Source organism: Crotalus tigris, unplaced genomic scaffold, assembly GCF_016545835.1.
Source record: "Crotalus tigris isolate CLP2741 ecotype Arizona unplaced genomic scaffold, ASM1654583v1 scf7180000019504.1669754, whole genome shotgun sequence".
NCBI lineage: Eukaryota > Metazoa > Chordata > Lepidosauria > Squamata > Viperidae > Crotalus > Crotalus tigris.
In genome coordinates this window covers 13553-148658 of record NW_024097569.1, presented here as the reverse complement: position 1 = coordinate 148658, position 135106 = coordinate 13553, and the positions used below count along the sequence as shown (strand labels likewise).

General features: G+C 42.7%; 2 protein-coding genes and 1 long non-coding RNA gene across 6 annotated transcripts; 1 reads left to right on the top strand and 2 right to left on the bottom strand.

Annotated features, from left to right (window-relative positions):
• Window positions 1–42138: 42138 nt before the first annotated feature.
• CLSPN (claspin) lies at window positions 42139–79106 on the bottom strand. Of its 3 annotated transcripts, none has more exons than XM_039363049.1 (25): window positions 78975–79106; window positions 76163–76292; window positions 74379–74740; window positions 73266–73436; window positions 72818–72895; window positions 72570–72642; window positions 71817–71925; window positions 68265–68806; window positions 67312–67503; window positions 65004–65200; window positions 63689–63888; window positions 62845–62909; window positions 60827–61032; window positions 58706–58860; window positions 57824–58038; window positions 55767–55878; window positions 53578–53665; window positions 51362–51483; window positions 50732–50896; window positions 50495–50616; window positions 49170–49300; window positions 47830–47932; window positions 45624–45706; window positions 44271–44432; window positions 42139–42834 (listed from the first exon to the last, which is right to left on the bottom strand). In XM_039363049.1, the coding sequence occupies exons 1-25, from the start codon at window positions 79002–79004 to the stop codon at window positions 42724–42726; spliced, it is 3924 nt and encodes a 1307-aa protein (XP_039218983.1). In that variant the 5' UTR covers window positions 79005–79106; the 3' UTR covers window positions 42139–42723. The 3 variants fall into 3 exon arrangements, with proteins under 3 accessions (XP_039218983.1, XP_039218982.1, XP_039218984.1); XM_039363048.1 differs by having other exon boundaries at window positions 49158–49300; window positions 53578–53662; XM_039363050.1 differs by having other exon boundaries at window positions 53578–53662.
• Window positions 79107–84830: 5724 nt separating this feature from the next.
• LOC120316870 (protein argonaute-4) lies at window positions 84831–106065 on the top strand. Of its 2 annotated transcripts, none has more exons than XM_039362988.1 (18): window positions 84831–85322; window positions 90541–90706; window positions 90953–91073; window positions 91868–92049; window positions 93617–93753; window positions 93847–93981; window positions 95173–95260; window positions 96255–96402; window positions 96481–96600; window positions 96964–97092; window positions 97309–97442; window positions 98318–98502; window positions 99134–99293; window positions 100223–100538; window positions 101170–101304; window positions 102169–102270; window positions 102830–103029; window positions 104002–106065. In XM_039362988.1, exons 1-18 carry the CDS (start codon window positions 85304–85306, stop codon window positions 104108–104110), a joined length of 2586 nt encoding a protein of 861 aa, XP_039218922.1. In that variant the 5' UTR covers window positions 84831–85303; the 3' UTR covers window positions 104111–106065. The 2 variants fall into 2 exon arrangements, with proteins under 2 accessions (XP_039218922.1, XP_039218921.1); XM_039362987.1 differs by having other exon boundaries at window positions 84831–85337.
• LOC120316871 lies at window positions 105025–108793 on the bottom strand. The gene is made up of 2 exons (XR_005559079.1): window positions 106791–108793; window positions 105025–106651 (listed from the first exon to the last, which is right to left on the bottom strand). It is a non-coding gene; the product is annotated as an uncharacterized LOC120316871 (long non-coding RNA).
• Window positions 108794–135106: the final 26313 nt, after the last annotated feature.

Genomic DNA, 135106 nt, shown 5'->3' with positions numbered 1-135106 from the left:
AGTGTCAAATGGTTATGCTACACACATATTTTAGAAAGTTTTTTAAGTTACTTGAACAGACATCATGATGATAGGTTGATTCCTTCGATCACTTCATTTAAAGTGTGCACAGGTGTAATCCTCAACTTATGAATGGACTCTTAGCAACCATTTGCAGTTATGACAGACATCCCTCCAAAAGCTACTTATGACCTGATTTCAAAGTTACAACAGACACATAAACACACACACACACGCACCTATTTGCATGATCACATTTTTGGGATTTGTCAACCAGTTCATCTTTGCACTGTTTCTTGGTCACATAACTGTGATTTTCTACTTTTTTGCCAGTTTTATTTATTTATTTATTATTTTATTTTATTTTATTTTATTTGCTGCCCATCTTGTTTCAAGCATCTTTCCAGCATTTACCTCCAGTTTCCAGCAAAAAATGCCCATTGGGTAAAACTGATTTGTTTACTGACCATGTTTATTTAACGACTGCAGTATTTGTTTAATGACTGTGACCTTCACTTAGCAACCACTGCAAAAAAAATTCATAAAATCAGTCCATATGATGATAGACAAATTCATAAAGGTTATCAAGGGCTCTTATTCTTTATGACTATTTACTATCTGTAAAATCAGAGACAGCATCCCTTCTTCTTGTGCCCTATCCGTTATCGGATTTGGCGATCCTGTTTTTATCAGCAGCCACACGAAAAAGTGCTGCTGAGTTTTGTCCAAACCAGTCCCTTAGATTTTGAAGCCACGATGTTCTTCTTCTGCCTGGACCTCGTTTGCCTTCCATCTTTCCCTGGAGGATTAAATGGAGTATGCCGTATTTTTCTGGGTGTCACATCACATGTTTTACATATCCCTTACATTAGTGTTTTCCAAACTTGGCAGCTTTAAGATGTATGGACTTCAACTCCCAGAATTCCCAAGCCAGCCAAGGTTGAAAAACACGGCCTTAAGTGCTGGTTCCAGGAGATCAACAATATTTGGTCTAGTAGTGATTAAGGCACCAATGTAGAAAGCAAGAGATGATAAGTTGTAGTCCCACCTTGGCAGGAAAACCAACTGGGCCAATCACCAAGAGATGGTGAATTCTAGTCTTGCCTGCATGAAAGCTAGCTGGGTGATGTTAGGCCAATCACCAGGAGATGGTGAGTTCTAGTACCACCTTAGGCATGAAAGCTGGCTGGGTGACTTTGGGCTAGTCACTCTCTCTTGATCCAATCCACCTTGTTGTTGTGGGGAAAATAGGAGAAGGAAGGCATGTTGGACATGATCACCACCTTGAGTTATTCATAAAATAACAAAAGGTGGGATTAAAATAATAAAATAACAAAACAAACCCTGTTGACTATGATTGCCCTCTTACTAGCCATGTTTACACAGACTGCTGGTCTGCATGAATTGACTCTTGGACGGATCCAGCAAGACTCTTCTGATACAAATGTTTTCAAGGAATTAGTCATCATTCAAAGGGGAGGTGCAGTAGGGGGACTTTGCATTGCTCATTTTCCATGCATTTCAGCCATTTGAAAGTCAGCTGAAAAAGGCAATGGAGAGACCTCCAAAGTGATCCCTCCTTCTCCCCAATGGGTTAAAGCTTTGATTTTCTTTTTTTTAAAAAAAAAAAAACTTTCCCTGGACTGTGTGTAATCCAACCTTCCCCAACTGCCTCATCTGAATTTAATAAAGCAAGGAGGGGGAGTTGGAGAAATCTCCCAAAAAGCTTTCATAGAAATTAAAGTAAACAATGCCTTGACCTCCATCCCCTCCTTGCCCCACTGCTGACTTGGGCCTGTTGTTACGGTTACAGACGGTTTGGCGTTTTTGTTTAATTGTAAACACATTTGGTAAACGCTGCCAGGACTTGGTGGTGGCTCACGAAGAGCACAGGTGAAGAACAGCAGGGGAATGTCTCCTAGATAAAGAGAGGAAAATATCCTATTTAAATGCACACAGAAAAGGAGAAGCAACAGACACGACTGAGAAGGCCAAAAGTGGCAGCACGAAGTACTTATTAGAGCTGCCATCTAGGACTGAGCTGTGAGGAAATAGGTGAATTCGGACTGGAAGTTTCCACTGTTCACAAGATGCGATGGTGCTGGAGTAGACTCCTAAGCACAACCTCCAAACAATGAATTAAAAATAGAATATCTATGGCTTCATAAGAGCAGAGATTGGTTGGTTGGTTGGTTGGTTGGTTGGTTGGTTGGTTGGTTGGTTGGTTGGTATGAGTCATCAAGTTGTTTTCAGTTCCTAGTAAAACCTATACTGTAGATAGGTTTTTTTCCATGATCATCTATCCTTAACCTGGTCTCTCAAGTCTCCAAATGGTCTATTCATCACCACTGTAAGTGAACCTATGTATACCAAGCTGCTGGTCATCTTTTTCTTCCCTTCCCTTCCACCTTTCCCAGAATCAGAGCCTTTTCCAGAGAGGAGGAGGAGGAGGAGGAGGAATAATAATAATAATAATAATAATAACATAACACCCCAGACTTAACCATTGTCGATAAGAAAGACAAAAAAGTCTGGATAGTGGACGTGGCAGTGCCTGGAGACAGCAGAATAGAAGAGAAAGAGCTGGAAAAGATAACAAAATACAAAGACCTACAAATAGAAATAGAAAGACTGTGGCAAAAGCAAGCAAGGGTAGTACCAATAGTCATAGGCGCCTTGGGTGCAATCCCAAAACAACTGGAGCACCACTTGAACACCATCGGCATTGACAAATTCGCCATTAGTCAATTGCAAAAGGCGGCCTTACTAGGAACTGCTTCCATCCTGCGATGATATCTGTAATACCATCAAACATTCACATCTGCCTATCCCAGATCCTTGGGAAGGACTCAGTAGGTAGACAAAATGCCAAATCCAGTCTGAACATCTGGCTGACTGTGCGATGATCCATAATAATAAAGTTGGAAGGGACCTTGGAGGTCACCTAGTCCAACCCCCTGCTCAGGCAGGAAACCCTACACCATTTCGGACAGATGGCTGTCCAGTCTCTTCTTAAAAACTTCCAGTGTTGGGGCATTCACCGCTTCTGGAGGCAGGTTGTTCCACTGGTTAATTGTTCTAACTGTCAGGAAGTTTCTCTTTAGTTCTTGGTTGCTTCTCTCCTTGATCTTTGCACAATGTATCTGAAGTAGGATAATTTGATCCTACTTAATTTCATTTGTGCCTCGAATGAGAACCCCGGGTCAGGTTATCTGATGGTCCCTCAGTTTGTTTTCCTTGACTGTCCATAATATTACTACCTGTATCAGGAGTCTTCTGCAACACAGAAGTTCGGAAGCATCAGGAAGCTGCTTTGTGATTCGTTGTATCTGACATGCGGCTACAAAAGGAAAAACACATGGAGGCCCAATTCCCTCCCTTCCATTGAAAAGGGGTCCAAAAGGAAAAAAAAACCAGGGGTGGGTGAAATTCCCCATTTCCTCTTGCATTGTGAATTGCTAATAAACTCCAGACAGAAAGGTCTGATTAGGGAATGGTTTCAAAAATTGAAAGGCGGAAGATAGAAGGGGGTGCCTGAACCAATGCTGTGTCCCCGCAAGGAGCGAGTTGGGTTTCACATGTAATTGTCTCCTCCACTTTTCTCCCTTGCCATGTTCTGTCCATGGCATCATCTGTCGGGGAGAGATCTAAAGCTGTCCTCTGAATGGGTTGTTTTCAATCTATTGTTTTTAAAGATGCAACTTCTCTTGGGCAGAGATGGCCTTTTCCTGTGGAAAGCTTTCATTCGTCTGTTTTGCTCTCTGGGTGCTTGAGAACATCTTTGCAGGCTTCTTTTGATGGTGAGCTGGCTTTGTAGCTGGGGAATGAGGAAAGCATAGTTGTTTCCAAGCATCTTCCAGCCTCTCTGTAGAAGGCTCCCTGGCTGCTCACAGGTCTACGTTTCCTAGTCTGAGAAAGGTCCAAGGAAGAGCTCCCTCTGCAAGGATTGCATGGAGGCAGGACAAAAAACAACGGATGGAAACTGACAAAGGAGAGAAGCAACCTAGAACTAAGGAGAAACTTCCTGACAGTTGGAACAAGTAACCAGTGGAACAACCTGCCTCCAGAAGCGGTAAATGCTCCAACACTGGAAGTTTTTAAGAAGAGACTGGACAGCCATTTGTCTGAAATGGTATAGGGTTGCCTGCCTGAGCAGGTGGTTGGACTAGATGACCTCCAAGGTCCCTTCCAACATTATTATTATTATTATTACTACTACTACTACTACTACTACTACTACTACTACTACTACTACTACTATTATTATGGATCATCGCACAGTCAGCCAGATGTTCAGACTAGATTTGGCATTTTGTCTACCTATCGAGTCCTTACCAAGGACCTGGGATAGGCAGATGTGGAATTATTATTATTATTATTATTATTATTATTATTATTATTATTATTATTATTATTAAGGCCTTGGGAGGTAAAGCAAAGAGATGCTGCCAAGGGAACAGTCAGATAAGAGACAACGTGGCTGGCAGCTGTATACTGAACAGGGCAAGAAGCTCAGAAGAGACCATCCCTAGTTTTTTTGGTGGTAAAGGGGATTAGAGAGGAGGAGAGTTGTACTTGCAGACTTGCAACAGTCTGTCAATGTAGCATGACAATCAAGCAGAATTAGTTCATTTGGTTGTGATTCTTAACTGGTTTAACCCTGCAAAACGGACAGAAGGGCCCTGCTTCCAGAATAAAGGCTGTGTCTGTATCAAACGAGTTGCTTGAAAGCACAGAAATATTGCAAACAAACTGATAAATGAATGTTAACCCAGGTTTATTTAATTAACCTAATTAATACTTCACATTATCCCCTATCTTAGTTAAATATTGTGGCTGTGTTCATCCCTTGAAAAAAGGTCTTTGAAATGGGTGGGAGCCTATCTGCATCTACAACATACTCTGGGAGCTATTGGGGGGGGGGGACTGTCTTCATCCTCTTTCTCTCACACATGATATCTGGGCTGCCTCTGACTTCTCTGGAATGGATCTCTTCACTCCTGGGGATCCACCTCCTTTACTATATTCCATCTTTTATTTTATTTCATTTCATTTTATTTATTATTTTATTTTATTTTATTATTTTATTTTATTATTTTAGTTTATTATTTTAGTTTATTATTTTAGTTTTTTTCATTATTTTATTTTAGTTTATTATTTTATTTTATATTTTATTATGTTATTATTTTATTGTATTATTTTATTTTGACTTGCATATTGCTCATCTCTCCTAGAGGTGACACATACTATGAGAATGCAGAAAGTGGGTGCATTCAATAACCATCTTAAGCATGCTGCAGAAACACAAAGCACTGCCACAAATAGGAAACATGATTCCTGTAGGCACTTATGCACCCATGACCTCTGCCATTGGTATCGATTGGGTGCCCTTAGCCCCTGATAATTTGTTTCAGTTAGGCTAGCTAGCAGATCTGGGCTGCAAAAATCCAGAGCACCTCAAGATGGCAGCAAAGAGGACAATTGTAACTTTTGCTGCCATCTAATGATCATCTGGATTTGGCAGCTCTGGCATGTAAGTGCATGTTTAAAGGTTTTGTGACTGATGGGGAAATAGAAGCAAAAAGGATACTCAAAGCATTTCTCTCTGGTGTCATCTTTAATTCTTCAACATTGCCTTTTCTCTGGAACAGATAGGGCCCATTCCAAACAAAACTCTAGGCTGCAGCAAATAAGTATTTTTCATTTCAAAGAATAAGAATGAAGCTAAGTGGGCCTGAGGGCATTTTTGGACATCAAAATAACATTGAAAATTGGTTCACAGCAAGTTCCTCCTCTGCTTTTCAAATATTTCTAAGTCATATAATTGCCAAGTAGGCATCAAGAAAGGCAACTGATGATAGTGGTATATATAAAAGACTGAAGCTCTATAACCCGATATCCTTGTCAGAAAAATGTCAGTCCCGAGATATTTTTAAGAGGAAGCTATGCCAAACAACAAAACTTTATTACAGTGGTTTCAACCCACTTCATGCCCAGTTAAGCATGGAGTTCCTTTAGGCAAATGGTTAACCTAGTTGCTGAGTTTACCAATTTTCTGGGCTTGCACAAAACATTAACTAAATGGGTTGGATTCACAGAGCATGCAAAACCAGAGGAAATCAAATCAAGGTTAAACTAACCCAACTTAGCAGGTGGAATGGATACTGCTGTTAGTTTTAATTGGCCTGGATGGACAAGTTGAATGGATTTAACTTTTGTGAGATTCATGTAGCATGTAAAGCAAAGCCAAAATGAGATTGGATATTTTTTTTTATCCAGTCCTTATCTCCATATCATATTCAACCGTCATAAAGCTTACCCGTTTCACCATAATCTATTAGGTATGTGTGAACACAGTCATTGTGTTTTGCTAACTCAGAGGCTTGTGTAAACACATCCGTTGTCTCCCCCAACTTGACAGTCTCCAGAGGGGATGTAGCTGCAATTCCCACCAAATCCAGGCAGTGTGGCCAGGTCTCCTTGGTTTCACTCTTATTTCTCCAGGAAAAAATACCTGCAAAAAATCACTAGCACAATGTGACTTCTTCAAGGCAAAAAGCTTTTATAAGCCTCGCTTGATTCCTCTTTATGCTCTAAGTCCAACTCTCAAACTTTTATAAAAATGAACTCCTAAAGAAGTTACAGTGTTCCCTAAAGCCAGCCACGGAGGAGAAGGAAACAGCCAATTTAGACAGGAGATCACTTCTGATGTCATCTCCATGTAGTCTTAAAGGAGTAAGTCTACCTTTACAACTTCAGCTTCTGTCTTTGCTCAGCTGCTTCCTTGGTTTGGGAGAGAAGAGCTAATATCAATATGAGCAACCCCAACCATAGCTACAAATAGATGGGTGCCGTATAGGATTCCTCCCAAAAGTATACTAATAATGCGCCAGAAATTCATTGAGTCCTGTGGGAAAGTCTAGTAATATAACTGTGGACCTTCTGATTTTGCAGCCAATAACCCCAAAGCTGTTGTGAAAAAAACTATGTACAACATGAGAGTTTGGAGCCCTTAAAGTAAGCGCTCATATTAGAAAGTCAGATTTCAATAGAAACTCTGTGCTGGGCTTATTCAGGAAAATAGATTTAGAAAGTAGAAGAAAAAAATTCCAGAAGGCAGTGACAAACCATTTCTGAAATGTACCAAAAAAATATGTAAAAACAGTTGTGTTTACATACTCTCCACCTTACCATGAAGGACATTTTATACTTAAGTGGTAATATTCAGCCTACTCTGGCTTATCTTGAAAAACAAGTAAAGTAGGATCTGATTATCTGTAGCGATTCTCAGTCATCAGATCATAGTTGTCTCAAAGGTGCTTTTTTTCTTCAGAAGGCAACTGGAGTGTTTTTTACTTGAGGAAGAAGAAATCATTTCACTTCTCACCCAAGATCTGATGGCAGGGGGATCCTAGAAGAAGAAGAAGAAGAAGAAGAAGAAGAAGAAGAAGAAGAAGAAGAAGAAGAAGAAGAAGAAGAAGAAGAAGAAGAAGAAGAAGAAGAAGAAGAAGAAGAAGAAGAAGAAGAAGAAGAAGAAGAAGAAGAAGAAGAAGAAGAAGAAGAAGAAGAAGAAGAAGAAGAAGAAGAAGAAGAAGAAGAAGAAGAAGAAGAAGAAGAAGAAGAAGAAGAAGAAGAAGAAGAAGAAAGATCTTTAGGATCTGATTAGTAATGAAATAAGGGACCCACCACCAAATCCTCAAACAAGGCAATGACAAACCATTTCTGTATTGTTATGAGAAAACTTCATGGATGGGTCTACAAGGTCACCAGAGATCCAGTTCAGTTTCAAGCAGATTAGTGTTGTTATTATAAAAAAGAATATAATGGGAAGTGGCATTCAGATGTTATACTGCTAATATTAATAACAATAATTAATGCCACGATGAAACTAGGTGCTAGCTTAGTTACTAGAAGTCCAATTAGGCAGGTCTTAATAGAGCTATTAGATTGTGTGACCCAAAGCCATTTGTTATGTTGAGTAAGAAATTCTATATTAAACATGTTGCCCTTCAGGTCAACTAGGACCTCTTCTGGTGCAAGAGCTCCCAAGTATCAGCCAATGAATGGGCTACACTACAGAACTCATCTGGTCAGAATAACAGAATTGGAAGGGACTTGGAGGTCCTCAGGCAGGAAACCCAGACAAATGGTTGTCCAATCTTTTCATAAAAACTTCCAGTGTTGGAGTATTCACAGCTTCTGGAGGCAGGTTGTTCCACTGATTAATTGTTCTAACTGTCAGGAAATTTCTCCTTAGTTCTAGGTTGCTTCTCTCTTTGGTTAGTTTCCATCTGTTGCTTCTTGTCCTGCCTTCAGGTGCTTTGGAGAATAGCTTGATCTCCTCTTCTTTGTGGCAACCCCTGAGATATTGGAAGACTGCTATCATGCCACCCCTGGTATCTTTTTTTCATTAAAGTAGACATACCCAATTCCATCAACCGATCTTTATATGTTTTATCCTCCAGTCCCCTAAACATCTTTGTTGCTGTTCTCTGAACTCTTTCCAGAGTCTCAACATCTTTTTTTACATCATGGTGACCAAAACTGGATGCAGTATTCCAAGTGTGGTCTTACCAAGGCATTATGAAATGATATTAACACTTCACGTGATCTTGATTCTATCCCTCTGTTAATGCAACCTAGAACTGTGTTGGCTTTTTTGGCAGCTGCAGCACACTACTGGCTCCTATTTAAGTTCACTAGGACTCCAAGATCCCTCTCACAGTTACTAGTATTGAGCCAGGTACCACCTATACCAGGGGTAGGCAACCTTGGTTCTTTTATGACTGGCTCAGGAATTCTGGGAGTTGAAGTCCACGAGTCATAAAAGAGGCAAGGGTTCCTACCCCTGACCTATACTATACCTGTGCATTTGGTTTTTCTTGCCTAAACCTTACTTTTTTCATCACTGAATTTCATTCTGTTAGATAGTGCCCAATATTCAAGTCTGTCAAGATCCTTTTGTATCTTAAGCCTATCTTCTGGAGTGTTAGCTATTGGTGTTTAATCCTTCTAAAAGTCAAGGCAGCCAGTGGTCAAGTGAATGGAAGACCCAGCAAAATTTAAAAAAGGCAGTCAGTTGAAAAAAAATTCAAGCATGCATGAACTGCCATTTCTAATCAAACTCTAAAAACAGGAGCCTTCAAAACAGAATATTTGACTTTTGGAGAAAACCACAGAAACTGATGAATAAACAAGGATAAATTCTTAGAACAAAAGCTTTTGTGGATACTGTACTGCATGAATTGTAAAAAAAACAGCTGCGAATACAATAACATTGATAACAATACAAATGGAGAACATCAAACAGATGAACTTTTGAAAAAGCAACATCACATTTTATTAACTTCTGAGAGATATAACCACGATGATGAAAGATATGAAAATATTGAATAAAAGAATGTTGAACACCAGCTCTGTGGCAGACAGATGGAACCGAAAGGAAAAATGACTGAACATATAAAAAAAAAACCTTCAACTAGCCTTTCTTCCATGAAAAGTAGAAAGGGTCAAAAGATGCAGATTGGAGAGCAGAAAATATTGAAACATACACATGGGGTGACATTACAGTAATTTATCAGCCCTTCAAAAATAATCATATAACTTTGGAATACATTGCTATAAAACAGTGATGGCGAACCTTTTAGAGACCGAGTGCCCAAACTGCAACCCAAAACCCACTTATGCATCATCGAGTGCTGGGTGGGCGTGGCCTATTGGGTGGGCGTGGCTGTGGTGGTAACAGCAGACTGGGTGGGACTAAAAAGTTCAATCAATCAATTCCAACTTTGCAAGATCTTTTTTTTTCCCACGAGAAGTTGAAATTGACTGATTGAACCTTCTTTTTTTTTGCACACGGCGGCAGAGGCATAAAGCTAAAAGGTTTTATAAAAGCCAGCTGAAGGCCTAGGACTGGGGCAATGGCACGCGTGCCCACAGAGAGGGCTCTGAGTGCCACCTCTGGCACCCGTGCCATAGGATCGCCACCACTGCTATAAAACAAAAGGAAGAAAATCAATCACTAAAATAGAAAATTCTATTGGAAAATGAATCAATTAATTGCAAACTGGTATTTGAAGGAAATAGATTCAGAAATAATATCAAGAAGGTTTTACAGAAAAAAAATCAAAGAGAATCAAAGAAATCTCAAAAGAATTAAAACAAGTCATAGCTGTTTTAAAGAAAATTAAATGATATGAATTTTGACAAAATCAACAGTTTTGAACAAATCCGCATTTGCTTTATAAAAGTATTGCTGGGAAATATGACAAATACACTGTAGATGCTTGCCCTGATAAAGATGAAACATTATAATTTTGGACTAACATCTGGGATAACACAAAGTAACATAATAAAAATGCAACAGGGATAAAAGAGATTGAGAAGAAAGAACATTGGCTCGGTCAAAATGGATGATATGGTCATAACATCAGAAATTGTTAAAAAGAAAACAAAGAAGGTTTAAAATTGGAATGCATCAGGAAATGTGAAGTACACCGATTTTGGCTTAAACATCTGACAACATTCTAAGAAAGATTGGAAAAGTGGAAGAATGGATGACAATTGGTGGAACATTCTAATAATAAAAGACAGAAACAAGGGCATAATTGCAAGCAACTACAAATTAATCACTTGTGAACAATACTGAGGCAGTTAACTAATAATACATTGGCACTTTCCATTTTGAATTATAGCTTCAGAAATGCATGATATCTACCTGAACAAAAAAGATAACTGCCAAAATTCATAAGAAACAAAAATAAATTGCTGATTGATAAAATTACACTAAAAACGTCAAGCAAGGAAAAACCAAATTAAAAATAATTTGGGTGGATTATAAGAGGTGAGATTCTCTTCCATGTACAGTAATGAATACATAAATGTTTGGAAATATTCGGCATTAGTACAAACTTTCAGAATTCTGTAAAAGAAGTTATGAAAAAATGAAAACAACTTTGATAGTCATGGCAAAGAAATAGGAAATATAAACAGCAGTAGAGGAATTTTTCAAGGGGAGTTTCATTGTTTCTACTGCTTTTTAAACATCTTGGTGATATCCTTCACTCATGTCCTGAATAAAACAGGAGTGTCAAAAGAAAGTGGGAAAAGATGACTTGAAGGTATATGGAAATCAGAAATTGAAAGTGGACTCTTACTTAAAATAAACAAAATGGTACATAGCTAAAAAAATGAGATTATCACACAATCTTAGCTTACTGCAGTGGTTCTCAACCTTTCTAATGCCGCGACCCCATAATACAGTTCCCCATGTTGTGGTGACCCCCAACCACTTATACATCACCGGGTGCCAGGGGCGTGGCCAAAGAAAAGGGGGGGAAAATGGTGGACAGCCTTGTTTGGCGACCCCCGTGAAATGGTCGTTCAACCCCAAATGGGGTCTCGACCCACAGGTTGAGAACCACTGGCTTACAGAGAAAAACTAAAGATACTTTTGAATACCACACTCAGTCAGATAACATCTTACAGGGTGAAATCAAAAACCAGTTCAGAGAATTTAAAATGAATAAAAAAAAATCTAAATTCAAAGTTAAATGAGAATACAACAAAAGCTATAAACACCGGGGTGATACCAGGAATCATATATACTGCTGACATAAGCTAGACACAGGTTAAATTGGACAATTCAGAAAACCCCAACATCCATGTATCATGCGTTGAGTCCATAAAATGATGATGATTGATTTTATTTAATCAATTATATTTAGCCTAAAGTATAATTTTACTTACACCTAAAAATTGACGGTTCAGAAAAATGTTGATTAAATGATTACATCAGGACAAGCAAAGAAAAAATGCTCATTGCCATTTGCAAAGAAAACATCCTGAAAGTAGCAGAAATAAAGAATGACTATACAAATAAACTACAAGTACAGGTAGTCCTTGACTTACAACAGTTCATTTAGTGACCGTTCAAAGTTGCAATATCATTGAAAAAATATAACTTACGACCACTTTTCACAATTACAACCTTTGCAGCATCCCCATGATCATCTGATAAAAATTCAGCTGCTTGGCAACTGCTCCATACTTATGACCGTTGCTATGTCCCAAGATCATGTGATCACCTTTTGTGACCTTCTCACAAGCAAAGTGAGTGGAACGGGTAGAAACTAATCAAGGAGAGAAGCAACCTAGAACTAAGGAGAAATTTCCTGACAATGAGAACAATTAATCAGTGGAACAGCCTGCTTCCAGAAGCAGTAAATGCTCCAACACTGGAAGTTTTTAAGAAGAAACTGGACAGCCATTTGTCCAAAATAGTGTAGGGTTTCCTGCCTGAGCAGGGGGTTGGACTAGATGACCTCCAAGGTCCCTTCCAACTTTACTACTACTATTATTATTATTATTAAAGTCAATGGGGAAGCCAGATTCACAACAACCAGGTTACTAACTTATCAACTGCAGTGATTCACTTAACAACTGTGGCAAAACGCACTTAAATGAGTCACTTAACAATAGAAATGTTGGGCTCAATTGTGGTCGTAAGTCGAGGACTACCTGAAGTCCTCATCTTACAACTATAATGGGACCAGAATTTATGTTGCTAAGCAAGGTAGTTGTTAATTAAGTCATGCCTGATTTTATAAACTTTTTTGCTATGGTTGTTAAGTGAATCACTGCAGTTGTTAAGTGAATCCCATGGTCATTAAGTGAATTCAGCTTCCCAATTGATGTTGCTTGTTGGAAGTCAACTGTAAGATCACAAATGGCAATCACATGACCTCGTGATACTGCAACAGTTATAAATCCATGCCAGTTGCCAAGCACTTGAATTATGGGAATGCCGTGATGGTTGTAAGTGCAAGGATCACTTGTAAGTTACTTTTTTCAGTGCCATTGTAACTCTGAATGGTTGCTAAACAAATGGTTGTACATCAAGAAATACAAACAAATGTGAAGTAATGAAGGACTCCACTTGCAAAGAAAAAGAGGAAATTATAACACATAATTAGTGGATATTACAAAATTGCTCAGATGGACTAAAAACAACATCACAACAGAGTAAGACACTATGATTCTTTGGCATCTGAGCTAAAATTATAATGTTAGAGTTTTTAGAATAATATTAAATTTTAAAAAATGATTGAAATAGTATGGGATTTTCACATACAAATGGATCACCATCTTCAGATTTAACAACAATTGAAAAGGAAAGAATTTTTGTAGACATGGCAGTACCCAAGGACAGCAGAATCGAAGAAAAATTTCTGGGGGAAAAAAAATTCCAAAATATGGAGAACTAACTAATAATAGTATGAGTAGATTGTGGAGATTATCTCCAAAATCACCCCTAGCGTTATTTGTGTTTTAAGTGAAATAGCAAACAGATTAAGCCATTTTTTTACAGAAACAAAATGTTTCAGCTATATAACTATGGACTAAAAAAGCATTTTGCAGACACCTGTTTATATCTGACAACCACAGTTCACAAACTGTGCATGTGGCATCCTGGGGCGCTACAGAGTATTAACAGGGCTGCAAGATATTTTACTCTGCAATAAATGGAATTAATAGTGAATTTGCTTTGTGCCCTGGTGCATCACCAGGGATGCTGTGATCCAAAGCCAAGAAAGTTTGGGAACTCTGCCTTATAACATTACTGGATAATTCTTAGATTCCGGCCTGAAACACAATATTTTTTTTTTAAAAAGCACCAGTTAAAAATGGATTGGTTTGTTCTTTTTACAGTACTGCGTTAATCCTTAATAAAAGGAGTAGTAATAACAATCTCACATGCGAGTTGTTATACTGTTAGCAAAGTTCAGACTCTACAATTCAACACTTGCATTTAATCTGCAATAATTTCCCATTATTTTCATGTAGAGAGAAAATCATTTTTTTTATTAAACGTAAGAGGAAATACGCACTGTATGCATAACTGTAAGTCTCAATTCAGCTCAAATTAGATCAAATGGCACAACCTAATTTAACAAAATGGTAGCGAACACATTATGTAACATTATGTGATTATGAGGATGCTGCAACGGTTAGAAGCGCAAGGATCATTTATAAGATACTTTTTTCAGTGCCACTATAATGTGGAATAATGAACATTGATGTGTCTGCATAATTACTGGAATAGTGCTGTATTAGTATTATGTGATTAACCTAATGTGCATTGCACTTGGATACAATGTATGTGGCAAACTCTCCATTGCATACCTGTGAGAAATGAACCTAATGTATTACAATGTGTATTACAATGTGTATTCCTTTGTTCCTGAGAAAAGAAAAGTATAAAACTGAAGTCTGAACCCGCCCTCAGGGTTCAGAATTTCTTGTTGTTATTGCTTCTGAACCTGCACAATAAATCTCTCTGCTAAAACCCTCTGGAATTCGTAAGAGTCCTTTCGTTTTCCACAAGAACTGTAACTTTGAACCCAAATGGATCCCAGCCTTCATCTTCCATTTTCTATCATTCTGTTCTCCCCTTTCTCTATGTATGTACCGGCACGCATGTATGTATGCTTTCCCCCCCTACCCTCCACATCGTCTCCTTTTTTTTAATTATTTAATTGTTAAGAGGATCAGGGTGGGAATCAGCCTCTCTTTGGCTGCAGCCTCCTATGGCTGACTTTGAAGCCGTCAAGGAGAAGGAAGGCCGCCCTTCTCCATTTGCGGAAACACGGCCTTTTAGCAATTATAGCAACATTCCGCCCTCAATTCGTATTTCCTGGTGACAAGTTTGTTTCCATTAAGTTGCTCTGGCTGGGGAGTAAATGGATCTCTGTGGAGCAGCGGCTGAAATAGTTTGGTAAATTCTCTCTGCATGGGTGAAATTCCCGGCGCTACCAGGGGTTATTATCTCTGTACAGGAACTAACAATATCCTTTTCGTCCAGACGCTAATTCAGACAATGTGTTCAGACCGAAAGCCAGGCAGAGAGGGGAAGGGGGGGGGGAGGAACTTGGCTGCTTTGAAAATTTGCGGAACCGACTGAAGCTCAAGGAAACTCACAGCTGATTCATTTCCCTGTCTTTCCTCCTCTGCCCCTTAAAAGCCAAAGGAGTCTGCATCTGATCTCTTTCAGTCTTATGAATAAGAATGGCCTTGCTGGATAAAAACAGAATCGGCGCCGAAGCTTGCCATCTTACTCAATTTGTTTGGTCCGCCCTTACTTGATTTTGCCATCTTGCTTTCATTCTTTTTTTTTTCCTTAGAAGAGATGACATATTATTTCTCCTTAGTGGGTACCCCTTTGTGGCGTAAAGGAGAAATCTCAGTTGACCAATAAATATTGAAATAAACATGCCACTGGGGTGTTCCTGTCATGCACAGAGGGGAAAATTGGATGGCACTTTAAAGGCCAAAGTTATCAAGCCATAACCTTTCCTGGACTGTTTGGAAACTGGGCAATTTATTTAAGACATTTTTAAATATATATATATATATATATTAAGGTACGCCAAGGCTTCTTATGAAAGCCAATTTGATGTGGTGGTGAAGGCACCAGGCTAAAAACAAGGAGAGTGTGAATTCTAACCAGCTGGGTGACTTTGGGCCAATCTTTCTGTCTTAGTCCTAGGACAGGGGTAGGCAACCTTGGATCTTTTATGACTCATGGACTTCAACTCCCAGAATTCCTGAGCCAGCCATGCTGGATCAGGAATTCTGGGAGTTGAAGTCCAGGAATTCTGGGAGTTGAAGTCCAGGAATTCTGGGAGTTGAAGTCCAGGAATTCTGGGAGTTGAAGTCCAGGACTCATAAAAGAGCCAAGGTTGTCTACCCCTGTCCTAGGAAGTAGGCAAGGGCAAGCCGCTTCTGAAATCTTGCCATGAAAACTGCAGGGACTTGTCCAAGCATTTACTGTGAGTCAAGAGTGACTTAAACACGGAGACCAAATAAATAATAAAATGGCTTTTTTCTGGAGAAATCATTGTGTTAGGCAATGACATGAAAATGGGACCAGATTGCAAACTATCTAGGAAGCAAAGAGTGTGTGGATGAATTCATCAGAATTTCCCTGGGAAAAAGTGAAACTCTCCCCTCAGAATCCCGAAAGGCAGAATTCTGTGTCCCATGATAGCAGATCTTTTTGCTCTCTTGAGCCAGCCAAGTGATGCTGTTAATATCCTGTCCCAAAGCCTAAAATCTGTGCAGCTTTGGATGGGGAGAAACTGACTGGCTAATCCTACAATCAAGGCTGAGCTGCTGGGGATTTCAGTCTCCCAGCCAGATCTGGGTTCTTTCCCATCTTTAATCTTGGGGCAACCTGGGGTTCTTTTGGGATTCAGGTGTCCTGCTTGACGAGCAGGTGGCAGCTGGGCCACAAAAACCTATTGTGCAGTTCCACCTTGTTAAGGTGACCAACTGTCCTCCTTTAGGGAGGACAGTCCTCCTTTTGTGAGTTCTGTCCTCCCTCGAAAAGTGTCCTCCTACATGTCCTCCTTTTCGGTATTTGAAGACTAATCTGCAGGGCTTTTTTTTCCCTCATAGAACGCTCAGAATGGCATTCCAGCACCTTTTTTTGATGGTTTTTTTTTTCAACTTTTGCATGAGCTGTGCTACTCCCCCTATTGGCTTTCAAAAGCCAATAGGAATTGCTACTGAGCGCACCAAAATCTCCCGCCGGCAAACTTTGCACCTGTAAGTTGTCTACAACGAAGGTGAATTGGCAGTAACTTTACACCCCTCCCTGCTACCCAACTACACCATCTCCTAGTTAGTCCTGAAGATACCTGGAGGAGACTGGAGCAGCGACGCCACGGTAACTTTCTCTTGATCTTTGGCCCTGCTAGGGCAATAATGGCTGCAGGCGCAAGAGGCAGGGGCAGCGGGGCTGCTGTGGGTGGGGCTGTGAGGGGCAGCGGTAGCCAGCTGTCCCCCGTGCTGTGGGAGCTGAGGGTCCTGCTCTACACGGGACTGTGCAGGGTGGGCAGTGGTGCTGGCGGGGCGTCTGCAGGTCGGGTGTGTTGACAGCGGGCTGCCCCCCGAGGCCGGAGCCAGCGCAGCTGGTGCTTTGGGAGCCGCAGGGCCCGCTCTACACGGCGGGGCAGCAGTGCTGGCGGGGCGGCTGCGGGCGGGGGCACAGCATGTAAGCATAATTACAATATAAAATGTTATTGTTACAAATGGTTTTTATTATGCATGTATCATATTATAGTGTATTCTGTATTATTGATGCAATGAATAAAATGTTTCTTTTATTTACGATATTTTTTTCTTCAATTTATTTGTGTCCTCCTTTTCATTGTAAAAAAGTTAGTCACTTTAACCTTGTTCACTATTTGCATTCCTTCCTGGACCAGCAGGCCTTTCAGATAGTTACTCACGCTTCTAATCACTTTGCCTCTTGACTACTGCAAGGCATTCCATAGGGAGCTATCCCTGAAGACCCTGTCCAGAAGCTTTGCCTGGTCTAGAATGCAGCAGTGCAGCCATGATGGGCATGATTTGGTATGCCCATGTGACATTACTACTTCATGAATGCAATTATTGCCAGTGTGATCCAGGTGCAAATTCAAGGTGCTAGTTATCTCTTATAAGAGTCAGTTTGGCACAGTGGTTAAAATACTGGCCTAGGAACTAGGAGATGGTGAGTTCTAGTCCTGTTTTAGGCATGAAAGCCAGTTGGGTGACTTTGGGCCAGTCCCTCTCTCTCGGCCCAATTCACGTCACAGAGTTGTGGGGAAAATAGAAGAAGAAATGAATATTATGAGCCAGTTGCCAAGCATCTGAGTTTTTATCTCGCGACCATGGGGATGCTGCAATAGTCATAAGTCTGAAAAAAGTTCCTAAGTCACTTTTTCAGTGTTTTAACTTTGAACAGTCACTAAATGAACCATTGTAAGTAGAGGACTGCCTGTACTACCTCTTTGCTACCTTGAGTTATTTATAAAGTAATAAAGGCAGGATAAAAAAATCTAATAAATAAAATATAAAGCTCTAAATAGGCTAGGTTGACAAATTACCTATCTCCAATTATTTCTGCCTGCCTGGGAAGAGCTAGCATAGCGGGCACATTACAGATCCCTATAAATAATGGCATCCATCAGGACCCAAACATCACGGTTCTTTGTCTATTCTTTGAAATGAAAATTTCCCCAAGAGATCCATTTGGATCCCACCCTGATGGAATTCCAGAAGGTTTTGAAAAATTAGTTATTCTTCCCAGCCTTGGGATAAGGTGGATGCAATTCCCTTTTTAAATGGCTTTTGGATCTAGTGTATGCTCTCCAGACCGATACTGATTTTTGGTATATTTCATATTGCAGATTTTATTTTGAAATGGTTTGTGTTCAACTGTGGGCCTTCAAGAATTGTTTGGAGTTGGGCAGTGTCTAAATCCAAATAAATAAGCTTGTTTGAGATCTGAAATCTGATTTTTTCAGTGGAGTAATAGTGGGGAGAAAACTGTACAAAAGTGTGCTTATTTACTTAAAACAGTATCAATAAGCTGCCTAATGTGAAGGGCAATTCTATGAAAACCACAGTATCTTTTGGAAAAGTGCAAACCAAAAAATATGCCTGACTTGGGAGAATATCTACAGGAATATATACAAAGTTCAGTGTGAAAAGCTTCTCAAGCTCAACAAACCAAACGTGGAAGGTTATAAAGACCAAGAAATTGGAGAAAAACTGACAGTGATTGTACAGGTAGTCCTCATCTTACAACTGCTCATTTAGTGACAGTTCGAAGTTACAATGGCACTGGAAAAAATGACTTATGACTCTTTTTCACACTTACGACTATTACAAAACCCACATGGTCACGTGATCAAAATTCAGATGCTTGGCAACTGACTCATATTTATGAGGGTAGCAGTGTCCTGAGGTCAATGGAGAAACCAGATTCCCTTAACATGTGACTAAATCTGCAGTGATTCATTTAACAACTGCGACAAAACCCACTTAACAAATGTCTCACTTAGCATCTGGGCTCATTTGCAGTTGTAAGTCATGAACTACCAGTATTGGCTCACCCCTAACCAAAGAAAAGCCCTTACAAGAGGTAAGATCACTGCACCACTTCAACAGCCTTGGGTCCCAAGTCCCTTTCTGTGATCCTGTGTTTTTCCCTCTAATTCTTCAACCGGAATTGAGCGTCCCCTACCTCTGTGTTCTATCCAGTCAGAAATACAGAAAGCCTCCCCCTTCTGCTTTGCTAGAGTATTGAGCCTTAAAACCACAATTTCCATACAGCTGGAGGGTGCAATAAGAATGCTTTTAAATTTGTTTTGTCCTAAACCACAAATTAACTAGCCAGCCAAAGCTAAAGCTGCATAAACTGTTCAGAACAATAAACAAAAAGTTTCATTTCTTTCCCTGCCATCAACACAGGAAGGCTTGATCGAATCTAAAATATGCAAAAAAGAAAAGATATAATGACTTCTAGTGAATCTGATTTGCTGAAATAGTCTCTCCTACTATGAGCAGGGGACTTCCTAAGAGCCTGGGGATATGAGAGGATCGCTCCCAGAAATGCTTCATGTAGTCTATGAGAAAGTGGCCCATTTGCACGTCCCAATATTTAATTATTGCTTCTTTTTCGCCACTGTTTTTGCAGATTATTTTATATGGCTGTTCTTTTATTTTATCTTTAATACATCCCACTGCAGCATTAGGCTTTGGACTTTAACTGTGATAGTGTAATCATCCAGGACTATTTTTTAAGAAAGGAAGAGCCTCTGTCTTCCACACCAGTAAACAATATTATACCAAAGCCGAAAATGCCTCTGAGCATAGATAAAGTCCCTTTCCTTACTCAAGGAGAAGCGGCCAATGGAATCAAATGATATAGCTTTGCTATCTGCATGGATGCCCACCAACTGAGTTTTGGGCAATCGTAAAGGGCCAGTATTCATCTAAAAAGCTGTCATTGCTTTGGATCTCAAAAGAGATATTATTTGTTGACACCACTCTAAACAAATTTAAGGAAGTCTTCTACCATATTTCTCTGATCACAAATGTGAAGAATGTCAGAAGACCACATGTCCAACCCCACTTTTCCCTGATTTAGCAGGTAGCAACATCTGAACAACCTTGTCTGTGCTCAGAAATTAAATAGTTAAGTTCTGATTAGGACTTGGTTGGAAGACCACCAGAAACTTCCAGTTATAGGACTTTAAATATCTTTCGTATATAGAAAAATATATTAAGAGAATTTAAAAATCAAGCAAACAAAGAAACCAGAAGATGGCAGTGTAAAGGATGAGTCAATTTTGAGGAAGATATGAAGAAAAGGTCATTAAGAAGGAAGAAAGGATTGTAGTCATAAATAGAGGACAACTTATATTGGTTTCTTCTCTGGACTACTTTGATGTACTTACATCAGATTTCAAACCATTTAGAACAGGGGTCCCTACCCCCCAGTCTACGGACTTGGCACTTGTCCGTGACCTGCCAGAAACCAGGCTGTGCAAGTGAGCAAAACTCCATCCACACAGATGCAGAATCCAGGCAGCATGCAAAACTATGCCCCACCAGTCCATGGAAAAACTGCCCTCCATGGAACAGGTCCCTGGTGCCCAAAAGGTTGGGGGGGCACCGATTTAGAACTTTATGGGCTACCCTTATTCTGGCAGCCATTTTGTAGACTACCCAGCCCTCCCATGAAAGCCATTTCATGACAGCCTGTTCATATGATCTCAATTTTCTCAAAAACTGCTTCCCCCCCCCCAAGCTTTTCTACTTATGGACTAGATAAGTGTGGATGCAACAATACAAAGAACAAACAGTGCACTACTGTATTTTTAAAAATGTAAAATAGGGCTTCTAAGTTTGACCACCCTTGAAGAATGAGACATATACATATATAGATAGTCCTTATTTAGCAATTGCCTCACTTAAGCAAAGGTTTGCAGTTATGATGGTGACGAAAAGTAACTTCTCAATTCATCCTCGCATTCATGACCTTCACTGGCTAGTAAGCAAAGGAAAGCTGAAGGATGATCATATGCAGACCTGGAACCCAGTCCAGGAACCTTCTGGGAACATCCTCCTAGATCTCCCCAACTGCTTCTGACCTTGACCCAAAATGTCACGAGATGTATGAGATGTATGCTTCTGAACCATGTGGGAAGATGCTTTGCTCCTTGAGGTGGGAGCTTTTCACTTGCTTTCCTGGAACTTCTGCAGATCCTTGTTGTCTTGGCCTTCTCCATGGGCCATTATGAAGAATCCAGCGATTCACGTTGAATTTGTAGGGGCTAAGCTGCTCCCCATTGTCCTGTCCCCAACCCCCCAGGTTGGCAGCTGGTTGAGAGGAGACATAATCACTCCTTCTGTTCAGAAGGAGGGCCATCTTGAGGAGGGGGACACACCCACCCTCCTTGAGTATCAATACAACAACCCAGTTGCCTTTTTCTATGCCGCCTATTGAACTTCTGAAATCGTTCTTTGACGATTACAATGTCAGTATAGCTTTTCATGGACTTTCAGACTTCTTTCTCCCCCGCGCCGACCCCTGCCGTGGGGCTGCTGCACACACACAGACACAAAGGCACACACTTAACCACTTAACCCTGGCGACAAAAAGAGCAGTCAATGAGCTGTTTTCAAGGCCGCTCGTGCAAGAGAGCCGATCTCAATAGGATTTGGGGAACTGGGTGTATATAAATTTCCATGCCTCATGGCTCATCAATGGGAAACTTTGGGTCGAAGTCTATGCCGTGAAAAGGTGGTATGAATACAGAGGGTGGTGTTCCACCTACTTAAAAGCAGCTGCTTCCCTTTAGGAGAACAATGATTTATTCATACCCATTTGGGGAGGGTGGAATATATTGAAAAACATTCTTGGGTGGGGGAGAAGGATTTAACACCATCCCTGTCCCTTTTCTCTGTCTTGCTTTTGTCCTTTGGCCCTGAGTGACAATATGATCCTGCAATTGTTTCCTAAACAAGGGCCTCTAATAGAGACTTCCTGAGCAGAACAAGATGGTCTCAGGACGAGATGAAGTGGGCTTCAAGAGCTTAGCAAGGCTTCAGAAAAGGCCATTTTAAAGGAGGCTGCAGAAGTCCTTGAGAACAGACACCAAAGGCTATCAGCCAAAGCCTCTGTAAGAGATCATTTTATTCTATGGGATTTTCAGGATAAGGTGCAATTGTCCCCAAAGCTGAGACAGCAACAGATGGGAACATGCACAGACATTGACCACCAAGCACACAAAGAAAATCCACATTGATCACATGTGATTGGATCAAGATTTTCTTCCTGTTCTTCTGGGTTTGCCTGGAAATTTGCATCCCAAATGAGAAGCAAAGGATAAGTTGGAAAGAAAACAAATCCTTTAAAACCTGTCCACAGGTGAAGGTAGGATAGAGAACCAAGGAGAACTATCTATGAGCTTTGATACCGGATTAGATTTTTGGCTGGTCACACCATCAGTGGTGGCTAGTGATATTTGAAGTTGATGGAGTCAATAGAACCCATCTGGATATTTTTTTTCGAGCTATTATAACAAATACATTGGGGGTAGGTTGTTACACCATCTAGGATAGGTTATTTTCAAAAGTAGCAAAGATTCAAAGGGTCGAAGCACTATATCTGTGTGAACTTAGTGCATAGCCAATTGCATAGCCAATTATCACCACACATCTATAGACCTAGAATTAGCAAAAGAATCCATGATAGCATTACCATAGAGCACACCCGGCCTAACCAAATACACCAAGATTGAAATATTCAGAATCATGGACCTCATCAACCTTTGCCTGCATGCTTTCAGTTTGATGGACAAATATACCAACAAATGAAAGGAACACCCAAGGGATCACTGCTTTCAGGGCTCATAGCAGAGACTGTAATGCAACACCTAGAATCTATAGCACTCCCATTTATACAACCCAAAGTATGGATCTGGTAGAGTACATAGATGATACCTTTATCATAATAACATAGAACATATAATGGAGACTTTGCTGATTTTCTGGCTGTAACCAATAAAGCAAAAAATATCTGTAATCTAGACATAGGTTTATAATATTATGTTTATAATAATATTTCACATTTTATATTTTAATCCTTGCGTTTTATCAAAATGTCATGTGAAAGTGCCATACAATACATAATAATGCCATTAAAAACATCTAGAGAAGACGCATAAAACTATGACCATCTTCAAAGGAATAAAATTCACAAGGAAAAGAGAAAACAACAATATGCTACCCTTCCTGGATGTTCTCAGCAGCAGAGGCAATGATGGCAAATTAGAAACACACAAGTCTATTGTAAAAGTATCCACACCAACCAAGTTCTCCACTACCAAAGACACCACACAAGCTCCCACAAGACAAGTTGTGTAAGAACATTATTTAGATAAACATAAACATACTGCAGCAACCCTGAACACCCGGAAAATGAAACAGATCAACTACACAACATCTTCCAACAAAATGGATTCCCAGGCAACTTTATCAAAAAGTGCCTGACCACTCAACCCACTACAGCATAACCAACACGAGCTGTGAAAAGAATAACATACATCAAAAACATACATCAAAACATATATCAAAATAACATACATCAGAAACATCTCAGAAACCACTAACAGACTATGACGATCACGTGGCATCACTGTAGCAACTAAAGCCCTCCAAAACATCCTAAGTAAATCAAAAGACCCAACAGTCAAAGAAGAAGAAAAAGTCATTACACTGTATATTGTAGACAATTCCTAACAGCCACTATACAGGACAAACAGGCAGAAGATTAGTACCAACTAGCAGTCAGAAGACATAAGGAAAACTCCTTAATTTCACAACCCATCGATGGACTTAACAATGGTTTCAACTGAGAAGCAGCATCCTAGACCAGGTCAAATCCACAAACCCTAGAGAATTCATGGATACCCGGTACTCAAACCAATCAGCCATCAACAGGCACATAAATAACATCTAAATATCGTTCAAGAGAGACAATCAAAACTCCAAAAGGCAAACAAAAGACCATAACATCTCATCAGCAATCAACACTCAGATAAGCAGATATTCCCAGATTAAAACTAGGTGAACAGTCAAGAAGTAAACAATACCCCGATCGAGGAACAACCAACTCAGACAAACAAGCTAGCAGCCTAATCAAGGAACCACCAAGAGCATTCCCACAAACACTTGCAGGGCGAGAAAAAACGACCAAGCTGAGAGCACACTAAAGAGGCTCCATTGCCTCCCACAGTACTAAGCTGTATTACAATATCTTCATCACGATTCATGAAATCATATTTAAAAAGAATCACTCCAACATCAGCCCATAAATTTAATAAATAATGAAAAAAGCACTTTTAACGCTCAGAACTACAATAAAAGCTCTAATTTTCACTGTACTGAACACCAATTCCCCTAGTTCTCCACGATAAAGTCTCTTCTCCTACAGCACACACAAATATAAAAATAGAGCCACGAGTCTTACCTTTACAGTCTTCCTGTGAAGATCTGAATAGCCAACAACTTCCAATTTCCCTGAAATTCCTAGCAGGTAATCTTCGTTTATAAAGATGCCCAATATCCTTTCTGACGAGCAAAAGTCTTTTTATTAAAATTATCCATACACGGTGTGGTTTATTTTCCCAGGGACAACATATCCACGCCATTAAGTCTGACCTGGCTCATTGTGTTTCTTAGTAAGATTTTTATTGCTGTTCAGTTGGAGAAGCACTTTTTTTTTTAATTTCAGCATGGGAGGTATTAATTCAGCTGCCGCTGTTTGAAATTTAAGAGCTTTTCTACTTTTTTAGGTAGCCTCGTATTCATCTCTTTCACTTTTTTGTTCAGATTGTTTCAAGGCAACCATCTCTTATTTGGTAACCCAAGTGTTTTCATTTCCCCAGAAAAGAAAGGAGGCAGCAGATTTATCCAAAACAGCCCCATGTTTTGGAAGGTCTCATATCTGAGTGTGCCCGTTGGGTGTCCATGAGCCGGTCACTCTCCCTCAGCTCAACCCACCTCACAGGGTTGTTGAGAGGAAAATAGGAGGAGGAGGAGGGAGGAGAGAGGAGGAGTGTTTTGTTTGCTGCCTTGAGTTACTTATAAAAGTAATATAGGATAAAAATCAAATCAATATCCAAAGTGGCAGCTTCAGTGGTGTGGTTGCAACCATTTGTTTAAATTCTCCACAGACACTCCAGCTTCCAGTACGGACCAAGAGAATTCCCAGTTATTTACCTCAGCTTTTCTTGGTTAAGTCAGTCTGGCAAAGGAGTCCATTTTGGGCTGAGGGGATAGCCTCTCGTTTCAAAAACAAGCATACTTGTATTTAGTCCATTTCTACCTCAGTTAAAAAATAAAACTCTGATTCTGCAGAGGGTTTGGACTGCAGTTCTTGTGGCCTGAGCTCACATTTGGAAACTGAGAGAGACGGCAGCTGTTGTGGGGAAGCAGTCAGTCCAAGATGGAAGCCGATTGGCCTCAATCAACTAATAACAATTTTCACCTGGAGGCCCAGCAGCTCCAAAGCACTAATGGTGCTTAAAAGGGATGGAAAAGTTACAATCTCAGGGAGGACAAGATGAAGGATGATAATGCTGCTTATTTTAATAAGCTATGGGCAGGAACACTACTAATTGCTCATCTTTGACAGTGATATTGGTCAGTGTTTATATTGATGGTTTTATTTTTATTGCTTTTAAAGCAACAAAGGAGAAGGAATAAACCGCAAATAATTAGGCAGATACGTATTTTCTCAAAAGAAAGCAACAGGTGAAAAGTGCTTTAGTAAAAGTTACAACATAATTTTATAAGTTACAATTCGGTATATATAGAAATATATACATATTTAAATAAAATTTACCACCCATTTGTATGACTATCATTCAACGTTATTGTACTTTGTAGAAATAATAATAATAATAATAATAAAGTTGGAAGGGACCTTGGAGGTCATCTAGTCCAACCCCCTGTTCAGGCAGGAAACCCTACACCATTTCGGACAAATAGCTGTCCAGTTTCTTCTTAAAAACTTCCAGTGTTGGAGCATTCACAGCTTCTGGAGGCAGGTTGTTCCACTGGTTAATTGTTCTAACTGTCAGGAAGTTTCTCCTTAGTTCTAGGTTGCTTCTCTCCTTGATTAGTTTCCATCCGTTGCTTCGTGTCCTGCCTTCAGGTGCTTTGGAGAAGAGCTTGACTACCTCTTCTTTGGGGCAGCCCCTGAGATATTGGAACTGCTATCATGTCCCCCCTGGTCTTTCTCTTCATTAAACTAGACATACCCAATTCCAGCAACCGTTCCTTATATGCTTTAGCCACCAGTCCCCTAATCATCTTTGTTGCTCTTCTCTGTACTCTTTCTAGAGTCTGAACATCTTTTTTACATCATACATACTATAATAATAAAAATTAGGAACTCCCTGGAATGTATACAGTATAATAAAACTCTTACCATATCGGGAGTGCAGCATTCTGGATAACCACTAGATAAGTGGTTCTCAACCTATGGGTTGGGACCCCATTTGGGGTCGAACGACCATTTCACGGGGGTCGCCAAACAACGCAGTCCGCCATTTTTTCCCCTTTTTCCTTAGCTGTGCTACTCCCTTTTATTCTATTGGCTTTTGAAAGCCAATAGAATAGACTCTCTTGAATAGAGTCTAATTCTATTGGCTTTCAAAAGCCAATAGGAATTGTCCAGGCTGTCTCTGCCCTGCTGAGCCCGCCAAAAGTCCCATTCTGCAAACGGTGCTGCAGCTGTTGAGTAGTCCTCGACTTACGACCAGTTGAGTAGTCCTCAACTTACGACCGGTTGGGGGTCGCGGCATTAAAAAGGTTGAGAACCACTGCACTAGATGTTAGCAGAGAGATATAGAACACTTTTCATTCCCTGCTGCCATTGAGTGATTATCTGGATATACTGGCTTTAGAAAATATCACTCTGATAATTCTTGGCCTTTTTCTATAGGCAGGATATCTCCTGTATATCATACTTACTAATTTCTATACTCATTTATATTGTTTCTAGTGCCTGGTTTTGTTTTGTTTTTTTGCTATAAAGCAGTGGTTCTCAACCTTTTTTAATGCCGCGACCCCCAACCGGTCGTAAGTCGAGGACTACTCAACCGGTCGTAAGTCGAGGACTACTCAACCAGTCGTAAGTCGAGGACTACTCAACTGGTGCAGCACCGTTTGCAGAATGGGACTTTTGGCAGGCTCAGCAGGGCAGAGACAGCCTGGACAATTCCTATTGGATTTTGAAAGCCAATAGAATTAGACTTTATTCAAGAGAGTCTATTCTATTGGCTTTCAAAAGCCAATAGAATAAAAGGGAGTAGCACAGCTAAGGAAAAGGGGGAAAAAATGGCGGACTGCGTTGTTTGGTGATCCCCGTGAAATGGTCGTTCGACCCCAAATGGGGTCCCGACCCACAGGTTGAGAACCACTGCTATAAAGCCTCAGCAAGCATTCTGCAACTGCTTGGAAGCCACGCCATTGTCTTCATTCTAAAAAAAAAAAAGGCATAATTCTCTAACCACATAAGAACCATCCGGACAAGGATTAAGACCATTAAAAGCATTTTAAAAATAACTTTCAAAGCCAAATTCAAAAGATGTGTCTTAGTATCCCTTTAGGAAAACCAAGATTGTCAGCCGGAAGTACTTATTCTCAAAGTAGGCATGGCTCCAGTTTGAGTGAAACACATTCCCCCCCCCCCAGTTGGCCAAAGCCCCATCTCTTTTCTATGGATTGATCATGACCTCCGCTTGTTTTTCCTTCATTAGCATTAGTCTAAAACAGTTTCTCAAAGTTGCACCCTTTAAAGTCTATAGACTTCAACTCCCAGAATCCCCCATCCAGCCTTGCTAGCTGGGGAATTCTGGGAGTTGAAGTCCACACGCTTTAAAGGGGCCAACTTTGAGAAACATTGGTCTAAAACATCCCTTGAAAATGTGAAAGAGTGGTCCGTATTTCCCAGTTTTTAGGAGAAAAACAACAGCAGGTTTTCATTCCTACCAGGATGTTTCCAAAAGTTCAGCCAAGTGACACTGACCCATCTAATGCATTGCATAAGGAGACACGTTGGTTTCATGAATTGGCCAGACTGACTTCTTCTCTTCGCCATCATCACCTCTGCACACACCGGAAAAGGAAGCCCATCTCTCCAGATGCATGACCATAGTTCTTGGCTCTTGTAAAACACTTCCCGAAAACAGATGCAATGGGAGAGAGCGAGATGAGAGAATGGGGCTATCATAACAGGCCAGATCTGGCTTTTGATGTCCTTGTCTCAGGAGAAAAAGCTTTGCTACAGGATCATTTGAAGACTTCTCTGACCCTCAGCACAAGCACAATGCAGAACACATGTCTTCTCTTGCTTTAATTAACTTGGGTTGAATTGTTATTTCTCCTACGATTGCCTTTGTTCCCGTGACATGAGCTAATTTGGTCTCTGCTCCAAAAAGTACACGTCTCTTTTCATCCTACAGCTGAACCAACTACAGAAGAACTTTTCCCAACTTGGTGCCCTCCAGATACCTTGAACACCCATGGAAACATATTGAGAAAAGTATGCATGGAAATACATATACATTTTATGACAAAGGCACTAACTGGTCAGGTTCACAGATAGAAGAACTAGAAGAAACAGAAATAGAAACAATTGTCTTATTGACAATGTTTATTGTATTACTGATGGCAGGGAAGAATGGGACATTCCTTGGGCTAAATGCATGACCCTAGTACAGGAGCAGGAAGAAGAGAGATGATTGATTCATGACTGATTGCGTGCCATCAAGTTGGCGTCAACTCTGTGTGACCAATTGATTTTCTCCCTAATGATCCATCCCTAACCTGGTCTTTCAGTTCTTCCAATGGATCCCCATCACCTTTGTAACTTGGTCTCTCCTCCTTGTTGCTGGTTGCCTTCTTCTTCTCTTTCCTTCCACTTTGCTATCGTTGGAGCTTTGTCTAGAGAGCTGGGTCTTCACATAATAAGATGGACGGACAGACAGACAGACAGGCCATCAATTTAAGACTGCATAGACAGAGCTTTTTCATGATTACCTGTCCTTAACTTGGTCCTTCAGGTCTTCCAAGAGTGTCCCCATTGCCAGTACAAGTGAACCCTCCACCTTGCTACCGACCATCCTCTTTTCTTTTTCCACCTTTCCCAGCATCAGAGCTTTCTCCAGAGAGCTGGGCCTTCACATAATGTGTCCAAAGAAGGATAATGTGATCCTGGTCATTTGTGCCTCTAATGAGAACTCTAGACTGTTTTGTTCAGTGATCCATTGGTTTGTTTTCTTGGCTGTCCATGATATTCTCAGGGGTTTTCAGATTTCAAAAACAGGAGAAAAAGTGCCATTAAAAATGTATTATTGTAAATATACAGTATGTTTCACTGCAACAGGGAAGAAAATGACTGGATGATGGGTAACTAAACTAACTGTTGCAAGTTGAGGATTACCTGTACATGTCGATTTCCTTGCACCCAGATTCTGACCACGAGACCATGATATAATGGTTGAAGGGGCGAGGACCAGTTGTAAGTCACTTTTTCAGTGCTGCTGTAGCTTTTAACAGTTGCTAAACAAATCACAGACTACCCATACAGATTTTCTTTTAAAAGATATGTATGTATCTATAGCAGTGGTTCTCAACCTTTCTAATGCCGCGACCCCATAATACAGTTCCCCATGTTGTGGTGACCCCCAACCACTTTATACATCACCGGGTGCCAGGGGCGTGGCCAAAGAAAAGGGGGGGAAAATGGCGGACAGCCTTGTTTGGCGACCCCTGTGAAATGGTCGTTTGACCCCAAATGGGGTCCCGACCTACAGGTTGAGAACCACTGATCTATAGTCTATGTATCTGCACTAAAAGCATTCTTCTGCCTTTCAGATCTTTTAGAACAGGGGTGTCAAACTGGCGGCCCATAGGCCGGATGCGTCACGCACAGGCCACACCCACCCCGGCTCCGCTAAGGCAAAATACATTGTGATATGTCACAATACGTCACATGACGCGATCAAGATTGACACCTGTGTTTTAGACTATATTTTCTTCATCATTGTCCATTCTGACCGGGGTACTGAAGTTGGAATATATATGCCCTGTATTTTGACATGGAGAATTTAACATGGGGAGGTTTCTATAACCCTTCTCTGCTAATGCTCATTGACAGTTCCTTTCGCTCCAGAAATTTATCCAATTACTTAATGGCACAGCTAGCATTGTAGCCTTGATTGAAAGCAAATGTGGCTTTTCCTCAACTCAGAGCTAGATGAGCTACTTCAACCACCTTGCCAAGACAGTTAGTCCAAGTTCCGCTTTTGTTTTCATGAAAAGAAACTGACAAAGGAAACCAGGTAGATCTTAGGAGGGCCTCCTGCATTGGTGAAGAAATCCGGTTCTCACCGTCTCCTCAAATCAGGCTTAAAAAGGCAGACTCCTCTCAAAGTCAAATTCAATCCATGTCAGACTCAACAATATGGAAGTGATTTGTCATTATTATCTTCCAGGATATTTTTTAACTTCTCAGCCCAGTCCATAGCTCTGGGATTATGTGGTGGGCTCTTATTCAAGTACTAAACAGGCCTGACTCTTTAGTTCAGACGTGTCAAACACAAGGCCCGGGGGCCGGATGTGGCCTGCGAAGTGGTTTCATGTGGCCCACGAAGCCATCCTGGAAACAGTGAGGGAACGGCCCCCGCTGCCTTGGCCCTGGCCCAGGCCAGCTGGGAGCCAATGTACAATTTTGTGGTGGCCATCTTGGCACATGCCCCGGTGGACCATGCCTTGGCGCTTGTCCCGGTCCCACCCCCTTCTGCCAGAGACCCTCAGATCTGTCCCATTCCTGCCCAAGCCCCCCACAGGCACCCTTGACGCGAATGGTGTAGAACTGGCCACGCCCACCCAGTAGGCCACACTCACTCTGGCCACCCCCCCCACCCCCCCAGGGCAACCGCAATGCTGATGTGGCCCTCAGTGAAATTGAGTTTGACACCCCTTCTTTAGTTTTTGTTTTTTTAGATCAGCCAAGGTTAGCTAGATGCTGCCACCTAGCTGGGCCAAATGAATCTACGAAGAAAAATAACATGCAACTCGTTTTTGGGGAATCTGTGCACTTCATTGCTGCTCTCATCCTGAGAACGTTGCACCAGATGTTCTCGATAAGGTTTGGTGATTCCTTTTAATTAATCACAACTGTTCTCATTTGTGCTTGGCATTCTGACTGCTGCATTCGCTGGGGGTTGATGTGCATGGACAATGGAACCACTTCCTTAAACCAGGTGGCAAAATTCTGTCTTGGATTCTCTAATTCTTTCTACACAACCCAAAAGTCTGAACTTTATTTTGGGTATAAATTTCAGCTGAAGACACCCCTCTGAACAAGTTCCAGACTCCTTAGCTATAGACCTTTAAACCATCCCTCTTTTTTCTTCTTTTCTTGAAGCTGCATTATAGCAATATTAAAGTTGGGTTCTCAAAGCTAGCGAGAGTTGCCAGAAATTAAGGCAAGAGCTTGAATGAATTATGGCATGTGAATTGACAGCGCTCTGTCTCTACTTATTTCTACCTTACAATTTTCTGGTGAACAAGTGTAGGCTTCCCACTGTGTATTACTCACAAACGGATAGACACCAAGAAATCCAGATATTTGCTCAGCTCTAGTCTGTGGTTGGGAGTAATCAAAATGAACTAATTTGGATTTTTTTAAAAGGAGTGCTGTTGATTTCTACCTCCTCACCCGTCGCTGCTTGAGCTGAAATCCTCAAATGAAAAAAGGGTTGGTAATGCAAATGCTACGTTCGCGCAATGCTTTCTCAGCCTGTCCTTAACGGTCTCCATTTGGTCTAGAAATGTCTAGCAAACATGGACTGTTCCCTACCTCTAATACAATTTCAGAGTCCAGGTTGTCTCAGACTTACAGTTATTCCTTTAACGACCATTCAAAATTACAACAGAACTGGGGGGAAAATGACTTACAACCAGTCCTCACATTTATGACTATCACAGCTTCCCCACAGTCCTGTGGTGAAAAGTTGAATGCTTGGCAATGGGTGTGTATTTGTGACAGTTGCAATGTCTTGGGGGTCACCACTTGCAATCTTCTCAGCCAGCTCCCAACGAAGTCAATGGGAGAAGCCAGATTTGCTTAACAACTGCATGGTTCATTTAACAATTGCACCGATTTGCTTAACAAGCATGGCAGAAGTCGTAATATAGGGACCTTAGAACAGAAATTCTGGTCCCAATTGCGGTCGTTAAGTTGGGAATTTCCTGTACCATGTGGCCATATGTGTATTTCATAGTGGTCAAAGCAGCAGGGCGTCATCAGACACCACTCTGCCAAATCTCCAATATGGGTCAGACCTGACTCTTCAAAGCCATTCAGAAGTCACAGGTTAATAAATGAGAGTAGAGCAACAATGAGGATTGCAGGACGAACTTTTCAGCTCTTCTGCTCTAGCCTAGCTACTGTTCTCTTTGAATGCTCAACAACTTCATGTGCTGATGTTTCAGGTGTGGCAAAATGTGCAAATACGTGAAAGGCAAAAGAATGTGCATTTTAAAATTTTTTTGTTAATGTCCCATGTTCTCCCATCTCATCGCATGCTGTTGGGGCAAGACAAGCAGGTAGCCATAGAAGGCCAGGTACACCTTTTACTTTCCTGTTCCTCAAGGATGCAAACCATGGATGAAACCTTCTTCTTCCCCACTTCCTCTTGTTCTTCTTCCCAACTTTCCTTGCTTGCCTGCTCCTTCCCTCCCTTCCAAACATCTCCTCCTCCTTCCCCACAACCTGCTCCTGTCTCAGCTGTTGCCGGATATTCAGCTAAGGAGACAAAACAAGCAAGCAAAGAGCAACCAGGGACTGTAGAGGAACAATATCTATTTTCCATTGCTACCGTATGTCTACGCAGGTTCCCCTCCCTCATAACAAGTCCTAGCAGTCGGATTAATGCAAGATATATTTGCATTTTTGTCAAGGGTCCAGGCACACTTGCAGCCCACAAGCATCTTTCTAAAACACATCTGGTTCCTAAGCTTGGGTTGCTGTATGCCAGCTCTAAAGGTTGGTGGTGATATAATGCTGCTATCTAGTGGCTAAAGAGGGGATTCTCCAACCTGACTCCTATAGGAAAAGAGAGGTGTTAGTCTAGGGCAGGGGTAGGCAACCTTGGCTCTTTTATGACCAAGGTTGCCTACCCCCGGTCTAGGGTAGCCCAAAACATATGCTTGCCCTCTTTCAGTCTAACCCAGTGGTGACAAACCTATGGCACGCATGCCAGAGGCGGCACTCAGAGCCCTCTCTGTGGGCATGCATGCCATGCCCTGGAGATGGCAACCGTCCCTCTTCAACCAGCTGCCCGCTGACTTGCCGAGGTCCCACATGGCTGGATGCATCCCAGCACCCATGCGCTCACTGGCCTCTGTGTGCAGGGGCCGATGGTGTCAGGCAGCAGCCGCCCCGGCCCCTGCCTCACCTTGCCCTGCGACAATGGCACCCCCGCCCTGCCTCGCCTTACCTCACTTCACTCTGCAGCACGAGCCTCTTGCCCACCGTCCCACCTGCCAGAGACCCCCTGAATCTCCCCCAACTCTGCCCAGCCCCCACAGGCATCCCTCCCCACGAGCAACATTGAGATGATCATGCCCACCTTGGCCACACCCACCCAATCTGCCATGACCACTACAGCCACGCCCACCCAGTGGGCCACGCCCACCTGGCACCCAGCAATAAATAAGTGGGTTTTGGGTTGCAGTTTGGGCACTCGGTCTCTAAAAGGTTCGCCATCCCTGGTCTAACCAATGTTTTACTTTAAGGCACAACGAGTTCATGAAAGTTTTCTCCTTAAAATCAAACCTGGTTAGTCTTGAAAGTGCTAACAAATTCTTGATTGTCATCTGACATTGTTTAGCAATTGTTGCCGCGATGTGGGGCAGTCTCTGCAGGAGGCCTTCTAACATATTTCCACTTTCCCAAGGCTGGATCTGTGATGAACATGCTGCTTCTAATCTTAGTTCTTTTTATATGTAAATTTATTACGCTACTCTAACTGATGAAAGAATACAACTTCAAGAGGAGGAGGACCTGGAAAATTAAACTTATAAACAGAATACCCCAAAAGCTTTATTTATTTTTTTAAGAGTTCTAGCTCACCTTTTATTCAGAAGCTCAAGCTCAAGGATCAAGACCATCAATTAAGTTACATCACAGAAGATTTATTCAAGAATCTAGTCAACTAACAGTCAGCACTAAATTAGTCCTAAATAAGGGTCAATAGACGTGGATCATTTGTGGCAACGTAAGGACTCTAAGTTGATGACATATTTAACACCACCCTCTAACTTTCCGCTCTTCTCCTCCAGCTGGGACATAAATGCTTCTTCCGCCATTGCTTTCCCACAAGGACCCTGTAAGGTAGGTTGGGCTATTCCAAAGCCATCCAAGGGGATCCCATGACTGAGGGTGCACTTGAGCCCAGATGTGCCTAATACCAAGACTTTATCCCCTACTGGATATTAATGCATTGATCATATTGCCCAAAGGACTTTTTCTTTGCCTATTTGTTGGGGAAAAAGCACATTCTAATGACAATTAATATACACCAATAATTCACTGCTGCAAATCAGGAATAGAATTCTCCTTCAAAGAGATTTCTTAGATTTTATGAATTACACCTTTTAACACACAGTGATTCAGTCATATTAACAATCATATTGATGGCAACCCAAAATGTGAAAACAGAGCAAGACAAATCCACGAGTTAATAATTCAGTTCCTAAATTGTATCTCCATCAGCAAGATGATTATAACCAAACTTATTAAACAGTAATAATAATAATAATAATAATAAAGTTGGAAGGGACCTTGGAGGTCATCTAGTCCAACCCCCTGCTCAGGTAGGAAACCCTATACCATTTCGGATAAATGGCTGTCCAGTCTCTTCTTAAAAACGTCCAGTGTTGGAGCATTCACCGCTTCTGGGGGCAGGTTGTTCCACTGGTTAATTGTTCTAACTGTCAGGAAGTTTCTCTGACCCTGGGACATTGCAGCTATCATAAATACATGCCAGTTGCCAAGCATCCAAATTTTGAACACATGACATGGGAATGCTGCAACGGTCATAAGTGTGAAACTGTCCGTGGCTTTTTAACTCCAAACGGTCACTAAACGAATGGTTGCAAGTCGAGCTGTATTCTTTCTCCAACTTAATGGACTCCTATCTATAGCTCAGAATCAACATCAGTGCCATTAGATGAACTGTAGTTCACCAGAAGCTCATGAAATAATATCTTTTTAACCTTTCAGGTGCATCAACACTTATTTTTCCAAGGCTGATTCTAACGCCAGCTAGCCAAATGCTAGGTCTGCTGCCAGCTTCAGGCAGAGAGTGCAGAGAAAGTTATCAGCCTGTTCAATTTCAATTTTCCCTTTTAACTCCAGGCCATTTATTAAAAGGCATGCACACACTGGGAGTCAGAAAGGGCCCCCTTTTGACACAGCGTTAACTTTATCAAGGCTGCAGTACAGGGCAGTGATAAATTGAGCTGCCCTTCGGTCTGTCACGGGGAGATTAATACGAAGAGCTAAATGGACTTTACATGGCTAGGAGGCCAGGCGTTCTGTAGTCGTTGGAAGACAGGGATGGAGCACGGAGCATGGAGTTCTTCTTTGACACACAATCTTTCCCCTTGCCCCTCCGAAAGACAACTTCTGGAGCCCACCTTTCTGTGTATATTTAATGCAGTCTGGAGATAGCAAAAAAACAACAACAAATCTTCACTTGACTAGAAGAAGAATGTATAATCATGCTCTCCTATAAATTAACCAAACAGGGCCCAGGAAAGATCCAATAAAGGGAGAGGCAGTAGGTTTTCAGATGAATCCAGTGGGGATTTTCAGAGACTTTGGGATCCAATGGGGCAGGTCCATTTTTGAAACTCAAGAACTTTTATTATTAAAGTAATAGGATTGCATCTAAGCCAGAGATGTCCAACGTTGGAAATTTTAAGACAGGTGAATTTCAACTTCCAGAAGTTCCCAGCCATCCATGCTGGCTGGAAAATTCTAGGAGCTAAAGTCCACAAGTCATAAAGTTGCCAAGGCAGGACACCCCTGATCTAGGGTCAAGAGTGTGGGAACCACAACTAATTCTGGAAGTATCACATACTGGGGGGTTTTTCTTATATATTCTACTGGTTTTTTTAACATTCTATTTTTTCTTGGACTTCCACTTTTCCAGTCCTACCGTTCCTATTAGATCACTAGGTTTTGGAATTTAGAGATGAAATAGACTTTAGACATTTTTTGCTCCTTGGAGAAAAGCAGGAAATAGCCATCTGGTATGACTGATGGTTACTTATATTTGTAATTTTGTCACCACTGGTTTACCTTCAGTGATCAGATTCACACATTATACTGTCCCATGATGTTGTCTGCTTTTGGACCAGCCTGTTTTGTGAATCTAGTCCTGGTGATTTGTAAGTAGTGATTTATGGTTTAACATGAGTAAATCTATGGCTTATTCAATTCATGGGGTTTTCACTTATTCAGTTGTGGTTTATTCCAATCCATGGGGTGATTAATCATGTGAGAATTCAGCCATATGGGTGAGAAGAGGCAAAAACTCCAGCTAGCTAGGCATAAGATAGAAAGACTGCAGACTTATAAGGCTGCACAAATATCCAGCTCAGAGAGTCAAGGGTGTTTCAGTTGAGTCTTCAAAGCAGATTCCCAAGTTGTGAATGCTCCGACACTGGAAGTTTTTAAGAAGAGATTGGACAGCCATTTGTCCGAAATGGTTATAGGGTTTCCTGCCTGAGTAGGGGGTTGGGCTAGATGACCTCCAAGGCCCCTTCCAACTTTATTATGATGATGACATGTTATTATTATTTTGTTGTTGTTGTTGTTATTAAAAGAGCTGGCATAGAGGGGAGTATTATTTATTTATTTATGAGACTTATATACCGCTTTAAGTGCAAGCACTCTCTAAGCGGTGTACACCAGTAAGCAATGTATATATATATTTACATTGCCCCCAACAATCTGGGTCCTCATTTTACCTACCCCGGAAGGATGGAAGGCTGAGTCAACCTTGAGCCGGTGAGATTTGAACCGCTGACCTGCTGAACACAGTCAGCTAAAGTGGCCTGCAGTACTGCACTCTAACTGCTGCGCCACCTCGGAGAGCACCCCAGCCAGCTTCCTCTCCCCTTGCCCACTCTGGAGCCATTTTTCACACTCTGAAAATAAGAGATGGCTTTTAGCCTGGGTCCATCTGGTTTCTCAAATAGCCTGTCTCTTTGATAAATAACATAAATTAAATTAGACAAGACAAATAAATAGGGGTGTTTTTTCCCCCCTTTTGCTCCCCCCCCTCCTCCCCCTTCCCAGCATCTACCCTCAACTCTCCCTGGATGGAAAACAAAAGCAAATAGAATTCAGCAAATGCCTCGAGCCCCCCCCCCCCAACGGCCATCTCACCATTGCAAAATAGGAGGGGCAGGGAAAGGGGTGGGATGATTGCAAACGTGTCTGAAATGTTAACCATTTAACACAGACCGCAGGACACCCACATACCTTTTCAGCTCTTTTTAAGCTCTTCTGCTGCAAAGCGGTGCTGCTGACAAGGCCAACAAGTTAGCAGCAATCCAACTTTATAGACCAGGGTTCCTCAACCTTGGCAACTTTAAGACTTGTGGACTTCAAGTCCACAAGTCTTAAAAGTTGCCAAGGTTGAGGACCCCTGTTCTAGACTTTCCAAATTCCTTACCCTGCAAGATTTTTTTTCCCCCCAGCAATTCTCCATACTTCGTCATCATCTCACTTGCTTGCTATCTCTCTGCTGCTGTAGCAAAAGTTCACTGGGAAAGGCTATATCACAGCACAAGGCAACTGGACCAGCCTTTCTAAGTTCCAACCCGCTTAATTAACCAGCCCCTCTATGTTTAAGAGCAGTCTACCCCAAGCATTAGTTCAAAACAGTGCAACTTAAATCCTGGACTTCCTTGTGTTTCTTCCCTTTAAAAAAGGTTTCACTTCTCACCCAAGAAGCTTCTTCAGTTCAGAACTGAAGAAGCTTCTTCACTGAAAAGCAACATCTTTTCAACGGAAACGATAATCAAGAAAGTCCAGTTGCCTTTTGGAAAGGGATGATTGAGAATCTCCATAGACATCGAGTCCCACAAGCTATATCCATCCTCCCAACCATTTTGGGTACACCCTCCATCATCCTTTCCCAAATTGATCCAGATGTATCATCAGTAGTATAAGAAAACATTATTAAATGCCTGGAGAGTCATCTTCAATATTTATACCATTTAACTTCAGTGAACTAAAACTGGACTTGGCCCCGCCTGCTTTTTGATCTTGGCATACCATTATGTGTTTCTCAAACTTGGCAACTTTAAGACTAATTTAAATCTACACATTTTAAAGTTTCCAAGTTTGAAAAAGGCTGATTTATATTATATACAATTTAGCTTGCACAAAATGTTACTTTGTTTTGGGTCGGTATCTTACCTGAGCTAGCCTTGGGGCTACATAAGCCATGTTTTCCCAAGTGTGTGAATCCCACTACTAAACTTGTTTAATTCTGTTTGAACTAGTTTGGTAGCTGGATTCACACATAACACACCACCACAGTGCCTTTAGGGGCTGGCTTAATCTGTCATATTGCTTATTCAACAAAGATTGCTGAAGAAACCGTGGTTCTTTCACTGTATTAACCCAGTCATTATCTCTCCAGTGATCGCTTGAGAAGTATAACACATTAGATAATTAAATCAGGATTCATCACATTTCAAAGCAGTTTAAGTGGGGCATGGGAACCGAGACCATGCTTGTTAAGCCTTTTGGATGGCCCTGTTTCATAAGGACAGGTCAATTTGTGACCTTATCATTGTCTGTTGTTTGTATTGCTTAGGATGGTTTATATATGCTTACGATTGGCTGGAATTTTATCTTTCCATGTTGCATAGGGTTGCTTCAGCGATTGAGGCAGCTAATAAAATGATGACCTGGTTAAATAAGAAATGAGAGTGACACCTGGAACAGACTTACTTCACCTCCAATCATGAATGCTTTTTGTCAGAGATCAAACGATGAGAGCCATTGAGCATGTGAGAGGCACACATTTCATTTTTAAGGCAAGGAGAAAAAAAAAATGCCAAAGCACAGACTTGCATGCAAGGACCTGTCACCAACCCTGGAAGCAGCAAAGTCCAGTGAAAGCCTGCAGTTGCTGTCCTGCTGTGTAAAGGCACTCTGTGTAACATTTTGTTCAACTAAACATCAAGGAATGAGGGGTCTCAAGACCTCCGATTGCTTTCCCGCAACATGGGCGTCCAAAGGGACAGGATCTCACGAGCAACGATGGGTGTCGGATTCTCGCCACCCGAATCAGCAACTTGCATACAAGTAGCCTTCGATCACAATGGAGCCCAAAACTTCTGCTGCCAAGAGAGCTTTTTTTCTTTTTAAAACCTTTCTTGCCAGAGTTGTTAAGTGAATTGCTGCAGTTGTAAAGTTAGTAACATGGTTGTTAAGCGAATTTGGCTTCCCCACTTGCTTTGCTTGTCAAGAGGGTCGCAAAAGGTGACCGTGTGACACTGAGACTCTGCAGCCGTCATGTATATGAGTCAGCTGCCAAGCGTACGAATGGTGATCACGTGACCACTGGGATGCTGCAATGGTTCCAAGTGTGTGAAATGGTCATAAGTCACTTTTTCCAGTGCTGCTGTATGTCTGAACAGTCACTAAATGAAGGGTTGTAAGTTTGCAATAGTGGCAAATATCTGCTTATGGTGATAAGTCAAGGACCACCTGTACTTGCCTAAGATGTCATCAATGCTTCTCAATCTCAGCAACCTTAAGAGGTCTGGACTTCACCTTTCAGAATTCCCCAGGTGACGCTTGCTGAGGTTGAGAAACACTGATTTGCACAACTGTGTCTTTTGGGCAATGACCGCACATCACAGGGGTCGCCGTTTTGAGCTCCCCGTGGCTTTTTATGGACACTGAGAAGGATTCTAGTGCAGGGCTTTTCAACCAGTGGTACGGGTACCACCTGTGGTACATTGGCACCTGGCAGGTAGTACACGACCATCCTAGAAAAGTGGTAGCGGGGGAGGAGAATGAGCTGAACTGGTGGCAGCACCACACAAGCCTGAGCGAGACACGGCTGGAGCTGCAGGGCTCAGTGGAAGCACCAGGATCAGCACTTCTTCGGGGCTGTCAGGGCTCAACGGAAGCGCCAGGATCAGCGCCAGGCTCCAGCTTGAGTTCGGAGCTGATCCTGGCGCTTCTGCTAAGCCTTGAAGAAGCACCAATCAGCTGGAAGGCAGCAGTGATCTTGGTGCTTCTGCTGTAAATCACAAGACCCTGGAGATGCTGCAACATTCCAGCTGATCGGCGCTTCTTCTGGGCTCAGCAGAAGCACCAGGATCAGTGCTGCTTTCCAGCTGATCGGCGCTTCTTCTGGGCTCAGCAGAAGCCCAGGATCAGTGCTGCTTTCCAGCTGATTGGTGCTTCTGGGCTCGGCGGAAGCGCCAGGATCAGCGCTGAGCTTCAGCTGGAGCCTGGCGCTGATCTTGGCGCTTCCACTGAGCCCCGACAGCCCTGCAAGTCTAGCCATCTCTCGCTCAGGCTTGTGCGGTGCAGCCACTGGTTCAGCTCATTTCCCTCCCCCGCTACTTTTCTAGGATGGTTGCATACCACCTGCCAGGTGCCAATGTACCACAGGTGGTTCCCGTACCACTGGTTGAAAAGCCCTGTTTTAGACCAGTGTTTCTTAACCTTGAAAACTATAAAATATGTGGACTTCAACTCCCAGAATTCCCCAGCCAGCATGGCTGGCTGGGGAATTCTGGGAGTTGAAGTCCACATATCTTAAAAGTTGCTAAGGTTGAGAAACACTGTTTTAGACTACCGTAATTTAATGTACTGTTTTAACATAAGCCTATCTCTTTAACAAACAGTAGGGGGAAAAAGTCACACAAAGGATTTCGCTGTGTAACCTTGGAGGATTTGGGGGTAAAAATAAGAGGGCTCAGGCGGCTGCAAGCAAATGCATGTTCCCCAACCGTCCTTACCAAAATTGCATGCGCCTGCTTTTATCCTTCGGTTATGCTGATGCCATAAAGAAATGAATTGCAGCCACAAAGGGAGGGTTAACATCCACCTTTCTCTTAGTGGGAAACTATGAACGCACCAAGGTTGGGGCATTATCCAAACTCGTATTGCAGCTACCTTGTTGAAAGAAACAGAGGTGGGTCTGATCAATGTCTGGATAGTTTGCTGAGGAACAAAGCTGGAGATAAACAGTAATATATCTTCAGATGATCGTTCCAAGTGCACATACAGAAAAAGAATTCCATTTCCTGCACGTATATCAAACTGCATGTATCAGCTTCCCTGGAAGTCTTTATTTTTGGCATAATTCCTTCTGCTTCTTCCCACAATTAACAACTCTGCTTATTATGAAAGCCTGACTGCAGAGCCTTGTGTGGATGTCTGTGTGTGTTTGTGTGTGTACAAATATGATTCATTTATTTAGTGCTTACAGAACAATCTGCAATCTGGGATCACTGCCAAGAGACTCTGGAGGAATGACCTTAGACCAGCAGTTCTCGACCTGTGGGTCGAGACCCCATTTGGGGTCGAACAACCATTTCACGGGGGTCGCCAAACTACGCAGTCCGCCATTTTCCCCCCCTTTTCCTTAGCTGTGCTACTCCCTTTTATTCTATTGGCTTTTGAAAGCCAATAGAATAGACTCTCTTGAATAGAGTCCAATTCTATTGGCTTTCCAAAGCCAATAGGAATTGTCCAGGCTGTCTCTGCCCTGCTGAGCCCGCCAAAAGTCCCATTCTCCAGACAGTGCTGCACCAGTTGAGTAGTCCTCGACTTACGACCGGTTGAGTAGTCCTCGACTTACGACCGGTTGGGGGTCGCGGCATTAAAAAGGTTGAGAACCACTGCCTTAGACGAATTAACACAGAGTTAAGTGAAGAACCAGGCAGGATCCTGCCAAAGGAATGTCTTGGGAGGAACACCTGGAAAAAGTGCCAGAGCTTTGCTGTATAATCCCATTTATCCTCCAGATTTCAAATGGAACATGGTTGTAAACATTTCGTCCAGACTTCCTTTTTTTCCTCCATTTTATATGCTTTAAAATGTGCATATTACATAAAGAGAATTATAATTTTTAAAAAAGATGCTGCCCTCCCTGTGTTTTGTTCTTGACTCAAATTCAAGATCCTTGTTTATTTATAAAAGATTAAAACGCCAGTGGGAGATGGAAGCACAGGGAACAACAACAAAGATATATCTATACACTGCAGATATATCCTGTTCTATGGTATGAATTTAGAAAAATTAAAACCTTGATTAAAAATACACTGGAGCTTTCCAAAATACCGAGCGGAGAAAAAGTTTTATATACATATATACACACAGCCTCCACCCTGATTTTAAGACCCAGGTAGGGAGATCGCAATGCTTCAAAGTTGGCCCCAGAATAAAACGCTGTCTTAGAATGTGACTTAGGTCGAGAAAAGTCCCAAAGAAAAAAGAAACAATTAAAAAAAACGAAGGCTCAATTAGTGCCGGAGTCAGTACTGTAACAAGAGAGAACAAACAAAATTATTTTTTCCTGTTTCCCAACTTATACCTGAGGTTTAGGAAGGAATAACAATGCCATATGTTCTACAATGTAGATATTGCCCATCCAGCAGACTGTGGATTTGTGCGTTGTCTTTACAAAATCTCTGCAAAATCCGAAATGTGGCTGGATGGGACCATGCTAACTGGCATTTTTTTTTCCTTTACCTCTCCAAATACTGGAATATACTTCGGGTTTCTTGAACTGACGTGCTGTCAAGTCGCAGTCGTTTAGGAGAAGGCAGAGCAACAGCAGGCAGAGTTCTTCTTTTGACCTAGAAAATGTTAGTTAGTTAGTTAGTTCCAAAGATTTCTAGATCGCCAGAATCTCATTCATTCAATGAATGACTCAGTCATTGGCTACCACAAAAGAACCACCGTGTTCTTAGTTAACAGAAGCATCTTTACCTAACTAGACTTTGAACTTTTTATTTGCCTGTAGTCAGTTGAGCGACTGCTCTCTCCAGCTCTGAATCACACTATCCAAGCCCAGTCCAAAACATTAGAGAATTTCTAGAAGCCTGACAAATTAGCTATCAATTGACACATACAGTAGATATAAACAATATCTATTTACTATATAATCAATCAACAAGCCAAAACGGGAACAAATAAGACCAAAACACCTCCCCACCAGCAATCAGCACCCAGATGAGCATAGATTAACTCCGAGATTAACATCAGAACAACAATTAAGTAAACCAGGGGTCCCCAACCCCCAGTCCATGGACCAGTGCTGGTCCGCGGCATGCCAGCAACTGGTCCGCACAAACAAGGAAAGCCCCATCCGTGGGATGCAGGCAGCACACAAAATCACGCACCCTCCGGTCTGCACAAAAACCTCTCTTCGTGGAACCGGTCCCTGGTGCCCAAAAGGTTGGGGACCTCTGAAGTAAACAATATCCCAATCAAGGAATTGCTAAACAAGCCAACAGGAAGCAGCCCAATCAAAGAATCTCTAAGACCACCCCCACCAACTTTGTCAGAGCAAGCCACTAGAATATAAACTGAAAGCAAACTCCAATCGCACTGATTATATTAGCTAGTTTGGGTAATGAAACTTCTGCAAGGAAACAACCCAGCTCAGATAGCATCAAGAACCCCTCACTATTCAAGCCTAACAACACTGAAATAACCTTTCAGTGGCTGGCTGGAGAATTCTGGAAGCTGAAGCCCACAACAGGATAAAATTGCTGAGGTTGAGAAACACTGGCCTAGAGCAGGGGTAGGCAACCATGGCTCTTCTATGTCTCGTGGACTTCAACTCCCAGAATTCCTGAGCCAGCATGGCTCAGCTTGGAAACCTCTCCCTTTCCCCTCAGCATGGCTGGCTCAGGAATTCTGGGAGTTGAGGTCCACGAGTCAGAAAAGAGCCGAGGTTGCCTACCCCTGTCCTAAGTCCTCCTGTTCTAAGCGGTGAGCCTCCTGGACCAGAGGTAGGCAACCTTGGCTCTTTTATGACTGGTGAACTTCAATTCCCAGAATTCCTGAGCCAGCATGGCTCAGCTTAGAAACCTCTCCCTTTCCTCTCAGTGTGGCTGGCTCAGGAATTCTGGGAGTTGAAGGCCACGAGTCATAAAAGAGCCACGGTTGCCTACCCCTGGCCTAGAGGGAGGGAGGTGAGGGAAATGGACGGATGGATGGATACAGAATAAATAAGAACAAAACACATGCTAAGTAACAGATTCCCTCAAATCAATCAGATTTCCACCTGGGGTTTGGCTTTCTCCCTCACGTCCTCGCTCTTAACTGGGGACAGGGTCTGGAAGACAAAGTTGCGCGAATTCCTGGGGGCATTCGGGTTGAGATCAGACATGGCTGCCAATTTCTGCAAGACGGCTCGCGGCTGATTCAACAAAGATCCATTCTTCAGCTGTCAGGTGAAAAAAAAAAAGGTTATCTAGGACTCATATTCAAGTAACACGACTGCCTATCGTTTCAGCCTTCCTCCTCTCACAGGCACAGTAAATAAGGAAGAGCAGCACTTCCATTAATTTCTCCCTTTCTTAATTTATGCAAGCCATAATGGAAACATGTCAGGAACACACAGGCTGTGGAGTAATGAAAGAGGGAGAGAGTCCATTCATTCCTTTAGCTTGGTTTATCTACCCCAGGGATCTCCACACTTGGCAACTTTAACACGTCTGGACTTCAACTCCCAGAATTCCTCAGCCAGCCATGCTGGCTGGGGAATTCTGGGAGTTGAAGTTCTTTCTTCTTCTTCTTGTGCCATATCCGTTATCGGACGTTGGCAATCATGTTGGCGGTCCTGTTTTTATCAGCAGCCGCACGAAAAAGTGCTGCTGAGTTTTGTCCAAACTGGTCCCTTAGATTTTGAAGCCACGATGTTCTTCTTCTGCCTGGACCTCTTTCCCTGGAGGATTAAATGGAGTATGCCATATTTTTCTGGGTGTCACATCACATGTCCGAAATATTCTAACTTTCCTTTTTTAATTGTTTTGATGATTTCCCTTGGCTTTCCCAGGCGGCTGATCACCTCCTCATTTCTGATCTTGTCAACCCAGCTTCTACGTAACAGCCGCCTGTAAATCCACATTTCAGATGCTTGTAGTCTCTTCAGGTGGCCTTCGGTCAGAGACCGACTCTCTACTCCATAGAGCAGGATAGGAAAAATACAGCATCTGACAAGGCTGATTTTCAGTCTTAGGTTTATGTCGTGGCTGCAGAAGACCTTTTTTCATTTTGAAGAATGCTGTCGGGCTTTCTCTTGAAGTTCACAAGTCTTAAAATTGTCAAGTTTGGAGACCCCTGGTCTACCCTACACACAGCAATTCTCCAAGAAATATCTTCCGGCTGAGAGATTCTGTGACTGGACAAAACAGGGTTGAACCTGGGATATTTTTCACGGGGAAGCGCGAGGCCCAGCCCCAGACAGACAAGCTTCCCCATACAATCAAGGCCATCTGTGACAGACCAACCTCTGGAGGCAACCTGGTACCTAGTGCCAGAAAAAGGAAGCCCGCCCCTATTATCAAAAAAAAAAAGCTTTCTACCGGCGATATAAATTCAAACAAGGAATTGTCCATCCTCAGATGATACTAACCTGTGGTTTGCTGCCGGGCTGGAAACTTTCAAATGGATTTCTGGGTAGTGATTTAATTCCCTGAACAGTTACTGCAGAGGATGCTAGGAGAGCAAAGAACCGAAAAGAGAGAGAGAGAAAGGAAAGTTTTTCAGAAGCCAATCCAACAACAGGAAGAGTTGCATTGTCTGCTTTTTTGGCCATTCAGACAGTGTAGAACAGTGTTTCCCAAACTTGACAATTTTAAGGCATGAGGACTTCAACTCCCAGAATTCCACAGCCAGCAATGCTGGCTGTGGAATTCTGGGAATTGAAGTCCACATGCCTTAACATTGTCAAGTTTGGGAAACACTGGTGTAGAAGCAGAGAAGACAACCTGGATCCGGAAACCATCCTTGACCATTTCAGACTTGCTTTGAGGACAGTATTCCTGCAGTCACATAACCACGTTTTTCATGGTTTTGCTGAAACTCGGCATTTATAATAATAATAATAGTAAAGTTGGAAGGGACCTTGGAGGTCATCTAGTCCAACCCCCTGCTCAGGCAGGAAACCCTACACCATTTCGGACAAATGGCTGTCCAGTCTCTTCTTAAAAACTTCCAGTGTTGGAGCATTTACTGCGTCTGGAGGCAAGCTGTTCCACTGATTAATTGTTCTCACTGTCAGGAAGTTTCTCCTTAGTTCTAGGTTGCTTCTCTCCTTGATTAGTTTCCACCCGTTGCTTCTTGTCCTGCCTTCAGGCGCTTTGGAAAATAGCTTGACTCCCTCTTCTTTGGGGCAGCCCCTGAGATATTGGAATACTGCTATCCTGTCCCCCCTTGTCCTTCTCTTCGTTAAACTAGACATACCCAATTCTAGCCAACTACTAGCAATTTACTTACAGTTTTCAGCAAAACTGGGGCATAGCGAACCACTGATTTTCTTTAAAAACCACTGTCTGTCACTTTTAAACCTCTGAATGTTTTAAATGATTTAATGACTTTTGGTGGCTGTTCTTAACATTGGGGGATGGAAACAAGGGATACAGAGAAAAGGATAACGATCTAAAATTAGTATGGATGAATCACATTTATTTGGCTGGCACACACAAAATAAGTTTTAAAAGTATTTTAAAACCTAGAAGAAAACCAACATTTCTTGTCCATCTCTCCCCCTCCTCCCCCATATGTGTGACTCAGCCTGACTAAGTTTAGATAGTTGGCCAAGAGAGAGAGTTCAGAGTTGTTTATTCATTTTTTTTTAAACCACGGCAGGCTTGTTAAAGTTTCCTTAATTTTGATCTGTTTCCTGGATTTCCAAGATCGTCTCTTCCACTCAATTTTTGAGCAGCCCAAATGTAAAGTTCCTGTCTGTATAATTTACATTAATTTATCTATTACTAATCACCCATTTCCAAGAGATTAGGAGGCAATCGCAAAATACTTTTCCCTGACCGTGTTGATTCTGTGGAATTCCCTGACTCCAAGAATCTAGTCAGCTCCTAGGTCTTGTTATGTTTCAAGGGCACATATTGGTCTCCTCTTCAATTTTTATTTTTTTAATTAGTTATTTTATTACTTCTCCCCCCCCCATGTTTCAATTATTACCTTTTGTTTTGTGGATGATATTATCATCTGCTAGGACAGTGGTTCTCAACCTTTTTAATGCCGCGACCCCCAACTGGTCGTAAGTCGAGGACTACTCAACCGGTCGTAAGTAGAGGACTACTCAACTGGTGCAGCACCGTTTGCAGAATGGGACTTTTGGCGGGCTCAGCAGGGCAGAGACAGCCTGGACAATTCCTATTGGCTTTTGAAAGCCAATAGAATTAGACTCTATTCAAGAGAGTCTATTCTATTGGCTTTCAAAACCAATAGAATAAAAGGGAGTAGCACAGCTAAGGAAAAGGGGGAAAAAATGGCGGACTGCGTTGTTTGGCGACCCCCGTGAAATGGTCGTTCGACCCCAAATGGGGTCCCGATCCACAGGTTGAGAACCACTGTACTAGGAGTCTCTCAATTATGGCAGGGTAAAAAAAAGTCAAATCAATCAACAAAATGGCAACTAAAATATAGCAATGATATTTTGCAAGTGGACAATTGAAATTCGGTGATAAGGAAGATGCAGGGACTATAAAGAGATGGATTAAATACATGGATTGCCCTGCCTATTTTAAAATCACAGAATATATTCCTTCCTTCCTAAGGTGTAACTCTGATATTCATAAAGGAGAAAAGAAGGATACCTTTCTTTTGTAGCAACTTGTTTGTGACTTTTTTGGCCAGTCTCATGAACTGGCTGTCCTCGTCCACCTCCACCACCTCCTCCTCCTCCTCTCCTTTCGTAGACTGTGAATAAGCAGAACTTTTATTAGGCAAAGTAGCAAGAAGTAAAGAAAGAGAAATACTATGTTGAATAAAACCACTGTCTACTAGTCGGTACCAGGCTTTAAAAACACATTTAGGAGTGTCTGTGGCGCTGGGTCTATTTTCTTAGTTCAAATCTATGTCAGTTTTCTCTCTAGAGCAGGGGTAGGCAACCGTGGCTCTTTTATGACTCGTGGACTTCAACTCCCAGAATTCCTGAGCCAGCCAGGCTGAGGGGAAAGGGAGAGGTTTCCAAGCTTAGCCATGCCGGCTCAGGAATTCTGGGAGTTGAAGTCCACCAGTCATAAAAGAGCCCAGGTTGCCTACCCCTGCTCTAGACCATAAAGGAAGCTTGGCATATTACGATATCCACCAATTTACTTCCACAACAATAATCCTGTAAGGTACTTTCGCTCAGTGCCTAAATCATTCAAAGTGACAGTAAAGTTATCATTCTATTATTTTATTCTATTCTATCGTCTGCTAAGCTTTCATGGCTGACTTCAGCTTGGATCTTCCCAGTTCCCAGGTCCAGCCTGAATCATAAAGGCTGCATTTTCCCTTCTCTCTCTCTCTCTCTCTCTCTCTCTCTCCCTCCCTCTCTCTCTCTAGAACTGCATTCCTGCAGGAATAGTCAGCCGCTGGATGGATGCAAAGGGTGGGTCCAGAAATTTTTTTAAACAAAAATGTAGTGTCATCATTTATTTTCTCTGTTGTTGACCTCCCATGCCTTTATACTTCTTTCCTCTGTTTCTCTCATGTGATAGACTGCTTTTGGAATCAGGCTGAGAATCATGTGAAATGATGCCAAGGACTATTTGGGGTTTCTAAGCCTATGGTGCAGGTTCTCCTGGCCTAATCGTATGACCACAACTGAGCCCAAAATGTATATTGCTAAGCAAGACAATTGTTCATTGAGTTTGGCCCCATTTTATGACCTTTTCTGCCACCAGCTGCTCAGTCAGTCAGAAGGTTGTTAAAGTGAACCTGACTTTGCTTGTCAGAAGGTTTCAAAAAGTGATCCCGTGACCTTGGGACTGTCCCAATAAATACATGCCAAGCATCCAAATTTTGATGACGTAACCGTGGGGATGCTGCTTCAGTGTGAAAAACGGCCATGAATCGCTTTCTCCAATGCCACTGTAACTTCGAAGAGTCACTAAATAAATGGTTGTAAGTTGAGGACTACCTCTACATGAATGGTTACCGTGTGGGTTACCTGTTCTCGGAACCACTGTTCTCGTTCAAAGCGCTCCTTCCTCCACTTGGCCTCTGTCTCTTCCAGGTGATTCTCATTCTCATCCCCGCTGTCAGCATCCCTGTGAAAAGCGTCTCCCTCGGGAACGTCATCTGAGAAGAGACAGAAAAATTGGAAATAAGGTCTCACTCCCTAAGTCTCAGTGTTCGTTTTAGAAGGACAAAGAGTAATTTGAGAGAAAGCATCTGGACTCAGAGGAGAAGGCACGAAGCCCGTGACCCGGGCAAAGCGATAATGGATATAGAGTGAAAAAAAGAAATACACACACACACACACACACATATATTTGTTTTCTGAGGTTTTTGTGGGTGTTTGTATGTAGGTCTTTGGTTATTCGGGTTTTCTCCTGCGTCAAATTGGAAGTGTCTTGGCCAAGACACTTCCAATTTGACGTGGGAGAAAACCTGAATAACCAAAGACCTATATATAAATATATTTCACACACACACACACACACACACGTGTGTGTGTGTATGTATATGTATGTATATGTGTGTGTATGTATGTATATGTATATGTATGTGTGTGTGTATGTGTGTGTGTATATGTATACACACACACACACATATACACACATACATATACATATACAACATGCTGCTGTTGTGACATGTAAAATCAAATATAGGCTTTGTAACAGCTCCTATCTGCCCTGAAATAAATATAAATATAAATATGTATGTATGTATGTATGTATGTATGTATGTATGTATGTATGTATATTTCAGGGCAGATAGGAGCTGTTACAAAACCTATATTTGATTTTACATGTCACAACAGCAGCAAGAATAATATTTGCGGAATATTGGAAAAATGAAGGAATACCACCAGATGAAGAAATAATCAAAAAAAAAAAAAAAATTAGAATGCGCAGAGATGGACAGATTGACTATGAGACTGAAAGAAAAAGAAGAAACAGAATATTATCAAATTTGGGGCTTACTTTACCGATGGTTAGAGGGAAGAATAAAGGATTAGGAATTAAATATGTATTAGACCAGGGGTAGGCAACCTCGGCTCTTTTATGACTCGTGGACTTCAAGTCCCAGAATTCCTGAGCCAGCATGGCTCAGCTTGAAAACCTCTCCCTTTCCCCTCAGCATGGCTGGCTCAGGAATTCTGGGAGTTGAAGTCCATGAGTCATAAAAGAACCAAGGTTTGCCTACCCCTGTTCTAGACCCTTTGGGATTTCTGCTAGCCTGGGACTGCAAAACCTGTGAATACGCCATATGCATATTATGAAGTTTATCAAAATTTAATGAACTCCAGCATACTACTCATCATACCTAAGTTCTTCCATCGGAATTTCCTCGTCCTTCCAGGACCATCATTGTGAAGGTCCCCATCGAGAAGGTATCTCTCCTGATACAAGCGCAACTGCCGTTTATCATCATCGAGCATCATCTTCCTGGAGAGAAAGCAGGCCAGAAAAGGGAGCTTGACTAGTTTTTATTCAGAATATCCCCACAAAAACTGAAGCACAACCATAGATAAAGTGCCCTGATATATGGCCAGATACTTACATGTGGATTTTGTTTACTTGATCATGAAGTTCTCCGTCTGCTGGAAGAACCTCATCAAGGACGTCTTCTTCATACTCATTGAGTTCTTCACCATCATATTCATCTTCACTCCCCCCTTCGCTGCCGGACAGCTCAGCCTCATCTTCCATGAAATCTTGTAAATGGCTAAAGGGGTGGGGGAGAAGAATGCAAGCTGAGTTCAAAAGGAATTAAAAGCAATATTACGACTGGGGGGAATGAAGGTAAGCAACAGGCTGGCAAGGATTTCCAGTAGAGAATATTTTGTTTCCAGTTCTGCTATGAGAAAATACTCACAAGCAACGCAAAGAGTTGGGCTGGGATTCATATGTGGAGAACTCATTTCTAATTTGTCTTCTAATAGGAAGACAAACGGAAAGTTGGAAGCGAAGTCCAAGCTGAGATATAGTCGGATTGCCACAATAACGCTTTATTTGAAATATCAATTCTTCGTTTCTTCTGTGTAAAGTGTAATAAGTTTCTCAGACAAGCTGTTTTTAAAAGGTTCCCTAACCTATTTTTTCCATTTTGTTTTATGCAGTTTCACTCTGCTTTAAAGAAGGATTGAAGACTAAATCAACTTCGCCAGTAAGGTTAGAAGGTGTTACTTACAATTTATTCTTCCTTCCTTCGCTTCGCTTCAGTTCTTCTTCATCATCAAATTCTAACTCATCACCCCCTTCTTCCTCTTGATCGCTCTCTTCCTCCTCCCCTTCCTCCTCGCTCTTTCCATCCTATGAATGAGAAAAAAATACCAAGTTCATGGATTCTTGACGCATGATATCGTATTCTTTAATATTCTCCATTATCTCCGTTTGCTCTTTTCTTTAAAACAATTTTTTTTCCCTTTGAGTTCCTCTAAGTCAGTGATGACGAACCTTTTAGAGACCGAGTGCCCAAACTGCAACCCAAAACCCATTTATGCATCGTCGGATGCCAGGTGGGTGTGGCCAGTTGGGTGGGCGTGGCTGCAGTGGTAACAGCAGACTGGGTGGGACTAAAAAGTTCAATCAATCAATCCCAACTTTGCAAGATCTTTTTTTTTCCCACAAGAAGTTGAAATTGACTGATTGAACCTTTTTTTTGGGGGGGGGGCACAGGGCGGCTGAGGCCTAAAGCGAAAAGATTTTATAAAACCCAGCTAGGACTGGGGCGATGGCGCGCGTGCCCACAGAGAGGGCTCTGAGTGCCGCCTCTGGCACCCGTGCCATAGGTTTGCCACCCCTGCTCTAAGTTAATATAATCATACTCCTCCTAACGGAAAACTATGATTATATTAACTGGAAGCAAAAGAAAAAAGGTGGGACTAGCAATCCAGAGTAATTTCATCAAAGGTTTTGTTTGGAGGAAAAAAAGAGAGTAAGTGCCTAGAATTTAGCATTACTCAGAAACACGGGAGTTATTGAGGATTTAGATTTATAAGGGAAATGAAAATTAACTATTAGGAAATAGCTTTGAATTATTGTTTAGCCCAGATAACATAGACGATGGATTTGAGACAATAAAGGATACTCTGTAAGTAAGTGGCAATGTACCAGGATGAGAAATAGAAAATGTCTATGAAATAAGAATATATCCTAAGTAAGTAATAGGTGTATTTTAGATATTATAATTTTTATGTAGTGAAATAAAGGAAATTTGGGTTACCCGAAATTGAAATACTATGGATATTAAAGGTTAAATTGGAATACTGAAATTACAAATTAAAAATTAGCTAAAATTTAAATACATAAGCATAAATATATTAATAAATGTTTTAACTGAGCTTGTTATAATTACAAATTTACTAGCTTAAATATGATATAGCAAATGTCAAGGGAAATAGAGAAGGAATTTTTTGATGATGTAACATGAGATGTACTAAAGATTTTGTTATTGTACTATTGACTACCCAATCACCACGCTGCTTTCTAAATACTTAAATGTAAAACTGGAAAACCAATAAAAACTTGTTTTATTTATTTAAAATAAATATTTTTATTTATATATATATATAAATTTATATATATATAAATTTATATAAAAAGAAACACGGGAGTTATTTGTTGAAAGCTCGAAGATACCAAAGAGGTAGCAGAACGTGGCCGTGGGTGGTGAAGCTTCCAATTTGCTCTTTCCCAACACAACCAAAGGAATGATAAATTATACAGGAAGTCCTCGATTTACGAGCACCATGGAGCTTAATATGTCTGTGGCTTAGCAAGGCAGTTGTTCAGTGAGTTTGTCATGGTTCCGACAGATGAAACTCATTTTACCACCTTTTTGCCACGGTCAAGCGAATCACTGCAATTGTGAAGCAAATCATGTGGTCGTTAAGTGAATCCAGCTTCCCCCATTGACTTTGCTTGTCTGAAGTGGGGATCACATGACCCTGTTGGGGCAGTGCAACCGTCATAAATATACACCCCAGTTACCAAGTGTCCAACTTCTGATCATGTGACCATGGGGGGGGGGATGCCGCAATGGTTTTAAGTGTGAAAAACGGTTACAAGTCACCCTTTTTCAGTGCCGTTGTACCTTTGAATGGTTGCTAAATAAATGATTGTGGGTGGAGGACTACCTCTATGCAGAATAAGGGAGAATATTTACTTAATATGAATTATCTTATATTTACTGGGCATGAAAGTTGCTTAGTGCAGAATTTTACTTTGAGAATCCTGCCGTTGTCCTCTATTTTGCCTGAAAATGGGTGAAAACAGGAGCATTTAAGCTGACCGGCTGAACAGAATATTGTAACTGTTGCTGAATTAGGACTGGAAACCATGTTTGACTGGCATGTGTGCTTTATGCACCGTCTGGACGTTGCTCCAATTGTGCACAGTACTTACTTCTTCCTCACTGTCAAAAGGATGATCGTCTGTTAAAAGCTGGAACTCCCCAAATTCCTCTTCTTTCTCTTCATCTTCTACCTCCCTGCTTGAAAAATAGATTTTTTTTAAAAAAAGAAAATGCAGCAGGAATGTACCTAATTGGATACGGCAGTTTAATTGCCGAATGCTTTGATTTCACTAACCACAACAGAACATGTAGAAACGAACAGTTATTGGATGCACTGATTTTTACTAAACATGCCCTTTAAATTGGTATGCCACTCAATAGGAGCTCAAAGAGATATAATCTTTCATCTCAAACATAAAAGGAGAGGGAGAATTCCAGAATGTGGTTGCTACTACTGAGAAGATCACGCCTAATTCGGCAGAAGCCATCACAACAGACTCGGATAAGGCTGGCAGAAAATGGACAGATTCAGCAGACAGTTCATTCTGGCCTAAAATTGTTTAGGCGTTTGTTGGTAAAGCTAGTGTCTTGAAGTAGCTTTGAAATGCATTTGTTGTTGTTAGTTGCAAAGTTGTGTCCCACCCATCGCAACCCCATGGACAACGTTCCTCCAGGCCTTCTTGTCCTCTACCATCTTCTGGAGTCCATTTGAGCTCACGCCTACTGCTTCAATGACTCCATCCAGCCACCTCATTCTCTGTCGTCCCCTTCTTCTCTTGCCCTCCATCCTTCCCAGCATGAGGCTCTTCTCCAGTGAGTCCTTCCTTCTCATTAGGTGGCCAAAGTACTTGAGTTTCAACTTCAGGATCTGGCCTTCTAAAGAGCAGTCGGGGTTGATCTCCTCCAGGACTGACCGGTTTGATCGCCTTGCAGTCCAGGGGACTCGCAGGAGTCTTCTCCAGCACCATAGTTCAAAGGCCTCCATTCTTTGGTGCTCAGCCTTTCTTATGGTCCAACTTTCACAGCCATACATTGCAACTGGGCAGGGTGATGTCTCTGCTTTTTAGTATGCTATCTAAATTTGCCATAGCTTTGAAATGCATACTGTTGATTAAAGATCCCTAATAGTCTATATACAATGCATTCCGCTGACATACATTTCCCATACATAGTTCTCAAATAAAGGTAAAGATGCTTTATACCAACACAAGCAAAAATCACAGGCAACTGAGCCAAGCGCTGCCTTCCACAAGAAGAACTGAACTGGACAAAGGAACATCTGACTATCCAATCTTGTCTACTTATTCAGAGCAGAAAGAGAGCGCGTGTGCATACTCTGGGAGTCACAAACAAAATAAAATGACCTGTTCAAGGCCAACATTCAGAGGTTGACATGACCGCGATGCACATCCTTTCATTGCTGTAAACCAGTTAAAGCCAATTTTCTTAATCTTCCTTCTGGTAAAAAGATGAGCATTGGGGAGGGGGGGAAATGCTGCCCCTTGATCGTGATCTGGCCCAAGAGGAATCCAATCCTGCTAAAAAGCTGTGAGGTTCAGAGGTAAGAAAATTTCACCTGATTGGAAAGATTTTTCTTCCCAGCCCTAACCTGAAGCACTCAAGATGCGTGTGCCTCACTAACCCACATCCTATTGTTTGAACTGTAGAAGCAGCTTTTTTTTATATAATAATTTTTATTAAGTACAAAGAAAAAAAAAGGATTAAAAACATTGAACATGGTAAATCGTCTTTGACTAACATCTCAATCCATATTGTACATTAATTACATATACCTATATACAACTATACATTTCTAGCCTCTATCTCAGTTTATCTCTTTATTTGTGACCTCCATTTTTCTTCCCCTCCATCTATAACATTTATTCCATATTCGATAAAATTCTGTTTCTTCCTGATTTTCTTTAATCGTTTAGTTATTCTATCTAGTTCTGCGCAATATATAATTTTCTTCATTAATGCTTCCCCACTCGGCACTTCCATTGCTTTCCACTTTTGAGCAAATAATATCCTTGCTGCTGTGACCACAGGGATAATGAAATATGTGTCCTCTTTATTTACATTTTTCTCTAGTATCCCTAATAGTAATGTCTCCGGTTTGTATTGAATGTTTTGCCTAGTCATTTCTATTGCCCAATCCCAGACCATACGCCAGTATGCCTTCTACATGCTTCTCTACATGTCCACCATACGTCAAAAAAGGTGCCCCAGAAGCAGCTTTTATAATCCCTCCCAAGGATAATTTGTATAGCTGAATATTTTGCATGTCTCCAAGCCTTACCGCTCAGCTGGAAAGGAGCTAGAAAAGAGACAGAGGGGTTCTGCGCCCGGGTTTTCCATCCTCCTCTTCTTTTTCAGTTTAGCAGTGGCTGAGGATGCTTGAAGGGGAGAATCTGAGAAATCAGAAACGAGAGGTCTAACTGCAGAGCAGAACATAAACAAACCACTCCAAACGTTGCTTCTTCGTGCGACTTTAAATAGGACGGGGACAATTTTGCGCTACCCCGGATGCAGACAATACCCAACCCCTGAGTCATTGTTCATGACCTCTGACTTATCCTCTGACTAGAGCAGCGGTTCTCAATCTGTGGGTCGGGACCCCGTTTGGGGTCGAACGACCATTTCACGGGGGTCGCCAAACAACGCAGTCCGCCATTTTTTCCCCCCTTTTCCTTAGCTGTGCTACTCCCTTTTATTCTATTGGCTTTTGAAAGCCAATAGAATAGACTCTCTTGAATAGAGTCTAATTCTATTGGCTTTCAAAAGCCAATAGGAATTGTCCAGGCTGTCTCTGCCCTGCTGAGCCCGCCAAAAGTCCCCTTCTGCAAACGGGGCTGCACCAGTTGAGTAGTCCTCGACTTACGACCGGTGGAGTCGTCCTCGACTTACGACCGGTTGGGGGGTCGCGGCATTAAAAAGGTTGAGAACCACTGGACTAGTGTATCAAATATTAGCAGCCTAGTTTAACGTAAGAGACCCACCAAAGATTCATAAAAAAAAAAAAAATCCTAAAAAAGTAAATTTCCAAGAGATGGTGCTCTTAGCCAAGGGACCCAGTGTTCTCCAAAGACTCCAGCGTGGTCATGTGGCCAGTATGACTATAATCCAAGGCGCACAGAATGCTGTGTTGTGATTCTGTGCCAGCCACTGCACCCGGCAACTGAGTCGGAGGAATCAGAGGAGGAGGATGGGCCTGGAGAGCCATCAGAGTCGGAGGAAGGCTCTGATGACCTCCAGGACTTACAATCTAATGAAGAGCCTGGCCCCTCCACTCGTGCTCAGGCTGAGACGCAGCTGTGCTGGGAAGCTGAGTCAGACTCTGAGTCAACCCTTAGTCCTTTTCTTTATTAGAATTTGTTGTTGTTAATTGCGAAGTCGTGTCCCACCCATCGCGACCCCATGGACAACGTTCCTCCAGGCCTTCCTGTCCTCTACCATCTTCTGGAGTCCCTTTAAACCAGTGGTTCTCAACCTTTTTAATGCCGCGACCCCCAACCGGTCGTAAGTCGAGGACTACTCAACCGGTCGTAAGTCGAGGACTACTCAACTGGTGCAGCACCGTTTGCAGAATGGGACTTTTGGCGGGCTCAGCAGGGCAGAGACAGCCTGGACAATTCCTATTGGCTTTTGAAAGCCAATAGAATTAGACTCTATTCAAGAGAGTCTATTCTATTGGCTTTCAAAAGCCAATAGAATAAAAGGGAGTAGCACAGCTAAGGAAAAGGGGGGGGGGAATGGCGGACTGCGTTGTTTGGCGACCCCCGTAAAATGGTCATTCAGCCCCAAATGGGGTCCCGACCCACAGGTTGAGAACCACTGCTTTAAACTCACGCCTACTGCTTCAGCAACTCTATCCAGCCACCTCCTTCTCTGTCGTCCCCTTCTTCTATTGCCCTCAATCTTTCCCAGCCTTAGGCTCTTCTCCAGTGAGTCCTTCCTTCTCATTAGGTGGCCAAAGTACTGGAGTTTCAACTTCAGAATCTGGCCTGAAGTTGAATAAATTAAATATTAGAATAAACACACTTAGTTCCTTCAATGGTTCATTGTATGGTGTAGCCTCCAGACCCTTTATCATTTTTATTGCTCACTTTCTAGGCCAGGGGTCTTCAAACTTGGCCCTTTTATGACTTGTGGACTTCAACTCCCAGAATTCCTCAGCCAGCGTGCCTGGCTGAGGAATTCTGGGAGTTGAAGTCCACAAGTCATAAAAGGGCCAAGTTTCAAGACCCCTGTTCTAAGCTCTCAACATCTGTTTTATATTGTAGCAGTCAGAATTGGACACTTCTTAATTAAGCAACCATCCCTCCTGTGTTTTTTTAAAAGGAAACACCAACTCACCCTGAGATGGAAACTTTCCAGAGCAAAGATTGAGCAATTCCTCCATGTCTGACTTCTTGCCACTGCCTGGGTTGGGAGAATGTTGGTTCTGGCCAGAATACAGATCAAACAATTCACCCATGTTGGCATCCATCGCATTCTCGTCCATGCTGGCCAAAGGCAGACGGCTCTTGCAGGACTGATATTTGTTCCGGTGATGGCCAACGTTCAAAAACCTGAAAGTCAAGACTGGCTTTTATAAAGTCTGTTTCCCTTGAGACTAATTCAGATAGTTTTCCCAATGCAATTTGTATAAACCATGGTTTATTGAATGGAGCACAACTGCTGGCTATCCTCAAGATAAATAAGCAAACCACCAACAAATGAACACTCTAGTTTTTTGAACTTGGAAATCCATATAGAAAGGGGTTTGTTTCCCAACCGTAGCCATTTTAAGATGTGTGGACTTCAACTCCCAGAATTCCACAACCACCAATATTCCACAACTAGCAGTATTCTGGGAGTTGAAGTCCATACATCTTTAAATGGCTACAACTGGGAAACACTGATATAGAATAATGCGGCTCAGAGTAAGTTTCAGTTTTTTTAAGGCAGCCCTTTTAAAGCAGGCTGTGCAAGGATTTCAGGAAGGCTACTTCTTAATATTAATCAGAACATTAAACAGAATCTTTGAAGTCTGCCAAATTATCCCTCTGTCTTTTCTTGTACTGAACAGAACCAGATTTAGGATTATTTTGAGTTTATTTCTCTTTCTCAACAATTTTCTTTTAAGGGTCCCTGCATAGCTTCATCATTTGCATTGGTCCATATCAGGAAGCTGGTTTCTCTGTATAATCTTATATATTTTTTAACCTATGCTTTGTGTGTTGTTCTGCTACATACCCATCTGCATCAAGCAACTGACTCTGCGTGTCATCTTCTAGGGAGAACTGAAACCTCCCCCCGGTTGGAACTGGGCTTTTCTCCTCGGGTGTAACGTTGTAGAGATCCTGGGAATCTTCAATGGGCAATGATGGCTCCGATGTTTTTCCTGAACTCTGTGCAGATCCCAAACAAAACAGAAATTCATGAATACAGGCCAGATCTAAAACCCACATCAAAAAGCAAACAGGTAAGGCGAGAGGCGGAGAGAAGAGTGACAGAGGACAATTGCAATTACAGGTAGTCCTCAACTTATGATCACAACTGGGACAAGAATTTCCACGGCTAAGAAGGCGGTTGTTAAGCGAGCCATGCCTGATTTTTTTTGCTATAGTTTCTAAGTGAATCTCACACAGCCGTTAAATGAATCTGACTTCCCCCATTGCCTCTGCTTGTTGGAAGCTGGCTAGGAAAGTCACAAACAGTGATCACGTGACTCAAGGCGCTGCAACCGTCGTGAATCCATGCCAGTTGCCAAGCGCCTGAATTTTGATCACATGACCCTCGACCGGTTGCAAGTTACTCCTTTCAGCGCCGGTTGTAATTTTGAGCAGTCATGAAATCAATGGTTGTAAGTTGAAGACTACCTGTATGTAATTAACAAAGGCCCATAGAATAGCAATACCTGCACAGGGAACCCGTTCACAGAAATGTAGGTCTTATCAAGAAAATTGCCCTAAAAAGAAAACTAGAGTCAGACTTAAAAAATGGGATTTTTTAATGTGACCTATAATGGAAGAGCTTAAAATCTAATTTAATGGGCTTTTAAAAGATACTGATTTAATATTTAGGATCTAGACTTATAAGGGAAATAAAAATTAGTCACTAGAACAACAGTTTTGAATTATAATATAGAAGCTGGATTGAGACGATAAAGGTTATTTTATTAGTAAGTGATGAGGTACTAGGATGAGAAATAGAATATGTTTGTGAAATAAAGTAAGAATTTATTAGAGGAAATAATAAGTGTATTTTAGATATGACAATTATTTTGTAATGAACTAAGGGCTTTGGGCTACCCGAAATCTAAATACTATGGATATTAAGCTAACTGGAATACTGTAATTGAAATTAGGTAAAATTTAAAAACAGGACAGGGAGGCGTATAAGTTAAAATATATTGATAAATGTCTTAACTGATTGAGTTATAACTAGCAATGTATTAATTTGAATGTGATATAGAGAGGAAATTTTTGATAATGTAACCTGACATATGTATGAAAGAGCTTGTTATTGGATTATGGATTACCCAATCACCAGGTGGCTTCCTTAATACCTGGACTTTTGTAAAATTGGAAAATGAATAAAACTTGCTTTAAAAAAAAAGAAAGAAAATTGCCCTGTTCAGCCCTGAACTTTTTAAATAACTTCTTAAGAGGAATGATCTCTGTTACTCTGAAAACGTGGCTCTTTCAGGGCAAGGCTCAAAACGGTAAATGATGCCCAACACTGGAGACTAGTCATCTAAATCCATTTCGTTGGGTTTATTTATTTATTTTTGCCTCCTGGATGATCTACGTTGTGAGAGTAAGAGGAGAGCAACCCCACTGATCATTGACACTTTTGGTGGTATTAAGAGGAAGGGGTGTCAAACTGCTGGCCCATGGATGCGTCATGGCAAAAACGCACCCATCCCATTGCCAGCAATGGGAAAAAAGTCATGATATGTCGCGACGTCGCGCAACATTGCAGGTTTGACACCCCCGTATTAGAGGAAGGGGCGGGGAGGTGGGGGGGGTTCAAACCCCATCTAAAAGACGCCCAACTTACTTTAGAAGCTTTCTAGCACCCTTTAAAACTCGCGAGGCTGCCTTGATCCTTTCGCGGTGTGTGACTTTGTACTCGTTAATTCATTTAGCACCCAACTTTAATTCCGTAAAGACTAACGCACGGGTAGGCAACCTTGGCTCTTTTATGACTCGTGGACTTCAACTCCCAGAATTCCTGAGCCAGCATGGGTCAGCTTGGAAACCTCTCCCTTTCCCCTCAGCATGGCTGGCTCAGGAATTCTGGGAGTTGAAGTCCACCAGTCATAAAAGAGCCAAGGTTGCCTACCCCTGGATTAACGCAACCACGACTTGCCTTAGAAGCTGAGCTGATGAAGCTTGTTTTGAAGAAGCCCGGAGAAGGAGAGCGAGCTGTTCCAATGGCAGAGAAGAAGTTGCCTCCACGTCCCATTTGCTTATTACAGGGCTGATAAGAGGGAATCATGGAGCCAATGAGCTCAAAGCTGCTGTTGTGGCTGTTCTCCTTTGCCAAGGTGGGCAGCAAAAACGAATCTTCATCGTCTAAGAGAAAAAAAGGGGCGAGGATAGAAAATACAATCAGTTTTAGAGAAATAACAGAAGTAAAGAGTTGCATTCCGCACTTCAGGGTGTATACTACTTAAAATCATAAAGAAACAACCCAATCAGGGGCACCTACAGGTAGTCAAAGGAAGTCAAATGACAGAAGTACAGGTAGTCCTCAACTTACAACTTGTTTAGGGACTGTCCAAAGTTACACCACCACTGGAAAAAGTGACCCTCGCAGCTTGGTCACATGTATTTCTGACAGAAAACAATAACAATAATAGTAATAATAATAGTAGTAGTAGTAATAATAATAATAAACATCCACATCTGCCTATCCCAGGTCCTTGGTAAGGACTCGACACGTGGACAAAAATGCCAAATCCAGTCTGAACATCTGGCTGACTGTGCGATGATCAATAATAATGATAATAATAATGTTGGAAGGGACCTTGGAGGTCATCTAGTCCAACCCCCTGCTCAGGCAGGAAACCCTACACCATTTCGGACAAATGGCTGTCCAGTCTCTTCTTAAAAACTTCCAGGGTTGGGGCATTAACCACTTCTGGAGGCAGGTTGTTCCACTGGCTAATTGTTCTAGCTGTCAGAAAGTTTCTCCTTAGTTCTAGGTTGCTTCTCTCCTTGATTCGTTTCCATCCGTTGCTTCTTGTCCTGCCTTCAGGTGCTTTGGAGAATAGCTTGACTCCCTCTTCTTTGGGGCAGCCCCTGAGATATTGGAAGACTGTTACCATGTCCCCTCTCATCCTTCTCTTCATTAAATTAGACATACCCAATGTCCCAATATCATGTGGTCACCATCGGTGACCTTCCCAGCTGGCTTCCAACAAGCAAAGTCAATGGGGGAAGCCTGATTCACTTAACAATTGCATCAAAAATGTATAACACGGGACAAACTTCACTTAACCGCTGCCTTACTTAGCAAGGGGAATTTGAGGCTCAGTTGTGGTTGTAAGTCTTATCACATTGCCACACAAGCCCCGCCCTCTCAGCATTCTGAAAAAAGAAGCAAGAGGCACGAATTCTGCTGAACTATGGTTAATTTCCATCTTAGTGGCTTAGATGGCTGTGTGAATCCAGATTTTTTGGCTTAGTTTACCATTCAATCATGCAAACCCATAAAACTAGATTCATCCGGGTACTAGCTCAATCACGTATCTGACCAGAACTATTAATGAACTAGCAGGCTAGAATTATCTAAGACAGCTCCTTAGGTTCCTAAGATCTCCAGCACATAATTAACTGCATGCCACTTGACTTATATCAACTCAGAACAGGTGAATCCTTGTAGTTACAAGCCTTTTCTCTTATGCTTCATCATGCCTCTTCGTCCTTCCATTATTTATAGGAACAGGTTTTGTCACCAGGACCTGCCCAAGGATTAAGTCCTTCAGTTTCACAGGTGCAACTGGATTCAGGACATGTTTTGGAGAAGGACCTTGAAGCATGTCTGTTTAGAGAAGAGCAGCTGGTTGGCCAGATCAGCCCCTGGGTTGACTTCCCCTCTCCAAAATATAACCATATGATTTACCCACAGTTCCACTCAAAATGATATAAGCACTACTAATATATTCCACATCTTATATAATGTCCTTCAGGTGATTCTAAGATAGCAGTTTTATAGTTTAAGGCCCTACTTATCTTTTTTAATGGATGTGATCCACCCACCCTGAGCGGCAGGTGTGGAAAGCAGAATTAAAAAGACAGTAAAAAAAAAAAAAGATCTGCAATACCCATCTTGTTTCATCAGAAAAAGGGTAGAAAGAAACAACGCAGGGGCAGATGTTCTACCTTGCTTCTCTGCTCTCTTGCTCAGGGCTTCTTCCAGCTCAACTTTTTCACCTGCCAAAAAACATCTGCCAAAAAAAAAAAGCCCTTTAAGATTTCAATATGATTTATCAGTATAACATGCTATCTGCGTGATTTATTTTAAATATTTCTTACTGATTAGTTTTCTCATGATTTCAACTTCTTGAAAAATGCACTGACCAATTATTCAATGCAGCAAGTTAACTTTATAAGCAAAGGAAGGTCCTTAAATAAAAAAGAATACAGAGAAAGAGTTGCCTCAAGGTAACATGAGCAGCCAATAAGTTTTCTAAATAAATAAATAGGAGCACAGTTCATCGAGATGTTATGGGAAGCGCTCAACAGTTACAAAAGATCTCGCAAAATAGGTTTGGACTGTACTGTCAAGACTGCTAACATCGGATGTTCTTGCTTGCCATATATGAAGAAGCAAACCTGTTTTATTTAGCCTGTATAGCACTTCTAGAGTTAAAGCAGATAACACTAGCCTAGTGGATGGGAAAATATGCTAGTTAACCATAACAATGTCTGAGCACAGTGTTGCCAAGGTCAGCTTTAACAGAGGGGGGGGGACTTCACACTTCACATTAATTGGAGAATGTGATTGATGACTGTAAAATGAAGGAATGAGTTAGGCTTTGTTATGGGTGTTTGGGGGAGGGAGGATTCAGTTTTTGGCTTAACTTTGAATGTGCCGAAGCTATGCAGAAAATAAAGGATTCTTTAAGGTAAATAAGCCTCAAGGTTCTTTGAAAAGCTGCTTTTTTTTCGGAACCATGACATGTACATTGAAAGCAGCTACTTTTTTCTGGGTTTTTCAAAGTACCCTATTTTTGAAGAATTGTCTTTAAACAGAAGCAATGTTGACTCTGTGGAGGAAGGCTTTGAAACAACACTGCAGGGCAAACCAATGCGAGCCGCTTCATCTTCATCAGCTGATTCTTTGTCCGTTTCTTTATCAGCCTCAAGACGGGGGTCCCCCAGTTCTTCATGTTCCTCCTCCATCTCTCCAAGGTCATCTGGGTCCTGATGGGACACACACAGAGACAAAACTCCATAGTGAGTGAAGCAGAACCACAGGAAGTCCTTAACTTACAAACATCTGTTCAGTGATCGTTCAAAGTTATAGCAGGGCTAGAAAAAGCATAACAGAATACGAGAGTTGGAAGGGACCTTGGAGGTCTTCTAGTCCAACCCCCTGCTCAAGCAGGAAGCCCTATACCAGGGGTAGGCAACCTCAGCTCTTTTATGACTCATGGACTTCAACTCCCAGAATTCCTCAAGTCATAAAAGGGCCAAGTTTGAAGACCCCTGCTCTAAAGGAATCCCGGAGCTGCAAGTACATTCCACGCTGCGTGGTCACAACACGTTGTAACATGCAATTGGGGAGGAGGGGCATAATGCAAGCCAAGAACCAAAGTTCCTCTTTGTTTCACTTCATTTTACATGTTACAGTAGCCGGAAAGAGAGAAAGGAAAACACTAAGTGAGAGATTGTAGTAAAAGAAGCCAGGATGCAACCCACTTGGTATCACTCAGAACCTGTTGCTTTCTCTTTCACACGCAACCGCTGAGCAGGGCTGTGCGTTGCACTGGATATAATCCTGTCATCCTTAGCTTCATCTCCCATCAACCCTTACGTGAGGACTGTATAACTAAGCTGAGATAAGGAATAGACATTCTATAGCTTGGTGTCCTCCAGCCACATGACCACAAATAATGGCCTGGCCAGCTTGATTAGTGGCAGAAAAGGCATTTCAACACTGCACAGAACAAACTTCTATATCTTTATATCTCTGCTTCTTGAGAGTAAATCTCTTTTTGCTTAATCAGGAGAGCTCTGGGTATGGAATGCAGGGATGGGTGAGGTTTCCGACTGCAAAGCTACCCAATAATTAAGCCCATGAGACATCCCCCACACTCATTTCAGTGCTCTGCTCTGGACAGCTGAAGCCTTTAGAAGACTTCATTATTTAATTATGGCTGGAGGGGGGAGATATTTATTTCAAAGGACTTTTATCTTTTGGGCAGCAGGCCAAGGAAGATCTGTCTTTGCCAGCATGCCAATTATCTCCATTCCCTGGTGGATTCCTTCCGCATGCAAAAACTTGCCAAAGAAGGCAAAGAGAAAAGGAAAGAGACCTCCTGATTGGCTTCCTCCTCCTCTTCTTCCTCTTCCTCCTCTTCATCGGACATCTCCTCCTCTTCCTCTTCCTCGTCTTCCTCCATCATCTCCTCGTTATCCAGTTTGAACAACGCATACCGCTTCTGGCGTTCTTCTGTCCTGCGAAGCTTCATGGCTGCCTGCAGCTTAGCCTTCAACACCTGCAACTTCTCACCTGGAAGACAGGCAGGTTGGATCCCCACATTAAGGCCTGTGCAACACACCCTTTTAGTGTATGGCCCCAAGCCATGGTTTCAGCAAAGCGGCACGCAACTGAGCTCCAAAGCGACAATGGAGTGCCTGAAAAGGGAAAGGCATTTCACAAACCGACTGGGACAGCCCTGAGTTCTGTTTTGCCAAGGCAGTTAAATCAATCAGTCAACAACCTTAGGCTTCAAAGCATTCTCCGGGCTGAGTTGCTCTCCAGGCGTTAGAACAGGGGTCTTCAAACATGGCCCTTTTATGACTTGTGGACTTCAACTCCCAGAATTCCTCAGCCAGGCACGCTGGCTGAGGAATTCTGGGAACCAAAGCCCACAAGTCATAAAAGGGTCAAGTCTGAAGACCCCTGCTTTAGAACAAGACCCAAAGGGTTCTGTATCCTTGGGGACAAGATGAGCCCTGCAGTACTTAATACTGTCTAACAGAGAAAGACTTATTAAAAAAAAAAATACGTGTATGGCTAGTCCTTGTTTAATGACCAAACGTGGGACCAGCAATTTGGCCATGAAGTGAAGCGGTTGCTAAGTGAAACCGCAACTGTGCTTATGATCGCACTTTCGGTTTTCCTTTGCTGCATGGACCTGTGAAGGTCGTAGAGGCAAGTTATAAAGTTAGTTTTTCTGAAGTTTCTATTTTTTAATAGAAATTTTCAGTACAACGAGATGCACAAAACAAACAAGAAGAAAGGTAAAAAATAGGAAACGGAGGAACAAGAAAGAAATTAAAAGAAAAAAGATGAAAAAAATATAATTGTAGCCTTTGTCCTTTTTTCTATCCAGTAATGATTGTCTTAAATGTTTCCCCAAATCTTTGTGTCATTTTTAATAAGGTTACTTTTTCATCACCCTCATAACTGTGAACAGTTGCCAAATGAGGCAGTCACTAAACAAGGATTACCTGCACTGAGACAGGCTTGAAATATTCTTTCTCTTTATTTGGAATCTGCATGTTGATGGCAAAACAGTTTTTCCTAATAGATGAATAGTTTTTAAAAAAAACCACCTTTCTTGATGAGTGAAACAGGACTATGAAAAAACCTTTGGGTTGAAAATTTTCAAGTCAGAAAAAGATTGCGTCAAGGAATTTTTTTTATAATCACAGGTGCTTAATATTTTATCAGCAACATATTGTCTGGGTTCCAACATTTAACTTACTAATACATATTAAATTCCTTCCTCTCTACCTCATTTTTCTAGCCCTTGATAAAAAGTATCCCATATTCCAGTGTTTCCCAAACTTGACAATTTTAAGGCATGTGGACTTCAACTCCCAGAATTCCACAGCCAGCGTTGCTGGCTGTGGAATTCTGGGAGTTGAAGTCCACATGCCTTAAAATTGTCAAGTTTGGGAAACACTGCCATATTCTAAAATAAACTTGAATCATCTTTCTCTTTCATTTTCAATGTCAATCTATCCATTTCTGCACAATCTAAGATTTTTTTTAATTAACTCTTCCTCCGCTGGTAAATCTTCATTTTTCCAATGTTGAACGAATACAATTCTTGCTGCAGTTAATATATGCAAAATTAAATATATACACTCTTTCTCATAATTTCCTACAATTACACCTAAGAAAAATAATTCTGGCTTAAAATCTATTATGTTTTTTTAGTCGTCTTCTCTAACCACATATGTATTCTTAACCAGAATCTTTTGGCTTTAGACCGCAGTGTTTCTCAACCTAGACAATTTTAAGGCATGCGGACTTCAACTCCCAGAATTCCACAGCCAGCATTGCTGGCTGTGGAATTCTGGGAGTTGAAGTCCGCATGCCTTAAAATTGTCAAGGTTGAGAAACACTGCTTTAGAGCACATCCACCAAAGATGGTAGTAAGTGCCTGGTTTTTGTATCTGACTATTCCTATGCTGGTGGCTGTGTTCGCATGACACAGATGAGCTAAACTTCAAGTTTTATAACTTCCTAGACCGCATAGAGATGAAGTACAGCTCACGCCAAAATGAGTTTGATTCGCCGATAAATGGTAAGGCTCCCTTTGTATCAAGCATCCTGGCTCCAAGAGAACCAATCTTATATATTAAACCTTGAATATGTGCTAAGCATACCTGGTTTGGTCCGGGCTGCATCCTCTACCATCTCTGTGGCCAGCGTTACTGGTACCACGTCCACTTTCAACTCCTCTTTGCCATCATTCGTCATTTCTTTACGAATAATATTCAAGCTCACCGTTCGTTCTGTCTTTGGCTGGGCTGTGTGAAACGCATGCTTTACAAAGCGTTCTTTCAAAGCTTCCAGTTCTACGAAATCCACACAGACAAAAATAAATATGCAAAAATAGTTTTACTAGAATCATCTGTACGATAATTATAACTTTTTCAATTTTTAAAAGCCAATTCAATACTGGATTTGCCCATAACTCAATTCTGCAAAGTTATCTGCTAAGTTTCTTTATATTTCTGTGGCAGATGGGAGAAAACAAGATTTTCTCTTGAACAAATCATAAAATACCACAGATCTAACATCAAGACCCAAGATAAAAGATGCTCAAACATTTTTTTCATTTAAGAGTAATCCTGTTGTTTGAATGATACCTCAAATGGTATCCTGCACCTACTAAGAAGGCTAAAATTTATCTTAACTTCTGCAAATTAAGAACTGCCCGAGTCGATTACAATAAGAAGTGTTTGCAATAGAAAAAAATGTGGGGTTTTTTTTTCATTTCTTTCTCTTCTTGCAACTGCTGTGTTCCATAATGATTATCATGGATATCTATATGCAACAGTTGTTAAGGACTATCTATATGTGAGCTTGGTAAACTGATTTGACAAACTATGGCATCATTTTTGATAAAGGATCAATGGCTGCTGCTATGATTCAGTACCAAAAAAATGAAGGAGCAAAGAACAGCAGACAGTTTAGGAAAAAATGCCAAGCAACCTGTCTTTCTTACCTCTCTGCAAACCTCTCAGAATTAATTGCACGGAAGGGCTTCTACACAAAGAGACTTAGCACAGCTATATACATAGCAGCAATCAAACCAGGTTCAGGGTTACCATACCTCTGTTGGGTTCAGGTTCATCAAGGTCAATAAACGTCTCCATGCCAGAACATAGCTTAGGCTTAATACTCAGATCCACCCCCAGCTTCCGCAGCCGATCCAATCTGGCCTTTTTAATTTTGTCGCCAGGAATTTCCACCAGTGGCTCCAAGCCTTGAATGGGTTCTTGGGGTAGCACAGGCAATTGTAATGACTGCGCCTCTCTTTCTTCAACTATATCTCCTTCCAGTTTCTCCTCCGGTGGTTTGGTGGAGTCAGTAGGGACTTCACTGAGCTCTCCTTCTTTCTCAGAATTTAGATCGTCCCTAAATTCTGTTTGGAAATCATCGTTCTGCTTATCTTCTTCAGAGCACTCTCCCGTCAAATGTTCCGTTCCCTCTGCAGGAGAGCTGCCGGCAGCCAAAGGATTTGCAAAACCTGAAATTGGCAGATCCAATGTTCCTGGCTGGAGAGACTGTTCTTTCCCATTGTTATGGCAGCTGACACTGGGATTCCCTGTCACGCTCTCTTCTTTGAATAAGTTGGGTTGGGTTTTCATCGATCTGTTTATGAAGACAGGGATAAATCATCAACAGGCTACTTGCGAGACCGCCTACTACCTCATAGTTCCCTACGTCCGGTTAGATCCCACAGGCTGGGCCTCCTTCAGGCCCCGTCGGCCAAGCAGTGCCATTTGGCGGGGCCGTGGAGGAGGGCCTTCTCTGTGATGGTGCCCACGCTTTGGAATCAGCTCCCCCCGGAGATTAGGACCGCTCCCACCCTGTTGGTCTTCCATAAGCTACTTAAGACCTGGCTTTTCCGGCAGGCCTGGGGTTTATAAAACCTTACCCCTGGATGATTGTTTTTGTATTGTTGTTTTGTTATGTTTTATGTGGTTTTTTTTTATTGTTAGCCGCCCAGAGTCCTTTGGGAGTGGGGCGGCTTATAAATTTTAAAAATAAAAATAAAATAAAATCTTCCTTTCCCTTGAACTCAAGTCAGTTCAAAATGTGAAACAAGCAAGCTGAAGGTATACAGAGTACAAAAGAAGGGATCTATATGAAATGAATAATCATGGCTGGATTATTGCAATGGGCTCTACGTGAAGCTGGCCTTGAAAACCACTCAGACCGCTACAACTGGCGCTGAATGCACAGTAGCACAGTTAATGTTAGTATTATAATGAAATATGTGGGTGGATCTTGGGGGACGAGGGGAAGAGGTGCTACCTAGGAAACAATCAGACAACAGAAGGGTAAACCCCCCAAGGGCTTAACAGTCAAAGAAAGTTAGGAAGGATGCCTCATAATGGATCAGAAGGTGAAAAGGGGCAAGGGGAAGTTTGTATCTTCAAATTTGCAAGATTCTGTTCACGTAGCCTTACAACTAAGTAGATTTAGCTCATCTCATGATGTTTACCCAGAAGGATTAACTCCAATGCTCCATGACCTGCTCTGGTTACTTGTTCCGTTCAAGGGGCTGGTGATCATTTATAAAGGCCTTCATAGCATATGGAACATTTTTTTCCATATGCTATCTCCCATGGTTTTTATCTGTCTGGCAAAAGTCAAGCAGAGGTGATGCCTTCTGCAATTACATCCCCCCCCCCTCCAGACATTCATATGGTTCACACCCAAATGATGCTCCAAAGATCTTTAAAAATATGGCTGTTCTCCCAAGTTTCATGGAGGGCAATTGTGGAGCCCAATTCGTGTTTTATTTTGTGAGATATTGTTATGGAAATGCAGTAGTTCAGTGACGGCGAACCTTTTAGAGACCGAGTGCCCAAAGTGCAACCCAAAACCCACTTATGCATCGTCAGGTGCTGGGTGGGTGTGGCCCATTGGGTGGGTGTGGCCCATTGGGTGGGCGTGGCTGCAGTGGTAACCGCAGACTGGGTGGGACTAAAAAGTTAAATCAATCAATTCCAACTCTGCAAGATCTTTTTTTTTTTCCCCGCGAGAAGTTGAAATTGACTAAGTGAACCTTTTTTTTTTCTGCACATGGTGGCGGAGGCGTAAAATGAAAAGGTTTTATAAAACCCAGCTGAAGGCCTAGGACTGGGGCGATGGCGTGCGTGCTCACAGAGGGGGCTCTGAGTGCCACCTCTGGCACCCGTGCCATAGGTTCGCCACCACTGTACTTTTTACTGCTTTATTGTTTTAAATTGCAACTTGCTCCAGAAGCATCCTGGCATCACGCAGCCTCCAAATCCAATCCAATCTTATTAGCTTTATACGATATTTCTGACAAAATTACACTTCATAATTTATAAAGCAGCAACAGAAACTAACCACTTGTGCACAGAATTCCAAAACAAAGAAAATGTCAGTCAGTTCACTGCAACACCAAATTAGTAAAACTTTCTAAGCTCAGAATAAGTAATAATTATAAATAAAAGAGTACTCCAAATGGGAAGATTTTCATATAAATAACACACTCATTGGGGTAACAGTTATTCTATACAGTTATTCTATTTTCTGTACATAGTATAGTTTGAATAACAAACTCTTTTGAATTAAGAAACAGCCAAACTCCAATAAAATGTGAAAATTCAACAAGGTATCAAAACTAAGAAGAAACTATTATCACAGCACTGTATAGCCCATTATTTTAAAAGGGACAAGGACAAACTGTGGACTCTGAATTAAAGAAATTCCTCTTCAGGTTTATCCACTGTTGTCCAAGGAAAACAAAGAGCATTGAATAAGTTTCTCAAATTAAAAACTATGCACATTTGCAGATTAGCAAAAATGTTTAAAAATATGTCAGATAGACGTTGGAACTGTAAACATCACATAGGCATGTATTATCACATTTGGTGGACATGTGGTAAGGCAAAGGCCTATTGGAGAAAGATACATATGTGGTTAGAAAAAATATTGGGGGAACAAGTGGATTTTAAACCTGAACTTTTTTATTAGGTATTATGCCTGAAAAGACTAATAAGCAGAAATTATATTTAATCTTACATATTACTACAGCAGCGAGAATAATTTTTGCACAATACTGGAAGAATGAAGGATTGCCATCAGAAGAAGAAATAATCAGGAAAATATTGGAATGTGCAGAGATGGACAGATTAACTATGAGGTTGAAAGATAAAGAAGATACAGACTACTATCAAATTTGGAACCTATATTATTCTTGGCTAGAGGAAAGAATGAAGGATTAGGAATTGAACATGTATTAGCATAGCAAACGCCAGACAACTTGTTGATTGGAAAAATTAACATAGGTTGATGAAAAAAACCCCAATAAAATCTTTACTAAAAAAACAAACTATGCACATTTGCTTATTTTATACAGCATTCTTGGGACGTTTTTGTTAATCCAAAAAGCAGAGACAAGGCAGGAAAACTCAATTCTTAACATTTAACAATCTTTTTCAGAGACATCTCTTCAGTTTTTGAAATTGCAGCAAGCATATTTTCACATCCACAAAATGTAGAAATATATACATTTTTTTAGAAGCTGGATCGTGCATCCAGTTGGAACTTATGCTGTTCCAACAGTGTTGGCCAAGAATGGTGAGAAGTGAAAACAATAGGAATAAAAGGAAATTGGACTTACTTCAGCAAAGTCATTGCACTTCCTTGAAAAGAAGGACGAGGTTTGTGCTTGAAGAATTCCTGCACACTTTTGGCCTCTGGCAGGTGATAAGGTAGTGTCATTGCAGCTTCTACCATAAAAAAAAAGTAGAAGGTCAAATGAGGACCCAGATTGTTGGGGGCAATGTAAATATATATATACATTGCTTACTGGTGTACACCGCTTAGAGAGTGCTTGCACTTAAAGTGGTATATAAGTCTCATAAATAAATAGAAGGAAATCAACCCAAGCAAACCATTAATTGCATTACGACCGTATCATAAGATCACTTTTAGGTCCCGAGTGCAGATTAATGAGAGAAAAACGAATTTCAGTAATTGACAAAATCAGGCTGCATTAACAAAATCGACGAAAGTGAAGGAATACTTTTTGAATGTGCTGTGTTATGTGAAGACCTGGCTGCCTTGAGAAGTCCATAAGGGTGAGAAAGGTGGAAGGAAAAGAACAACCAGAATCAGTTTACAAAACTGATTCCAGCATGATGGATGCACCATTGCAAGACCAGAAGGAAGGGCCAATGGGGACATAGATTGGAGAAGGTCTGTGGGATCACAAAGAATTGAGTCCATCTTGATTGAATTTGATGTGTTTTCTTAGGTAAATGACACAAGTGGCTTGACAACAGAGTACTTTTTGGGGGCACAATTACAGAGCTGTATGAAAATTGCCCCTGGGGTGTCTTAAAAGCATTATAGGGTCTCAGCTTTTTTATACCTCTAACAAGTCGCTGACTCTCACTGTGGAGCTGCTTGTTTTCTTCTTTTGTTAACTTAGTTGGTTTCAGCTTCTAAATAAAGAAATAAATAACTCTTTTAAAAACACATTGTGAAGTATAATTAAAAATCGGACAGGAGCAGATGGAAGATGCATATGCTGCCACACGACTCTCTACTTAAGTTGAACTAAAAACTAGGCAGAAAATTAAGCCATGTATAAGTCAATAGGGGGGTGGAAGTACTTACCCTTTTTCTAGATTCTTTTAAAAGCGGCTCCTCGTTTTCATCCATTACATATTTGTAATCCTCACTCTCCAAAAATAGCTGTTTGAAACAAAAAAAGGGGGGGGGGGAATGTTAATTTTCATTTCGTGCTTGAGGGACTTGATGGGATTCTATGTGAGACTATGGACAAAAAAATAAAAATTACTCCAACACAGCCAATTTGCCTCTTGGTTAGGAATTCTGGGTTTTTTTTTTCCTAAACAGGTTCCGCAGCCTGAAATAATAATAATAAGAAGAAGAAGAAGAAGGAGAAGGAGAAGGAGAAGGAGAAGGAGAAGAAGAAGGAGAAGAAGAAGAAGGTCCTTGAAAAGGACTCTGGTGGATAAAAATGCCAAATCCCCTCTAGATATCTGGCTGTGTGATGAACAACAACAACTACAACTACAATAATAACCTTGATGCAACTCACCTTCTGTTTTTTTGTTTTCACTTTCTCTGCAGCGTTTATTGACGTTTCCAAATTTTCAACTTGAAAAGAAAATTCATCCTCTTCCTCCTCCTCCTCCAGGCCATTGTCAAAGAGCTCTTTATCTATCAGCAAACACCCACTGTCATTAAAAGGAAAGTCTTCGGCATTCTCCTAAGAACAATAGAAATAAAATACAAGAATTCCAGTTCAGAGATTCAATTTCATAAATGGGTTTTTTTGAACCTGCCCCTGCCCTACATAAAATGAACTGCAACATTCCTAGCTTCACATCTTTCAGATCTGTTGAATTAAAGCAGGCATGTCAATGGGGAAAAAGTCACAATATTTCATGCGACATCGCGAGTTTGACATGTCTGAATTAAAGTCCTCAAAAACAGTTATGTTAGAATCCACTACTAGAAACTAGGTCGGGGAAGCCAGCAAGACAGAAAATACCACAAACCTTGGTAAAAGGTTACACTGGCACAATGAATCACTCCACACCTCCCCATCGGATGTTTTGTATAGAGCCAAACAAATTAAACAACTTGGCCATTGATGCTAGGACCGCCCCTAGTCCATCCAATCATTGATCATGCCCTTATGTCACAGTGGATTACAAGCGGGGGCTTTTGTGAGATCAGGCTTTCAAACAATTACATATGCTGAACTTTTTCATATCTGGGAAGACTTGTGTTAAAGTGACTCCTGCTTTTCGTGTTTCGTGTGCAGTGGGTTGCAGTTGTTACTTTTGTAAACGGAGAGGAGCATCCGCATAAGCAATCAACCCTCTTGCAGAGGAATAAAATATGAGTAATTGAGAACAGGGGTCTGCAACCTTGACCACTTTTAAGACTTGTGGAATTCAGCTCTCAGAATTCCTCAGCCAGCATAGCTGGCTGAGGAATTCTGGGAGCTAAAATCCACAAGTCTTAAAATGGTCAAGGTTGGAGAGCCCTGATTTAGAACACAGGCAAAGCATTGCCGGGCAATAAGCAAGACAAATTGTTAAACGGATGCTCATCATTTGCATCGGTTCGGTCTGGTGTGCTCTGGATCGTGTTGCATGCTACAAAATGTACTCGGTCATTTTTTTTTTACTTCCCATCATACCTTTTGTTCTTGTGGCTTTTCCTTCTTTCTGGCTTGCCTTGTAGTCTTCCTCTTCTTCTCTTCCTTCCTCTTCCGTTTCCTGGAGCTGCTCTTTTCTTTCCTGTCTTTCCTGTTCAAGCTCCCCTCTTCCCTCTCAGGATGTCGAGGCCACAGGTTCTCAGCATCGCTGTCATCGCCATTCAGCCCGGCCTTGTCTTTGTTTCCCTCCATAGCCAGCCAATTATATCTTTCCTTGGGGCTGTCCACATCGCTGGGCGCAGCCTTCAGCTGCTCAGGCACACCGTCTTCTCCTTCACTATTGCTGTCAGCAAGAACCCTCCTGCATTTGACTCTCTTACGTGTGCAGATCTCCTCGTCCGAATCTGTCCCGAACACACACGACACAATGCTCGCTTACCACGCAAAGCCATCATTTGTTTAACCCTAGGTGGCCATTTCACACAGCCCACTAAGCCGCAATAAAGCTGGCGAATTTATTTATTTTATATTTCGCGCTTCTCCACTGCCAGTCTCCCTCAGGGAGGGGCTGTGGGCACTGTACAATTTAATCAAAATAATAAAACGCTACAAACTGAACCATTGAAGATTAAAGATTTTTAAAAAATGTAAAACATTATAAAACTGCAAAAGGTGGAGAATTCCAAGATGGGGAGGCCAGGAGCGGTTAATACAAGTGTGTGGGGGTGGGGGGAGGGAGATGTCATGGAGCCCAGCAGCTCCATAGCTGTGTGGACCCCTGCATCCTCCGTGCAAGGTTACACAGCCAAGTTCTGACCCCTTTGCGGAAGGCCAAGGGATTGGGGGATTTCCTCACCTCTGAGGGCAAGAGGTTCCACAAAGCAGGGGCAGCAGCAGAAAAGGCCCTCTTCCTAGATTCTGCCAGTCAAAATTATTTGACTGATGGGGTCTGTAGCACACTTTCTTCATAGACCAGGGGTAGGCAACTGTGGCTCTTTTATGACTCGTGGACTTCAACTCCCAGAATTTCTGAGCCAGCCATGCTGAGGGGAAAGGGAGAAGTTTGCAAGCTGAGCCATGCTGGCTCAGGAATTCTGGGAGTTGAAGTCCACGAGTTATGAAGGGGCCAAAGTTTCCCTCATGCTGGCTCTGGAATTCTGGGAGTTGAAGTCCATGAGTCATAAAGCGGCCTAGGTCTAGGCCAGAGGTAGGCAACCTTGGCTCTTTTATACTCATGGACTTCAACTCCCAGAATTCCTGAGCCAGCCATGCTGAGGAGAAATGGAGAGGTTTCCAAGATGAGCCATGCTGGCTCAGAAATTCTGGGAGTTGAAGTCCATGAGTCATAAAAGAGCCAAGGTTGCCTACCCCTGTCATAGACCGACTAAAGTTATTTTATCTAGAGGTTACAGAAGAATTAACAACTCCCATATAAAAAGAACCATTTAAACTTTGTAAGGTGGCAAAAATACATGGTGGCCTGCACTAAGAAAAAATACATTCTCACACACAAACAAGATTACAGAATATTAGGTTATCAAACTAAATTGAAACAGTATTCTGTGCAGCGGTCCCCAACCTTTGCAGCTTGGCGATCTGGCTGCGGGCAAGAGGAGAACTGGGCTGTCTGGGTGGTGAGCCGGCGTGCAGCTTGACTCACGCAAGTGATGGACCGGTGCGCGCACACACGCAACTCCACTGCAAGTGGAGCTGCGTGTGCACACCGGCCCACCGCTTGCGCAAGTTGAACTCATGTCGCCTGGTTGCGTATATGCCATGGCCCGATAGCGGCCGTTCTAGTGAAATTATACCAAAAAGATACACACCTCCTTCGTCAATGGATGCAACTTCCTTGCTTATCTGGGACCGGAAGCTCATTTCACAGCTGCCTTGTCCACTGTCTGAATCACTGTCAGAGGTATCTTGAGTTCTCACATCCTGGGCCTCCAAATGGAACTGCGGTTCAATATGAAAAGATAAGCACGTGTAATATCCAGCATGCACCAGGGATTTAAAAACAAAGGCAAATACACCATTATTCATTTCTTGTCCAATCCAAACCCAGATGATTCCATTGGGCATCACTACTAGGCACTTTCCAAATGAAGCTACAAGACCAGATGACCCAAGACTAAGTTTGTTATTATCACGTTCATTTCAGATTTCAAATTGACCCCAGAAACCTCTGCATCAGTTATAAAACTGTACTGAAATGTGATTGCAACTCTACATTGCAAAACTCAAAGGCAAGGTTCATATACATCATGCAGAATCTTAATGTCATTTGTTTCTGAGAACCAAATCACTGGAGCTTATTCAGTAAATCATTGCTAAATGAAACGGTTAGTCACGGTTGTAAACTTTAGCAGTCAGCATCTACAGAGCTCCTGGCTCATCAACAAAAGGAGAGTCAATTAGCTTTACTTCATGATTCGTGAGAGGGCCATTCAAATATTTTTCACTATATCATCGTCCAAGAACAAGATTTAGGAACTTACAGACTAGTGCAGAGGTCTCCAACCTCGGCAACTTTAAGACTTATGGACTTCAACTCCCAGAATTCCTCAGCCAGAATTCCACAAGTCTTAAAGTTGTTGAGGTTGGAGACCCCTGATCTAGTGGCTATTTTCCAAAGCGCCTGAAGGCAGCACAAGAAGCAACGGGTGGAAACTAATCAAGGAGAGAAGCAACCTAGAACTAAGGAGAAACTTCCTGACAGTGAGAACAATTAATCAGTGGAACAGCCTGCCTCCAGAAGCAGTAAATGCTCCAACACTGGAAGTTTTAAGAAGAGACTGGACAGCCATTTGTCCGAAATGGTGTAGGGTTTCCTGCCCGAGCAGGGGGTTGGACTAGATGACCTCCAAGGTCCCTTCCAACTTTACTACTATTATTATTATTCTCAACCTTTTTAATTCCGCGACCCCCAACAAATCTCGATACTGTAGCTCAATTACTATCTTTCCCACGTACGGTTAATATTGTTGTGTTTATTAGCACTGTATTTCATTCCTTCAATACCAAGCAGATTTCCATATTATTGGTTATATATACGCTTGCTGTAAAAATATGTAACCAACACTGTTTTGCATACTTTATCTTACTTGGCCTCTTTACTATCTTTAACAAGGTTGATTTAGTACATACTGTAGATTGCAGTAAGTTGTTCTATGCTTAACCATGACTTTTGAATAACTTAGTTAACTGGATTCACATACTATGGTATACCATGAAACATGGTTTTACATACCAGCGACACACAGTATGCCAAGAAAAACAAAATATAAAAAGCTAGTCTATTGTTTGGGGACTGAACCAACATCTATAGCTTTTATATTCTCTGTTCATTGTTTAACGGCAGCTATCAAAACCAGTGTAAGGGTTTGTTGTTGTTAGTTGCGAAGTCATGTCCGACCCATCGCGACCCCATGGGCAACGTTCCTCCAGGCCTTCCTGTCCTCTACCATTTTCTGGAGTCCCTTTAAGCTCACGCCTCCTGCTTCAGTGACTCCATCCAGCCACCTCGCTCTCTGTCGTCCCCTTCTCTTGCCCTCCATCTTTCCCAGCATTAGGCTCTTCTCCAGGGAGTCCTTCCTTCTCATTAGGTGGCCAAAGTACTTGAGTTTCACCTTCAGGATCTGGCCTTCTAAAGAGCAGTCAGGGTTGATCTCCTCTAGGACTGACTGGTTGGATCGCCTTGCAGTCCAGGGGACTCGCAGGAGTCTTCTCCAGCATCATAGTTCAAAGGCCTCCATTCTTTGGCGCTTGGCCTTTCTTAGGGTCCTTAGTTAGTCTTAATTAGTCTTTACAGCGAGGTTGCCTAAACCTGCCTTCCAATTCGCTATTGCTAATTCACCCCTCCTGCTAAGCCAGTGGTTCTCAACCTGTGGGTCGGGACCCCATTTGGGGTCAAACGACCATTTCACGGGGGTCGCCAAACAACGCAGTCTGTCATTTTTCCCCCCTTTTCCTTAGCTGTGCTACACCCTTTTATTCTATTGGCTTTCAAAAGCCAATAGGAATTGTCCAGGCTGTCTCTGCCCTGCTGAGCCCGCCAAAAGTCCCATTCTGCAAACGGTGCTGCACCAGTTGAGTAGTCCTCGACTTACGACCGGTTGAGTAGTCCCCGACTTACGACCGGTTAGGGGTCACGGCATTAAAAAGGTTGAGAACCACTGTGCTAAGCCAACATTTTCCCGGTTTTATACAGGATCACTTGCGAACCTGGGTCGTAAAAGCATGCCTTTTTTCCAACATGTAAACACACACGCACCTTCACCCCCGTTTTCTCCAACCCGGCACGCAGACCAGGTTTATTGCATCCGAACTGAAAAAATCCAAAAGCCTGGATGGCATTGCCGAGTTGGGCCTCTGCTGCCGCCTAGGGGCAGTCTGGGGGGCTGCCCTAATCGCCGTCCCCATCTATAACCTGGCTACACCGGGATGCCCTGCATACCTAAACGGGGCGCCCGTGGCATGCCGGGATATCGAAGCGCAGCCGCAGTGCACGCCGGGAGCCGTAGTCCCGGGTCTCTGAAGAGCCTACGAGGGAAGACGCCCGACAGCCGAGGCAGCTTCTCCTCCGCCGGTTAGCAGATAGCTCGTCCCAGCCCCGCGCCTGACACAGGCCAGACTCACCTCTCCCTCCGCCGCCACCGCCGCCGTCATGATATCCGCCTCCCGCGTCCGCTGAGAGGAGCGACCGGACCCCGGAAAGCGCCAAAACCTCCGGGAGAGAGGCTGCGTTTGAGTCTTCGCGCTCTTGCTCGGCGCTTGGCTCCGCCCTTTCGGCCCAGCCAGTCACAGCTGGCCTCCAGCCTTATGGAGCCGCCCCTTTTAGCTCCCATTGGTCAACAGCTTGAGTCGGCGATTCTCCGGACCAATGGCCAAACTGTGTTTCCTATACGGGACCGCCCTCGTGGAGGAATTTCTTGGATTTCGTAGGACTACAGAAGTACAATGAAGGCGTCTTTTAAAATGTTTTTAGGCATAAGAAAACTTTAACGTTTTTTCTCCTCTTGATAAAAGAACTATACCAAGAGTAGGCAACCTTGGCTCTTTTATGACTCGTGGACTTCAACTCCCAGAATTCCTGAGGCAGCCTGGCTCAGCTTGGAAACCTCTCCCTTTCCCCTCAGCATGGCTGGCTCAGGAATTCTGGGAGTTGAAGTCCACGAGTCATAAAAGAGCCAAGGTTGCCTACCCCTGAACTATACTATGTTAAGCCCGGCCACTGGGCCGCTGTATCCCAGGGGAGATGGAAAAGTAATGCAAAATCTGTATTTTTCCCCTTTGAAAGATTATGGCAATTCTCCTATAGGGCAGTGCTTTTCAACCTTGGAAAGTACAGCATGTATGGACCTCAATTCCCAAAATTCCGCAGCATGCCAGAGTTAGCTGGCTAGGGAGTTCTGGGAAGTGAAATCCACATTTCTTAAGCTTGTCAAGATTGAAAAACATTGCTAAAGAACATCCAAAACTGCAAAGAACTCTGCATTTGGTCTCTGTGTTCATCTACCTTCAGCAAGATTTCTCCACTAATGCTAGAATGGGTAAAATAACAAATGGAACATAATTGCCTAGTTATATTGTAAAATGGACAGCTGTGGGCACACCCTTGCTAGCTTAATTTTCAAATACGATGTTATTGATTTTTTAATGTGCCTCAAACTGGAGTATTAGATCCAGCTAGTCCAGGGGTAGGCAACCTTGGCTCTTTTATGACTTGTGGACTTCAACTCCCAGAATTGTACAGATGTCTGTAAGAATCTCGACCATATACAAGTTGTCCTCAACTTACAACTGCAAGACCAGGATCTCTATTGCTAAGCAAGGCGGTTAAGTGAATTCCACCCAATTTTATGACATTTTGCCACATTTTGTTAAGCAAATCACTGTTCAGTGAATCGTGCAGTTTAGCTAAAACACATTTGGCTTCCCCAATTGATTCTGCTTGTCAGAAGCAAGTGAGGAAGGTCGTAAATGGCAATCACATAATAACCAAAGGATGCTGCAAGTGTCATAAATACAGGATAATTGCCCAGTGCCCAAATTTTGATCATATGACCATGAGGATGTTGCAACTGTCATGAGAAAACCATAGGTGACTTTTTTCAGTGCTATTTTAACTTCAAGCAGTCACCAAATGAATGACTATAAGTTCTTCTTCTGTGTCTAGAACAAACTTTAAACTGCCAGAATGAAGCCACTGTCTTGACTTTGCTGCTGACCAAAAATAAGTCATTATCGGTATGTTTCTGGTAATAGCCAACATTAGCAGCAGATGGGCTGGCTCTGTGTCCCTCCACATTCATACAGCATGTTGTTATCTGCTAATACAGGAGTCCCCATCCCTCGGGCTGCAGCCCAATACCATGCCATGGCCCGTTCAGAACTGGGTAGTGCAAGCAGCTGGCAGTCGCACATGCATGCACTCAACTTGCGTTGAGTGGCGGAACAGCACGCATGAGCACACTGGCCTACCCTTTATACAGACTAGTTCTCCTCTCCCTTACCCCACCAAGCTGCCAAGCTGTAAAGGCTGGAGTCTGCAGCTCTAACAGCCTCCACCTGAGCATATTGGTTTTACAATTAGGCACTGCAACCTTCGACCTATTCAGGGTCCTCCAACTAGTAAAAGGCAGGTCAGATCTTTCAGCCATATCCTCCTTTAATGTTATTCCTTGCTCGGTGGCCTCCTTCCTCCATCTTTTAATTCAATTTTGTTCATGTATACCCTCAAGAATATTTGTTCTTGCCATAAAGCTATTCTTAGATCTGAGTTGGTGGTCTTGGGGCATATGCCTATATCAGTGATGGCAAACCTTTTAGAGACTGAGTGCCCAAACTGCAACCCAAAACCCACTTATGCATCGTCGAGTGCCGGGTGAGTGTGGCCCGTTGGGTGGGCATGACTGCAGTGATAATGGCAGACTGGGTGGGACTAAAAAGTTCAATCAATCAATTCCAACTTTGCGAGATCTTTTTTTTCCCCACGAGAAATTGAAATTGACTCATTGATTGAACCTTTTTTTTTTTTGCACACAGTGGTGGAAGCCTAAAGCGAAAAGGTTTTATAAACCTTTGGGGCGACAGCCTGCGTGCCCACAGAGAGGGCTCTGAGTGCCGCCTCTGGCACCCGTGCCATAGGTTTGCCACCACTGGCCTATATATATGAAAGTCAATCTGAGTGTCCAGCCTAATTATTATCTCAATATGTAGAATGGAATGGGAGACAAAAGAGGGAGCAAAATTTGTCCTTTTCTCTGTCTTGCTTTGACAGGAATGTGGTGCAAAAAACAAATTGAAGGTTTTAATTCTCACCTGGGCAGGTGAGATTCTCACCTGCATTACAAATAACAGAACACCAATATATTGTCTTTTTTAAATTATATTTTGTGGCACATATTATAATAGCCTACTTCATATCTGCAAGAGTCTCCATGTCATGCTGAGCCAAAAATAAACAATTCACAATCGTTCTGTCTCATTCAAGAGTTCAAGGTGGTGTATACTGTATAGCATTTAATGCTGTTTCCCCAAAACAAGGGGAAGGCTGACTTGAGAAAGTGGAGGATGGACTGGAACTTCTGTCTTATTGCTCCTAATTCAGCACTTCATTCCTACACCACACATTTGACTTGGCACTGTTCATACAACCATTCATTTAGTGACCGTTCGAAGTTACAACAGCACTGAAAAAAATAACCGGTTCTTGTACTTATGACTGTCATAGCATCCCCAACCATGTGATCAAAATTTAGGGGCTTGGTGACCAACACGTATTGCAGCATCCCAGGGTTGCATGATCACCATTTGCGATCTTCACAGCCAGTTTTTTAATAAGCAAAGACAATGGGGGAAGCCACATTTACTTAATGACTGTGTGGTTCATTTAACTGCAATGATTCACTTAATTAAGGCAAAAAATGTTGTAAAATCGGGCATGAATCACTTAGCCACCTTGCTTAACAAAGGAAATTCTGATCCCAATTGTGATCAAAAGCAGAGGACTACCTGTATATGATCAAGACCAGTGGTTCTCAACCTTTTTAATGCCGCGACCCCCAACCGGTCATAAGTCGGGGACTACTCAACCGGTCGTAAGTCGAGGACTACTCAACTGGTGCAGCACCATTTGCAGAATGGGACTTTTGGCGGGCTTAGCAGGGCAGAGACAGCCTGGACAATTCCTATTGGCTTTTGAAAGCCAATAGAATTAGACTCTATTCAAGAGTGTCTATTCTATTGGCTTTCAAAAGCCAATAGAATAAAAGAGAGTAGCACACAGCTAAGGAAAAGGGGGGAAAAATGGCAGACTGTGTTGTTTGGCGACCCCTGTGAAATGGTCGTTCGACCCCAAATGGGGTCCCGACCCACAGGTTGAGAATCACTGATCAAGACTGTCACAATCATTAAGCTTCAATCTATCCTACTTGCTGCCAGGTTATCAAAGAAGATGAAGTATTCCATATAATCCAGAGCTATTTGGAATAAATGATGATAAATAGCTCCATTCACTTTAATGGAATCCAATATCCAGAAAGCTCAGTTGTGATTGGGCAAAGATCCTGGCATGAGAAAAAAGGAGAATTTCCAAGTTCCAGGAAGAATATTTTTGGGACTCCTCCCTGTTTTAATTTCAGTGATTGCTCTACTTTGTGTGTCAAAAACTTTGGCGTGTAAAAGCATCCACAGGATTAGTAATCATTCATCAAAAACATTCCAAAAGCTTAAAGTTAAATATGTAATAGTGGGCTAGAGTTTTGTATAATTATTGTTAGGATTGTTTTGTGTAGTTTGACATCAAAAGAAAAGAGATCTTACGTTGGACTGCACACCTTGCAAATACTAGGTGCCGTTGTTTATTAAATCTCAAGTCTTATTTGATGATCCAAGGGGGAATTGTCAAGAGAGGGAAAACTATAAAACGTTCGGCTAGGGTAAGCTAGGATGGACCTTATTAGTGTAAGAATTGGACCCCCTCATGGAGATATAAAAACTAGGCAATACTCCAATCTAGGCAAAGGTGCTCCAGCTCTGAATACAGCTAGTCCTCCATTTACAACCATCCATTTAGTAACTTCAAAGTTACAACTGCAGTGGAAAAAGTGACTTACAACTGGTCCTTGCACTTATGACCATTGCAGGATCCTCTGGCTTGGTCGAAATTTGAGTGCTTGGCAACCAGCATATATTTACAACAGTTTGCGACCTTCCCAGCCAGCTTCCAGCAAGCAAAGTCAATGGGGGAAACTGGATTTGCTTAATGATCACATGATTCACTTAAGATTTGCAGATGACTGGGGCTTTTCAAGAAAAGATCGGACAACCATTTGTCTGGGATGATGTAAGGAATCCTGCCTTGGGCAGGGGGTTGGACTAGCACTAGAAGACCTTCAAGGTCCCTTCCAGCCCTACCATTGTATGAAAAACAAGACAAAACATTCTAAACATCAAAACAATAGTTTATACCAGGGGTCTTCAAACTTGGCCCTTTTATGACTTGTGGACTTCAACTCCCAGAATCCGTCAGCCAGCATGGCTGGCTGAGGAATTCTAGGAATTTAAGTCCACAAGTCATAAAAGGGCCAAGTTTGAAGACCCCTGGCTTAAGCAATGTTTCCTTAGCCCAGGGGTAGGCAACCTCGGCTCTTTTATGACTTGTGGACTTCAACTCCCAGAATTCCTGAGTCAGCATGGCTGGCTGAGGAATTCTGGGAGTTGAAATCCACAAGTCACAAAAGGGCCAAGTTTGAAGACCCCTGGTTTACACTATAATGGAATTAAAAGGGCCAAACATGGGAGGCAAGGGAGCAAGCTGCACAAGAAAAGGAGGTGGGGACTTGAAGCCCTCCCCAACGACTGGGGAATTCTGGAAGTTGAAGTCCACCCACCTTGGCTAGGGAATTCTGGGAACCAAAACCCACCCATCTTAACATTGCCATGGTTAGGAAACACTGGCCTAAGTGAGGGGGTAGGCAACCTGGGCTCTTTTATGACTCGTGGACTTCAACTCCCAGAATTCCGGAGCCTGGCCTAAGTCCATCCAGTTTTCAGTTTAGTCTACCGGGCTGGGTGATCCCTTCGCGGGGCCGCCGGTTTTTCTGCTCGGGAGAGGCCATCGCTTCTGTTGAGGGGGGGAAAATAAAACAAGGCAGCGCGAGGCGTCCATGGGGAAGCGCGCGCACCCCTGCACACCACCATTCCCCCCCCCGCGGCCGAGATGGACGAATCGGCCGGCGCGTCCCTGAGGCGCGCACCCGCGGCCTCTCGCCTGCCTCTCCTTTTCCTCGTCATGAGGAGACCGAAGAGGGCTGAGAAGGAGGAGGAGGAGGAGAAAGGGGCGGGGCTGACGCGCGCCCGAGGTGACAGCCACTACGAGCTTGCCTTGCGTCCGAGCGCGCGCGCGCGCTGGTGCAGGGGGAGGAATGGGGGGGGGTGGTGTTGCGAGGTTAAGTAGGCGCAGGCGCGCGCAGGCGCAGCTGCAGGGGGCCGAGCTCGAGGCAGCTGTGGCGGGGTCCACCGCGCTGAGGCGACGCGCATTGGGAGTTCGGCTCCGGCTCGGCCGCCTTTTCAGCCCCGCGCCGGTCTGGTCCTCGCTCGCTCGCTCCCGGGGCGGAGGCGCGCGCATGCGGGCGAGCGTGTGAGGCGGACGGAGGAGGAGGAAGAGGAACAGCCGCCGCCGCCTCAGCAGCAGCAGCATCAGCAATCGCCGCCGACGGTCCTGTTGGGATCGAGCGACGGAGCGCGGCCGGCCGGGCGGGCTGGTTCCGCCGCGGCCGCGAGTTGTTTGTGACGCCGGGACGCTCCTCTCCGGCCCCGGTTCCCTCACTGCCGACCCTCCCCCCGAAGCCAATATTCCCGAAATCAAGAGATACGCGGCGGCGGCTGGAGCCGCGGGGCCCGTGGCGGCGGCGGCGGCGGCGGCCGGGGGGGACCGCGGCGAGGCCACCGCCGCCGCCGCCATGGAGGCGCTGGGACCAGGTGAGAGGCCTGCAGGTGTGTGGGGGGGGGCGGGGCGGGCTTCTCGGGGGGTGGAGCGGCGAGGGGCCGGGGAGGGGGCTCCCAAGATGGCCCCTTTTCTCTGCCTTTTCTTTGGGGTGGGGCTCGGGCTTCCTTCCCGTTGAGCCCTGGAGGAAGAAAGGCGCGTTTCCCTCCCCTCCTCCCCTCCGGGGGAAAGGAGAAGGAAAACCCGAAAGCGGGTGCCCGTTGGCCCTGCTCTCCCCGAGGCCATGTGGCCCTCCCTACAAAGGAGCTGCCGTCGGTGGCTGCCTTCCGTGCAGCTGAACACGGGCCACTGTTTGTAAACACGCAGCACGTGATGTCTTTGGGAGCTGCTTAAAATCCTGCTTGCGTCCTTGGAAGTTGGAGCAGCCCTTTCCCCAGCCTGCTGCCCTTTAAAAACTTGAATACCACAACACCTATCATTTGTGGTCCAGGCTGACGAGAGCCCCGTAATTTAGTCTATCCAGAGTGGGTGTTGTGGTGATTTCCAATGACTCTTCACCGCCATGTGAATGTAGTGGACAAAGGAAACGTTTGTTCACTTATCTGGTTACTTCGCTGGCTTGATTGAAACCTGGTTTTAAAAAACACAGTTGCCTGGGTTTGCACAAGAGGCTAAACTGTAAGTCACGACGTTTTATGGACCTGCTTGCTAAGCCCAAGGCAGACAAACCACTTAATAGCCTAGGATGATGTGCGAACTGGGTCTCTGGCTGGAGGGAGGGGGGGAAATAGCACAGTGCTATGACCTAACTTTTGTAGAAACAGGTTGCCTTGTGCTTTAGTGATTTTCTAATTGCTTTTTGTTACCTTTAGGAATTTTTAATGGAAGCCAAGAAAAAAGGAACATGTTTTGAGAATGTAGAGGCTTAGTTTATTTTGTTCGGTTATTTATGCTTTAACTTTTGGCCCTATTTTCCAAGAGATACTATTTCAAGTAGTATTGAAGCGGATATCATATCTTTGGTTATGCCTGTATTGCAATACTTATTAAAAGTCAACTAAAAAGGAAAAGTGACCACAAATTCCAGGAAATGCTGATTTGTGGTTACAATAAGAAGCTGCAGAAGTTTATGGTAAGAGTGCAGTAGTTTTTAGATGTAACTTATTGTGACTCTAAGGTTAGGTACAATAAGTGCAAATATATGTGTGTAGAATCAATTACATTGGTGGTGATACTTGTGTACAACATGCTAATCATTAAATATAACAAATCACACTGGCTTGTGCCCATTTCGTTTGGCTTTTAGCCATTGTTATTTTGTAGCATGTCACAAGCAGATTCTGAGTTTTAATGTCTAGAGTTATCATCTCATTCTGAGATGATTTTGCTTGAATAAATGCTCAGGTTCTGACCTTAATATCTGTAATTTTTATAAAGGATCATTGAGACTAAGTTATAAATTTTTGTTTCTTGCTCCTGGTCAGAGCAGGAATTAGAGCTTCTGTGGTAACTAGAGAACATTTGGAGATAACCTTTTTATAGCTGATTCTTTTTCTTCTTTTCATTCTCATCCCATCTCCCTTGAAACTCTTGAAGCTCCCACATGATCATTCTACTAACTAATGTGTTTGAGATCTAAATCTTGAGCAAAGACTAGAGGGTGTGGCTCTGGCAGTGAAAGGTAGGGAGTGGTGGTCTATGTGTGTTTCTCATTTGGGAGTGCCAAGGTTTGTTAAGGAAGAAAGAGAGCAGCTGCAGAAGCCCTTCTGGTCTTGTGCCAGACTTCGTAACCTAGCTAGGGTTCTGTAACTCTTCCAACTCTTCCTTTTAAATGCCAGGTAGATTTCTGGTTATTATTCTCGGTTCGATCTTTTTAGAAATGTGATAGATGACGTGAAAATGTATTTGATACGTTTGGAATAATACCCAGCCATTTGGGAGCTGTTTCCTATTACTACATCACTGATGACAGTGGTATTTTTGACCAGTCCCAAAAAACCTAAGCAGAATCAAACCTGGTTGGTATTTAGTTGAGGGGATTGCCAAGAAAATTGGGAGTTGTAGAGTGGGAAATTCTTTAAAAAAAAAAACAACTCCCAAGAAGACAGTGAAAAACTGCTTTCTTATTATGAAATCATGAAGCATCCATGTAGACCAGACATGTCAAACTCGCGACGTCACGTGATGTGCAACGTATCAGAGCTTTTTCGCCATTGCCGGCGATGGGGTGGGCATGGTTTCCCGATGACGCATCTGTCCCGCGGGCCGGCAGTTTGACACCCCTGATGTAGACCCTAGCTTGATTTGAAGATGACTTTATTTACAGGAATAAATAGCAATACACTTGCCTTTACCTTTTTCCAAGAAATAGTTTTCCTTAAGTATTACAGTATATTTATATTTTGAATTGAAATTATCCCTAGTGCTAATCGTCTCCCTAGCTAATAGTAGAAATAGTTTTGATTGTGATATTTCTGGAAAATTTCACTGTTTATGTCAAAGCTTCTCAATAGACACGACAATTACTTTTGCAGTGAATGGCAAGAGTATATGCTGTCAGCATGGTCTTCCAAAGCATCAAGGTCATGCACTGCCCAGCTAAAGCAAGCAGGTTTTTATATCAGGCAGCAGTAATAAGATAAGATAAGATAAGATAAGATAAGATAAGATAAGATAAGATAACCTTTATTGTCATTTTTATACTGTGGGCACGATGGCACACATCAAAAATGAAATTTGGTTGCCCGCTCTCAAAGTGAAACACATACATGACACATATCTAAACATACTATGAACAACATATGTATAGACCCACATCCCTACATATACGTAGTAAATAAATATTAAATATTGTCCATCTTGATTCTTGAATATATAATGGAAGGAGGAAGCTTGAGAGTTCGCAAGGTTAATGCTGTAGGGCAGTGGTTCTCAACCTGTGGGTCGGGACCCCATTTGGGGTCGAACGACCATTTCACGGGGGTCACCAAACAAGGCTGTCCTCCATTTTTTCCCCCTTTTCTTTGGCCACGCCCTTGGCACCCGGTGATATATAAGTGGTTGGGGGTCACCAAAACATGGGGAACTGTATTATGGGGTCGCGGCATTAGAAAGGTTGAGAACCACTGCTGTAGGGAATGAAACTCTCGCTGAATCTGGATGTTCTGCTTCGGATACTACGAAGCCTCCTCCCAGGAGATTAGTGGCAAAGGCATCGTTTTGTACTGTGTAGGAAGGAGTAATGGTAAATGGCTCCTGTATTTTACCAAGAAAACATAGAATACTTTAAAGCGATTTAGTTGTAAATACTATTTTAGTACTTTTGGACACAAATATTGCAGCGCATCAGCTGCAGCCCCCACATGGGTTTTATTGCAAATGTATTAAATATGTTTGAATTTGAAGAGGTTTCTGATAAGGTTTGTTTGACAGATTCAGAACTCACTGAGCAGCAAGAAAAATTACTACATATAACAGACATATTTTTTTTATAAGGAAACAAAGGGAACAATCACTTATTCAGCAACTGTTTAAACTTACGATAGTGCTGACCTGAACAAAATGATACTTTTGACAGGTTCCTCAGAGTTCTGGCCATCAGAGCATCCCCATGATCATGTGATCACAAGCCAGGGATTCAGTGACCAGCTCACAATCATGATGTTGCAGTGTCCTGCAATCACATCATCACAATTTTCAACTGTCACTGCCAGCTTCCAACAAGCAAAGTCAATAGGAACATCAGCGGGAGATCACAGTGATCCTACGATGTTCCAGTATTCACTTAATGACAGCAACTGGAAATGCTGTCGTTAATCTGAATCCAAAAGGTCGTGCTTTATGTGATGGAAATTTCAGTCCTAATAGCCATCGTTAACTAAGGACTACCTGTATTTGACAAAATTTGTTCCAGGAATGGCACCTCTATTGTGACAATCGTTACAGAATATGGATGCCAATATATTAAGATACATATTAAGAATGGAAAGAGTTGATAAGTGTACCTGTATGAAAATATTATGATTTGACAAAACCTGTAGCAATATGAGTGGATACTAGAGCATCTGGTTTAGGTGTGGTATTGCTACAAGAAAGATTTTGTGCGACACGTGCATTTAAAGCGAGGAATACAACTTAGCAAAATTAGCAATTACTGGTTACTAATCTTGGAAAAATATAAATTAGGAGTAGTTTAAAGCAGCGGTCTCCAACCTTTCTGGCTTTGTGGACTAGCATGGGGGGATCTTTTTAAATGCATTATTTTGGTTTTATATAATTATTGTGAATTGCCCAGAGTTGTGGTTCTAATATGGGTGGATGTGCAAATCTTTTAAATAAATTTTGCAATTGTAAGTCTCTTCAACACAAGGAATCTTTGCAGAGATCGTAACAGACAATAGATCTCAATTTAATTTTTAAGAAGAGATTGGACAACCATTTGTCTGGAATGGTATAGGGTTTCCTGCCTAAGCCGAGGCCGATTCAATTCCATTCCATTCCATTCCGATTTAATGGAATTCAGACTGTTTGCCAAAGATTAGGATTTTGTGCATTCTATTTCCGGTCTCTATCAAATAGGATGGTAGAAAGGACTATAGAGATTGTGAAGAGAATGTTAGAAAAATCAAAGCTGGGCAGTTCTGAATTTTATTCGGATATTGTAGCTTAAAGTGACAACCATTAAACTTAGATCTATGCAGATATTGAAGGTACAGTTTATTAAAGAAGGTGAAGGGCTTAAGGAAACACCAAAGATCTTATGCTATTTCAGCTGAGATGCAGAAGGAAAAAGAAACAACTGAAGATACCATTGCAGAAAAAACAACAATAGAGTTTCAAAAAAATATATAGCTACTAATGATATCAAAGGGTAATGTTCAGTAACCAGTGTGGTATGGGAATTTTTTTTATCTTGGGGAATAAAGATGGGAGATGCTAGGAATAAGTAATCTCTATTATTTGTGAGTAGAATATAATGAGTCAACAAAAGGAGCTAGCTGTATGTATATCAATAGCTGTCTTGTAATCTGTAAGCTATCAGTCAACTTCATCTGTATATTAGGTTTATCTGTCTTAATATTTTCTATGTTGTAACCAACCTAATAGGATGTATTGAAGCTTCTTGCTGGGTATGTAAATGCAAGCTACTTCGAAACGGGATATGACCTAAATCTGATTTAGAATTGTTCAAATGTTTGGAACACTACAATTTTAGTATAGGCTCACTTATCAAACATGCTTCCATTTTTCCAGGGCCACCAGCCACTCTTTTCCAGCCACCGCGTCGGCCTGGCCTGGGAACAGTTGGAAAACCAATTCGCCTCTTAGCCAATCATTTCCAAGTACAGATTCCTAAAATTGACGTTTATCATTATGACGTGGATATCAAACCAGAAAAACGTCCCCGGAGAGTGAATAGGTAAGATGACTTTTATAGTTTCAAGTCTTAATTTTAATGGTTCTCTGACTGCTGACAATTGGCAAGTTCTAAATAAAATAATACATTGGGCATACGTGGAACATTCCTCAGCAACAGAACTAATGACAACCTCATAAGGTAGAGACCTTTTGTATTTGAACTAATTCATATTTTGAAAATCAAACCGAGAACCTTAAGCTCTTATACCGTTAAATTGTTTTCATTTCAATTTATGCCACTTTCCAGGGAAGTAGTGGACACTATGGTGAGACACTTCAAGATGCAAATATTTGGGGATCGACAGCCTGGCTACGATGGCAAAAGAAATATGTATACTGCGCATCCTCTGCCTATTGGAAGGGACAGGGTAAGTCATTTCAGTAATAGCTTTCAGAGTTTAACCTAGTGATTCAGTGCCATCTTTCCCAAGAATGTCCTACTTCATTCAAATAATGAAGCTATCAGAATAGAAGTTTTAGATTTGAAAAAGTCATCGCTAAGCTGCAATTCCCAGCTTTTGCAGAAAGCATACCCAATGCTAAGAGAAACTGAGAATTGTACATTTGCCACACCTGGAGGGTCAGTGATATCCTGACTTTGTTTTAAAGCAATGCCATGTAAAGAATAGCAATGTTGGGAAATGCCCAGCTGGGCAGAGAGAAGGACTTAAGTAGGGAATTAGCCTTGAATCATTGGTCAGCTTCAAGAGATCCATGTCTCCCCCAACTCCAGAGAACCTTATCTATCCGCTGTCTATAATAAAATAGCTAGCTTGAAATATGCATGTGTGGAACTGGTTGCTTGTACCTGACAAACAAGGATAAACAAGGATCCTTCGTATTGCTTTGAACCTATTAAATAGCATTCAGTATTTTTTTCTTTTTCATGCCCGAATTGCAGTGTCCTATATTGAATGAAGCATATGGACTTGTTTTAAAGTGCATGAGAACTTCTTTGAACTATAGCTTATTTTTATTCTAGGGAGGAATGATCTGGGACTTTGGTGGGTATCTGCTGTAGCCAAATAATAATGAGATTAAACTGAATTCAGTCCAGGATCAGTGGAAAATAAGTTGAGCTCATGAAGAGTTTCAATTTCAACAGATGATCTGTACAGTTAAGAAAGATCTGCACAGTTAATCCCCACTGTTGTGTCTTCAGGTGGATATGGAGGTCACACTCCCTGGCGAAGGGAAGGACCAGACCTTTAAAGTGTCAGTTCAGTGGGTGTCTGTAGTCAGCCTTCAGTTGCTCCTGGAAGCTTTGGCAGGGCATCTGAACGAAGTCCCAGAAGACTCTGTGCAGGCACTAGACGTTATCACACGGCATCTTCCCTCTATGAGGTGAGTATTTTTCATTCATTTTTCTTGGGCTGTAGTTTTCTTAGCAGATGCTGGTTGAATCTTTTGTGCATGTTGTGGCCCATTGTAACTCTTGTGGTATTCCTCCCTTCCGAACTGAAGTGTAATCGCAAGGAATATACATTTTTTCTAAGGGATACATTTGTTTTCTGCTCTCATTAAATGTTTCTGTTTTTCTCGTCTATTTTTCACTTGGAATATAGAAAAGGTATGGAACAGCAGTCACTTTTTAAAATAACATTTGAATAAAGGGTCAGATTAACTTTCTAAATACAGTTTAAATAAATTGTAACTATGTCTCTTTTCAACGACAGTTTAGAGTATTCTAACTCTTGCAGCAAGCAAGACAATTTATATTTTACAAACTAACTTTTTTGTTTCGTGCCTTCAAATCAGTGTTGACTCCTGGTGACTGTGTCCCTTCAGTTTTCTTGGCAAGATTTCAGAAATGATTTGCCTTTGCTTTCTTCCTAGCACAGAGAATGATTGGCCCAAGGCTACTGATGCTTGCCTTCCATGGCAATGAATATATATTCCAAAATTTGTTGAAAGATTTCCTTAGTCTCCTTAGTCTTCCTTAGTGACTTTTGCTTAGATTATTTTACACACACCAGAAATCCTTCTCTATCTCTGAAGTTTTAAACTGAAAGGTGGTATTTTACATTACATTACCATTTTCTGAATGACAGTTCTAATATCCATTCGATATTATATGTGCTTTAACTTAAACTGATGATGAAGAAGATGAAGATGATGAAGAATATCATCTTGCCAAAAGTGCTGTGATGGAAAATCCTGATCCAGAACAAATTGTTCTAAAAATGATCCAACCCTGAAATGGACTGTTCCGTGATGGAAATATTTGCTAGAACATTTTGTGCCTCCATAGTACTGAAATAACACTCTAATGGGTAAAACTAGAGTCTGAATAGAGGCAGGAAAATGCAGTTAATCCTGACCACCTTCTTTGCTAGTGATAGTTACTTTATCAATAGGCATTCACAATGATCTTAGTTTCTGAATTTATATAACCAAAACATCTACACAGAAAACTTAGTAAAAGTGGAATAACGTACAGAGGTTTAAGTAACAAAACGAGTGGAGAAAAATGAAATTTATGATATGTAGGCAGAAACTATTAGCCCTGAATAATCTTAATGGGTGCACTATACAACTGTTCGTTGGCAGGGGAGAAAAACAGGCTAAGTGAAATGGAGTGAAGAAGCCAACTATTGGGCATATATTATCTCATAGTATTTTGTTATCGTCTGCTGGTATGATACGTAGCTCCGTAGCGCTCCACCATCGCGTTCATGTGTTCTGCTGCTCCATTGGTGCTAGGGTGATACGCCAAACTGAGACCCTGAGACGACCCGATGTACCGGATAAACTCCCACCAGAATCGAGCCGTGAATTGCACTTCCTGCCGCTTGTCTGATTTTTAATATTTGTAATATTTTGTACAGAATACCTCGAATACTCCTAATTTGTAACTTCTTGTAAATTTGTAAATTCAGAGAAATCTAAATAGATTCTCCCATTCCCCCAGGTACACTCCAGTGGGGCGTTCCTTCTTCTCTCCCCCGGAAGGATACTATCACCCCCTGGGAGGAGGCCGAGAGGTCTGGTTTGGCTTCCATCAGTCTGTCAGGCCGGCCATGTGGAACATGATGCTCAATATAGATGGTATGGAAGAAATCTGTTTGCTTAAATTATCCTAAATCTCTCCTACGACTCTTTTCTCAGTATTCCACCTCCTCTGTTCTTTTTTCTTTTCAGTATCGGCAACTGCTTTCTACCGTGCTCAGCCTATTATTGAATTCATGTGCGAGGTCCTGGATATTCAAAACATCAATGAACAAACGAAACCCCTTACGGATTCCCAGCGTGTTAAATTTACCAAAGAAATCAGAGGTGATACTTTAAGATCATAAGTTATCGTGTATGTCAAATTTGGGTAAACAAAACAACTTGATTTCTGAAAATTTTGCAGTAGGCTTCCACCCTTAGAAAATTATAAGTTGAGCTGGTTTTGGATGGTGTTCAGAGAGAGCATTTTTAGCAACTGCTAGAGTCCCTTCATCTCCCAATATCACACATTTAAAAATAAAAAAAGATAAGCTTGTGGTTGTACAGATGGATGTTTTGTCATTGTGTGGCTACCTCTCTGACATCCCCCATTTGTCTTTTAGAAAAGCAATATTTTGTTTTTCTTTGCTGCAGAAAATATGAGGGATGGCACTTATAGCTCAAAGCCAGCTCTGTATCTTTTAATTTGTTGGTTTCTAGCCTTGTCAATTTGTTCAATATTCAACAAAATAATTAACAATATTCAACAAAATAAAACAAAAATATTCAGTATTCAACAATAAAGTAAAAATTCAGAATATTGTTTTGTCCTTTATTAATGATCACAACCCACCTCTGCTCTGTATTTAACGGGCAAGTTGTTCAGACCTCACTACAATGTCAAAATCCGAATTAATTAATTAATTCTAAAGAGCCGAGGTGGCGCAGCAGTTAGAGTGCAGTACTGCAGGCCACTTTAGCTGACTGTGTTCAGCAGGTCAGCGGTTCAAATCTCACCGGCTCAAGGTTGACTCAGCCTTCCATCCTTCCGGGGTAGGTAAAATGAGGACCCAGATTGTTGGGGGCAATGTAAATATATATATACATTGCTTACTGGTGTACACCGCTTAGAGAGTGCTTGCACTTAAAGCGGTATATAAGTCTCATAAATAAATAAATAAATATTTCCCCCAAATTTCTGAGTACAGTATTATGACACATTTCTGCAGTATTTTCAGTGGACAGATTTCTTTTTTTTTATTTTATGTTATGAGATTCTTCCCCCCCCCTCCCATGAGCTTGAGGATGAATAGATTTTGGAAGGAACTGTTTAATTTGGGTTGATTTTTATTGTATCCACTCTGAGAATTTTAATTTGAACAATCCAGATACAGTGGATTTGCAACACCTAAATAGAAAACAAATGTAGTCATGGAGAGCCCAGTAGTTTGATTTGATCTTTGATCCTTCTCAATGCATCATATTGGCTTTTGATTATTTGCATATGTGTGTCTTTGTGTTTCACTGGATTTATAGGTTTAAAAGTGGAGGTTACTCATTGCGGTCAGATGAAAAGAAAATACAGAGTTTGCAATGTTACTAGACGACCTGCAAGCCATCAAACGTATGTATGCCCAAGCCTTTTTTTATTTTAAATGATCTTGAAAAGTGTTTGTTCTGTTTCTACTATGGAAAAGTATTTTATAAACTGAAGGTCTCACACAACTAAATATTTCGTAAGCTACATATTTCAGAATTCTACAAAAATAACAAACTCTCACGCCATTCAGAATAGGGCCCAAAGAGTGACTTGTGCTTTGGCAGTGTGTCAGTGAAGATTCTCAGACATCCAGGTAGAGTTGTCTGGAAGTTGAGTCCTGGCAACTGGACTTCTGTTCTTACTAGCTTGAAACATTTCACTGCTTATCCAAGCAGGCAGACTGAGAAAACTACTTGGATAAGCAGCGAAACATTTCAGACCAAAAAGAAAAGAAGTCCAGTTGCCAGGACTCAACTTCCAGGTGAGTTCTGTTTTCTGTTTGTGTCACTTTGTGATGGAAATTCAGTTCCAATTACCATTGTTAAGGGACGACTCCCTGTATTTCCATAATTAATGTACAACGATGGAGAAAACTTGATATCTGGCAGCCATGCACGCTTCTTCATATGAGAGAAGCTACATATAAGCCTCCTGATATCGCCCCACAGGCATTTAGCAAAGATATGGGACTACGTAGTCCTTCATCTTACATGCGTATTTTGACTATAGCCTCTTTTAATTTTAATTTTCTGTTTGACCAACATTATGCTTTTTTTTCTCACGCTGTCCCTATGAATTGAAATTCTATATCTGATTTTTAAAATTAGGATGCTAAGATCCCTTTGCTGGGGCCTGATAACATATATTTGGAGTACTCCCCTCCCAGTCGTACTACCGATGCATCTCTGATTATTTTCAGTTTTTATTAATTTCAGCAATATGAGTGTCGGGAGAATCATTTTGTTGGTGTGTTTGTTAAATAGTTGAGAATCCAAAATAGTTGTTCATGTTCTGATATCATAGGCAAACCTCTTTCTTGTGAAATGAATATATATTTAATTTATATTTCTGCTTATAGGTTCCCTCTGCAGTTGGAAAATGGGCAAGCTATGGAGTGTACAGTAGCTCAGTATTTTAAGCAGAAGTACAGTCTACAACTGAAGTACCCACATCTTCCATGCCTCCAAGTAGGGCAAGAGCAGAAACACACATATCTACCCCTTGAGGTAAACACCTAGGTGGTTCTATTCCTCAGTTCGGTTCTGCTGCATGGGCTTGTTCACCCTGTATCTTTTTCATTCTAGGTGTGTAACATAGTTGCAGGACAGCGTTGTATTAAGAAGCTGACAGACAATCAGACATCAACTATGATCAAAGCAACAGCACGATCTGCACCTGACAGGCAGGAGGAAATTAGCAGACTGGTGAGTAACTGCTTTAATATCATAAAAATAAGATGGAGTAAAATGGGGGCTGGAAGATGCTTATCACTATAAGATCTTTCCTTGCATGTACTTTGCAAACCTTTTTCCTGGGACCCAAGGTTTATGAGGTTACGACAACACCCAGAATGTGGTATAGCCAAGTCATAGAAGATGGGATAATAAACTCCATCCCATCATCCTTTTGGAACAGTCCACATAATTCACAGATAACTACAATGAAAAATAGCAGCAACTAAGGAACAAAGGCACACAGTGGGCTGCCGATTGAGCTACACTTACTCATATGAAATATTCACAAGAGCTGTTGTGTCTATATTTAAGAAATGTTCTCTGAATCTCCAGGTCAAGAGTAACAGTATGGTTGGTGGACCTGATCCATATCTGAAGGAGTTTGGTATTGTTGTCCATAATGAAATGACAGAACTGACAGGCAGAGTATTACCTGCACCTATGCTGCAGTATGGAGGTAGGGTAAGTACTTCATCATGTTCACCCAATCTAGATTACACAACAGACCTCACATAGGGGCTAATGCATACTTTTAACCCTGTAGACTCTTTATTGGCAACTGATTAAAATTTGAGGCTGAAAATGTAATGGGTCATGGAAATGCAGTAAGAAGGGTTTGCCTGTGCATTAGTTTATATGCTTGTCAAAGAACAGCAGTTTGTGTTTGATTTTCCTTAGAACAAGACTGTTGCTACACCAAATCAGGGTGTCTGGGATATGAGAGGAAAACAGTTCTATGCTGGCATTGAAATTAAAGTGTGGGCTGTCGCCTGCTTTGCACCTCAGAAACAATGTCGGGAAGATTTGCTGAAGTAAGTAGTTCCTTTTTTTAGAAGCAGACTGTGTTGATTTGTTTAAAGTGACGTTTGGAAAGCTTTGAGTGGTGCACCTTTAAAAGAGGTTAAATATTGGTATCAACAAGGTGATGATACACAAAGCAACTACTTTTCTTCACTTTCTGCTTTCCCCAATCTGATATCCTCAAGACCTGGAATCTTTTTAATTAATTTATTTTTTATTGGATTATGTACATCCTGCCTTCATTATTTTTACAAATGACTCAAGGTGGTGAACATCCAACACACCTTTCTCCTCCTCTTTTTCCCACAACAACAACAACAGCAACAACTGTGAGGTGAGTTGGACTTCAAGAAGATCCAATATCATTTTTGTTATAAGGCCTAATGCAATGGAAAGTAATTAACAACATTTTAAATTGGGATTATCAATAGAACTTGCTTACTGTAATTAGAAATTTCAGAATGAGAGCCTAAAAAGTGCACACATACCTGGGAAATCACACTAAGATTGCTTTATCCAGTATGAATACTTACAGCCCAGAGTAATTGATTGTCCTCATTTTCTGATATCCAGAATTATATTAACTGTATTCAAGGAAGTTTAGTCTAACCCTGTGTAGTTGCAAACCTAGCAATTTTAAAATATATGGACTTCAGTTCCCAGAATTCCACAGTCGTGCTGGCTGAGAAATTGTGGGAGTTGAAGTCCACTCATCTTAAAGTTGCCAAGATTCAAAAATACTGACCTAATTTAATGATTGAGATATCTGTTTTCTAAAAATCAATCCAATTCTTTTATAGAAATCATTTCAGGTAGAATAAAAGGGATAACCTTCACAAAGCTAGGCTTGTGCCAGGACTATCTATGGCTTATTCTGTGTTTCTAGGAGTTTTACTGATCAGCTGCGCAAGATCTCTAAGGACGCAGGGATGCCAATCCAGGGCCAGCCATGCTTCTGCAAATATGCACAAGGGGCAGACAGCGTGGAGCCCATGTTCAAACATTTGAAATTGACTTATGTGGGGCTGCAGCTAATCGTAGTCATTCTTCCAGGAAAGACACCTGTCTACGGTAAGGAAAAGGCCATTTGACCAAATACATAATATAATTATTGTAATGAAAGAATGTGCAATTATATTTTGGTGCTTTTCTTTTGTAATAGCTCTTTAAAATAAAAAGGATATTTGACTGCCTAAGTCAGGGGTAGGCAGCCTCGGCTCTTTGATGACTCGTGGACTTCAACTCCCAGAATTCCTGAGCCAACATGACTCAGCTTGGAAACCTCTCCTTTTCCCCTCAGCATGGCTGGCTCAGGAATTCTGGGAGTTGAAGTTCACGAGTCATCAAAGAGCCAAGGTTGCCTATCCCTGGCCTAGGCCTAGGCCGCTTTCTAACTCGTGGACTTCAACTCCCAGAATTCCTGAGCCAGCATGGGGCAACTATGGCCCCTTCATGACTCGTGGACTTCAACTCCCAGAATTCCTGAGCCAGCATGGCTCAGCATGGAAACCTCTCCCTTTCCCCTCAGCATGGCTGGCTCAGGAATTCTGGGAGTTGAAGTTCACGAGTCATCAAAGAGCCAAGGTTGCCTGTCCTTGGCCTAAGTCATCAGTTCAAGACGCTAGAATGGGATGGGAGTAGGGATCGGATAGAGCATTTAAAAAATCTTCCGGGTTCTAAAAAGCCAACTTTTTCTTTGCAGCTGAAGTTAAACGAGTCGGGGATACTCTCCTGGGCATGGCCACCCAGTGTGTTCAGGTGAAAAATGTAGTGAAAACATCTCCTCAAACTCTGTCCAATCTTTGTCTGAAGATCAACGCAAAACTTGGTGGGATAAACAATGTCCTTGTACCACATCAAAGGTCAGCTTCACCCTTGGGCGTCCTTCATAAAAAGCACATGGCTGAGTTTTATTGAGAAGCAGAACCATGAAAACATTCAAAATGAAAATACTTGCACTGAGAATTTTGTCATTTACTTAATTTAAATTGTCCTAATTTTTCTTTAGCTGTAGAAATATAACTATAGAAATATAGCTATAGAAACGTATTATGCATTTAGAACTTGTCTCTAAATAGTTTTGTTTAGTTCACATGTTTACTTCTACTATAATATCTTGTACTAGATAGTTGTCCATGTACATTGGTCTCCACATTAGAAAGGGGGGGCTATATGGGAGTCCAGTGTAGGATTTCCATTTGTCCCTATAGTCCTTGAGATTTTATCTTTCTTTCTGTAATTATTATTTTATACTAACACATTCTTTAAATTTCTGGTTGACTGGGCTGACCTGAATTTTTAATTCAAGGGAGGGACAAACGGTCATTGAATTCTCCTTTTCACCCCAAAGCAAAGTGGGGATTAATTGAGGATTAACGTTAATTGTTTGATGCAACAGGGAGCCACATAGTGACATCAGGGTATATATATTGTTTGCCTTCTATATGTTAACTATTAAAGAGGTAGACTATTGAATTGTGTAATATAAAAATGAGCACTAAAGTTCTCAGCACTAAGGTACAGCTGAAAAATGTGTAGGAAAAAATAAAACTGACAATTAGAACAGCATAGAACAGTGTTTCTCAACCTTGACAATTTTAAGGCATGTGGACTTCAACTCCCAGAATTCCACAGCCAGCAACGCTGGCTGTGGAATTCTGGGAGTTGAAGTCCACATGCCTTAAAATTGTCAAGGTTGAGAAACACTGGCATAGAACATTTTTTTAAAACTTTTTTTTTTTTTTTTTTTTGCTGGTTCCTAATTAAAATGCCTTTCTTTTCAATGTCCCAGGCCCTCGGTATTCCAGCAACCCGTTATTTTTCTGGGAGCAGATGTCACTCACCCACCTGCTGGAGATGGGAAGAAACCTTCCATTGCTGCTGTAGTCGGAAGCATGGACGGGCACCCCAGCCGCTACTGCGCTACTGTGCGTGTGCAAACATCCCGCCAAGAGACATCCCAGGAACTGCTGTACAGTCAGGAAGTGATTCAGGACCTGACTAATATGGTGCGAGAACTGCTGATCCAGTTTTACAAGTCCACTCGCTTCAAGCCCACACGGATCATTTATTATAGAGGAGGAGTATCCGAAGGGCAAATGAAACAGGTATTGGTCTAGTACAGGAGCAGGCAACCTTGGCTCTTTCATGACTCATGGACTTCAACTCCCAGAATTCCTGAGCCAGCATGAGGGAAACTTTGGCCCCTTCATGACTTGTGGACTTCAACTCCCAGAATTCCTGAGCCAGCATGAGGGAGACTTTGGCCCCTTCATGACTTGTGGACTTCAACTCCCAGAATTCCTGAGCCAGCATGGCTCAGCTTGGAAACCTCTCCCTTTCCCCTCAGCATGGCTGGCTCAGGAACTCTGGGAGCTGAAGTCCACGAGACATAAAAGAGCCAAGATTGCCTACCGCTGCTTTATCCAAACCAGGTGAATGTTATATGTCAGTGTTGCATCCTGATCCTAAATTAAATTAATATCTAATCATTAACATATAGCACTACATACACAAGCAGTTTTCTGAATGTACTTGTCCAACTTTCTTCATGACAAGTTTGCAAAGTCATAATTTACTCCAAAAGTTATCACGAGCTTACTTGATATATTCAGCAACCAGAACTTGGCTTGGATTCCCACCTATTCTTACCTAATAATACAGTGGTTTCAGTGGGACTTTGGTAATCGCCTTGTGCAGCCCAGTTCAGCAGCTGATTTCAACTTTTAACACTTCTAGGTAGCTTGGCCTGAGCTGATTGCGATCCGGAAGGCCTGTATCAGTTTAGAAGAAGATTACCGACCAGGAATCACCTACATTGTCGTGCAGAAAAGGCATCACACGAGACTCTTTTGTGCAGACAAAACTGAACGGGTAGGTGACGGCAGAGGGAATGGAAAGCCACCCTGTTAAATTCTGTAGCTTTCAGGAGATGCCAAATGGCTTTTCTTAGAAAAGTGCCCTGGTGGGGCAAGGGCGGCACGAATGAATTTTTATATGGCTAGATGCTGATGGGAAATCCTTTGGTGGTGGTGGGGAATAACTTTACACATTTGGCATCGATAAAAAGTATAATAACTCATTGTTGATTCTAAATAGTCAGATATAACCCAGCTACAAGAAGCTAAAGTCTAGCTGAAAATTTTGAGGAGGCATATTGGTAGGCCTCCCTCAGCACTCTAATGATCCCTAGGAGAACGAAATGTGCGGGATCCAGGTAAGTCGGGTCCAGCTCGTTTCCTCCTGCTTATTATTATTGGACAACTTTCAGTTCAGCGTATTTCAAGTTTGACACTCTGCCTCAAGTTGCAAGAGCTGTTCCAACCGTAAGCTAAAATATTTCAAATTTAAATTTAAAAATATTTTGTGCCTTTCTTTCTGTCAAGCCACATGTGCTTCTCCTTGCGGCCCATTTCTTTCCCTAAATTCAAAATGGCTACTGTAGGGCAATTGCACTTGGATAATGTGAAAATTTGCTCTGTTGGATGTTGCTTTATGTTTATCTGAGCCTAGTTGCTTCAGGCAAAGCTGAAGAGTTTCCTCTTCAGAGGAAACTCTTCAGTTGCTCGTTAAGTCTTGATCCTTAATCTTTAGTAGCAGGCTGTAGTGGTAAGGTTCAAGTGTGCTACACAGATTGATTTGTTTACTGAGTCAGATAAAAATATAATGATGAATTCTGCTTGTTTTGTTGACATGGATGCTGTTCATTAAGCATTACAGCTGTGTTGTCTACAACAGGTGGGGAAAAGTGGAAATGTTCCAGCAGGTACTACTGTGGATAGCACCATCACCCACCCATCTGAATTTGACTTTTACCTCTGTAGCCATGCAGGAATCCAGGTAATCATAATATAGATGGCAGTTACTCTGTAACATTTCGTGGCTCATGCACGGGTGAAACCGGCTTTGTGTAAATGAAAGGTTAACCTCGATATTAAAATGTGCATAGAACAATATGGCCTTAAGCAGATGTAGTCTGGCCCTGAAAAGTCAATGAGGCATTCTATTCTGCATTAATGAACAGCCTTCACCCCCTAGGTCAGGGGTAGGCAACCTTGGCTCTTTTATGACTCGTGGATTTCAACTCCCAGAATTCCTGAGCCAGCATGGCTCAGCTTGGAAACCTCTGCCTTTCCCCTCAGCATGGCTGGCTCAGGAATTCTGGGAGTTGAAGTCCACGAGTCATAAAAGAACCAAGGTTGCCTACCCCTGCCCTAGGTTGAAGAAGCTGTTCTTTTGTTCCTCTTGCACAGAAACTCTGTAACTTGGGAAAAAACAGAGGACTTTCCTGGAGAAGAAAAGAAGAGGCTTTGTTCTGAGACTGCTGCCTACCTCATGTGCGGTATGTCTGTCTTTACAGAATTTCAGTGGTGGATTGACTAGCTTTATCCTATTTCAGGGAACCAGCCGTCCTTCTCACTATCAAGTCTTGTGGGATGACAACTGTTTCACCGCGGATGAATTGCAGCTACTGACATACCAGCTGTGTCACACTTATGTTCGATGCACGCGGTCTGTCTCAATCCCTGCACCTGCATATTATGCTAGGCTAGTGGCATTCAGAGCACGATACCATCTTGTAGACAAAGACCACGACAGGTGAGCAAATGTTGGAGAAGAACCGTCAGGGTTTAGTATACTCTGAATCTAAGATTGCATTCTGGGTAAGTGGTAAATCATACGTAGGTCTGCCCTGCTGGATCTGATCTAAAGGCAAAGCTTGTAACAATCTGAATTTTAGAGGGAAGTTAAACATTTTTGGTGGCATTAGTTGCTGGTTGATGCACAGGCAGTATTTTGTTGAACAACTTGCAACATTCCTGCCTCTTAATTATGGATTCCATTTAATGTGGCAGTACGTTGGCTAGAAAAATTGGACAATGTATCTATCAACATAATCCACTATAAACAGACCCTGAAGTTGCAATAGCGAAGCCTGTTAGTTTTGCTAAGCCTTTATGCTGAACTAATGCAAACTTCTACTCTCCCAATGTTTTGGATATTTCAGAAGAAGCTGTAGTTTAGATATTAGATGCCTGCATCACATGTAAGAGGCAGGGTTCATTTTTAACCTGGTTTATACAGGTAGTCCTTGACTTAGGACCATAATGGAGTCTGCCCATCACGATCGCAAGTCGTGACAGTTGTAAATGGTCACTCATGTCACCAATTTTACAGCCGTTTTTGTGGCAGTCACTAAAGGATTGTTGTTTTTTTGCCAAAAAGGAAGGCAAATGCTTGTTTTCAGCAAAACTAGTAAAACATGACCATGGGATGCTATATATGGCGTAGTTGCCAAGTACCCCACATTCACGTGACTGAGGGCGGCCATCGGAACTTTGAATCTGGGTCATAAGTAGGCCCAAAATACTTCTGTTTTAACTTCAAACAGTCATCAGTCAGGGACTACCAGTATATTGTAACATGAATAGAAGCTATCTCTGCCCAGTACTTAGAAGTGGCTTTTCACACGGAAACAGTGGCAACCTGCAGAGGGTGGAGAGTGGTTGAGGAGCATAGCCTCTTTCTAGGTTGGGATCATGTGTTAAATCCTTCTAACTTCTTTTTCAGTGCTGAAGGCAGCCACGTGTCAGGACAGAGCAATGGCCGTGACCCTCAAGCACTAGCCAAGGCAGTGCAAATCCACCACGACACCCAGCACACTATGTATTTTGCCTGATAGGACTGCAGCCACGCGGCAGGAGTGGCCTAGTTGGTCAGGCCACCAACCATCCGTAGTCAGGGCTCGTTTTTAATGCAGGCTGCCCTCCACCAGCAGCCTGGGACAGTTGCACTGAATTGATTCCTGCAGCCAACATCTTGTGCAGGCACAATTGAGCCATTTTTATTTTATTCCCTTCCGTAAACAGAAATTTCATAAACGGTCTTTGCATTGAACTGAATTTTTACCTCAAAACGCAAAAGGCTGATCCTCTTAAAAAACAATTTTTTTAAAGGACTTGGCACGAAAGGTTTTTATTGAAATATTTTGCTAATCAGTTAATCAATTTACGTTACCTCTTCATCCCGTGTTAAGCTTGTCAAGAAGATTAATTCCTTCTGGGCTTTTGATATACGACTTAGTGAGACTCCAGATACAGCAAAACAGGATTCCACTGTTTTTTCTGTCTGGAGCCATATAGACTTGATCAATGAATTTTTGGTGTAAGACACCCTTCCACAAACATGAATTTTCAGAGGTATGGCTGTTCCTTTGGTTCTGTTTTTTAATTTTTCGCTTTGTCAAATTTTACTAGTTCCCTTTTTGTAAATCTCTGCAGTCTGGGCTGCAAAGCAATTGCACTATAACTGCGAATTCAGCTTGGTGGTACTTCTGTGAATGCGTAATGTTAGCAGAGAAAAACCCTCTTTGGCAGCTCTAATACAATTATAATTATTATGGTTACAACTGCCATCTTTTGATTCAAAATGCTGAACTGCTTCCCCTTCTAAAAATAGGTAACCAGGTTCTAAACAATTAGTTTTAGTATTTTTCAAACATCACAAAAAGTGCCCATTTTATGCTGCTATGTTTGACAAATTGAAGTCATTTTTAATACTCTTTTTCATAGAAGGTTTTAACTTTGGCAATAATTTTTTTTAAATAACCTGGCAGTAGCTTTTCTAGTCAGAATCCATTCTTGGGTAGATTGACTTATCTTTGCTGAAGAAAAAAAATTAATTACTAAAAATGGATCAGAAGAGGCTCCCTTCATGCTTTTTACAAATAATTATTTTTAACTGTTTTATAGTCACCATTGGTCTGTCTACCCCTTTTTATAAGCTTGGAAAGTGGGTGTTGTGTATCGGAAAAAGGCTTTGCCAATTTGTACAGTTGTGTATAGTGTGACAGTAGCAATCAAAGACTTTTACCAGCAATTTAAATCCTGTTTCCTTTGATGATTTAGGTTTTTTTGCATGTACAGCGACACTCAGTAGCATGTGTGAAGTGTGAAGTGTAATGTTGATCTTGAACCTTTTCTATTAGGATTCTTACTTTGCTCGATTCTCTTCCACTGAAAATGTGTTAATACCAAAATTAGGATGGGAGGGGGTTGTGCAGACAATAATAATGTTGTGTTGAGACTAGCTTGTGAGTGTTAGCACACAATGCTTTAAATTACTAGTTTTTGACTGAGTTGATACGGCCAGCACTGTGGAAGACTGGGATTTGGCCAATAATTGCACTCTGGTCTTTTAATGGAAGGGTGGTGTCACAGACTCATGTGACTTTGTGAGTTTTCAAATCCGGACTTACAAGTTGACAGTATGATAACGCCATTTAGATCAGGGGTGTCAAACTGCCGGCCCATGGGCCAAATGCATCATAGTGAAACCGTGCCCGCCCCATTGCCAGCAATGGCAAAAAAAAAAAAAGTCGCAATCCGTCGCGGCACGTCACGTGACATTGTGAGTTTGACATCCCTGATTTAGATTGTCCTTCAGTTGATTGAAATAGAGCTTCTAGTAACTTGGAAAGTACACATTTCCAAGAACATTATTCAGTTGTGTCAGTACACTGAAGTGAAGTCTTCAAAAAAAAAAAAAAAGTTTGATATGCTTCTTCCAGAGCTCTGTGTGTGTGTGTGTGTGTGTGTGTGTGTAGGAAAGGGCATATGCAGTGTTCGTCCCCATTCAGAAAAAGAAGTGAAACATCTTAGTTCTGACATCCAGAACTCAGATATTAGATTGCTTAAGGTTTTGTTTGTTTTTTTTCCTTGAGAATACCTCACTTGGATAATCAAGATCAGGACACAAAGGGAGGGAGAGTGGCCACTGCTTTAGTTTGTCTGCTGCTTTTCTTTTCTTTGAATGTTCAGGGAGAAAATGCAAGAATTTTAACTCCTGCTGACCCAAACCAACGGAGAGCTGAGGCACCTTGACAAGAGTTTAAGCACCTGTTTTAGTGTGTAGCATTTTTTTATTGCACTAGGTGAGGACACGGTTTGAGAGAAAGAGAGAGAGAGAGAGAGAGTAAGTAAAATGGATATCTACACCACCTGGGTACACCGGTAACTGCCCTGGCACCTAGTACAGGTGGAGAAAAGGGATATATGTGCCCACCTGTCTGCAGGTGAGATCTTCTTCCAAATCCCAGCCAGGCAACATTGAAAAAAAAAAGGCTTTCCAAAAAGTTTGTATACCTTCAGCAGCAAAGGCTGTTTTTTTGTTCCCACGTCCAGATCAAAATTGGGAAGTAGGGCTAGAGGAGGACTTAAACCTCTTATCCCAGGGGTCCTCAACCTTGACCACTTTAAGACTTGTGGACTTCAACTCCCAGAATTCCTCAGCCAGCTTTGCTGGCTGAGGAATTCTGGGAGTTGAAGTCCACAAGTCTTAAAGTGGCCAAGGTTGAGGACCCCTGTCTTATCCTATCATTTGCCACAAAAGCAGATTTGGGGAACGAGGCGGGATTCCCCCTCACCACCCAAATAATAACAAAAAAGCGCGATTGGATGAAAACGTGCGTTTTAAAGGACTGAGTTAATCTTAGTTGTCGTTGGCCCAGACTCTGAAAACAGGAAGCTTAACGGATCTGGGAAGAGTTTTCTGATGGGCTTGTTAGGAAATAAGGCTGAATAAGCTATGTTGGTTTGTTTTTGTTTTGGTTTTTTTTTGAAAATTTGTATATCATAGGAAAAAAAAGAAGGGTTTTGATCATATTGTTCTTGTGTACTACAGCCCACAACCCACAGTGGTCTTTTGAAGTCCTCTGTATTTCAGAATGATACCTAAGCAGGATTCTTTTTTTTTTACTGAATTATTATCAATGAATTTTATTATCCCAAAAATGTTGATGAGAAAACTTTCTTGCCAACTTTTGCACTTTCTTGGAATTTTTCATGATTTCCCCCCCCCCTTCCTTCTTGTCTCTGTTGAAAATTTTCCTGTGCAAAAAAAAAATAATAATGTTCAGTCATCTCTTAGTTGCTGAACAGTCCATTGATGTCATTTGGGTATGTTTCAGATGTGAAAAATTCTGTCAAAGCAGATAAAGGTCTTCAAACTAATAAAGGGGAAGGTCTTGTTGATCTTTGGGAGACCTTTTTGACTCATTGGGACTGCTGCTTCCCCCGGGGATGAACTGAATGGGTATGCATGTGTCAATCAATGGGAAGATGTGCATTTTCTAGCTCTAGTTCTTAAGGTTTTAGGGTTTAGTTTGGTTGGGGTTTTTTAATGTTGTTTCCTTTCAACCAGTCTTCTCCAACTGTGTCGACCTTTGGTTGTTTTGGGCTACAACTTCTAGAATTTCAACTTGGTTGGAGACTCTTGGTTTATATTAAGCCTGCTGGCTCCTTTTTTTTTTTTTTGCTGTTATATCATGGACGGTTTTCAAATGTAGCAAATTTGAACTGTGGGCTGGAGGGGAGTGGGCTAAATTGGGCTGTAGTTCTTGGTGTTTACAATCAAGTGTGGTTCCTTCTGTAAGTCTTCTGCCTTTTTATTTATTTTTTTTTTTTTGAGCACTTTCATTCCAAAGAGGCTCTAAAAAGGTTTTGCTCTGTAACAGAGAGTCTTGCTTCCTTCTGCGACTTTTTGGGCATTTGAAGAAGGGCATCGCAGGAGACTTCAAAATCAGATGCAGAAGATGTTCCGTGTTTCTAGGATCCAGGGAAGCCATTCCCCCCCCCCCTACAGCCCTAATATCAAGAGGAAAGGATCTGGTTCTTCTTACGACCGGCCACCCGACCTCCAATCAGTTCTTCCCGCTCCCGCCACGAAAACTACCTTTGTTGATAATGCTGTGGGTCCTTTTCCCGTTCTCGCTCATCAGCAAGGCGGTTCCTCTGTTTTCATTTTCGTAAAACAGAGTCCTGAGGGCATTGTATCAATAACTGCTTCAACTGCAAGGTTTTTTCCCCTTGTGCAAATTGAGGAAAGATCATAATGTGAGTATCACTGAAGGGTTTCTTTATACCTTGCTATGGACACTTTTGTGATATTTCTATGTCTAGAGCCTGGACTTCGTACGTAAAACTTGTTGGCCTACGTTCATTTTCGACGTCCAGTGTATTTTTTTTCTTCCTTCCTTTTTTTTTTTTGGTTCGTTCGTTTCTCTATTGTTAGACCTGTCATGTTATAAATTGTATTTTATTCAATTGGACTGGATGTATGTCTATAGCAATACGAGGTACTTTTTCTTTAAAAGAAACTCTGGGGTGGGCAGGTTAACAGTACTTCCCTCCCCCATTGCGATATGCTGGCTGTGTATAATTGCAATGTATTTTTTTTTTCTTTTCATTTTTTAGCCTGCAGGGATTTTGTGTTCATGTGTCCAAAAAAATAAAGGCATTTGTTGCCAAATGTTTTTTCTTCGGTGTGCAATAAAAAAAAAGCTTGTCTTTTATTTTTTATTCTGAAACCAGTGTGCTACTGATAAGATTCATGATAGAAACAAGTGGCATGAAAGTTGAATTTTAAATAATATTATTTGGATGCCTTCTGGCTGTAAAATAATGATTGAGAAGTTGTAATTTAGAATATTTAAGAACCAAGGGACATATTGGGTAAGAAGCAAAGAATGTTGCTAAATATAAAGTAAACATACTTATGGCAGAAACCTTGACTTTGATGGCATTTGAATCAATGGTAACCTAAAGAGATAATTTTTTGTTATGGCTAACCTCAGCTATGTGACCTTGGCAGTCAGAGTAAATTCTAAGCAGAATTTACTCAGAAAAGCAATTGCAATAACCAGCATACTAATCCCTTCTCTTAGTTCATGAAGCACATGTACACAATTTTAATTGTCCATATTCAACTGGAAAGTAAATTTATTTTGTATTGTATTTTACATTCGCATATTACATCTCTCCAGAGGAGAAAATTTACTTTAGGCAATATAGGGTTAAGAGAAACCTTAGAATTGCAAATAAAAATGAGTAAGAACTAAAATATATAATAACATCAACAGAAACAGTCAACCAGTCAAATGGTGAAGGGAGGGAGTACCGTGGTCTTCGAAGTGTGCTTAAAAAAAGATTCTTTTGCCCCTCCCTCTGGTAATACTGGTATTAAGTTTTAAACTAATCATAATGAGAAGTTGCAGTAGCTTGATAGCACCCAAAATGAAATCCTGCTTTACCCAATGCAAAATTATATATAGTACCATATTCTCACCCAACTTGGTTTTTTCCAGCCAAGATTTATTTGTGACTACACCTGTTGGTTTTTACCTACCCATTTTTGGCACTTACGCTATGTAATCTTAATTCAGAGATTACAAAAAGTCAGGATGGCAGTGTTGATGCATGTTCAAAGTCTTGTCATTTTTAAATGTGACTTAAAGCATATAGAACAGAGCAGGGTTTCAGTGGCCAGGTGACTTTTTTTGCCCCTACTGCAGACCCTCTGTGAGCACCCAGCAAGCCTCTCTCTTTTTTAAAATATGTTTTATTGCTTTTTTAATATACATCTTAATATTTAAACATTGTGTTGTTTGGGTTAGTGTTTAAAAAACAATAACAATTTCTATAATTCTATAGTCCATACAATAGCTTTACTTGATTTCCTCTTCTTCCAATAATATTCTCTTTTGCCAACCTTAAGATAATACAGTTCTTATTTAAATAAATGACAGTGAGATATAAACATTTTTCTCACATTTCTGAAAATAATAACCACATCAATACAAAGCTTCTTTTCACTGATCATCTTGATTGCCTCGTCATAAATCCTGTTTACATTCTTATTTAAATTTGTTTTCCCCACAATATTCAAAACATTCTTGCTGGTTTAAGATTTTCTCAAAATTAGTTACACTTAAGTATTTAAGATTAGTTTAAGAGGGTTGAACCCCTCAAGTAATATAGTATGCCTTCTTTCTTTCGTGTTTGGTTTTTTGACACGAGAAATATAAAAATGTTGGGATGGTTTATATAAAAGAAATGTTTTCTCTGTTTTGTCTTTTTCCCCCCTCTCATTTTTCTTTTAAGATATGAGAAATGTAAAAATGTGATGGCTTGTATGAGAAAAATGGACGACCTTAATCTCTTGAGTTGAGGTGCATCCCAGCATGATGAAGATGACCAGCCTAGTCCTGTTCAAGAGAGACTGTACTTTTTTTTACAGCAACAATGGGCTTAGTTGTAGGGGCTAACATCTTTGTTTCTCGTATTAGTTCTACAGATAGATTTTATGATTTCCTCCATCTTGCTTTCCTGATGTTGCAAGCTACCTAGTGCCATAGAGATGACCAAAAAAACAACGTTCTGTCAACAATCTAAACCAGCTGCATGATTAAAACTAGCCCAGAGTCACTGAGAGGTGGGCAGCATACATATTTGATTAACAAACAAACTTATGTGCCAGCAATGTTTCCAACGTGGAAACACGCTCCAAGGAATGTCTGGTACTGTACAGTACAGGAGAAGCTGGGGTGACTTCCTTGTCATTGCCTCAGGTCTCCAGTAAGGGGCACCAGCGATGGATTCCTTTGTTGGCAACAGGAATGGGGGGGGGGGAGAAGGAGAACTCCAGGGAATCTGGTTGCCTCGGTGAAATAAGTAGATCTCTATTGCAGCTGCTAAGGATTCCTGTAGTGTGGGGCAAAAACCACTAGTAGGACTGTAGTGGGGCCTAACAAAACAAAAAAGGTGAAGGATTAGAGTTTGAAACTAGGTGTTTTGAAATGAGGTCACTGGATCAGAATAAATTGAAATGGATTACCTTCCGCCCTCTTGTGTTTTGAAGGGACCAAAGAACTAACTAACTATAGAGATGTAGAAAACAGGGAAAAGATGCCTTTACTACCTAGGGTTGAATGAAGCGGTAGGGCAGTGGTTCTCAACCTTTTTAATGCCGCGACCCCCAACCGGTCGTAAGTCGAGGACTACTCAACTGGTCGTAAGTTGAGGACTACTCAACTGGTGCAGCACCGTTTGCAGAATGGGACTTTTGGCGGGCTCAGCAGGGCAGAGAGAGCCTGGACAATTCCTATTGACTTTTGAAAGCCAATAGAATTAGACTCTATTCAAGAGAGTCTATTCTATTGGCTTTCAAAAGCCAATAGAATAAAAGGGAGTAGCACAGCTAAGGATAAGGGGGGGAAAATGGCGGACTGCGTTGTTTGATGACCCCCGTGAAATGGTCGTTCGACCCCAAATGGGGTCCCGACCCACAGGTTGAGAACCACTGTGGTAGGGTTTAACACTTCCTTTTTGATCACCTCCTGAGCCATCTTCCTTTAAGTATTATCTGCATACAGGTATTCTCACAACCGTTTGCTTAGTGACCATTTGAAGTTGCAACGGGACTAAAAAAGTGATTTATGAGCCGAGGTGGCGCAGCAGTTAGAGTGCAGTACTGCAGGCCACTTTAGCTGACAGTTCAAATCTCACCGGCTCAAGGTTGACTCAGCCTTCCATCCTTCCGAGGTAGGTAAAATGAGGACCCAGATTGTTGGGGGCAATGTAAATATATATATACACATTGCTTACTGGTGTACACCGCTTAGAGAGTGCTTGCACTTCAAGCGGTATATAAGTCTCATAAATAAATAAATAAATAAATTTATGCCCTTGGACTTTTGACTACTGCAGCACCCCCATGGTCACTTCATCTAAATTTGGGCTTTTGGCAACCGGCAGTTGCAATATCCTGGGGTCATGTCATCAATTGCCTTCCCCCTTGGCTTTTGACAAGCAAAGCCATAGGGCAGGGGTCTTCAAACTTGGACCTTTTATAATTTTGTGGACTTCAACTCCCAGAATTCCTCAGCCAGGCACCACTGGCTGAGGAATTCTTGGAGTTGAAGTCCACAAGTCAAAAGGGCCACGTTTGAAGACCCCTGCCATAGAGAGAGGCCAGATTTGCTTAACAAATATGGTTTGCTGAACAATTGAAGTGATTCATTTAACATCCATAGCTGGTTGGAGAAATCTTGAAATCCAGCCATCTTAAAGTTGCCAAGTTTGAAAAACGTTGGTTTAGAAGGAATGAACTACAAAACAAATCAGGAATTGTAAGAGCAAAAGGGTACAGAGTAATTAAGAGGGAGCTGATGCAATCCTCAACCAGGAAGAGAGGTGAGAAAATGAAAAACGAGGCATAATATGGACTGAGGAGAGGGGAAGCAATGGCTGTTTTGGAGAACAGAAGGGAGCAGAAAGGGAGAAGGAATCCTCTTGGTCTACCAGGGGTTCTCAACCTTGGCAACTTTTAAGACTTGTAGACTTCAACTCCCAGAAAAAAGCTGGCTGAGGAATTCTGGGAGTTGAAGTCCACAAGTCTTACAGTTGCCAAGGTCGAGAACCTCTGGTTGTAAACCCATGTTTTTCAAAAATCCCTTTCCAGAGTCGAATTCGAAGCACTACATAGCCCAAGAGAAGTCTTTTTCAACTTCAGCAACCTTAAGACGGGTAGACCCTCTCCCAGAATTCTCCAAACCACCTTGCAAATTCTCCAGGAGTTCTGGGAGATGGAAGTTGCTGAGGTTAGAAAAACGTTTGTGCAAGCTCATTTGAGTGACGTTTCCTTTTCTTGCCTCGAGATTGTCATTTCTTCGGCTCACGCTGGCTTCCGACTCCCCCATTTTTGCCTAATGCTGCTCCCTGCCAAAGGACGGAGGGGAGGCCGGCGGCCTCCGCTCCCGGGTCTGTGCGTTTTCTGCACAGCGTTCTTTCCTGACGCCCCTGGGAGAAGGCGCGTCCCTCCGGCCTCGGAAGTGCTGGCTCTTTCGCGACTTTCCCTCGTTTCCTACCTCTTTGCTTCTCTTCTCGCCTCCCCCGCCCCTCCCTCCCTCCCTCCCTCCTTTCCCAGCCTGCGGCGGCGCTGGTTGGATGAGCTGCTGCGCAGGCGCAATCCCGGGATCCCGGGCTCGTCCCGAGCAGAAGCTGCGGCTGCAGCGGCGCCCAGCTCTCGGTGCGCGCTTGGACGCGGTTGCTCGCCGTCTCTCGCGCGCCCCCTCCCCTCTCCCCGCTCCGGGGCGCCGCCCGCGTGGATGGGATGGAAGCGGGTCCCTCGGGAGCAGGTACCCTGCACGGAGCCCGCGAAGGGCCAGCTCGGAGGGAGAGCATGGGGCGGGAGGGGGGGGATGCAATCGCTCAGGGGCACTACGGGAGCCCGGGCAAATGTGGGGGCCGAGGGGGGGGCTCTCCGGAGGAGCAAGAGCGGCGCCGGGATTTTTGCAAAGGGGAGGGGGGGGGTCTCCGGGGTTTGGAACCCGGGGGGGAGGCTGGGGGGGGGCGCGAGGGGCGCGGGCCGGGGTTGCGGAGGGCGCCAGGTGGGTCCAAGAACAATGGAGGCGAAATCGGCGGGGAGGGGGGGGAGGCTGGGGTGGAAGAGTTTTCGGGGCTCGGGGGGGGAGCCAGCACAACGCTGGGGAGGGGGCCGAAGGCAAGGCGAGGCCTGAGCTAGGCGTGGGGAGGGGGCCCAGGTTTGGAGGGGGAGCCTCTTAAGTTCTAGCAGGTTGGGCGGGGGGCTGTTCTGCGAGCCGAGGAGGGAAGGGGCTGGAGGGCAGGGGAGGCCTGCTGAAGAGGAAGGGGAGGCCACGTGAAGCTTGCAAAGGGGGCTTACCGACGGCCGGGAGTGGGGAAGGTGCTCGGGGGCCGCGGGGCTTGTTACAAGCCGAGGGGGAGGGGGGGCTCTCTCGAAAACTCTGAACTTGAATTTGAGGGGGGGAGGAAGCCCTCTGATGGAAAGGGGGATTTGAGACTGGCTGAGATTGCGGATAATGGGAGGGGGAGGCTCGCTGGAAGGATGATGGGCTGGATAAACAAGTGCTGTGCAGAGAGGAAATTTGGGGCGGTGGGGAAAGAGGGGGAGACATTGAGAGGAATCTGGAAAAGATGGGGAGGGAGCAGGAGTAGGAAATGTGAGTGGGGGGGGGAGTCTTTTTAGCTCTGTGGAAAGGCTGGGGTAAGTGAGAGGTGGGCTCACCTTTTGCCTTTGGGAGAAAAGACTCTTGAAACATCAGATTGGTCAGTGGGGGGAAGAGTAATGTGTAGCCCTGCCTCGGAGTACCGGCTATGCAAGGAGACAAGATTTATGGGGTCGCGGCTGTTTTTTTTGGAAGCGGGGTGCAACTCAGGCAACCGTAGAGCAGACTGTGGACAAGCTTGGATGAGGAGAATGAGTCTCCGCTGGTATGTGTGCGTGAGTACACAACCCTTAAACAGGACACCTTGTTACTTGGTCCTTCTGGGTAGTGGAATGAAATAGAATTTCCCCCATTCTTGAGGGGGAAATCCCAAGGAGTTGTGACTCACTTCACACATCCCACCAGAATGTGGCATCTCTTCACCACCATCTTTGCACGGGACACCACGGCCACCCCCGGCTCTGGGCGACCCAGGCCAGGTCCCTTCTTACCTCCCATCTGCCACTAGCTTATGAGGACCAGGATCCTAAGCCAAATGGACTTGGCATTTAACAGAACCCAGTGGAGGCTCCAAGCTAGAATGAAATTTATTGTGGGATCCTTTAACACGGAGGATGAACCCAGCCAGCTGTCGCTCCGAACCCTGTCTTAGTTAGCAGCCTGTGTTTTGATTCATTCGGCATTTTGAGTTTAGTGTGTTATAGGGATCCACCTGATCAATGTACACCCTTGTACTGTGATGGCGAACCTTTTAGTGACCGAGTGCCCAAAAACCACCCCCCACCCCTGTCCCTGCTCTGCTATGCCCGCTGGACCACCCACCACCTCCACGGCCCGCCACAGATCACCCAGGCAGCCCAGCAGCGCCATGGTGGCCACGCCCTCCGTCTGTGCCCTGCAGCAGCATCTGCACGCAATGGGGTGCAAGGGTGGAGTCTTGTCCCCACTGCCCGGCTACCAGGTTCTTGGCTGCGCAGCATTGCATGGGCCGTGCTCGGGGGCGACTCTTCTCTGGAGGGCTGCTGGTGAGGAGGGGGCCATGGAAGGAGGCGGGGCTGGGGCGACGGTGCATGTGCCCACAGAGAGGGCTCCGAGTGCCGCCTCCGGCACGCGTGCCATAGGTTCGCCAGCACTGGCCTTGTAAGTGAGGGCACCACTTCCATGGAAACTAACATCCCCATCGGGAATTCTCTGAAAGTTTTGGGACTGTAGACCACCAGATTGGGAAGCCCTGAGAATGTTGCGTCCAAAACTTCAGAAAGCACATGGTGGACAGTCCCTTTTCAAGGAGAGAACCAAAGTGGACAAGTGAGAAGACAGAGAGGGACTCACCTGTGGAGGCTCTTTCTGGATGGAGGAAGAAATAGATGTTTGAAAGGTCAATGGAAGGAGGAGGCACCGTGGTTGTTTGGAGGCTTGCTGGGGACCTATCAAAGAGGTGTTTCTGCCCAGCTTGCATCAGGGCTGTGACATGGATCTGAAAGGGGTGTGCAGATGCGCAAAGGTTCCTGTTAAGACCAGCAGCTGAGGGTGGCTTCTCCTCATCTAAGGAGAAACTTCTTGACAGTTAGAACAATTAACCAGTGGATCAACCTGCCTCCAGAAGCGGTGAATGCTCCAACCCTGGAAGTTTTTAAGAAGAGTCTGAACAGCCATTTGTCTGAAATAGTATAGGGTTTCCTGCCTGAGCAAGGGGTTGGACCACTAGATGACCTCCAAGGTCCCTTCCAACATTATTATTATTATTATTATGGATCATCGCACAGTCAGCCAGATGTTCAGACTGGATTTGGCATTTTGTCTACCTATCGAGTCCTTACCCAGGACCTGGGTAAGGACTCGATAGGATGTGGATGTTTGATGGTATTACAGATGGTATTACAGATATCATCGCAGGATGGAAGCAGTTCCTAGTAAGGCCGCCTTTTGCAATTGACTAATAGCGAATTTGTCAATGCCAATGGTGTTCAAGTGGTGCTCCAGTTGTTTTGGGATTGCACCCAAGGAGCCTATGACTATTGGTACTACCCTTGCTTGCTTTTGCCACAGTCTTTCTATTTCTATTTGTAGGTCTTTGTATTTTGTTATCTTCTCCAGTTCTTTCTCTTCTATTCTGCTGTCTCCAGGCACTACCACGTCCACTATCCAGACTTTTTTGTCTTTCTTATCGACAATTGTTAAGTCTGGGGTGTTATGTTGCAGGTGCTTGCTGTTTGAATTCTGAAGTCCCAGAGCAATTTAATTTTATCATTTTCTATGACTTTCTCTATTTTATGTTGTTGTTGTTATTACCACCTCCCCCTCCCCCCCCCAGTAGTAGAGCAAAGTTTGGCTTTGCAACTCTCACTATAAGGGGAGTGTGAGTAAATGTACAGTAACAGAAAGTAATTGTGATGGAAAGTAATTGTGTGACTTAAAGAGGGGAGAGGAAAAATGGGAGACCCAGGACAGGAGTGGGTTAGGGAGTCTGGTGTTGTAGGAGTATTTCTTTTTATCGCCTCTGCAATAAACGGAACCAGCCTCCTTCAGATTTCCTTTGAAGAAACTCTGCCCCCAGCATTTCCAAGCTGGTGAGGAAAAGATATGAGCACATGTGCTTTTTGAATTTTTTAATTGTTGGTAGGTCTAATGCAGTGTTTCCCAAACTTGACAATTTTAAGGCATGAGGACTTCAACTCCCAGAATTCCCCAGCCAGCAACGCTGGCTGTGGAATTCTGGGAGTTGAAGTCCACATGCCTTAAAATTGTCAAGTTTGGGAAACACTGGTCTAATGGCAATTCTCAACCATCCAGGTTACATGGTTGCCCCAAAAGTGCTTTTCCAGAAGGCAACTGGACTTCTTTGTTTTTTTTTTTTCTTTTGAAAACGTTTCACTTCTCATCCGAGAATCTTCGTTTCTTCAGAAAAGCACCTTCGGGTTAATTGTCAGTAGTTCAACCTACGGTTCTTAGGCTCTTAATGGAATTGTTATATAGTGGTGGTGGCAGGTTTTGAGAGATTTGTGAGAAATTGGCAAAGGACTTTGTGATTGTCTTCACTTGAGGCCAATTGGGAGTGATGCATTGCTTTAGGTCAGGGGTTCGCAACCTTTGCTCTTTTATGACTGGTGGACTTCAACTCCCAGAATTCCAGAGCCAGCATGTTGGTAGTGCAGTGATCCAATAGACTGATAACTAAATAGAAAAGAGGGGATACACAGATGTCAGGTATTGGAATGGTATGTGGGAAAGACTATGGGAGATGGGCAAAAAACGGGTAGGGAACCTTGGCTCTTTTATGACTCGTGGACTTCAATTCCCAGAATTCCTGAGCCAGCATGAGGGAAACTTTGGCCCCTTCATGACTTGTGGATTTCAGCTCCCAGAATTCCTGAGCCAGCATGAGGGAAACTTTGGCCTCTTCATGACTTGTGGACTTCAGTTCCCAGAATTCCTGAGCCAGCATGAGGGAAACTTTGGCCCCTTCATGACTTGTGGACTTCAGCTCCCAGAATTCCTCAGCCAGCATGAGGGAACTATGCCCCCTTCATGATTCGTGGACTTCAACTCCCAGAATTCCTCAGCCAGCATGGCTCAGCTTGGAAACTTCTCCCTTTCCCCTCAGCGAGACTGGCTCAGGAATTCTGGGAGTTGAAGTCCACGAGTCATAAAAGAACCAAGGTTGCCTACCCCTGGTTTAGGTCATAATACTAGCTGCTTGGTTCTGCCTTAATGTGCTATGTAAGGGCCACTCTGGTGGTTGTAACCTAGTGTGAGAACTTTGCCAATTTAGATTCATAAACTTATTTATGGCTTAAAGCACAGGTCTCCGTCCAACCTTGGCAACTTTAAGACTTGTGGACTTCAACTCCCAGAGTTCCTCAATTCTTGGACACCCCTGGCTTAGAGTCCTATTTGTGAGCCTTGGCCAGTGGTGGTTTAGAAAGCAAATCATGGTGAAAGTGAAGCAAAGGATGCTACCCGTTGTGGTTTCCAAATATGGTTTTCAGCTTAGCGTAGTGTGTGAACTAGGCCATTCTTAACAACTTTTGCTTTTGAAAGCTTTCAGCTGCTCAACAAATTATGCAAATGTGTCTTGCATTTCAAGCACAAACACTAGTATTGTGGTACCTTAAGAATGAGGATTAATGGGGTCCATGTTTTGTACTACTGCATTATATATGATGGTTTGGTTACCCGGATTAAAGTGTTGTGTGCATACTTAGCTATTGTTACTTTACATGTTGTAAAGATCACTGATTATGCCTCATGCAATAAACTATTCTCAAGCCAACAATGGTTTGGAATCAGCTGTGGCCAGATGCCTTCCCAAAAGTGTTGGATTACGGTACCCAGTATTTCCGGTTGCTACTAGCCACTGTTGCTGGGGAGGATGGAAGATGTTATGTAAGGTACATGGAAGGCAGGAGGGTTAAGAGTAATGTATGTAAGACTCTGAATCTTTACAGTATTATAATTTCCGAAATGGCAATGCGTGTACCATCCCTCAGGAGTAAAATGCACGGCTTCATTGGGATTAGCATGGAGCAAGAAATAAATACATCACTTTTAATAATGTCATTGTAATCTCGCTATCGCAGGCATTCTAAAACTTTGTGGCATTGCGGTTGTCTATTTCGGTTTGTGTAAACAATGCCTGAAGTGGGGTTGACAGTGCTCCCGCTGTGCATAGCCAAATCTGGGTAGACTTTTTATTTTAAAGCCATGCTTCCCTCAATCTAAGTTGCTTGAGACACCCCGGGCCTTGAACCACAGTTTGAGAATCCCTGGTAAATGTGGAATAGAATCACATTTTTCTTTCAAGTTTGTAGTGAAGCTACAAGTAGGAATATGTAGAACTTTTGGGGAGAATCATGATCTGTTACTTTTTGCAGACTGACTAGTGCAGTATAGGCAGTCCTCATCTTACCATCACAATTAACCCCAGATTTTATGTTGCTAAGTGAGACATTTGTTAAGTTAGTTTTGCCCCATTTTATGACCTTTCTTGCCACAGTTGTTAAGTGAATCACTGCAGTTGTTTAGTAACCTGGTTATTAAGTAAATCTCAATTGTCCGTAGACTTTGCTTATCAATAAGATCCTGGAAACTGCAGCCATCAAAAATATGAGTCAGTTGCCAAGGTGGCTGGATTTTGATCATGTGACCTTGGGGATGCTGCAACAGATGTATGTGTGAAAAACGATCACTAGTCACTTTTTCCAGTGCTATTGTAACTTTGAACAGCCACTAAACCAGGGGTAGGCAACCGTGGCTCTTTTAGGGCTCGTAGACTTCAATCCCAGAATTTCTGAGCCAGCATGACTTAGCTTGGAAACCTCTCCCTTTCCCCTCAGCATGGCTGGCTCAGGAATTCTGGGAGTTGAAGTCCATGAGTCATAAAAAAGCCAAGGTTGCCTATCCCTGCACTAAACCATTCTAGACAAGTGACTGTCTAGCCCAGCGTTTCTCAACCTTGACCATTTTAAGGCATGTGGACTTCAACTCCCAGAATTCCACAGCCAGCATTTTAAATATGCGGGTCCAAGATAATGTACATGGACTGTAGATTTGATCCTTCAACAATGGTGCTTTCAGAAAATGCACTGGAAGGCAGACGAGGTTAAAAATATTTCCGATCATCCTTGTATGAACTAGAACTCTTCCAAACGGATTCCTAGAGATCAGTTTCATAAGCAGACTTTAGGCCAGTGGTTCTCAACCTGTGGGTCGGGACCCCATTTGGGGTCGAACAACCATTTCACGGGGGTCGCCAAACAATGCAGTCCGCCATTTTTTCCCCCTTTTCCTTAGCTGTGCTACTCCCTTTTATTCTATTGGCTTTTGAAAGCCAATAGAATAGACTCTCTTGAATAGAGTCTAATTCTATTGGCTTTCAAAAGCCAATAGGAATTGTCCAGGCTGTCTCTGCCCTACTGAGCCTGCCAAAAGTCCCAGTCTGCAAACGGTGCTGCACCAGTTGAGTAGTCCTCGACTTACGACCGGTTGGGAGTCGCGGCATTAAAAAGGTTGAGAACCACTGCTTTAGGCACTGTTGCATTCCATTTACTTTCCAAGTTAGGGGGTCTGCAGGATATGGTAAAAAAAAAAAAAGTCAAGATGGCAGCCACAGTGGTGTAATTAAAACTCCACAAAGCACCTAAAAGCAAAGCCATGCTCCAAACACATTGTAGACGTTTTTGATCATAGCCTGCAAGCACTCCTTCTTCCAAGGATCAGAAAGGTGGGTTTTTTCCCTTTTTAAAGCAGCATTCTGAACATGTTGTTACCTTCCCATCACTTGAAACTTCCTGGTCGATGAGGATAGGACTTGTAATACAGCAGAAGTGTAAGCACTGGCTTAAACACGGCTTGGCTAGAGAGTTGCTGAGACCTTAGAAAGTTGGCTTTAAATTCTTGCTTAGGAAAAGAATTCAGTGAGTGAGTTTAGCACTAAAAACCCTACTTCTCGGAGAGATTATTTGACCCAGCGTAGAAGGGAAGAAATCCCCGTGGAGGATAAGGCTATTAATAGCTACGGTACTAGACAGGAGCTATATTTTGCCCTGCGTATCCTAGACAGTGTGCTTCTGAATGCCCATCGCCCGAGTGTGCACTCCAAAGTGCAATTTTCATTCATGCTTTGTGAGTTAATTTCTCAGAGGCCACCATCTGCCTTCCCTGGAAACCATGGATGGTCTGGGCCAGGGGGAAGATGAGATATATTTAAAAATGTTCAAATCCTTCTCCTCCTCATGGATAGTTAAGGTGTCTAATTTAGCAGAAATGGCGAAAATCTCCGCCTATTTTCACAAGAAAAATATATTTCGGTTTGGAGAAGATGGATTGATTATATTCAAAAAGAAATATGAGACTGAAAAGTATTATCTTGCTTATGAGTAGATTTTAGATTATTTTTAATAGTTCAATGTGGTTGAATTTATATTATTTTTAGTATTACAGTTTAATTATATGATTATTTTTGTTTTTAATTTGTTAATACTTGTTTTGAAAAGGAGTTAAAGTGTGTTATGGATTTGATTGATAGTATAGCCGGGTTATGTTAGTTAGATTATGTTTGTTTATTTTTTACCCTGTAATCAGTTCTGGGAAGGGGTGGGAGGAGTTTGGGTTATAATGTATTAAATTTGTAAAACTTTTAATAAAAAAAAAATCCTTCTCCTCTTTGTGCCTGGTTAGTTGAGATTTACCTGAATTTTCAGCTGCTTCATTCACTTCCCTCATTAAAAACCCATGATTTTTCCAGCAGTCGTTCAAAACCACATCTTGTTGATCTGACCAGTTGTTTGTTTTTAATCATTTCATGTGTGGTTTTTGTTTGGTTTCCTTTTAGTACTGTTTCCAGGGGTTCTCAACCTTGGCAACTTCAACACTTGTGGACTTCAACTCCCAGAATTCCTCAGCCAGCAAAGGAATTCTGGGAGTTGAAGTCCACAAGTCTTAAAGTTGCCAAGGTTGAGAACCCCTGGTTTAAGCGCTGATGGTGGAAAAAGCTGCTCTTGATGGTGATCCTGCTGCAGTATATTGGGGAGGGGGTATTTAAATAAAGAGAAATGTTCCCTCATTTGCAGTTGGCCTTCCCCCCCCCCCATAACATGATTATTTTGAACAAAATTCCTGCATTATCTAGTTTCAGGATAACAGAGTGTAGAAAAATGGAAGGGTCCTCTGAAGTCTTTTAGTTTGGGCAACCCGCTGCCCAAACAGGAGACCCTATCCCATTTATTACATGTTTACGATGGATAACATGTAGAATTCAAAGGAACCCATATAAACAAGATGCCCGAGACGGGCACCAAAGTTGGTTCTGTATGGAAGCTGCTTCTCTCAAAATTTGCTTCGAAGTCAGCAGAGTCCTGAAATCTCACCTCAGCTCGCTGTGTGTGTGTGTGTGTGTGTGTGTGTGTGTGTGTTAAAAATGGGATTCTGTCCTTGAACACACAAGTGCAAGAGCTAGAAACGCTCCCAGCTGCTTGCCATTCCTGGGGAATTGGGGGGGGGTGGGTGGGCTTTGCAGGGCTGGGCATGAGATGTGCAGCCCATCCTGGGGGACTGTTTTGTGTTGTTTTTTTGGGTGATGGGAAACTTGGCCTTTGTGTGAGGTTTGGTGGAGCAGATTGAGGCTCTCACGTGATTAACGGCATGTGTTAGCTGTGGGCTAGTTCTTTTTTCTTTTTTTTTCCCTTCTCCTTTTCCTTTGGGACCTCTACGTTCTGCCCTCCCCTTCACATAATTTATTGTAACAGCAGGACAGCGTGTGGGAGAGCCGGCTTGGACGGAGAGGAGGGGGCTCCCTTCAAAAGCCCACCGTGAATAGAATCTCGTTCTGGTGTCTGGGAGCATCCATGCATCTCCCCACTCTCTTTCTCTTTTCCCCACTCTGGATTCTGCCTGGGGGGGGCAGGGGGGAGGGAGGGGAGGGAAATTGCAGGATCTAAATAGAGGGGTTGGTTTCATGTCTTCCTAACTGTGGGTCAGGAAGAGATGCGGATCTAGACCTGGCTGACAGGTGCTGAGAAAAAGTCCCCAAGGGGCTTCACCCCCCCCCCCCCAAAAAAGGCAACTGGACTTTCTTGGTGTTTTTTTTTTCCTTTGAAAACATTTTGCTTCTCATCCAAGAAGCTTCTTCAGTTCGTGGATTGGACGAGAAGCGAAACATTTTCAAAGGAAAAAAAAAATCCCAAGAAAGTCCAGTTGCCTTTTGGAGGGGGGGGGAAAGCACCTTTGGGACAATCCTGACTTGGATGATGATTGAGAATCTCCATAGACCTGTTGAGGGAAAGGCATGGAAGAAGGCACCGGGTTCAACCCTCACTTCTGCACTGCCATTCCTGGGCCGGGCCCTCTCGTGAGTGGGAAGTTAGAACTGGCTTCTCCCTCTGAATGGGGGGAAAAAATGCCAGGTCCTTCTGTTGGAGCTGCTTTGCACATCCATTATGTGGCAGCAGAAAAGGCCCCCCCCAGACCCTCCCTCCTTTGAGGCTCATCCATTTGCATGACAAAGTGGGGACTTAGGGTGACTTTGAGGCGGGGGGGGGGCTGGGAGAGTGGGTCTCCAGGCAGAACAGGAAAGGGGGTGGGGTGGGGTGGAGGAAGGTTCTCTGGGTCGGGGCACTGACCAGCTTGGATTTGTAAACCCGTCTTAACAGAAAAGCCTCTTGTCTCTTATGTTAAATCATAACCCTGTTTACTGTCTGTGGCTAACCCTGTTGAATCAAGCTGATGTAGTTTTGCAAGCTCAGGGCAATGTTGCTCAGCATTGGGAACCTTTAGATGTGTGGTCTTCACCTCTCAGAATTCTGGGAGTGGACGTCCACACATCTTAACTTTCCTGAAGTTGTGAAACATTGGCTGGGGGGGGGCGTCATTTATTTTGTGATCCCCATTAATTGGGGTTTATTCAACAAACCGTGGTTTCCAAAATGTTGGTTTTCCATAATAGATAAAACCAGCTGGGTCTGTGACTCAATGAAACAACAACCTTGAGCTTTGTGGCCTCTCACCAGATCAGCTTCTGCTTATACTTTCCAAGCCCACAGAAGATGGAGACTGTGGGTTTGTTGATGGGATTGGCTTGTAGTTGTTCAGTAAATCACGATTAACCCAACCTCAGTGTAGTATTTTGTGTAAACCCAACCAGTGCTTGTATCTACAAGCTTCTTTTGGGCCAACTGCCAATTTCTCTAATGTCCTTTGGATCCTTCATTATGGCTGCCCAGTTTACAGACTGACTACTGAGGCTTGGAGGAAATAGAAGGAAGGCTGGACAACAGAAGGACCTACACAAAATATGCCAGTGCTGGTGCAGCATTGTTGTCATCTTATAGCATGACTTTTCTGCCTCTCTAGAGTTGGATCTTGAGCTGAGTGGCTGAGCACATTTTATGAATCTTTAAGAAAGCAAATGGCCCTTTGCTTAATGTTGTGAAGTAGGAACAGCACATTCTGGTTCTAGCATGTGAAGCATAGAGTTGGTGAGTGAAGATGTGATATTGTGAAATTCATTATCTTTTTTTTTTTTTAATCGCAGAGGCTTTGCTGTATTTTCCCCAATAGATGAACCACTGAGAGTTTCTTGATTGTGGTAGAATATCGTTCAAATACCAGAAATGAGGGAAAAAAATCATTTGAATGGGTGAGATTAAAAATTTTTTGACAGCCAGCAAAGATTTCCCTGGACTTTTAACTTCAAAATTTGATGGTTCCTACTTTTCTTGATGGTTGAAAACATGCTGCAGGTTTTTAAAAATGGCATTTTAATCTTTGGCTCTAAAATCTTCCTATACAAGGTGGAATATCTTGACTTTACAGGAAGTGGGGAAGCCAGTAATAATCTTGATCTATTGCCTGTTTTCAAGAATTTGTCATATTTCTGTCATGATTCTAGACTCTGTCTCTTAAGAATCCATTGCTAGTTCTCCCTCTGAAATCTAATCTTCCTTGGAGGATCCTCCATCACTCACACTTGATTTTCTGACCCCTTCCCTCCATGGATCACGTTCCACATATATTCTAGAACAGTGGTTCTCCACCTGTGGGTTGGGACCCCATTTGGGGTCGAACGACCATTTCACGGGGGTCGCCAAACAACGCAGTCCGCCATTTTTTCCCCCTTTTCCTTAGCTGTGCTACTCCCTTTTATTCTATTGGCTTTCGAAAGCCAATAGGAATTGTCCAGGCTGTCTCTGCCCTGCTGAGCCCGCCAAAAGTCCCATTCTGCAAACGATGCTGCACCAGTTGAGTAGTTCTCGACTTACGACCGGTTGAGTAGTCCTTGACTTACGACCGGTTGGGGGTCGCGGCATTAAAAAGGTTGAGAACCACTGCTCTAGAAGAGAATGCTGCCTATTTTACAAGGATGGGATTTAACTGCCCAAGAAATTTTCCCCATGTATGTCTGTGGAGATTCTCAGTCTTCCAGGTCATGATTGTCCCAAAGGTGCTTTTTCAAAAGACAACTGGACTTTGTTTAGTAGTAGTAGTAGTAGTAATAAGTTAGAAGGGACCTTGGAGGTCATCTAGTCCAACCCCTTGCTCAGGCAGGAAACCCTATCCCATTTCAGACAAGTGGCTGTCTAGTCTCTTCTTAAAAACTTCCAGTGTTGGAGCATTCACCGCTTCTGGAGGCAGGTTGTTCCACTGGTTAATTGTTCTCACTGTCAGGAAGTTTCTCCTTGGTTCTAGGTTGCTTCTCTCCTTGATTAGTTTCCATCCGTTGCTTCTTGTCCGGCCTTCAGGCACTTTGGAGAAAAGCTTGACTCCCTCTTCTTTGGGGCAGCCCCTGAGATATTGGAACACTGCTATCATGTCCCCCCTTGTCTTTCTCTTTATTAAATTAGACCGGGGTAGGCAACCTTGGCTCTCCCAGAATTCCTGAGCCAGCATGGCTCAGCTTGGAAACTCCCTTTCCCCTCAACGTGGCTGGCTCAGGAATTCTGGGAGTTGAAGTCCACCAGTCATAAAGTGGCCTAGGCCTAGGCTGGGGTAGGCAACCTTGGCTCTTTTATGATTCATGGACTTCAACTCCCAGAATTCCTGAGCCAGCATGGCTCAGCTTGGAAACTCTCCCTTTCCCCTCAGCGTGGCTGGCTCAGGAATTCTGGGAGTTGAAGTCCACGAGTTATAAAAGAGCCAAGGTTGCCTACCCCTGAACTAGGCATACCCAGTTCCAGCAACCGTTCCTTATATGTTTTATCCTTGAAGATGTTTTGCTTCTCATCCAAGAAGCTTCTTCAGTTCTGACTGAATGGTGGAGGGAATCCTTCCATCCTCCCCCATTCAGTCAGTACCGAAGAAGCTTCTTGGCTGAGAAACGAAATGTCTTCAAGGAAAAAAAAAAAAACAAAAGTCCGGTTGCCTTTTGAAAAACCACTTTTGGGGTTTTTCCATGTAGTTTTTGAAGCAGCATGTCCTGAAAAATTTCATCAGCCAGAAATTGGACTAGCTAGGGATTTCGTGACTTGAGTAGGTAAAATCTTCAGCCTCCATCCTTCTCCTCCTCCTGTAGGAAGCCAATCTCCGCCACACCATGTGTGCATATAATGGGTTCATTTGTGTGTCAGAACTCAGCGTTTTGGGTCCAAGAAGGAGAGTTTGACTTCACAGGTTGTTTTCTGCTATGTAGGAATTGTAATAATCTGGCCTTACAAGACTGTGTTACATAAAAGTGTTCCTTTCTGAATTCCTTTCAAATCACTTCAGGAAATAAAAGCTGAATAACAATATCTGAAGGCTTTTCTTTACTGTTTTATGTCCTTTTCAAAATAGAAAATGTTTTACGCTCCTCTCTTTGCCTTTTTTCTAAAGCATTTAAAAGAAAAGAAAAAAAAAGACCAGAGATGGAATGGGGTGATGACTGAAAAATACGCCTTACCCACTTCTGATTTTTTATTTTTTTATTTTTGCTTGGCTTCACATGTCTAAGGATGAGCACAATCCATGAAACCAGACAATGATGGCTTATTCATTAAACCATGGTTTAGTAAATGACTAGCCCAAGTCACTAAACTGGGGAATAGTATAGCACATGAATTGGCCAGTACATCCTTCTTTAGTACAGACTCTTGAATAAAATCCATATTAATGGAAAGAGCTCTTGAATGATTGATTGACTGAGTATATTGATGGATTTTTATGCCACCCTCCCACAGGAATTCAAGACAGTTTATATGGAATATCCCCTCATTTTTATCACCACCCACAACCTTGTGGGGCAGGATGGAGGCAGAGGGTGCTGTGGCTTTGCTAAGCATGGAGAATCTTGTTAATTGAGAGGTTGGAGGGAAAAGCCTTGGGTTGAAATGCATGAACCCCGGTCTTTAAACCAGAGGAGGCAGCCCCCCGTTGTGTGTGGCATGAGTCTTGCCTGCAATCAAGATTTTATTCCAGATGAGCTGTGTTCGGTTCTTGACTGACTCTGAGCTTAGTTGCAAATACTTCATTGCAAGTAGTCCTTGACTTACGACCAGTTGCTTAGCAATCATTTGAAGTTATGTCCTAATTGGAATTACAGAACAGTTCCAAAATTCCAACAGCCCCCCCCCCCATGTCACCTGACTGCACTTTGGGCACTTGGCATGATGGCTTCACTTAGGGCAGTGATGGCGAACCTTTTAGAGACCGAGTGCCCAAACTGCAACCCAAAACCCACTTACGCATCGTCGGGTGCCGGGTGGGTGTTGCCTATTGGGTGGGCATGACTGCGGTGGTAACAGCAGACTGGATGGGATTAAAAAGTTCAATCAATTCCAACTTTGCAAGATCTTTTTTTTCCCTGCGAGAAGTTGAAATTGACTGATTGATTGAACTTTTTTTTTTTTTTTTGCACACGGCGGCGGAGGCCTAAAGCGAAAAGGTTTTATAAAACCCAGCTGAAGGCCTAGGATTGGGGCGACGGTGCGCGTGCCCACAGAGAGGGCTCTGAGTGGCACCTGTGCCATAGATTCGCCACCACTGACTTAGGGCCATTTGCAGCATCCCATGGTCACATGACCCTGTTTCAGGATGGCTTTGCCAGAAGCTACTTCTGGTTTGTGGTGAAACTGCCATAGCAAACCCAGGGTTTGCTTAATGACTATAGTGCTCGCTTAACAACTGCCACAAAAAAGGTTGTAAAATCAACCAATCTATCACTGTCATGACTGTAAGGGGTAAAGCTCCATTACTTAGTACGTTCAGGAGTGCTGGACATCATCACAGCATGTTGTTAGTTGCGAAGTCGTGTCTGACCCATCGCGACCCCATGGACAAGTTCCTCCAGGCCTTCCTGTCCTCTACCATCTGCTTCAGGGACTCCATCCAGCCACCTCATTCTCTGTCGTCCCCTTCTTCTCTTGCCCTCCATCTTTCCCAGCATCAGGTTCTTCTCCAGTGAGTCCTTCCTTCTCATTAGGTGGCCAAAGTCTTAAAGCAGCCAAGTTTGAAGACCCCTGGTTTACAACATTAACCTTAGCAGCAACCAACTGAGTTTTCTTTTCTGCCTCACTTCAAGATTAGCTCATATTCTAAGCCAGAGGTCCCCAACCTCTGAGCCACAACCCACTACTGGGCCGTGAGCCATTCAGAACCGTGTCATGGAAGTAGCGGGCGAGCACACACGTGGATCCCCACTTACGCAAACAGCAGGTGAGCACAGTCATGCACACACTATTTGCGTGAATGGCGGGCGCATGTGCCCGCCTCTTGGGCAAATGGAGCTGTGCGCCAGCATGCTTGCTGCCCCTCGCGCAGAACCATCCCCTCTTCCCCTCCCCCCCATCGGTCCCCAAAATCAGAAAGGTTGGGGAACTCTGCCCTAAGCCAATTATGGTCAAGTCTCTCCTTAGCTCCTTGGGAGATCGGGGAACCCAACCTTGAGATCCAAGGTGCTTTTTTCAAAAGGCAACTGGACTTTGTTTTTCCTTGAAGACGTTTCGTTTCTCATCCAAGAAGCTTCTTCAGTTTGAAAGAACTGATCTGAACTTTTGGAATTGAAGTCCACAAGTTCTAAAAGCAGCCAAGTTTGAAGGCCTCTGTTGTAAACTGTCCAGAGGCCCTGCAGCAAGATACGTGGCAAACAGATTAAATAAATAAATAAATAAGAAAGAAAGAAAGAAAGAAAGAAAGAAAGAAAGAAAGAAAGAAAGATAATAATAAAATAAAATAAAATATCTATCTTTCTGAATTCATAACAGCCCCAGATTTGGAGAGAAACTCCATTTCCTCCTTTGTGCAAGGTGCAGATAAAACCCTAATTTAATGGCTACATCGCTCTATGACTTTTTAGCAGCTTCGAACAGGTCTCCTCTTGGCTTAGCACCTGTCCAGGTGGGCTGGAAGGATGATTGCAAAGAACAGGAAATCCTCCCCAACATGCACAAACACAAGTATGCTCAATCCGAAGGCGTGGGAAAGTAAGAAGGGGCCGGAGCATGGATCTCTGGCAAGGTGCCCAATTTGTAATTTAATCCCTGTAGTCATCCTTTCCTTGCCTGTGGCACAGCTGTAATTCCCCCCCCCCCCCGTTTCTTGTGTCCCTGATGGACACCCCTTTGGGCCCTGCATTGATTCCTTGACTTGATTAATTAATCTTTCAGGAGAAAGCCTGTCTGAATGCTCCTGTTTAATCGGCCATTTGTGTGGGGGTCTCAACAACCCCCTTAACCCTGAGCGCAGCTTCTCCTTGCTCCTCCTCTGCCTCTCACGCCCATTGAAAGCGCCAGACCTGTCCAAGCTCAGATTTATTTTGCAAGAGAGCAGCCCGGCTAATCCCCCAACTTGTGGAGGAGGGGGGAAGGGGGGGGAACGAGAAGAGAAGATGCATTGAAAAGGCTGAGCCCGCCGGCCATCTATGGGAGTTTGGACCCCATTGTGAGTCTCTCGTCTGCAGCTGCGTCTTGTCCATTCATCCCTGCCCGGCTAGTGTGCGCTCTGACGCGACGGGAGCTCACCCCGAGCCTGTTCTCAGCCTGGCTGGGTGAGCCCAGAAGAGGCCTTTCTGTGGTTGGCGCAGAGCTTCTCCAGGCAAGCCTGCAGAAATGCATGCCCACCATCTTACGCCTTTTGTTCCGCTGCCAGTCCCGGAACAAAGTGCCCTGCTCAGCCCCATGGGAGTGGTGGTGGAGGAGGGCAGGCTGGCTCGAAGCGCAGAAGGGAAGAGCTTTTGAAACAAGAGAGAATCTTTTGTCTGATGGAGGGCTTTCTTCACCCGTCTTGTCTGCTGCAGATGAAGAAGTTGTCTTTGATTATTTTCTCGATTCTTTCCTTTCTTTGGGCTAAGGGAGAGTCCCGCTGAAGCAAACCTTCGAAGACGGTCCTTATTTTAAGCTTCTGCCCCAGTGCAACCAATTTTACTTCTCCTTCCCCATTCCTGCCCACAGACCCACTGTTTTTCCCCTGAATTTCAAGGCAAAGGAACAAGGCGGAAATCCCAACAGAATAAGGGAGAGGGAGAATTATCCCTGCATTTTTTCTTTGTTTCCCACTGTAGATAAAATTGAAAATCTGGTAAAGATTGTGGGGAGAGAAGAACCCTTTGTACTCGGGAATCAGGAACTTGTCCTCTCCAAAGCCACTTTGGAAAACAAATGCAGACAAATTGATATGCACCTTCTCAGTTGGATCTCTGCTCCAAATTGCAGGCTGGGCTTAAAAATGGCTCTTCTAAAATCAGCAGGAAACCTCTGTTCTCTTGACTCATAGACTTTTATGTTCTTTAAAAGCTTCGCGCAGTGACCTTTTTAACCACAACTGGGACCACAGTTTCCACTTCTAAACAAGGCAAAAATGAGTTATGCCCAAGTTTACAACTTTTTCCCCAATGTGGTTGTTACGTAAATCGCTGCAGTCATTAAGTGAGTTACGTGTCGTTAAGCGAACCCTGCTTTTCCTCCCGCACTGACTTGGTTTCTTGAAAGCTGGCTAGGAAGGTCACAAATGGTGATCACATGAGCCCCCATGTCCTAAATACATGCTGGCTGCCTGGATTTTGATCTCCTGGCTGGAGATGCCATAAAGCAGTGGTTCTCAACCTTTTTAATGCCGCGACCCCCCAACTGGTCGTAAGTCGAGGACTACTCAACCGGTTGTAAGTCGAGGACTACTCAGCTGGTGCAGCACCATTTGCAGAATGGGAGTTTTGGTGGGCTCAGCAAGGCAGAGACAGTCTGGACAATTCCTATTGGCTTTTGAAAGCCAATAGAATTAGACTCTATTCAAGAGAGCCTATTCTATTGGCTTTCAAAAGCCAATAGAATAAAAGGGAGTAGCACAGCTAAGGAAAAGGGGGAAAAAAATGGCGGACTGCCTTGTTTGGCGACCCCCGTGAAATGGTCGTTCGACCCCAAATGGGGTCCCGACCCACAGGTTGAGAACCGCTGGTCTAGCAAGTATTCAGTTACAATTCAGATTTTGGAAATTGCTTCTTTTTCCAATGGACTTCCAGCAATAGAGAGAGAGAGGTGTTTGTGTACCAGATCTGGTTTTGCTTATTAATTTCAGTGTGTGATTTATTTCTCTTTGCTGCCTGTTTCCATAGCAGAATACTAGACATCTGCGTGTTTTTCAAACTTCCTAAAATTCAGGGACTTTTTTTTTTTTTTGTAAAAAATATTTGGTTTTGCCATTCAGTGACAATCTGTGTGGTCCATAAGATTTGACAGTTGCTAAAAGTTATTGCTGGGAACGTCCCCTAAAATGGCAGTTTTGGAAGCTAGTCAGATCCCATAGAGGACATTGTTTATTTTCACTGGTCGTCCTGTCTCTGGGTCCCATGGACTTGGTGGAGAATAGTCCCTGGCATGACCCCCAAAGGCTGGTACGGTGGCTTGATGTTTCCAACATTTCTGCCCTGTTGTTCCTCTCCTTCCCTTCCCCATAGGAACTGAATTGTGTGGAATTAAAATGTTACCCTGCAATGTCACCACACCATATTGTAGCTATCCAGGATTCCACATGCGATGTAGCTTGAGAGAAGAGAATTCTTTGACATTCTCCAAGCATCACTCCCTGCAAATGAGGTCAGAGAGCATTTCAGGTGATGTGGCGTTGCGTGGGTTTGCCAGCCGTGCGCTAGGTTAGTAGTGCTGGCATTGTTGCTTCATTCGTCTTGGCTGTTGGTTCCTGCCGAACATCTACAGCTGCTAAATCCCAGAAGAGATGTAAATGAGTAGCATGAACCAGAAAGCTTGGCTGGAATGTCAAACAGCCATCGTAAGGGTCTGTTTTCTTTTGATCATTGTTCAATAGGAATATATGTTTTTCAGCAGTAGGTGACAGAAGAAAGATCACATCTTAGCTTGCTCAAATGACCTACTGCTGAAGTCTGCACTTGTCTACACAGAAACAGGTCATCTCCAGAAGCTGTGCCCATGATTGGAGGTCTAGTGGGAAAATAATAATAATAGTAATAGTAGTAGTAGTAGTAGTAGTAGTAGTAGTAGTAGTAGTAGTAGTAGTAGTAGTAATAATAATAATAATAAAGTTGGAAGGGACTGGAGGCTAAAACATATAAGGAACAGTTGCTGGAATTGGGTATGTCTAGTTCAGGGGTAGGCCACCTTGGCTCTTTTATGACTGGTGGACTTCAACTCCCAGAATTCCTGAGCCAGCCATGCTGAGGGGAAAGGGAGAGGTTTCCAAGCTGAGCCATGGCTGGCTCAGGAATTCTGGGAGTTGAAGTCCACGAATCATAAAAGAGCCAAGGTTGCCTACCCCTGGTCTAGTTTAATGAAGAGAAGGACGAGAGTAAGGGTGTCTCCAGAGTAAAGCGTACAGAGAATTTTATTATTATTATTGTTGTTGTTGTTACTATTATTCAGAGGATACTGCCCTGTGAACTTGGGAAGGAAGATACTCAGCTAAGGTTAATACCAAGAGGAAAGGAACTTAGCGTAGACTCTCCAAGGGCTTTTACTCTAACCTCCACAATTCCTCCAGTCCCCTAATCATCTTTGTTGCTCTTCTCTGTACTCTTTCTGGAGTCTCAACATCTTTTTTTTACATCTTGGTGATGACCATCATTATGGTTTCTCACTTCCAGCATCCTATCAAACCATGACTAGCAATGTCTCCTCCAGCCATAGCCATCTGTTCCTAACCACAATAATGCCAATTCTGATAGCTCAACCCAAATCTTTCCTCTTTGCAATGCAAGTTCAAAGGAATGGAATTTGCTTTGCGATGCGTGTTTTGTCACTTACCTTTCCTTGCCTTCCTGTGGATGTTTGTGCTTCAAAGCATAACTTCTGATTGAAGTTTGTGTTTCAAAGCATAATTTCCATTTTTCAGTGGAAGGCCAAACGTCAGACTGTATAATTCATCCTCCAATAGAAGAGAATATGGTAGTTTAAGAGCCGAGGTGGTGCAGCAGTTAGAGTGCAGTACTGCAGGCCACTTTAGCTGACTGTTCAGCAGGTCAGCGGTTCAAATCTCACCGGCTCAAGGTTGACTCAGCCTTCCATCCTTCCGGGGTAGGTAAAATGAGGACCCAGATTGTTGGGGGCAATGTAAAATATATATACATTGCTTACTGGTGTACACCGCTTAGAGAGTGCTTGCACTTAAAGCGGTATATAAGTCTCATAAATAAATAAATAAATAAATAGTTCACAGTTGAACTGGGGGGGGGGTCCTTGGTGCTCACGGATCTTGGTTGTTTTCTTGCAAGATGTTTCATTTCCCAACGGCTAGCTAACATCATCAGTGCTGCACTGATGATGTTACCTAGTCGAGTAATGAAATGCCTGCAAGAAAACAACCAAGATCCATGAGCACCAAGGACCCCCACAATTTATCTCCCATTCACAATTAACAACAACAACAACAACTCAACAGGTAACATCCCCGGTCTTATTTCTGTTTCAAAGGAGATGGCAATTTTGGTTTGTTCCTTACCTGCAGCCGACTTCTAAAGGATACACAATTAGATGTATGTCATACAACAATCTGCGTATGCCTGCTCAACCGAGTCTTTGCTGACCTGTGCTTTAATTTATTTTTAAAATGTCAGCCTTAGAATACAATGAACAGCCGTTGCTAAATAAATCCGCTCTGCAGAACTGTCACTTTCTGCCTGGCCTCCAATTCTCTTTGTGTTGGGCCATCCTTGCCAAAGCTTGTAAATCATTTTTGATCCTGGGAGAAGCAATGCAGGGTGGGGTGAGGGGAGACAGAAAGAAAAGGTGGGGCAGGCCGGCCTCTGGATGACCTTGGATGGGAATGCATTTCCCATTCAATTCATTGGGGAAACCAGGGGATGAAAGGGCACGGTGGGAAGCTCTCTCGTGCTCGTGATTGGGAAGAATCTATTATGGTCTGAAATTGCCTGTCGATAATCAGACACCATAAGAGGCAGTAATTGTTCTTTCCACGCTCACTTCCTGGAAGAGAGGGAGGGAGGGAGGGAGGAAGATGAAGGGAAGGAAGGAAGGAAAAAAGTCAGGGAAAAAGGAAGGAAAGAAGACAAGAAAGGGAGGACAAGGAAGGAATGATGGAAGAAAGGGAAAAAGGGAGGGAGGGAGGGAAGGAGGAAGGAAAGAAGGAAGGAAGCTTAACTTATGAAGCCATAAAATCCTTGGTTGGCTTGGGCTTAATCCCTGTTTAAAGGCAGCTGCTGAGATAAAAAAGAAAAACACGTTTTATGGTGTAGAGTGCCCGTCAACCATGGCAACTTTAAGATGAGTGGTCTTCAGCTCCCAGAATTCCCCAGCTAACCTTGTCGTCTGAGTAGTTCTGGGAGTTGAAGCCCACACCTCTTAAAGCCAAGCCAGTTGTGGCATTATCAGAAATTATGTGCAGTCTATAAATTGGTCGTTATATATCAGTGGTGCTGAACCTATGGCACACGTGCCAGAGGTGGCACTCGGAGCCTTCTCTGTGGGCACACGTGCCGTCACCCCACCCCCGCCTCCTCCCATGGCCCCCTCCTCACCAGCAGCCCCCCCAGAGGAGAGTCGCCCCCGGGCGCGGCCCACCGAAGCAGTGCAGCCAAGGGCATGGTAGCCTGGCAGCGGGGACAAGACTGCCCTTGTGCCCTGTCACGTGCAGATGATGCTGTGGGACACAGGTGGAGAGCATGGCTGCCATGGAGCGGCTGAGCTGCTTGGGTGATCTGTGGCGGGCCGTGTAGCTGGTGGGTGGCCCAACAGGCAGGGTGGAGCAGGGACGAGGGTGGGGGGCAGGTTTTGGGCACTCGATCTCTAAAAGGTTTGCCATCACTGGTATATATCATGCATTTCCAGAATTTGTGACAAGGTCCCACCCGTGTTAAATGCAATATATGTAAAAGAAATACCGAGCTTGGATTACGCACTCACTTGACTTTTTTGACTGGCCAAAGGTGGAACAGCCACATTACATAATGCTTTTTTACATTTA

Excerpts from the sequence above, each read along its gene's own strand:
- CLSPN (XM_039363048.1), bottom strand. The coding sequence starts at position 79,004 with ATGACGGCGGCGGTGGCGGCGGAGGGAGAG. Across the intron at positions 73,437-74,378 it reads AAAAGCCACAAGAACAAAAG|GAGAATGCCGAAGACTTTCC; the intron begins GTATGATGGGAA and ends TATTGTTCTTAG. Across the intron at positions 68,807-71,816 it reads AGTGCAATGACTTTGCTGAA|ATCGATGAAAACCCAACCCA; the intron begins GTAAGTCCAATT and ends CTTCATAAACAG.
- LOC120316870 (XM_039362987.1), top strand. The coding sequence starts at position 85,304 with ATGGAGGCGCTGGGACCAGGTGAGAGGCCTGCAG. Across the intron at positions 85,338-90,540 it reads ACCAGGTGAGAGGCCTGCAG|GGCCACCAGCCACTCTTTTC; the intron begins GTGTGTGGGGGG and ends CCATTTTTCCAG. Across the intron at positions 100,539-101,169 it reads CCGAAGGGCAAATGAAACAG|GTAGCTTGGCCTGAGCTGAT; the intron begins GTATTGGTCTAG and ends TAACACTTCTAG.